Here is a 126,615-nt window from a genome sequence, read left to right as displayed (position 1 = left end):
ACACACTCACACACAACTCAGAGTTTCTGTGCAGGGCAAACTTTCTTGACATCCATTCCTCTGTCACCTCCTGTCTCCCAGTGCCTCTGGACCCCAAGCACCTCCATTCCACTGAAGTCACCTCACCTCCTTGCCATCATCCTTTTTTGTTTTCTCCTCAGGCCTTGCACATCTGAAGCTCGATCTGTGCTGTTCACAGGGGTGGCACATTGCCAGCAGGGGCTGTTGGCCGGTTGCCGAGAGGCTGACCACAGCGGCCTTTACTCTGACAAATCCCCTCCTGGGGCCCCGGGTCGAGCCACAGCCTGGCAGCTGGTGGAGAGAAGAGCTGAGTCTCAGCTGCGAGCTTGGACTACTCAATTTCTCAGGAGGCCAGCATACACACCAGATGGCACGTTTCAATGCATTTAGCAGGGGGAGAACAGTTTTGTTTAGGAAAACATCTCGATCAGCCACTTTGGTTGAAGAAGGGGAGGGCGGTGCCAGGGACATGGTTGAAAGGACATGGTGAAACACATGAAGGAATAAACAGCTTTGCTGGCATCTTCACGGGAGCTTGAGGAAAAGAGACCCCAAGAAGAGAGAAGACAGGGAGGGTCAGAGAAATGAAATGGGGTAGAGTGGGGTGCAAAACAAAATGGCAGGAACCACAGCCTGGGATGAATTCCAGTGAGAAATTTCCAGTGGCAGAGACGCCAAAGTACTGACTGGCTGATTGATTCATTGAATTTTTTTTCTTAAAGTAGGCTCCATACCCAATGTGGGGCTTGAGCTCAGAACAAAGAGTCACATGCTTTACTCACTGAGCCGGCTAGGCACCCCCAAAGGGATTTTGAATTTTATTTTATTTTAAAATTTTATGTATTTATGTATTTATTATTTATTTATTTATTTATTTATTTATTTATTTACTTGAGAGAGAGCAGGAGAGGGGCAGAGGGATAGAATATCCAAGCAGACTCCCACTGAGCACAGAGCCCAACTTGGTGCTTGATTGCATGACCCCATAACCTGAGCTGAAACCAAGAGTTGGACGTTTAACCGACTGAGCCACCCAGGTGCCCCAGGAATTTTTTTTTAATTGTGGTAAAATATACATAACAAAATTTAGCATCTTTATAATTTCTAGGTGTGCACTTCAGTGACATTAGGTATATTCTCCTTGTTGTGGAACCATTACCACAACCCATCTCTAGAACTTCCCAAACTGAAACTCTGTACACATTAAACAGTAACATCCTTTTCCCCCCTACTCCAGCCTCTGGCAACCACCATTGTACTTTCTGTGTGAATTCAACAACTCTGGGCACCTCATGTGAGTGGAATCATATGGTATTTGTCCCTTGGTATCTGGTTAGCATAATGTCCTGAAGGTTCATCTATATTGTAGCATGTGACAGAATTTTCTCACTTTTAAAGGCTGATTAACATTCTATTGTCTTTGTATATCATCTTATGTTTTTCCATTCATCCATTGGTAGACCCTTGGGTTGTTTCCACCTTTTGGGTATTGTGAATAATGCTGCTATGAACAGTGTCCAAATATCTCTTTGAAACTTCTTTGATTTTTTTAGGTATTCAACCAGATGTGGAACTGCTGGATCACATGATAATTCTACTATTTTTAATTTGGGGGGAATCACCATACTATTTTCCACATTGGCTGTACCATTTTACATTCTTACCAACAGTGCACAAGGGTTCCAGTTTCTCCACATCCTGACCAACATTTGTTATTTTCTAGGTTTTTAATTTTTTCTTCTTCTTTTTAAAAGTAGTAGCCATCCTAAGGCATGTGAAGTGCTATCTTTCTGTGGCATTTCCCTAGTGATTGACTGGTTATGTTGATCATTTATTTGATTATTGGCCACTTACATATCATCTTTAAAAGATGAAAGGGAGTGGGAGGTAGAGGCTTCCAGTTATGGGCTGAGTAAGTCACAGGGATGAAAGGCACAACACAGGGAGTATAATTGGGGGTATTTTAGTAGCACCATGTGGTGACAGGTGGTAGGTACACTTGTGGTGAGCCCAGCATAATATATAGAACTACTGAATCATTATGCTGTACACCTGAAATTAATGTAATATTGTTACATTGTACATCAACTGTACTTCAATTAAAAGAAAGGAAAAAAATAATTCTTTGGAGAAATGTCTATTCCAGTCCTTTGCCAATTTTTAAAAAAAATTTTATTTATTTATTCATGAGAGACACACAGAGAGAGGCAGAGACATGGGCAGAGGGAGAGGGAGAAGTAGGCTCCCTGCAGGAGCCCGATGCAAGACTCAATCCTAGGACCCCAGGATCATGACCTGAGCCAAAGGCAGATGCTCAATCACTGAGCCACCCAGGTGCCCCTCTTTGTTCTTTAAGATTGTTTTGGCTATTCAGGGTCCCTAGAGATTTCATATGAATTTTTGGATGGATTTTTATTTTCTTTAAAAGATTTATTTATTGGGCAGCCCGGGTGGCTCAATGGTTTAGCGCCGCCTTCAGCTCAGGGAGTGATCCTGGAGACCTGGGATCGAGTCCCACATCAGGTTCCCTGCACGGAGCCTGCTTCTCCCTCTGCCTGTGTCTCTGCCTCTCTCTCTCTCTGTGTCTCTCATGAATAAATAAATAAAATCTTTAAAAAAAGAGATTTATTTATTTATTTATTTATTTGAGAGAGAGAGACAGAGAGACAAAGAGTGTGTGGGAATGAGCAGGGGAGGGGAAGGGTAGAGAGAGAGAGAGAGAGAATCTCAGACAGATTCTCTCCTGAGCATGGAGCCTGACATGGGACTTGATCCCAAGACCCTGAGATCATGACGTGAACTGAAATCAACGGTTGGACACTTAACCTACCCGAGACACCCCTTAAATATTTTAAGTAATCTCTACACTCAACATGGGGCTTGAAGTTACAACCCTGAGATCAAGACTCTCATGCTCCACTGACTGAGCCAGCTAGGTGCCTCCAGGATGGATTCTTCTATTTCTGCCAAAGACGTTATTGGGATTTTGATACTATAGGACTTTTTTTTTTTTTTTCTAGAGAGAGAGAGCACATGCAAGTGCATGGGAGTGGGGAGAAGGGGAGCAGGGAGGGGCAGAAGTAGAGAAAGAGAGAGATAATCCTTTAAAAAAAAGATTTTATGCATCTATTTGAGCGCATAGAGGTGCGCAAGAGAGAAAGAGCTCAAGTGCTCCAGAGCACTCTCAACCAGGGGGAGGCGCAGAGGGAGAGGGAGAAGCAGACGCTCTTGCCCTAGCTGAGCAGGGAGCCCAAAGTGGGGCTTGATCCCAGGACCCCGGGACTGTGACCTGAGCTTAACAGACTGAGCCACTCAGGCTCCTCAAAATAGAGAATCCTAAGTAGGCTTCACACCCAGCATAGAGCCAGGCATTGAGCTGGATCCCGGGACTCTGAGATCATTACCTGAGCTGAAATCAAGAGTCAGACGTTGAACCGACTGAGCTATCCAGGTGCTCTGATACTATAGGACTTCTATTTTTTTTTTTTTTTTTTTTTTTACTATAGGACTTCTAAGACCAGAATCCGTAATACCTAATTTTGAAAGGCTTGTGTTCCTGCTAGATGTATTCCTCTTTGGCTGCAAGCTATATCTTGAATAAGGAGGGACCTCAGATGAGAGACTCACTCCAAGTCCAGGGCAGGTTGACGGCAGAGGGAGGAGAAGAGACCCAGAAGTGAGAGACAGGGTGTCAAGATATCAGTAACACAGGACTCTGGCCAGAGGTACTGGAAAAGAAGCCCTCCTGATCCCCGGAACAGCAAGGAGAATGCTTGGGCTCCTACTGCCTGTGGGACAGGAGTCGGAGGAGATTGGGCCCAGGCCAAGGGAGGAAGGCCTGGCAGGCTTGGATCATGGCAAGGGGCCTCAGGAGGCTGCAAACCTGGGTCACTCTGGCTGGAGTCGGCGCGGGACACATCCTCAGCCAGGGGCCCTGCTCAAGCCCCTCCCTGGGCAGACACTGCCACCTTCTGGCTCTTTGTTGACCAGCTGCCCCACCCCATCCCAAAAAGAGTTTTCTCTTGACCAAGAAATAAGAGCTGAAAGGAGGTTTCCTTTACCTGCAAACAATCCTGTTTTCCTGGGTGCCCACCCAGGTCACCTCCATTAGAATCTAGCTGGTCTCAACCTTTCATCTTTTGGCCTCCTCCCACAGACGGCTTAACACAAGCCTCACTGTTCTACCTCTCCACAGACAGCTTTGTTTGCCTTCCTCTTCAGTTGATTCGGGGGGCAGGGCCTCACTGTGGAGTGCTGCGCCCATGGGACCCCTGGAGATCCACAGATCTCCTGGGATAGAGCCATAGCACTGCTGACACCCACCCTTCTCCATCGTCTCTCTGTTTGCTGGTTATGGTTGTTTTTGCTGGAAATCCCCAGCACCTCCCAAGCATTGTTCCTTCCTTGGCAGGCCAGCTGGGAACCCTCTATTTTTTTTTTTAAAGATTTTATTTATTTATTCACGAGAGACACACAGAGAGAGAGAGAGGCAGAGACACAGGCAGAAGGAGAAGTAGGCTCCACGCAGACAGCCTGACATGGGACTCGAACCTGGGTCTCCAGGATCACACCCTGGGCCACGGCAGGCTCTAAACTGCTGAGCCACCCAGGGATCCCCTGATCTTTTTTGGGGGGAGAGGGGAACCCTCTAACCAGTTAACCAGTTTCTCTAGTTTGTCAAGGTGCTTCTCTCCCTCCCCTTCTACAGTTTGTTACTTCTCTGTCTCTCTCTCTCTCTCTCACCTGAACTGGGACCACTTTGCTCCTGCCCACCCCACCCCTCAACCTGGCCCAAAGCCCTTTGTTGTGATGTCTCAAACTCAGAGCTGAAACTCCAGCTCTCCACTAGCAGGCACTACTGGGAGACCCAGCTCTTGACTTTCCATCTTCCCATCCTCAAGTCCCAGACAGGGAAGTGAACCTTGGGTACCATGTTGATTGGTTTCTTTTCTTTTCTTTTCTTTTCTTTTCTTTTCTTTTCTTTTCTTTTCTTTTCTTTTCTTTTCTTTTCTTTTCTTTTCTTTTCTTTTCTTTTCTTTTCTTTCTTTTCTTTCTTTTCTTTCTTTTCTTTCTTTTCTTCTTTCTTTCTTTCTTTCTTCTTTCTTTCTTTCTTCTTTCTTTTTCTTTTCTTTCTTTCTTTCTTTCTTTCTTTCTTTCTTTCTTTCTTTCTTTCTTTCTTTCTTTCTTTCCTTCTTTCTAGACAGAGGGGCAGAGACACAGGCAGAGGGAGAAGCAGACTCCCTTCAGGGAGCCCAATGTAGGACTCAATCCCAGGACCCTGGAGTCACCACCTGAGCCAGAGGCAGATGATTAACCCCTGAGCCACCCAGGCATCTCTGTTGATTGGTTTCTGGCCTTAGACTGGACTCTAGGGGGCTACAAAGTTGCCATCCTGGCCTCATCCTGGGGAGGCTCTTAGTTGCCTGAGATTCAGCAGGAGATGGGGGGATGGGGAGTGGAGAGGTGGTGGAGGGGCCACATTCCTGTCCATTCTTGCAGCTCATCCCCACAGGCCGCCACCTACTCCTCTTTCCCTGGGCTTGAAGACACCTCTTAACCCTTCTATGTCTCCTTCCACCTGTCTCCTTCTCCACTGGGCAGACCTATTCCTGGGTACTTCGGCAATACAGTTCCTCCTTCCTCTCCCCAACCTCTGCCCTGGGCCACATGCTTCCTGCTATAGGTTGGGGCACCTCAGAGGTTCCCACAGAGATCAGTGTGGAGATTAGCCTGAGGAGGGAGCAGACCACAGAAAGGTGCTCACCTTCCTTTCCATCCCATGCATGCCTGTTAGATATTCTGGAAACGAGAGTGCTCATTCCTGGAGTCCCCACGGGTTGCTAAGGGTAACCTTAGGGTTGTCTCTATCCCATTTTTAAAAAAAGTTTTATTTATTTATTCATGAGAGACACAGAGAGAGAGGCAGGCAGATATGGGGAGAGGGAGAAGCAGGCTCCCCGCAGGGAGCCTGATGTGGGACTCAATCCCAGGATCCTGGGATCATAACTTGAGCCAAAGGCAGATGCTCAGCCACTGAGCCACCCAAATGCCCCATCCCATGGGTTTGACCTGGGATTTCTGAAGCTTTCCAGAGCCATGAAATCCAGCAGTGTAGATATGGATTCACTCTTGTTCCCAAACTGCTCTGTGGGGTGAACGTGAGTAATGCTGGGAGGCTTATCAGAGGGAGGCTCTGTAGGAAATGGGAGATCACCCCCTCACCCTTCTGACCATCAGACCTAAAAGAACCAGATTCTGCTGACACACCCCCACCTCCACTTGGAAATTTGTACAAGCCATTCTCCAGTTACCACCGTAATGCCCTTTCCATGTTTAGCCTCACTTAGAAGCCCCCAATGACTTCCCACAGATCCTGGAATACTGGTGCCCTTACCATGTCTTCCAGGCACACTGTGAACACTGCCCATTCCTCCGGACTCACCACCTCTCCCTGTGTTCTGGCTCACTACACTCCAGGCCCACCTATCCTCATGGGCTAGTGGCATCCCAAGCCTGTCTCTATCTCAGGGCCTTTGCACTTGCTGTTCCTTCAGCTCATTATGCTCTTCACTCTAATCTCTCCATGGCTGGCTCCTTGCCATCTGGCTTGCAGCTCAAAAGTCCACCTTCCCTGACTACTCCAATCTAGAGCATACACTCCTGTCCCTTGTGCTGTGCTTTGTCCCCTCATCCTATTTTATTTTCTGCTCCACACATATGCCTTTCTGAAGCTTAAGCTTCAGGGCCTCCTCCAAGGGTCAGTACTTAATTTTGTATTCTTTTCTTAAAAAGGAGCCCCCTGCCTGGCTAACCCAACTGTGCAAGCTTAAGGCTCACAGAATCTAAATCCACTTGTAGACAGAGCAAAGGACCAGGCTGCACTGGGGACATCCTGTGCCTGTCTCTGGCAGGGAGACAAACTTAGCCTTCCCCCTGCCAGGCTATTTTGACAGGCCCTTGGCCTCCCCATCTCCTCAGGCCTGGCTGCCAAGAGTAAGCCTTGCCCAGAAATCTTGGTAACTGCCCTGCTCACTGTGCCCTGGATTCAACAGGGGGTAGAGAGCATAAGGCTCCAAGAGCTCCTGTTTGTCCTTCTCCCCCTGGAGAACCTCTGCCTTGATGCCCCTAAGAGGGATAAACACCAGCCATACAGCTCCAGGCAGCTCAGCAGGAGGACAGAAAACACTTTTATGGAATCTTTCATGTCTTGTTTTCCCAAAGTTTTCTGCAAAGCTAAACCTTCAGCCTGTCACCTACCCCACCTCTTAGCAGCTTGGGCAAATATTTAGCAGGTAGGATTAACTCTCCCACTGCCTTGCCCTTGGCAGACATGGCTAATTGATCACATAAATCTTTCCAGATGGGTTCCTGGGTAGTCACTACTCATAGTTCAGGGAGGACACCTATTTGCCTTTTCATGAAAGTCAAGTCTAAATTATCCAAGAGACGGAAGCCTGGGTGGCTCAGTGGTTGAGTGTCTGCCTTCGGCTCAGGGCTTGATCCTGGGGTCCTGGAATCCAGTCCCGCATCGAGCTCCCTGCATGGAGCCTGCTTCTCCCTCTGCCTGTGTCTCTGCCTCTCTCTCTGTGTCTTTCATGAATAAACAAAAATCTTAAAAAATAATAAATTAAATTGAATTTTAAAAATAAAAATAAATTACTCAAGCCTTGGTGGCTCAGTCGGTGAAGTGTTTGCCTTCAGTTCTGGTCATGATCTTGGGGTCCTGGGATCAAGCTCTGCATGGGGTTCCTTGCTCAGGGGGGAGCCTGCTTCTCCTTCTCCTGCCCCTCCTCCTACTTGTGCTCCCTTGTGCACGTGTGTGTGCTCTCTCTCTCTCTCAAATAAATAAATAAATAAATAAATAAATAAATAAAATCTTTAAAAAAAATTATCGAGGAGGTAAATCCGTTTCAGCAGAAAAAGGCCAGCGCTTGCCATGAATCCCTACATCCAGCTGAGTCCAGGCAAGCCAATATCAAGGACGTATTTTCTATTTGATCAAGTAAGGGGAGACCTCAGGAGACCAAGCACCTTGTGGCACATCCCGTGATACAGTGGAAAGTCACTGGCCTGGAGCTGGAAGTCCTGCCCTGTTCTGGGCAAAACGACTCACTTCCTCATTCTGCACATGGGGCTAGAGCTTGGGCTGCTGGAGCAAATTACCATAGACCCAGTGAGTGAAAAAACAAAGATTGAATCCTCACTGCTCTGAGGGCTAGGGAGGGCCAAGACCAGGGGGCTGGCTGCAGACCGCCAACGTGGTGTAACCTCACATGGTGGCAAGAAAATCCCTCCCTTTTTCCTGGGGGACTGTGGTAAGCTGTACTTAGAACCTGTCCTCTCCTGGAGAGTAAAGCAGGAAGAAAGGTGATGAAAAATGAATGAGCTTGATGAGCTTCCTGACCAGAGACAGACTCAGTGTCCACCAAGAGGTGCAGGTATAGGGCTGCTGGTAATGACAGCTGGGGGACTGGCCCCCACGAACATTGCTTCCTACTGCAGCGGCGTCTCCAGCCTCCCAAACTGCCTGTTACAAGCCCCCGACTCCCTGTGGCGCCCCCACTATTCATCCCGCTCACTCTCTGCCTCCTACTTATCAAAAGGGTTAGAGGGCAGCGCCCAGCGCAGGTCACTCTTCCCAGGCTGCATCTCAGACCCCCTCAGCGTGGCCTCAGCCACCTCCCTCCAATCGTTCTCTCTTCTGTCAGACAGCCTGGCCTCACCTCTCCAGCTCCTTTTCTTCAGCATCTAGATTTGCTAAGGATATTCCCAGTTTAAAACAACAAGAGGACACCTGGCTGGCTCAGTTGGTGAAACACTGCCTTCAGCTTAGGTCATGATCCCCAGGTCCTGGGATGGAGCCCGGTATCGGGCTCCCTGCTCAGCGGGGAGCCTGCTTCTCCCTCTCCCTCTGCTGTTCCCCCTGCTTGTGCTTTCTCTCTCTCTCTCTCAAATAAATAAAATAGAATATTTTTTAAAGGAAGATTTTATTTGTTTATTCATGAATGACACAGAGAGAGGCAGAGACACAGGCAGAGGGAGAAGCAGGCTCCCTGTGGGGAGCCCAATGTGGGACTTGATCCCAGAACCCCGGGACCACACCCTGAGCTGAAGGCAGCCACTGAGCCACCCAGGTGTCCCTAAAATAAAATCTCAAAAAAAAAAAAAAACAATAAAGAAAAGGCTACACCCCAAAAGCCCTCCTCCCATCTCCCATCTTCCTCTTGTATTCTTGCTGGAAGAGAGGTCTACACTGGCTGACCCCACTCTGATAGCTCTTGGCCTTTCTTCAACCCACTGTGATTGGATATTTCCTTGTCCTGCTCTGGCTTCCTTATCATCTGGTAAAGAAATAAATAAAAGGCCCCTGCGAAGATCACTGATGGTTGCTGGATTGCTCAGTCTAGGGGACACCTTTGGTGCCCATTTACTCATCCACTTTGCAGCTTCCCCAATGGGGACCATCCCCAGGACATCTTGTACCATCTTCAGTGGTAGGTGTCCCTCTGGATGTTGTCAGTGGTCTCTCCCCACCTCTCACCCTATTCCACAGCACACCCTCTCCTGAGCAATCTTTCCAGATGCATGGCTTCTACTACTGTCTCTATGCCTGAGAACGCTTAGTAGTAAGCAACATGTTAAAGAATGCAAAATAATTGTGCACAAACTGAGGAGGATACCACATGAAGAAGACATTTGAGGGAGAAAGGGAAAATACTAGGTCCTTCCCATACCATTGTGGGCAAGTTAGCACACAATCCCAAGCTCTGGATTTCTCATCCACAGGACTTGGGACAAGAATAGTACCTACTTCATAGGGTTGCTATGAGGCTTAAGTGGGATGATTCTAGAGCAAACTCCCAGAGCACGTTGTTGTCAACACTGCAACGCAGGGGTAGAGATGCAAGGGAGAGAAGAGAAGTCAAATGAGAAATAGTAGTTTGGACCCAGGATTGGAAACATATGAGAGCAGCAGACTGGTCAGTTCTATTTGTCAAGGGCATGCCTAACCTATGAACATAGACGTTCTGAGGCTGAAAGCCGAGGAGCAGGCTGCTGCCCTCCTTCTGGCCATCTGGATGACCTTGTAAGCACCTGACATGGGTTCAGCAAGTGGCTGGCCATGATGTCCTATGTGCACGTCCCAGGAATTCCCGAGATAGTCTGTCCTGAAGTGTGTGCATGTGTGTGTGTGTTTGCTGGTGACTTAGGAGGATAAACAACTTGGAGCCAGGAAAGGAAAAGGTCACCTTCTGGGCTTCATCATGGGGGAGGGAACACAGTTCCCAGGGAAACTAGCACTGGTTCTTAAGAAGTACATTGAGCCCATCCTTAGCACTTGGCCATGAGCCAGGCCATGAGCCAGGTCCTGGGCAAATAACATAAATGTTATTTGCCCATGATCACAGGCTTCAAATGAGGACCTGCAGACTAATTCAGGGGTGGCTAGAGACAGTTCATACAGGTTCATGAAAGCCAATTATTAAATTTTCAGGAATTTTGCGAGCCATTTGTTAAACACAGCCACTATTAAAAATTAAGTTATGTATATAGGGGCGCCTGGCTGGTTCAAAGCAGTGTGTGACTCTTGATGTTGGGGTTGTGAGTTCGAGCCCCATTTTGGGTGCGGAGATGACTTAAATAAATACACTTATAAAATTAAGTTATGGGGCACCTGGGTGGCTCAGTGGTTGAGCATCTACCGGAGTCCTGGGATCAAGTCCCGCATTGGGCTCCCTGCAGGGAGCCTGCTTCTCCCTCTGCCTATGTCTCTGCCTCTCATGAATAAATAATAAAATTTTAAAAATTAAGTTATATAAACCTATATTTAAATTATATTTAAAAACTCAAAACTCACTACTTCTTACTTTATTTATTAATATCTCTTCCCTTCTATTGGATCTATATGATAGAAAAGCCATATAGTAGAAATACTACACAATCTGTTCAATGATGTCATACTGGTAGTTTGAAATTGGTGGTGGCTGAAGTATTTACATTAGGAAGTCACCACACATGCACATGCATACACATGCACACACCTTCCATAGAGCTGGTTGTTAATAACATTTACCAGCACCTCACTGGACAAACTCATGTCAAGAATTTTGTCTTTAGCCACATCTCATCAGTTCAGTATTCCCCATCCGCTCCAGATAAACACACACTCCATCCATCCCCTCGGATTCAGAGTCTGCTGCCTCATATGGCCAACTGTCACCCGTCCATACCACCAGAGGGGAGAATACTCACCGCGTCCTCCCTCAGCCAAGCGCTCATTTGATTTTGACATCAGGGTGAGGCGGATATTGAACTTTGATTCTGCCCATTTCACAGATGCTAGAGTGAGCCACAGGGAAGTCAAGCAACTGTCCCCTGTGGCCGTCAGCTAAAATGAGGTTAGGATCCTCTCAGAACCACTAGCTCTACAGATAAAGAGTAATCTCATGATCTGATAAGGGATTGTGATTAAGTGGCTCAATTGCCATTCCTTCAGGCCCTCAGCACTGGCTTTGGTTTCCAACCATCACAGGGCACTTGTTTTGATATAGTTTTACTGTCCTTGGTCACATCCAATAAAACTGCGGACTCACAAAATGAGGCCCAGCCCAGGTCTTTAGGAGACTTTCATGAGTAAATAATATGGTTCTAAAGTTAACGATCCAGGGGATCCCTGGGTGGCGCAGCGGTTTGGTGCCTGCCTTTGGCCCAGGGCGTGATCCTGGAGACCCGGGATTCGGGCTCCCGGTGCATGGAGCCTGCTTCTCCCTCTGCCTGTGTCTCTGCCTCTCTCTCTCTCTCTCTCTGTGTGACTATCATAAACAAATAAAAATTTAAAAAAAGAAAAAAAAAGTTAACGATCCACTGTTTCAGTTGATACAGTGCTTCTAAGTCAATCAATTATTAATTAGGAATTGAGGAACTACATAACCAATTCAGTTCAAGATCTGAACACCTCCCGTGAAAGCTAAAACCCAGAGTATTTAAAAACTTGTTGAAAGTTACAGTTTCAGGGGTGGCTGTGTGGCTCAGTTGGTTAAGCATTTGCCTTAAGCTCAGGTCATGATCTTGAGGTCCTGGGATCAAGCCCCACATCAGGCTCTATGCTCAGTGGGGAGTCTGCTTCTCTCTTCCCCCTTTGCCCCTCCCTCTCCATCTCTCCTTCCTCCTCTCATTCTCTCTCTCAAATAAATAAATAAAATCTGAAGAAAAAAAAAGTTACACAGTTTGGAAGAGTTTAGGATATTCATCAGCCTTGTCTGATTCCAGAGCTTCTGTGCCAGGGTAAGGCATTGATGAATACTTGGAAGCTATTTAAAAAAACTTTTTCTTTTTTATTTCTTTTAAAGATTTTATTTATTTATTCATGAGAGACAGAGAGAGAGAGGCAGAGACATAGTTAGAGGGAGAAGCAGGCTCCCTGCAGGGAGCCCGATGTGGGACTTGATCTCAGGACCCCAGGATCACGACCTGAGCCAAAGGCAGACACTCAACCACTGAGTCACCCAGGTGCCCTATTTAAAAAAAAAAAAAAACTTCTTATAGAAAAATTCTTAATAGGGACTCCTGGATGGCTCAGTTGGTTATGTGTCTGACTCTTAATTTCAGCTCAGGTCATGATCTTAGGGTGGTGGGATTGAGCACTGTCTGTCTGGGCTCTGCACTCAGCAAGGAGTCTGCTTGGGATTCTCTCTCCCCCACTGCCCCTCACCCAGCTCATGCATTCTCTCTTTCAAATAAATAAATAAATCTCTAAAAAATAAAATTGCCACAAGATAGCTCTATACATTCAGGAGAATGACCCAAACTGAGAAGAATGACAATTGTGTCAGCAAAGATGTGGAGAAACTGAAACTCCCATACATTGCTGGTAGGAAACAAATTAGACAATCATTTGGGAAAACCATTTGGTAGTGTCTGTGAAAGTTGAATTCTCATGCAATAACCAATGAGCCACGAACTCACTTCTAAGTGTTGTCTAACGGAATTTCCTATATACATAAAATAAAAGACAAGTGCTAGGACATTCATATAAGTGTCATTAATAATAGCCCCAAACCAGAAAAAAACAAAAAACAAAAAACAAATGTCCATCGATAGTAGAATAGATACATAAATTGTGGCAGATTCATAAAGTGGAATTTTATATAGCAACAGAATAAATTACAGCACTTTATACAAAAGCTTGGATGAATTTCACAAATGTAATGTTGAGAAGTAAGACACAACAGAGTATATGCTGTCTGATTCCATTTACACCCAAAATAAAAATAGACAAAACCAGCCCATTTTAGTAGAATTTAGGAAAGCAGTTAATTTGGGGGAAGTTGGGGAAAAGCAGTGCCTAAGAGATGGTCTGAAGAGGGCTTCTGGTGCGCTGGTGAGGTTACATTTCCTGAGCTGGGCAGTTATGAACATTCATAACCTGTACATCAATAATTTGTGTAATTTTCTGTATATGTGTATACATATATTATGCCCCAGTAAAACATTTAAAAAGAAAAGGAGGAAGGATAAAGTTGGATAATTTGAGACAGGATGTTAATTACCCACAGACCTTTGTTGAAAGACATGTTCAATTATGCCCTTCAGTATGGAAGTGGGAGTGGAATGCAAGATGCCACGCTGAGCTACAAGATCAGCAAAATGTGACAATAAATCTATTTGAAAAACATGAGAGTGCTAAAAAAACCCACTGGAACTAAAATACTATGGAATAATAACATGGAATATAGGAGAGGAGAAATTGGACAGGAATCATCTCAGTTTTTCACATTTCTTTCTTTTCTTTCCTTTTTTAGAATTTATTTTTTTATTTGAGAGCGCATGAGTGCGGGAAGAAACAGAGGGAAAAGAACAAGCCGAATCTTCACTGAGCTCAGAGCCTGATGTGGGGCTCAATCTCAGGATCCTGAGATCATGACCTGAGCTGAAACTAGGAGTCTGGAAGCTCAAGTCAGGTTCCCTGATCATCAAGGAGTAGCGTTTTCCCTTTCTCTCTGCCCCTGCTCCATCCTGCCTCACGCATGCACTTTCTCATAAATAAATAAAATCTTAAAAAAAATAAAAACAAAGGGGGTAGGAGAGAATAAAGAAATCTTGATTGACTCAATAGAAAACTAAAAACTAAAAGAAAATAAAAAGAAAACTAAAAAGGATGTGGGAAAAAAGCAAAAGAAGCATGACAAGCAGAAAATGCAAAACAAAGTGATAGAAATCAGTAAAAAATCTTCAGTAATCTCTATAAATGTTACTAGTTTAAATGTGTCTTTTATAAGATCTGGACTTTCAAGTATGCTACAAAAATAAAATTCAGCTACATGTGGATACATGTAGAACCCGGTGACAGAAAAGACAGGCATAAAAAGCATGAAAAAGTATGTATCAGACAAATACCAACCAAAGTAAAGCCAGGTGTGGTAATATTATATAACATAACATAATATAAATCTTAGAGCAAAAAGCAGTATTAGGTATAAGGATGCTTATTATTTAATGATAAAAAAAATAATTCAGGGGTACCTGGGTGGCTCAGTCGATTAAGTATTCGTCTTCACCTCAGGTCATGATCTCAGGGTCCTGGGATTGAGCCCCACTAGGGCTCCCTACTCAGTGGGGAGTCTGCTTCTCCTTCTTTCTCTCCCTCTGCCTCTCTCGCTGCTTATGCTCTCTCTCTTTCATGCTTTCTCTCAAACAAATAAATAAAATTAAAAAAAATTCACTAGAAAAAGAGAATAAATAAAATCTTTAAAATAATAATTCACTAGAAAAAGAAAAGAAAAAGCTACACTTAACATAGCTTCAACATACATATATCACCATGGATGTAATTGCATAGAGAAAAGAACATCACAACCACAATGGGAGACCTTAACACTTCTCTCAGAAACTAATAGATTGAACTTATAAAAATTTGCAAGAGTGTAAGTTTGAGGGATGCTCAGGTGGCTCAGTGGTTAAGCATCTTCCTTCAGCTCAAGGCATGATCCTGGAGTTCAAGGATCAAGTTACTTGATCCTGGGATCAAGTCTCACATCAGGCTCCCTGCATGGCACCTGCTTCTCCCTCTGCCTATGTCTCTGCCTCTCTCTCTGTGTCTCTCATAAATAAATAAATAAAATCTTAAAAAAAAAAGAATATAAGTTTGAGGAATGCAATGGAGAAGCACCTTCTCAAGGTTAGACTCTCTACCTTACAATTAGGGGACATATTTTTGTTTCAAGAACATGTGTAACATAGAAATGTAGCCACATGTTGGACCATAAAGAACAGTCAGTAAGTGCCAAAAAAGACAAAGCATTAAACCTAGTGCAATAAAATATAAAATCACAATCAAGGGGGGCCTGGCTGGCTCAGTAAGTAGAGCATGAGACTCTTTTTTTTTAAGATTTTAATTTTTAAGCAATCTCTACATCCAACCTGGTGCTTGAACCCACAACCACGGAATGAAGAGTTGTACGCTCCACCCACTGAGCCAGCTAGGAGCCCCAAGCTTGTGACTCTAGGTATTGGGGTTACACGCTGGAGCTCCAGCCCCACTCTGGGTGTAGAGACTACTTAAAAATAAAATCTTTAAAAAAATAATAATAAAATAAAATCACAATTAAGAAGAAAGTCCCCAAATATAGTTTATTTATTTATTTATTTTTATTTTTCAAATATAGTTAATGATAATTAAATAGGATACACGAGGGGGCTGGCTGGCTCAGTTAGTAGAGCATATGACTTTTGATCTTGGGGTCTTGGGTTCAAGCCCATGTTGGGTGTAGAGACCACTTAAAATAAATATATTAATTAATTAATTAATTAATTTAAAAAATAAAATACAAAAGGACACACAGACATCAGGGGCTTTCTAAGTGATACAATGGGAATGACACAATGTAAAATCCTGTTAGATATGTTAGCTTGAATCCAATGATAAAGAAACCATCAGACAAAAGAAACAAGGCAATTGTTAGGATATTCTGTGAAACACTTGACCTGGCTTTTTCAAAAATAGTAATACAAACACCTCCCACCCATCTACCCACAGAAGAACAAGGTATTGCTTTATTTTTATTTTCTTTTAAAGATTTTATTTGGTTATTCATGAGAAACACAGTGAGAGAGCCAGAGGGAGAAGCAGGCTCCATTCAGGGGGCCTGATGTGGGACTCGATCTTGGGATCAGGCCCTGAGTGAAAGGCATACGCTCAACCACTGAGCCACCCAGGGGTCCCAGGATATTGCTTTAGATTAAAGAAAGCGAATGAGACTTGCATGACAACCACATGCAATCCTTATTAGATTCTAGATTCCAGAGCCCCTCCCCAAATTTAAGAAATTATGGGGACAACTCGGGACAGTTCTTATGAACTATCTGTTATATATTGATATTGCATCAATGTTAAATTTCTTGTGTATGATAATGTGGCTCTGTTTTTGTTGAGTTGCTAGGGCTTTCCTCCAGCATAATTCTCAATCATTTTGGTTTAGGACCCCTGTACATTCTAGAAGTTGTTTAGGACTCCAAAAAGCTTTTGTTTATATGAAACCACATTTGCTGAATTAAAAGTTAAAGCAGAAAAAATTTAAAAAGTGTATTTATTGGGCAGCCCGGGTGGCTCAGCGGTTTAGCACCATCTTCAGCCCAGGGCCTGATCCTGGAGACCTGGGATCAAGTCCCGTGTCAGGCTCCCTGCATGGAGCCTGCTTCTCCCTCTGACTGTGTCTCTGCCTTTCTCTCTTTGTGTCTCTCATGAATAAATAAATGAAATCTTAAAAAAAAAAAAAGTTTATTTGTTCATTTAAAAATAACTACAGGACACCTGAGTGGCTCAGCAGTTGAGCATCTGCCTTTGGCTCAGGTCATGATCCCAGGGTCCTGGGATCAAGTCCCACATTGGGCTTCCTGCAGGGAACCTGCTTCTCCCTCTGCCTATGTCTCTCTCTGTGTGTGTCTCTCACGAATAAATAAACAAAATCTTAAATAAAAATAAAAATAAAAATAACTACATTTCTGGGGCACCTGGTTGGCTCAGTCGGTTAAGCATCTGACTCTTGATTTTGGCTCAGGTCATGATATCAGGGTCCTGGGATGGAGCCCTCCGTAGGGCTCCACACTCATCGAGGAGTGTACTCAAGGAGTATTTCTGTTTCCCTCTGCCCATCTCCCCTGTTCTCTATCTCTCAAATAAATAAAATAAATCTTTAAAAAATTCAAAAAACAAAAACTACATTTCTAGGGCACCTGGCTGGCTCAGTTGGAAGGAAGAGCATGCTACTGTTGATCTCAGTTTATAAGTTCAAGCTCCAAATTGAGTGTGGAGATTACTTTAAAAAAAGAGGTTTCAAAAAAAATTTTTTTAAAAGATATGTTTCCCAAAATTAAAAAACAAACAAACAACAATTTAGTGGGGAGAGTTGTTTATTTACATTTTTGCAGATCTCCTCCTATCGGACTTTGTGGAAATAGCTGAATTCTCTTATCTGTTTCCGCATTCAGTCTGTTTGCTGTGTGCTGTTTTGGTTGAGGCATAAGAAGGAGATCTAGCCTCACACAGATTTCTATTTGGAAAAAAAAAAAAAAGGAAGGAGTATTTTTTTTTTTTCAGATTTATTTATCTATTTGAGAGGCAGAGGGAAGGGCAGAGAGAGAGGGAAAATCCTCAAGTGGACTCCCCACTGAGCTCTGGGCCACAGCTCCATCTCATGACCCTGGGATCATCAACACACTAAGATCAATACCCTGAGATCATAACCCTGAGAGGGACACTTAGCTGACTCTGCCACCCAGGCACCCCCATCTATCATTTAATTTTTAAAGATCCATGATACCAAAAACATACAACGGTGTAGAAGAAAATAGTTTTTTACAAGTATGATTTAATTGAAGCTGTTCACAGCTATTCTGTCCCACCAGTCGTTCAGCATGAATTTGACAAGATTAAAAGATGAGATAAGCGACCACATGTGCATATAGGGTCAGAGAAGCCAGCATGTGGTCTGTGGCACCTCAGGTTTCACTGTACCAGGAAGAGGACCAGAAACAGGTGGCCTTTTTTTTTTTTTTTTAAATTAAGGCAGTTACTTGATTTTGAACAAGAAAGTGGCAAGTGGCATAAGCAACTGAGAGTGTGCCTCTATTATGAGACCTCTCTTCCTCCTTATCACTCCATACTCAAAGGTTAAGGTACGATTTGTGGAGAAGAGTGTGCTGTATCTAATTAGTTGTGTTATCTGTTAGTCCACCTTTCTAGTTTGTTTTTCCACACAGAGCAATTCTCCAATCCTGAGCAGGACTGAACGTCCTACAATTTAATTTAATTCTGGCACCATCTACCTGGAGATACCATCAGTTCCCATAGGGTAAGGGCTTACTCCCACCAGAATGATGCTAGTTGCAGATCTGGGACACTTACACCTCTGATCAATAGGCTCTAAATTGGGGATTCCCACGACTCTCTACTCTGGTCCCATAATTTGCTGGAATAGCCCACAAAATTGAGGGACACATTGATTTACATTTACCAACTTATTATAAGGGATCTTATAAAGGGTTTAGATGGATAGTCAAATGAAGAGGTACATAGACTGAGGTCCATTGGGTCCTGAGCAAAGGAGCTCCTGTCCCTCTTATGAATAACAAAGGATACTCCTGTCACCCAGGAAATTCTAAGGGGTTTAGAAGCTCTGTGCCACGGTCTGAGGACAAAGACCCAATATATTTCTCTACCACAACCTTCTTATAAGGCAGACATGGCATTAAAGTCCAGATAGAACATCTGTGGAGTTATATTTCAGGAGATAAGACTTGCATTTGAGTTAAAGTTGAAGATATGTCTAAACCATTGATCTTGACTGAGTTACAGAAACCGATGTGTGATTTATCCAAATTTGCACTGTTTTTTCCATGTAAAAAATCAGCTTTATAGCTCCTTTCATTAAAACATATTCTGATCAAATAATCTTACAAAAGAAAGATAACCTAGCTTCAAAACAATGTAAAAGTGCAATGTAAAAGCAGAGAGAAAATGATTGATTTTCCGCTCACTTATCAGGTTTAGGATCTTTACAAGAAGTGTGTTAGCTCCCAGGAGTACCTCTGTGCCATCTGTGCCAAAAATTTCACGTACTGTCCTTGAATGTGAAAAACCGTCAGCTGGCCAATTGTATGTGGTCCACACTGGTCCTCCCACAAACAGCCTGGTGACTGTCACGGGGTTGTTTTCATCCAGTGTGAAGCAGGAGGAGTTATAATGTTGCCCTTTTCCATGAAAATCTGGATCCACTGGTTCTCTTTATCTCTAACATCAAAATATCTAGCACCAGCCAACCTGCAGCAAATCTTATATCTAAGTGTAATTGGTCCTCACCAAATGCCTTTACATTTTCTTCAATTCTTCCAGTTTATCTTTGCATGTGGTTATTATGTCCACCTAAGAGTAGTTTCCCTTTTTAGAGAAATCTAATTCTGAATCATGCTCACATTTGTCAGCTTACTGGTAAAGGACTCTGAGCTGGCACAGCTGTTTCAGTTTCCCAGGCAGTCATGCTCTTGGGTAGTAGGGCCACCTTGGGTGGTCCTGGGACTCATCCCTGTGTCAGCCCTGTGCCATGGTCCTTCTGTGGGATGGGGTGGATCTGAGCATGGTGGCCACTGCAAGCACCAGGGCCACCCCAACTTACATGGGCTGATCTGGACTGAGGCCCGGGTGGCTTTTCTGCTCTAAGTGTCTGGGTGCTCCACTGCTCAACGTTGGTTTCCTGTTTTTCCTGGGGTTTCCTGGTCACTGAGATTGGGTGAGAGCCCATGGTGGGGTGGGGGTGGGGGGCGAGAGGGTATTCTTTTACTATAACAAGGTGTATGGGAACACCCACTGGCTCAGTTGGTAGAGGGAGTGACTCTTGATCTCTGGGTCATGAGTTGGAGTCCCATGTTGGGCATGGAGCTTACTTAAAAACAAAACCTATTTTTAAAAAAGATTTTATTTATTTATTCATGATAGACATACAGAGAGAGACACAGAGAGAGAGGGGCAGAGACACAGGCAGAGGGAGAAGTAGGCTCCATCCTGGGAGCCTGACGCGGGACTCAATCCTGGGACTCCAGGATCACGTCCTGGGCCAAAGGCAGGTGCTAAACTGCTGAGCCACCCAGGGATCCCCAAAATCTATTTAAAAAAATTTATTTGAGAGAGAAAGAGAACACAAGCAGGGAGGAGGGATAGAGGGAGAGGGAGAAGCAGATGCCCTTGTGAAAAGGGAGCCTGATGTGGGGCTTGATCCCAGGACCCCAGGACCCTAGGATCATGACCTGAGCCACAGGCAGATGCTTAACCATCTGAGTTACCTAGGTGCCCCTAAAAACAAAATATTTTAGAAAAATGTGCAAGTGGTTCTTTCTTTCTTTTTAAAAGATTTTATTTATTTATTCCTGAGAGACAGAGAGAGGCAGAGACAGGTAGAGGGAGAAACAGGCTCCCTGTGGGGAGCCTGATGCCGGACTCTGGGATCACATCGGAGCCAAAGGCAGCAGATGCTCCAACACTGAGCCACCCAGGCATCCCACAGGTGGTTGTATCTTAGAGGTTAATTGTAATGTGGAATCTGGCAAGACATCAATGTGCCTTTCCCACTCTGTTACATTCACATTTATTACATTCAAGTTCATTCTTGACTAGATTTTTTTATCCACGCATAATGTTTTATTATTTTATTTTATTTTTAAAAAGATTTTTAATTATTTATTCATGAGAGACACAGAGGGAAAGAGGCAGAAACACAGGCAGAGGGAGAAGCAGGCTCCATGCAGGGAGCCCGACGTGGGACTCCATCCTAGGTCTCCAGGATCACGCCCTGGGCCAAAGGCGATGCTAAACCATCGAAACACCCAGGGATCCCCAAAAGTTTTAATATCATGCACTGGTCACCTGGAAAGTTCTGGGTCACTGAGTTACGCAGATCTTCTAAAAATTGATACATTTCATCACACAGTATGAAAAAAAAAAGCCACATTTGGTAATGCCACCAGTTTCACTAGAAACATCTTTCACGGGGCAGCCTCGGTGGTTCAGTGGTTTAACGCCACCTTCAGCCCAGGGCCTGATTTTGGAGACCGGGAATCGAGTCCCACATCGGGCTCCCTGCATGGAGCCTGCTTCTCCGCCCCCCCACCCTCTCTCTCGTGTCTCATGAATAAATAAATAAAAATAAAAAAAAGAAACATCTTTAACAACTGGGAAGCTCTCAAGCTCAGGTGGTATATACAAGTTTTCTAAAATTTTAGTTTTCCTTTAAAAGCTCAAATATTATCATTGGCAACAAATACTGTCAGTTATTTCCTTAAAGTGACTGGCTCATTTCATTCATTCTTGAGAAAATATCTGCCAGATATTCAAGTCTGAAAAACTAAAGTTTCCCTATCAGTTGTTCTGCCCAGTTAAAATGATGTTCTTCTTCTTTTTTTTTTTTTTTAAATGATGTTCTATGAAAAAACCCAGCTGCTTCATCTCGAAACTCAAATAAGCCTAAATGCATTTCCAAAAGACAACCATCTTACCTGGGTCTGTGCCAGGAGGACTTTATGTGTACTTCCCACTTTTACTATATAGGCTAGTCAAAAGGGGTAAACCCAAGGGTTAAGATTTAATAAAATTATTCATTTTTACTGCCTTATTAAGGACACCTTCACACTTTTTTTTAAAAGCCAAAGAGTGCACGCAGTGGGCAATAAAATCACTCCTACTATAGCTGGGTGCCTCTGTGTCATGATTCATGGTGAAATGCCAGCAGCTTTCCCCACCTGTGCAAACAAAAACAGTCAGAAAGGCAAGTGGCTTCTTAGTATTGTTGCGAAAACAGTTTTGACCTCCTGGATACCCCTGCCCCTCCCTCTCCAGGTCCACAGAGAACCACTGCTCTAGGTGGCACTATCTTGTTCTCATCTTCACCTGACTTTACATTAAGTTTTTTTTTTTTTTTTTAGATTTTATTTATTAGACAGAAAGAGGCAGAGGGAGAAGCAGGCTCCATGAAGGGGGCCTGACATGGGACTCGATCCTGAGTCTCCAGGATCACGCCCTGGGCCGAAGTCAGCGCTAAACCATTGAGCCACCTGGGCTGCCCTTCAGCGCTAAACCATTGAGCCACCTGGGCTGCCCTTAAGTTCTCATCATTGGGGCATCTGGGTGGCTCAGTGGATGAGCGTCTGCCTTTGGCTCAGGTCACAATCACAGGGTCCTGGGATCGAGTCCCACATCAGGGTCCCTGCAGCGAGCCTGCTTCTCCCTTTGCCTATGTCTCTGCCTCTCTCTGTGTCTCTCATGACTCTCATGAATAAATTAAAAAAAAAAAAAGTTCTTATCATTGGTCCTCCTAAACCCGTAGGAACAGTGCCCCCGGCCCCAAGGCAGCGGGCGGGGTTGGCTGCTTCCAGCCCCTAGGCGTGGCCAGCCACCAGGCAAATAGGATTGCCCTCAGGGCCCCTCACTCTGCTTTCCAGACCTCATTTCCTTTTCCCTATCCCCAGTCCCGTCCCCTTAACCCTTCACTTGCAGGGTGAAAAGCCTCAATGTGAAGGAAGCCTCTGGAGTGAGTTGTTCTGGGACATGAGACACTGCACAGCACCTAGGTTATGGCGGTGATTTGTTTTAAAAAATTAAAAAAAAATCTACATCTTGTTGTGCTTTCTCTGGTTATAAAAGTAATAGATGAATTGTATACAGTAGAGATTGAGAGACTTCCCTCATCCCCCACCTCCCCATGCTCTCTCTGGCTTATATGCCTTCAATTTTTCACATATATGTATTTTTCATATATATGTATGTATATGATGATAGGATATTTCTCTGCAACTTTCTATTTTCACTTAATGTATCACATTACATTTTTCTGCATCAGCAAATATAGATCTGCCTTATTCTTTTTTTTTTTTAAGATTGTATTTATTTATTTGACAGAAAGAGAGAGCACAAGCAGGGGGAGCAGCAGACAAACGGAGAGGGAGAAGCAGGAGGGAGAAGCAGGCTCCCTGCCTCAAGGCTCCACTTAACCAACTGAGCCACCCAAGCACCCCAGATCTACCTCATTCTTTTTTTTTTTTTTTTTGTAGTAACAATACTACTAGTAAAAGCATATATTAATGAAGCTCTTAGTATCATTTAGAATAGGTTAAATCACAACTGCCCATCGGCATATTTCAGAAGAAACAAGTACAAGACGGGACGTCTGGGTGGCTCAGCGATTGAGCATCTGCCTTCAGCTCAGGATGTGATCCCAGGGTCCTGGTTTCGAGTCCTGCATCGGGCTCCTTGGGAGGAGTCTTCTCCCTCTGCCTATGTCTCTGCCTCTCTGTGTCTCTCATGAATAAATAAATAAATAAGATCTTAAAAAAATGCAGAGAACCCTTAAGCAACCTGAGAGAAAATTTCATAAAGTTATATAGTATTCTAAAATCTTCCAAATTCATTTCTGGACCTTGCCTGTTATTATCCATACTTTTTTTAAATATATAAAGTTAAAATCAGTGTAGTTTATATGATATTTATTTATTGGGACGGGGGCCTGGGGAGCTGTTTGCCTTGCATGATGATTTAGGTATAAATGAAATGTGCCCCTCAGCCCTGGTGTGGGCTTGAGAAGGTGGGCTTGGGCATGGGCAGTGGGAAGAGTCCACTTGCTGGAAGGAAGGGGCCATGCAAAGGCTCAGAGTCAGGGATTACTTAGGGGAATTGCTAAATTCAGAGTTCTTGGGGAGAGGAAATAGTAGAAAAGGCGGATGGATGGTGAGGGAGGTGAAGGCCAGGAAGTGTTACAAGCTTATAAGACTCGACTGTATCAGGTGTGGAGAGCTGGGAGTGACTGCTCAGGGCGGTGCTTCAGGATGGCTGTGATGGCAGCAGTGGTCAGGTGATTGGGAAGGGGAGGGAACAGACTGCTGGCAGAGAAATCAGTTTAGAAATGACCATAAATAGCTCTGCTATCAACAGCCCCCCTCCTGCAACACACACATTCTCTGCCTTCTTCTCTTCTTTTCTGATTTCTAATAATGGCATTGCTATTCTTCTAGCCCCAGGGATGGAAGTCTGAGTCACTCTGACTCCTCCTCCTGCCCAAGTCCAGCCAGCGGCAATTCCTGCTGAGTCCATCTCTACACGGTCTCCAGAGTCTTGAAGGTCCTGCCAGGACCTTGTGTGAGGCCTGGCCGTGGCTCGAGGACTCTTACCTTTCCCTGCCAGGTCTGATCCTGTACTCCCCAACATCGTCTCACTGCTGTTGCCAGTTGCCAGATGTTACCCCCTCCCCTGCCAACAAACACACCACTCAGCTGATGCCCTGGAGTGTCCACCTGGGTGAAGTACAATCCCTTACCTGTCCCAGAATGCCTGTCCAACCTCTTTCCAGATCATAAATATCCTTAAGAGCCAGCCTGTTGGGCTTCCTGCCCTAAATGAACCAGGGTCTCCCCCATCAGAAGTAATTTTGTCTTTGACAGGTACCTTGTTGTCACCCAAGCTCCTCTTGGGATACTTTCTTCTTGTGCCTGGTTTGTGGTGATTGCACAGATGTGTGTCTGGCTCCCAAAAGGTAGAGACTGAGTTTGGTGCCTCCACAGGGAACTTGTATATGACCTAGTCTCAGTAACTAATTGTGGTTTAATTAAAAATATGGAAGGGTGGGAGTTTCCAATTCTGCTGACTCCAACTGGAAGATCTGAGCATTTTTCCTTTAAACACCTCTTCTTTCTTTCTTTTTTTTAGATTTTATTTATTTTTTTATTTGAGAGAGAGAGAAAGAGAGTATAAGCCAAGCAGATGGAGAAGCAGGCTCCCCATCTAGCAGGGAGCCTGATGCAAGGCTTGACCCAGGATCCCAGGACCCTTCCTTGATCATGACTTGAGCTGAAGAGCAAGGAGGCCGATGCGGGGCTCAATCCTAGGACCCTGGAATCATGATCTGAGCTGAAGGCAGGTGCCTAACTGACAGCCAGCCACCCAGGTGCCCTAACCTAAGCACCATCTTTCTATGAAGTGACTTTCAGGGCCAGTAGTTACTACCACCAGGAATTCCAAACAAGTGCAATAAATAGAGACTCTGTGATCTTCTTTCTTCTTAAAAGAGCAATAGACTGTGAGCCAGGTATATGGGTATGAACTAGAGTTCTACTTTCCCAGCTGTGTGACTGAGTAAGTGTCCTAACCTCTCTGAGCAAATGATAACAGCTGTCTTCCCAGATAGGCCTGTATGGGGAAGGCTGGCATGGAACTGGAGCCCTGGGAGGCAGGGAGTGAGAGACAGTTTAATCTAAAGACTTTGGGGATCCCTGGGTGGCTCAGCGGTTTAGCGCCTGCCTTTGGCCCAGGGTGCGATCCTGGAGTCCTGGGATCGAGTCCCGTGTCGGGCTCCGGGCATGGAGCCTGCTTCTTCCTCCTCCTGTGTCTCTGCCTCTCTCTCTCTTTGTCTATAATAAATAAATAAATAAATCTTAAAAAAAAGAAATCTGAAGACTTTGCCTCAACTGCCCTGGGCTACTGCTGTGTTTGCAAAGGATACATATGCCCCCACCCTGATCCCTCTCTGCGGGTGAAGGCTGGACTCTGGAACACACTGAGGCTTCAGGGCTGCCTCTCACTAGGGGTCTGACACACTAGTCTACCATGCAGAGGAAGAGATGAGCCCCTGGAGTGGACAGCAATTTCTTCATGGTCATTTCAGAAGTGGTAGTATGGGTAGCTGACATACATAACTGAATCTCATTGTGTGGGCTATAAGGATCCTCAGGGGGCCCATTCTCCTAGTTGAGAGGTAGGGTCACTGGGCCCAGGTGCTTGATAATACCAGGATGGCATAAAGCCAAATATCAGGGGCTTCCAAGGTCTTTAACTGTGTTTTGAACAAGACTGGGAACAGAGTGAAAGGTATCATGTGGGATCATGCTGGCCTTGACTGAGACCTTAGACTTTGTGGGGGTGTGTGGGGGGTTGGGGGGTGGTCCAAAAGCAACCTCCCCTTGGATCCAGTCTACTGGATCTCCAAACCAAAGCAGTAGCTCTGCCTGGTTGGGACAGGGAAGAAGGGAGAAGGAAGCACTGAAGTCAATAATTCAAGGTCAGTTTTCTGGCCCAGCCCCATCTGGCAATGTTGACTGTGAGGCAACCAAGGGGAGAGCTGGGAACACAGGGCAAAAAGAGGTTGCTAGTATTTGGAGTGAGTTGGTGTGACCAGGAAAGTGGGGGTTAGGGTCAGATTTTTCTAAATAAAACCCAGCCCCAGCTGGTGTCTCATTTCAAGAGGCTTTGGCTGCTTATGACAGAACCAATCAGTATTGTGTTGCACATGGAAACAGGCAATGGTGAACTGTTTGCCAGGGTGGATCCCGAGCTCACTCGGTGCAAGCCGCTTGAGGACGCATCTGGATCGTGATAAGCATCAACTACAACAGTCCAGCGCGGGGTGTGCCGCAAGCCTCTTACTTACGTTATGTCACCCACCTCTCCTGGCAGCCCTGTTACCATTACAATCCCCATTGCGGACGGGAGAACACAGACTCTGGCCAGGCTGAATGACTTCGAGGAGTAGCGGCTTGAATTTCGGGCGAGAAGCAGAGGAGAAGAGATGTCAGCTCCTGACCCGGGTCAGTCTACACAACTCGTGGAGGGGACAGGAGCATCTGAGCGCGAACCTGAGGAGAGCCGACGTGCTCTCGGTCCAAGAACACGGAACCCGCGCTCGGTCAACGCGAAGGAGTTTCAATCCAGCCAACGCGGAGGGCGCGGGGGTCTGCTCCCTTTGGGGTTTGACACCTCGGTTTCAATAGGGCATCCCGGAGAGAGGGGTTCAGGCCGCCGACCGCGGCCGCCAGCGCCCAGCTCCCGCCCGCGCCAGCCGGTCCGGGGCAGTGGGGGCGTCGCGAGGCCTCCCGCCGCAGGCCGTGCGCGCCAATGGAGGCGCGCGCCACGGGCGCGGGGGCGGGTCCGCTGCTGCGGCGCCGCTCGAGGAGTCCGGGTCCCGGCCCGCCTCCTTCCGGGCGAGGCCCAATCGGGGGGCGGCCCCCGGCAGCCCCGCCCCGCCCCGCCCCGCCCCCGCCCGGGCGCCGGGCTGGCCTCTGCCGCACGCAGCCTGGCCGCCGGGAGCAGCGCCGGCGCCGTCTTGCCTGTGGCGCGCGGGGAGCTGGCCTGCGGCGGCGGGATGGCTGGCTACCTGCGGGTCGTACGGTCTCTGTGCAGAGCCTCGGGCTCCGGCTCCGGCCCGGCCTGGGCCGCCGCGGCGCCCACAGGTCCCAGCTTGCAGGAGCAGCCGCGGCGCCACTGTGAGTGCCACGAGGAGGATCCGGGCGCGCGCGCCGCGACGTGGCGGCCTCCCGGGCGGGGACCGGGGAGCGCGGCTCGGGACCGTCGCCGGGCCGGGGACGGCGGGGTTGGCGCGCAAAGAGCGGGGGGACGGGGACGCGCTCCCCGACCCCGGGGCTTCCGGCCGCGCCAGGCGCACGGGTGGGGACTTGAAGGACAGTGGCAACTGGTGGCCCTGGCGCGGCGGGCGCTGCGGCCCTGCGCGGGCGGGGTTCTGGGCTGCTCCGCGCCCCCAGATACTCCTGTAGGGGGTGCTGGGGGTGTCCGGGCCCGGAGGGCCTCCCGCCTGCCCTGGGAGGGGGGCCGGCCAGCGAAGAGGGGGCGGGAGCCCCGGGCCGGTGTTCCCGTGAGAGGGAGGGTCGCGGCGCGGTCTCGGCTCAGACAAAGGCGGGGAGGAGGCATCCACTTCCCCTTCCTTTGCAGCCCGGCGCTCTGTAATCCCTCCTCGCTGTCAGGCCCTCGTCGGCTATTTTAGGAGCCTTTTACGCGACAGCTGGAGGAGCGTCCTTCTTATTTTCCCTTTTGTTTGGACACCCCCCGCCCCCCCCCCCCCCCCCCCCAGCCCGTCACTTAAGTCTCCATCCCGGGTCCTCTCCTTGGCCTGAGCTGCCTTTTCTCGCCAGCCGGCTCCTGCGCTGCTCTTCGGCCCGCCCCACTCTCCCGCCTGGGAGACTGGGCCCTGGGCAGCCACACCACGGTGCCTCTCTCCTGAATAGTGCCTGAGTGCTTCTGTGGTACCCTCAGCACCCTGCTTAGGAAAGAAGCCAGTAGTCAGGTGAGAATAAGCAGGATTTAGCCTGAATCTCCATTACCAATGCCTGCTGCCCCCTGTGGCATGTGGGCATCGCCTTCCCCGTGACTCTCCATTGCCAGCTACAAAAGGCCAGGACAGTGTACCCCCCTTGGCCCTGCCTCTTGCCTGTTGCCACGGGAACCTCTTTCCTGACCTGGCCTGGGGCCCCTTGGAGTGAGCCAGGGCAGTGAGGAAGAGGGAGGGGGGCCCAGGCAGCCTGGCATTACTGGTAGGGTAGGTAATCTTTAACGAGTGTGGGAGCAGCTGACCAGAATTGGGGAAGAGTGGGCGGTGGGGAGCACAGAGCTTGGGCCCCCACCCCCACTCCCCTGCCAAGGAGAAAGGGACATTTCTGCTTTTGTACTTCTGGGATGTGTCTCTTAAGTGGCCAACCCTGCAACTCCAAGATTCCAAGTGCCCACAGGCCCCAGAACAGTTTCCCATATGGCACCACCTTTAGCAAAATAGTTAGAGTTACACTGTCCAGTTCACCCTTTTTCTCTCCTGCATCGATGATAAAGAAAAAGAAAGTTTTTAGTTGTAGGTCCTTCTAGAAATCCCCAAGTGGTGGGTTGGTTATTAATGGGGTGAATACATAGTATTTGATTGAGTTAGACAAGAGATTACAACTGTGGCCTCTGCTAGCTTGTTACCTGGCAACACTGCTGGAGAGAATATTTGGCATTCCCCTTGATGACCAGAAAGAATATATTTTTTTTGGCTAAAACACTCCTGTGTCTTTGCTGCTTGGTAATTCCCACGTCTCTAGTTTTGCAATTCCCTGGCCTCCAGCGACTGCTGGTGGTAGTTCTGATAAACTGGACTTTGGGAAAGTGAGGGTGGGCTCTGCTCAGGCACTCCCTGGGAGAATTATCTTGGCTGGCCCTCCTTAGCTCTGTTCCTCACCTAGGAACTTCTTGATTTTTCTTACCCTCCCTCTTCACTTTTCAGACCTTGGTGACTTGCCTGCACTCTTAGATTCTAGGGCAGATTATTTAATGATTGATCAGCGTTCTGCAGACCTACCCGTGGGGTGGTGATTATGTGTTCTCCGCTTGTTTTGGCCACATCAGATAAGACCACTGCTGCCCCATCAGAGGTGTTTTGGGTGGTCATGTTTAGGTCCAGCAGGTTTGGAGAAAGCCTGGGGCCCTCAAATCCTCCATGTGAGGTTGGAGCCTCTTGTGCTGGTTGCATTCCGGGTGTGAGGTGCTGGACACTGCCCTCTGGTTACTGGAAGCCATGCTCTGTGACCTACCCTGGAGTTTACATTAAGGTAAATGCATGTTTAAAATGTCAGTGGATTGCACATATTAACACAGTATAAGTTGTGAGTTTTTCCAGGGCAGTTTGCCCATTGCCTGGCAGACATGCCACCCATGTACATTTGTGTTGGTCTGGTGAAATCTGATGGGGAGAGCTCACTGGTCTCTGTGTGGCATTCCCAGAAGGTAGGAGGGGAGGGGGCACATTGCATCCCAATAGGAGGTGAGGACAGGGTAGCTGCTTACTCTAGACCAAACTGACTGACTTGGCATTCATTTGTGACTTCAACAACTATGGTGCTCTACTGTGTGCCAGCCTCTGTGCAAGGTGCTAGGGACAGAGCCAGAAATAAGAGGCAAAGATTTCTGCTCCTGTGCAGCCTAAATTCTAATGTGGGGACAGTCAGTAAAACAAGGTAGAAATTGACTAGTGTGGTGTGTGAGAACACGAACTAAGGGGAACAAATTGGTCAGGAAGGTGTGTGTGGAAGTTTTTATGGGGCCGCCAGAAAAGACCTTGAATGAAGGGCTAATGGAATAAGGAAACAGGTCATTTGGTTATCAGGTGCCAAGGCCTGGTGGAGAAGTGCACTTTTGCTTGTAGGGAAGCAGAGGGGGAGGGAGTGCCTGAGGCTGGCACAGAGTAGGGTGGGGAGTGGGGGTGGGGTAGGGAGGAGGGCAGTAACAGATCTGGTCGGGCTGGTTGGGAGGTGGGGGGCATGCTTTTTTGAGGACTTTGACCTTTGGAGGGTTTGAGAAGAGTGTCTTGGCCTGATTTAGATTTAACAGGTACACTTTGGCTTCAGAGTTTTGGTAGGAGGCTTGGAGTCATAATCTGGCAAAAGAGGGTGGCCTGCACCTGGCTGGTTGCGCTGGGGGTGGTGAGAAGTGGCTGGACTCTGGATGTGTTTTGAAGGAAGAGCCATTAAGATTTTTTGATGGTGTAGATGTGGCTGTAAGGAAATGGAGGAGTGGAGGTTGACACCAAGGAAAATCTAGAGCCTCTTCCAGAATTGCTGCCCTGCCTTCTTGAGCTCCCAGGAATTGGGGGCTTCCCCCTACATGCTGCTCAGCTATGGTAGCTGAGAGCAGCCTGAGTGAGAACGTGGTAAAGTACTTAGTCTTGGGGGTGGTAGCTTTCTTGGGAGGGATCTTTAGCCTTGGGTTTGGAGCAGCAGGTGGATCCTGAAACTGGGGACAGGTTTTAAAATCCTTCCTTGGGGAATATAAATAATAGTGAAAGGGAATATAAGGGAAGGGAGAAGAAATGTGTGGGAAATATCAGAAAGGGAGACAGAACGTAAAGACTGCTAACTCTGGGAAACGAACTAGGGGTGGTAGAAGGGGAGAAGGGCGGGGGGTGGGAGTGAATGGGTGACGGGCACTGGGGGTTATTCTGTATGTTAGTAAATTGAACACCAATAAAAAATAAATTAAAAAAAAAATCCTTCCTTGGTGTTGGGTGCTAGCAGACCAGATGGTGAGGAGAGTTGGCCTACTGTGACTGGTGTGATTCCATCCCACACTCTGGCCAGGACAGTGTGCAACGTGTCTTCCGAAGATTTAATATGGTGGCTGTTCCTTCAAAGCTTTCAGGGAGGTCCGTGCCCTTTTCATTGGATTTCAGATTGCTTGTCATCACTTGTCACCCAGAGAGGGGCAGACGATGGGGGCGTCCCTACCATATCGGCTGAACACACAACATTTCCTACTCTGATGCCTTGGAGCTTATGTCCTCTGGAGGGTACAGGATAGGCCTGGAATCAAGAAGCTGTCTCTAGTGCCGCCCATCCTTGCCATGAGTGAACACCATCTCAGTGTGGTAGAAGCAACTCACCCTTCAAAGAAGAGACTGTATTTTTACGTAAAATCTCCTCTGGGTTGTTGTTGTTGTGTGTGTGTGTTTCTTTTTTTCTTTTTTCTTTTTTTTTGTTTTTGTGTGTTTTTCCCCACTGGTTTAGATTTTTAAAGACTAAAAATTGGGCAGCCCCAGTGGCTCAGCGGTTTAGCGCCGCCTGCAGCCCGGGGTGTGATCCTGGAGACCCGGGATCAAGTCCCACATCAAGCTTGTTGCATGGAGCCTGCTTCTCCCTCTGCCTGTGTCTCTGCCTCTCTCTCTCTCTCTGTGTCTCTATAAATAAATAAATAAATAAATAAATAAATAAATAAATAAATCTTAAAAAAAAACTAATAAAAACTAAAAATTTTTCTTATTTTGCATCGTGGCAAAACTGCGTAACAAAAATTTCCATGTTAGCCATTTTTAAGTATGAAGTTCAGTAGCATTAATACTTTCACGTTGTCGAACGACCAATCCCCAGAGAGACCAATCCCCAGAGATTTATCGTCTTGCAAAACTGAAACTCTGTGCCCATTAAACAACAGTTCCCCACACCCTCCTCCCCCACAGCTCCTGGCAACGACCAACCAACCGTTCTACTTTCTGTTTCTATGAATTTGACTCCTCTAGGTACCTCTTGTAAGTAGAAGCAGGCAGTATTTTTCTTTTTGTGACTAGCTTATTTCAGTACTCCTAATGTCCTGCAGGTTTGTTTTTTTTTTTTAAAGATTTATTTATTTATTTATGATAGAGAAAGAGAGAGAGAGAGGCAGAGACACAGGAGGAGGGAGAAGCAGGTTCCATGCCTGGGAGCCCGACGTGGGACTCGATCCCGGGACTCCAGGATCGCGCCCTGGGCCAAAGGCAGGCGCTAAACCGCTGAGCCACCCAGGGATCCCCTGTCCTGCAGGTTTATCCCTGTTGCAGCTTATGTCAGCATTCTCTTAATTTTTAGGACTGAATATTCCATTCTTGAGATACCCATTTAAAAAAAAAAGAGTTTAAAATTTAATTGACCTTCTGGGTAAGGTACAGGGATTGTGAGAAGCTTAGGCAGTATATGGTTATTAATTCCTTGCATAGTTATTACTGCTTCTAATTTATTATAAGAGTAACCTTCTAGAGGTACCTGGGTATCTGGTTGAGCATCTGCCTTTGGCTCAGGTCGTGATCCCGGGGTCCTGGGATGGGATGAGTCTTGCATTGGGCTCCCCGCAGGGAACCTGCTTCTCCCTCTGCCTATAATTCTGCCGCTTTCTGTGTGTCTCTCGTGAATAAATGAATAAAGTCTTAAAAAGGGGGGGAAAAAAAGAGTTACCTCCCAGAAATGGTTTGAGAGTGTTTGGGAAATGTGGAAATGCTGTCTATGTAAGTATACCACATCATAACTCCACTGGCCATCCAAGGGGAAACTGGCTTTATGGGATTTGAAACAAAAGAACTTGAGCAGCAAGAGATATGGAGGTAGGTCTGGATCCATTGCTGTCACTGACGGCGGCAGCACTTCCTTTTTTAGTTTCCAAGCAAGTACATTCACATTTGAGTGCTGGGGAGCCCAGTCTTAGAGAAACTTGGAATTATGAACATCATTTAATCTTTTGTAGGGACGTTTTTCTTAACCTTCCTGCATTAGTTTCCAGTGTCCTCTCGAAGGCTCATACCACATTTCATTCATCCATTCGTTCCTTGGTGATATTTGAGTTGCTCCCACTTCTTGGCTATGTGAATAATTCCTTTTTTTTAAAAATTTCATTTATTTATTCACGAGAGACACAGAGAGAGGCAGAGACATAGGCAGAGGAAGAAACAGGCTCCCCACAGGGACCTGATGTGGGACTTGATCCTGAAACTCCAGGATCGTGACCTGAGCCGAAGGCAGACGCTCAATCGCTGAGCCACCCAGGTGTCCCAGTGTGTGAATAATTCTGCTATGGACATGAGTGTACACATATGTCTTTGAGACCCTGCTTTTAATTATTTTGGATACATATCTAGAAGTGGGATTGCTGGCAAGGTGGCAATTCTCCCTCCCCCCCACTTTTTTTTATAGGGGAAGGGCAGAGGGAAAGAGAGAGAGAGAATCCCAAGTAGGCTGTCCCCCCAGAGCAGAGCCCGAGCCCCAACCCCATCTCAACACTGAGATCATGACCTGAGCCAAAATCAAGAGTTGAATGCTTAACTGACTGAGCCATCCAGGTGCCCTGGACAATATGGCAATTCTATCTTTAATTTTTTTTTTTTAAAGATTTTATTTATTTACTCGAGAGACACACAGAGAGAGGCAGAGACACAGGCAGAAGGAAAAGCAGGCTCCATGCAGGGAGCCTGACGTGGGGTCTTCCAGGATCATGCCCTGGGCTGAAGGCAGGCGCTAAACCGCTGAGCCACCTGGACTGCCCTCTATCTTTAATTTTTTGAGGAACCATCATACTGTTTTCCATAGTGGCTGCAACATTGTACGTTCTTACCAGCTGTATACAAGGGTTCCAGTTTCACCACATCCTCACCAACACCTGTTGTTTTCTGTTTTGGGTTTTTTGTTTTGTTTTTGATAGTAGCCATCCTAATAGGTGTGAGGTGGTATTTCATTGTGGTTTTGATTTGCATTTCCCTAGTGATTAGTGCTGTGGGGTGATTTTCATATGCTTATTGGCCATTTACATGTCATTTTTGAAGAAATATCCATTTAAGTCCTTGGCCCATTTATTAACTGGCTATTTGTTGTTATTGTTGTTGAAATTACCTTTTAAAATCTTAGTCACCAATTAATAATATTTAGTTTCTTTATTTTTGTAGTTGTTTATAATTTTTATTTTATTAAGTCTGCTCCGTGCCCAGTGTGGGGCTTGAACTCATGACCTTGAGATCTGGAGTTGCATGCTATACTGACTGAGTGAGCCAGTGCCCCAAGTCTATGCTGCTTTAGCTCCCGTGGTTGCCCCCAGCTCTGGGAAGTGCTCCTTCAGGGTGGCTGTACTCCTGACTCTGATGACAGAGCAGCTGCTTGGTCTCTCTCCATCATAGATTTACCCTTACTCACACTCCTTGAGGCCAGGCACTGTTATGTTTTTCTCAGTGTTTCAGGAAGAGGTGCTTAGCACCTGGTTGTAAATAAGTGGGCCTGTGTTCTCTGAGGGTTTGACACCTGCAGGCACAGCAGGGAGGGCTGCCTGCTGTGATCTTGACATTGAGTTCCCCATACAGGTGTCTGGTGTCGGAAGTCCAAAAATTGAGCAGACCCAAGTGAGGCTGAAACCTTTAGGATTAGCCCCAGATGACTTCTCCTTAGGGATTATGATTATGGCAGATTCAGTACAATTAAAATAACACCTTGATTAGCTCTCATGACTTTAATTCAGGAGAAGCGCTCTTAAAAGCTGAGCTAGCTCTGCAACAGCCCAGTAGACTTTCTGAGGTCCCGAGGCCCTCTCAAGCTTTCAGCCAGGAAAGGTGAAGAAATTTTGTAGCTTGGGTCCAAAGGCCCCTTCGCGTCCTGGAAAGGGTGGTAGAGCAGTGCCAGCTGCATCCACCTTGTTCTCTAGGGAATGGAATGTTTGGAGTGTGTGTTTGCTTTCTGCTTCTCTACATGTGACCCATGAGGGTATCCAGAGGCTATGCTTGAGCTAGAAACCTGGGATCTATCCTGACTTCTGACATAAGCCACACTCCCTGGGTCTCATTTTTCTTCCTAAATAATCTCTAAAAATCTTTTTCGATTAAAAAAAAAATCTGTTTGCATATCTTTGGGAGATTATTTTTAGATTAAAAAATCTGTGCACATCTTTGGAAAGTGAGTCATTTTGCTGCACATAATTCACCTTTTTCTCTGTGGGTTGGGGATGCCAGCATGAGTCATGGTTGTGGTGTGTATTGTGGGACAGTTATATGTTTGGAGTTGTTGGGTTTTGGTCACTTCTGTTTTAAATGTGCGTAGGTGGCAATGCTTTTTTTAGTTTGAGGGCCTGCTTTTCATAGACTTCTGTCCCTTGCTGTCTACCCGGCAGTGGTCACTTCTTCTGACCATTTAAGTGTACATCCTGGTCCCCTCTTTGGACTTGCTCTAATCTCTGGTGAGGTGGAAGACCCGGAACTATATTCGTAAGGATTGTGTGTGACATAAAAGTTAATGGGCCCTAAGTGAGGGCTGAGGAGACTCCACTGGGGACAGAGCCCCACTCTCAGCTGTCCTCTTGCCTGGGTTTCAGCAGTGAGTGAGCCTTCTGGTGATGGAAGCCCAGTGGTAGGTTTGACACAGATCTGGTCGCCCTACTTAGTCACTGCTTCTTCCTGGCTGTGGGTAGAGGAACGTGCTGGTGCTCAGGTACCTCTGTCTACTCCAAGTAGCCTGCACTGATTTAACTGGATGAGCCATTTTCTTGTGTTTTCTTTGGACCTCACTTCCCAGACTGTTGGTTTTTCTCATGAGTCAGACTTTCCTTGGAGAGCCTCCCCTGGTTCCTCTTGTCCTCCACCATCTCCCCGGACCTTTAGTGCTTCTCTGTGCGACAGGCCACCTTGAGCCAGCTCGGATCCAGGGTTCTGAGTTCCATTCCGATGTCCTAAGCCTATGCTTCCCATTGAGAAAGGTGGAAGATGTGTTGTCTTCAGGCGGTGTAACCTTTGGCAGTAAGCTGGGAAACTCTGAGAGTCTCAGTTGTATCACATTTAAAGGGGGAGATAACCATATACCGTTTTGGGAGCAGTTTGAGACCTAAAAGGAATCACGTAAAGGGCGTGTGTATGCCATCAGGCACACAGGAGGTGCCAATACAGTTTCTGTCCTCACTTAGCTTTAGTCCGGCTCCTGTTACAAGGTTAGTAACTGGGTGACTTTGAGAGGAGGTTACAGAAAGGATGTGGGATAGCTCATAGAGCTGCAGGGATTGGGCCACAGGGGCTGCTGGCTGCCCTGGGGACGGAGTGGCAGCAGCTTGTAGGCGTCCGCTTCCTGACTTGCTGTTGGACAGGGTGGCCCCAGCTGGCTCTTTGTCTCTGAGTTGGTCTCCTCTGCCTTCAGATTCCAAGGGAGAGGATCTGATTGTCCAGGCTGGCATCTCTCTGGCTGGTCCTAGCTGCCCGTCCTCAGTGGGGTGGTCCAGGTCCCCCAGGTGGCCCAGGAGCTGCTCCTGCTGAGGGGGAGAGGGAGGGCACGTGGGTAACTGGGCCCCTTGACAATGCTCCCTCCTGGGTGAAGGGCAGGTCTGGCTGGTGGGGCGAGCCAATCCCCCGCCCCCCGCCACCGCGGCCCTCCCCAGAGGTGTGACGCACTGCGTGTGCCCGGTCCTAGATGCCGACAAGAGGATTAAGGTGGCAAAGCCGGTGGTGGAGATGGACGGCGATGAGATGACCAGGATCATCTGGCAGTTCATCAAGGAGAAGGTAGTTCCTCCCAGAGTGGGCAGCTCTCTGCACAGCTCCCTGTGCCCCAAGTCAGGTCCCAGGGTCACCAGCTGCCCTGGTGGGCGGCAGCAGCCCTGTTGCTGTCCTTCCATCCACCTTGCTGTCATGTCCAGACCATGCATGGTTTTCACAATATCGGGCAGGGGTCCGTCCTCAGCAGTGTGTCCTGTGCTGGTGCCAGAGCCCACATGTTTTACAGAGTGTGTGTGCATTCAAGGCCTACCCTGCATCGTGGCCTTTTGATACCCCATGTTCTGATGTGCTTTCTGGAAGGAGACAGGGGCTGGTGTGCCGGGCAGCATGCATAGAGTTATTAACCTATCCTTGGGGTTCGGGGCTGCTACCCAGATTATGGCTGCAGTGCTCATCGGACAGGGATGTATGTGTCTGAGCTATCATGGTGTTGGCTTCCAGCATGGCTACTTGGCTTCTCCAAAGTTGCTGTGGTGTGGATCTGCCTGGGAGAGCCCATATTGTGTGTGTATTCACAAGAAGGTTGAGAATTGCTACTTCCCATTGGGGAGGAACAGGGAACCCACTGTACAGAGAAATACAGAGATACTTGGAGTTGGGGTTCAGCTGAGTTGGGCCACTGCTGTCCATGCTGGGAGCAGAGCCCTTCCAGAGGCTGCGGCCTGGTCTCTCCCGAGAACCCTGGCATCCTGACAGCTCTCACCTGGCCCCACTGAGGAATGGCTGATCTCATCCCTCTGCCATGCTGTCCCCTTGCTCCACTGGCCTTCTGTCATCCTTGCCCCAAGTGGGTGTCCTCTGCTTTCGCCCATGCATGCCCCTCGGTCACAGACATCTGGGCTGATACCTTGTCCTGGTCATCTGTCTCTAGCTCATCCTACCCCACGTGGACGTCCAGCTCAAGTATTTCGACCTGGGACTTCCAAACCGTGACCAGACCAACGACCAGGTCACCATAGACTCCGCGTTGGCCACCCAGAAGTACAGTGTGGCTGTCAAATGTGCCACCATCACCCCCGATGAAGCCCGAGTGGAAGGTGTGAGGGGGCGGAGGTGGGTGGGCCAGGGCCGTGGGGGCTGAGCCATGAACCCAGTCTCCCTGTGATTGCCTGGGAGGCAGGGGAGCCCTTGAGGTTCTTGCAGATGAGGCTGGGTGGGGTGGTGTTCCCAGGCCCGTGGGCTTTCTGCTGTGCTATGTGGCTCTGGCCAGTGTAGGTGTCTTTGGTGACAGTGAGGAGGATGCTCATGCTGATGCCGGCACAGTAAGGAGAGCTGCTTTGGCAGCCTGCCCCTCTGGCCTCCTGGATTGTTCAGCAGGCAGGTTTACGAGAGCCTTGGTGCCACCTCTGTCCAGCAGAGTGCTGTTTATCAGGCTCGAGAGCCTCAGGGGGCTCTGGGGAGCATTGCTCATGTCTCGCCATCATCTTGGCATTGCAGCTCTGCCCCTTGCCCCTGTGGCTGTGGAAAGGTCTCAGCTGCCCTCACCAGGCTTGGACTGGCTGCTGGTCCCTGGTTCTGGGGACCACTTTTCACGGTTCCAGGAAATAATGGCACCAGCGTGTGGATAAAGGGGCCAGGTTTGGAAAATTTGAGAAAGGGTGGTTTAGGGGTTTGCAGAGCTCTTTCTCTCTTGCTACTTGCTACAGTGTGAGGAAGCTAGAAGGAGGCATTCAAGGCACATTTCCAAATGCTCCAGAGCTCCTCCCATCTTTCGGGTGGTATTGGAATCATTTTAGTGTGAGGCTCTTTTTGCAGTTCTTATTTCTCCTGAGCCCTGGGATTTATATATTCTTATTTTGTGGACAAGGAAATAGAGAGTCACAGTCTTAGCAATGTGGGCTGGACCCCAAGGTTCGTGGCAGTACCGTGGCAAGAACAGAAGAAGGTCTGCAGAGTGGCAGCGTGCTGCCAGAGTCCCGTCAGACCGAGCGTGATGTGGGAATAATGGCAGCTGATAGAGCACTTCTTTGCCAGGTGCTGTGCTAGCCACTTTACATACGAGTTCATTTAATCCTCACAGCAACCCAAAGGCTAGGTATCTTATCAATAATTTCATTTTATAGCTCAGGTTAAGCCATTTGCATAAAACTCACAGTTGGAGGTGGTGGACCTTGCAGCCAAGGAATCTAATCCCATGGCCCACTCCTTCATATTCTAGGCATTCCCCAGGATGATTTGCAGGCTCCCATCAGGCTGCATTCTTGCTTAGGGTTCACATTTTGGTTGGAAGGTGGGGGCTGCAGCGGGGCCGCTCCATCTCTGTCCTCGTAGAGTTCAAGTTGAAAAAGATGTGGAAGAGTCCCAATGGAACCATCCGGAACATCCTTGGGGGGACCGTCTTCCGGGAACCCATCATCTGCAAAAACATCCCACGCCTCGTCCCCGGCTGGACCAAGCCCATCACCATTGGCAGACACGCCCATGGTGACCAGGTGGGCCACGGCGGGAGTTGGCTCTCACTGGCCTGGGACCCTCACTGGACCCCTGGCCTGAGCTGCACTCTCATCTCTGTAGTACAAGGCCACAGACTTCGTGGTGGACCGAGCTGGCACGTTCAAGATCATTTTCTCCCCAAAGGATGGCAGCGGTGCTAAGGAGTGGGAGGTGTACAACTTCCCCGGCGGCGGCGTGGGGATGGGCATGTACAACACCGACGAGGTAAGGCTGTGGCTCCCGAGTCCCTCCTCGCTGGGCCCTGCCTCCCTTCAGGCCACCTGGAACTGCTGACTCTGACTCCTCCCGCGCCCAGGGCCTGGAAAGGTCTGAGGCCTGTGAGCCAATGCCTCCGAGATGCGTTCAGGGGGACCCATGGTGTGCCCGGTATGGAGTGGGGCTCTAAGACCCCTGCTCAGCCAGACGCCCCTGCTCTCCAACTTCCTGTGCTCATTCTCCCAACATGCCTTTGGGACTGAGTTAGTTGTCAGGATGCTTGGCTTAAACAAACCGGATAAGCATTCTTTTTTCCCTTTCTCCAGCTCTTGGTTTTCATTTCTTCTGTGGTTGGCTTCATTCTTGGGTTCTGAGGAAGTGGCCATCAGTAGCTCTGGGCTTATCCCCGGCCAGCTTGGTTTCCCTATCAGGAAAGTGCCCTTTTTGTTCATGGTTCCAGCAAAAAGTGCCAGGCCTGGGTCATGAGACCATCTCTGAGCCAATCATGGAGGTCCCAGATAGGCTCCACCGGGACACACGGTCAACTCTATAGAGATGGGTTGGTGGGCTGGGGGAATCAGGGGAGAGGAGGGGCAAAATTCAGGGGCTGCTTCCTCCCAGAAGTTGAGAGGGGGATACTAGGCCAGCAGACACAGCGGATGCTCCCTCCAGGGTGGTGGGTTCACCCAGGCTGTCAGAGCAGGTCGTACATCTGGAGGGAGAGGATGCCATTCCTGGGGCCCCGGTCCTGACCCTGGGGACCAGGAAGGGTGGGCAGTGCCCAGACTGGGTACCATGCCAGGGGCCTCTCTCTCTCCCTACAGTCCATCTCGGGTTTTGCGCACAGCTGTTTCCAGTATGCCATCCAAAAGAAGTGGCCCCTGTACATGAGCACGAAGAACACCATTCTGAAAGCCTATGACGGGCGCTTCAAGGACATCTTCCAAGAGATCTTTGAGAAGTAACAGCCTCTCCCTTTATTGCTCTCTAAGGATCCCACACCCTTTCTATGGAATACACTAAGCAACCCCCTCAATCCCCATCCTACAGGGTGGCTGCTGTCCCAGTGAATTCAGCTCAGCTCTGAGCTCAGGGAGAGATCCCCAACTTGTTAGCTTCCTGCCCTCTCCCCACATCAGGCCCTTTTGCTTCCAGGCACTACAAGACCGACTTTGACAAGAATAAGATCTGGTATGAGCACCGGCTCATTGACGACATGGTGGCTCAGGTCCTCAAGTCTTCAGGTGGCTTTGTGTGGGCCTGCAAGAACTACGATGGGGATGTGCAGTCGGACATCCTGGCCCAGGGTATGCTGGGAGTGCTGTTCCCCAGGGGGTCGATTGTTGATTTTCTCTGGCTGGGCGATTTTCAGACCCTTTTCAGAGAAAACCTCTTTAGTGAGGCAGTAGGACTGGGGCTCACTAGCTCATTGAGAGGTTCCGGTTCCCCGTGGACAGCAGGGGGCAGGAGCTCCCTGGAATAGAAGGGAGGAAGGATCGCAAATTTGGTTTGGACTGGTGTATTACTAAGGCTACTTTTCCAGAGAAAGGAGAACATAGGAATTCAGGTCCTAAAGGGTGAGGTGTGTCAGCTTTGAGGTTGCTGCTGTCCACGAAGGAGCCAAGTCACCCTGGCTCCAGGTTTGGGCTAGATTTGGCTCTAGCAGAAAAATGGGATTGAGCACAACCGAGTGCTTTTTGAATTACAGAGAATTCATTTTGCCCAGTAGATCTGTTGGTTGTAGGATAATAGTGGGGAAGGTGGCAAAGCCCCAAGCCCTAGAGCATCCTATGAGACAAATTGGATTACAGCAGAAAGCATGGATGAGGCCATTAGAGAAGTAGCTATAAGAACTAGCTCCTGAGAAGGAAAGTGAACTCTACTTTTTCCAAGTGAAAGTTGTGAGGAAAAGATACAGTGTCCTAATGTTTTATAAAAACCTTTGGTTCGGGACTCCTGGGTGGCTCAGCGGTTGAATGTCTGCCTTCGGCTCAGGGCCTGATCCTGGAGTCCTGGGATCGAGTCCCATGTCAGGCTCCGTGCAGGGAGCCTGCTTCTCCCTCTGCCTGTGTCTCTGCTTCTCTCTCTCTCATAAATAAATAAATAAATAAATAAATAAATAAATAAATAAGTAAAATCTTTAAAAAAGCAAAAATAAAAACAAAAATCTTTGGCTTTATTTCAGTAAGTAGATCCTCTTACTAGAACAATTCCTGTCTAGGATGGAAGGATGAAAAGCCATAGCAGACAAGAGAAAGACATGATAATTACCTTAAAGTATATAAGGAATTGGTGGGTATGAGAGTCTAGTAAACATAGAGAAGGGACCCCTTTCCCATGCCCCAGCTGCAGGCATTTTAGAAAACTAATTTTCTTTTCTTCTTAAGATTTTATTTATTTATTTGAGAGAGAGAATATAAGTGGGGTAGGGAGAGGGGGGATGAGTAGATGGAGAGGGAGATGCAGACTCCCTGCTGGTCTGGGAACCTGACTCAGGACACAATCCCAGGACCCTGAGATCATGACCTATGCCAGAGGCAGATGCTTCACTGAGCCACCCAGATGCCCCTTGGACAACTAATTTTTTTTATAAGTTTTTCACTTTTTCTAATCTGGGGACTTAACAGTTCTTATTTTTGGTGCTGTGGGGTGCTTTTGAAGCCCAAGAGACCTTGACAATAGAAAAAGTTGACATCTGGATTTGGGAAAATTTGGGAATAAATCATAAATCGCCAAAAAGTCGCCTAAAAGAGCAGCAGATAAAGTGATCGTTGTGCAGTAGCTGGTGGTGGGCTTTCTGCTTGAATGAGCTGTTTGGTTATGAGCCAGACTGGGTGGGTGGAATGCTTGGGGTCTGGGGCCCTGGCGGTGGGGACACAGATGTATGTTCACAGGCTGATGTGTAGCCATCTGTGAATAGCCCCGTGCCCTGTACCAGGCTCTGCAGACCCACGACAAGGGTAGTCAAGCCCAAAACAGTGACTGTCCTCCCAGGCACAGTCGGGGGTCATGAGCAGAGAGGCAGCTCAGAGCTGAGAGGCTCCTCCTCACAAGCAGGAGGGCAGGTGGGCTCAACCCATGGTTGGAGGAGTGGTACTCACACTCCACTGAAAGGAAGGTCTTCCCCCTCTTCAGGCTTTGGCTCCCTTGGCCTGATGACATCTGTGCTGGTCTGCCCCGATGGGAAGACCATCGAGGCTGAGGCTGCTCATGGAACGGTAACCCGCCATTATCGGGAGCACCAGAAGGTGAGTGTAGGGACTGTGGTCGCACGCCCATCTACCCCAGGGGCCCAGAACCCAGTGATGCTGAAGGCTGGGAGGATGGAGTCTGGTTTGTCAGCCTAGGGGTGGCCAGCTGCATCCAGGTGCCCCCTTGTCGGCTGGTTTGGTTCCTGATGCCCCTGTGGCCCCCACCCCCAGGGCCGGCCTACCAGCACGAACCCCATTGCCAGCATCTTTGCCTGGACACGCGGCCTGGAGCACCGGGGGAAGCTGGATGGGAACCAGGACCTCATCAGGTGAGTGGAGAGGGAGGGGGCCTGAGCTGATCCAGGGCAGATCCTGGGTCCTGGTGCTGTAAGCTGGGGCCTCACTCTGTGTCCCCCCCCCCCCCCCGCCGCAGGTTTGCGCAGACCCTGGAAAAAGTGTGTGTCCAGACTGTGGAGAGTGGAGCCATGACCAAGGACCTGGCAGGCTGTATCCATGGCCTCAGCAAGTGCGTGGCCTGTGGCAGAGGGTGGGACTGACCTTTAGGGACCTCAGGGTTGGATGGGAAGAAGCCAGAGGATCCTCTTAGAGGCCCCCTCTAGGGTGAGCTTAGCCACCAAGGGCCCGAGCTTGGACAGGTCCCTATCCCCGAGGCTAGCACCCCGAGCCTGGCCATCCCCTGCTGAACTCACTGTGGCCCTTTGGTGGTGGGCTCTCAGCAGCCTCTGACCTGGGAGGGCGGCCACTCAGGTGCCCAGGCTCAGGCTCTGCCCTGGGAGGGCCCGGCTGGAGCCGCTCCTCATGCGAACGGTGTTCTCTCGGCAGCGTGAAGCTGAATGAGCACTTCCTGAACACCTCCGACTTCCTGGACACCATCAAGAACAACCTGGACAAGGCTCTGGGCCAGTAGTGGGGGCGGGCCGCGGGTGGCGGGTGGGGCTGAGCTAGCAGTGGGCCTCGAGTGAGCCCCCTCTCAGGCCTTTGTAGGGAACTTTTTTTTATAAGCAAGATGTTTTTAAAAGTATCTGTGTGTTTCCCCTCATGGTGATGTGAGGCGGGAACAGTGTGTTTTACCTCAGCCACTCAGTGTGTTTTGCATACTGTAATTTATATTGCCCTTGGAACACATGGTGCCATATTTAGCTACTAAAAAGCTCTTCACAAAACTGTCTGTTGTGTTTGTTGCTGAGGGAGGGAGGCACCCAGCCAAGGCCCTGAGAAAGAGGTCCTCGGAGGGCTGGCGGGTTCGGGTTCCACCTGGGACAGCCCGTGATGCCGCAGGGCTGTGTCGCGCACGGTTCTCCATTCAGTCAGGGGCCACGATGGGTGTGAGCATCCTGAATGCTGTGGTGCTGTCTGACTGAGCCCCGGGGAGTCTCAGGGTGCAGGCCTGTGGGCTCCCTGAAATTTTCTAGCATGATCCGGTTCCTACATCCTCCTCTCCATTTTCTGATTGTTACCGCTTCCTCATAGATTGTTTTTTTGCTTTGTTGGTTCTAATGTTCTTTTTAAAAAAAGATTTTATTTATTCATTCATGAGAGACACAGAGAGGCAGACACCGGCAGAGGGAGAAGCAGGCTCCCTGCAGGGAGCCTGATGTGGGACTCAATCCTGGACCCCGAGATCATGACCGGAGCCAAAGGCAGACTCAACCACTGAGCCACCCAGGTGTCCCTCGGTTCTAACCTTCTAAACCTCGCCAGATCTTTATTTGCCCTTTTCTCGGTTTTCAAAATGAGTCCCACCCAGCAGCTGCCTCTCCGTCCTCTCCATGGCTGCCTGGGGCTTGGCGCTGGGACTGGGGGCCCCATGGGGTCTAGATCACTGCATCCCAGACTTGGGTTCATTTTCACCATTCTTGGGCAAAACCAAAAGAGTAAGATTATAAAGTTGCTGTAAAGCGAAATAAATCCAGATTAAAGGGCTATTTTTTATGCAGGGATCATATCCTACTTTTGGTGTTTATATGTCCAGGGGAAGACTTGTACCAGCTTCACTTGATAAAATAAATACTTGGCAACCCAAAGCCAATTCCCCAGTTTCGGGGGACTCTCGTGGCTTCTGACACTGGACCTTGATAGCTTTGCGATGGGCTCCAGTCGCCACTCACACTGGTGGCCTCCACCTGTTCCAGGGACTACTCGCTTGCTTGTCTTCAGTAATCACACCGAGCCCCCAGGGCTGTGGGAAAAAAGCTGGTGAGCTGGCCCAGCTTAGGCCCAGTTTCTGGGCCTAAGCTCGAGGTTTCCGGCCCCCTCTTGCCCACTGGTAGAAAGGGCTGGCAGCCTCTGAAGTGCAGTCTGGCATCGTGAGCTGGCTTCTTTCCTGGTGCTCTGTTGGTGGGTCAGGAGGGGACACGGCTTTTCTCTGCAAGTGGTGGGAATTCTGGGGCCTTGGCCAGAGCCCTTCCCTCTTGGGCTTGGAGCTGCTTCGTGTAGGCGCCTGGCCCTGCAGGTGGCCATTCTGATGCCAAGGATGATCTGGGTCTCTTCCCCGCCTTGGGGAGCTATGGCCCGCGGCATGGGGTTGGGAAGCCCTGTTAGGGGTTCCTCGTGGGAGGAGGGCAAAGACCAAGGCCTCAGGAATGATGGGAAGAAGCACTCACAGTCACCTCACTAAAGAATATTCATTTATTTATAATTATTGCTAAGTAAACTTCTCTTTTAAACGGGAACATAAAAACACAGTAGGGCTTTGCACAAGTGGAATTTCTAAACAGTTGGTTTGTATACACGTCAAAATAAGTTAGAATGGAATTCGTCCAGGAGTTTCTAAGTCACCCAAGAGGCTGCACGCCTCTCTTGAAAGGTCGGGGAGGGGTGAGGACAGGAGCCTTGCCGAGACCACCCCCCAGCTCAAACTGTGAGTTGTGCTGCTTCCTTCTCTTAGCTTTGCCCGGGTCCAAGGCACAGGGCAGGGGGGCGTTCAAGTATCGAATCTCGCAGAAGGCCGGTGCTGATGGCAGGGCTGGGGGAGGAAGGGGGAGCCCCACCCTGGGGGCCAGACCTTCTCCCTTAGGTTTCCAAGACCAAGGCCACTGCACTGGCAGGAAAGAGGAGGAGGATGGGGAGGAGGTACAGGGTTCTTTTTGGTACCAGGGGAGAAAGACATTGTGGGAAGAGGTAGTTTACAGGGGGTGATGCTTCTGCTCAGCAGGAGAAAATGTCTTCTACAGTGACGGGGGTCACTGCCACCTGAGGGTCATCATGGCGGGCACCTGGGGGGCTGTGGTCAGGGGGCCTCGGGGTTCTGGAGGGGAAAGGCTCCTGTGAGACCCCAGCCATCTTGTCTGCTGCCTCTTAGCATGAGCTTTAGCAGAGACGGAAGGGGGCACCTGGCTGCCCGATCCCGAGGCCACCTTGTCCTCCCCTCTGTCCTGATCACAGCCACCCTGAAGCCTGGCTTGGTCCTTCACTAAGGATACAGCTTTGGGGGTAGCTGCATTTCAGACTGGTCCCTGCACCCCGCCCGGGCTGCGACCCCTCCTTTCCTGGTATCCAGGCTGAAGTTGGCGGCTTCACCTCCTTCGTGCCTTTGGGGACAGCCCTGCCTGCCCCTCCCCACTGAGGCCTCAGGAGGTAAGTGGGTAGGAGTCTGGGTGCCCTAGTGTTCCTGAATGTGCTATGATTTCACACCCTGGGCCTGTCTTTCGGTTCCCCGGGGCAGGAGCTGTCATGGGGACAGAGGCGATGCAATCGGGCAAGCAAGGGAGCGAGCTGCCGGCCCCAGCGGAATCGGCCGCTGCGGTGGGTGGTGCCAGGTGAGTCACTGGCCAGAGGGGCTGGGCAGAGGCCGAGGGCCTGCCCAGCTCTGTCTCCCGCCTCTTGCCCGGCCCGAGGCTCCCTGCGGGCACCTGCGAGGCCAGAGCAGCCCCCGCTCTGCCCGAGTCCTGCCTGGCTGGCTGCTTGCTCGAGGTTGGGGAGGCACGGAGCACGCACAGCATGCGAGGGAGCTTCCATTTGGAAAAAGAAAATGATCTCCATCAGAAAAGAAAAGGCGACACAATTGGAAAGGAAAAAAAAATAAATTACCTTCAAAATACCCCTTTTGCTCAAAAAAATTTTTTTTCTCTATGGTCTTCATTTTCTTTTTAACTATGTTGCTCTTCTTGGGAAACTGTTGACTCTTGGCTGTCCACTTCCTCAAGATGGATACTTGTTAATGATACGATACTCCAGCCGCCGCCACCCCGGTGGTCCTTGGCCTCCTCTGAGGACAGCCCTTCCAGGTCCCGTGATCCCATCTCTGTGCCCTGCCCCTCGTCCAAGGGCCTCCGCCTGTCTTAGCGTGTGCCCAGTGAAAGGCATGTCCCAGCTCTGTTCACACTGGGGGACCCTCATACAGTGACCAGTATAACCAAGAACTGGGTGACATCTGTTGAAACCCACTTTAGGGACACCCACTTTCAAGCTGCTGTTAGATGGGAGCCTTGGGGGGTGGGCTGGAGAGGGCATTAGCTGGGGGCTGGGCCGCATCCCGCTTTCCTGAGGCCAGGGCCGGGGCTGCATGCATGCCTGGCTTGAGGAGAGCGTGGGGACACCAGGAGGTAGAAGGCAGAGGGCCCTGCCTGGCTGTTCATGGACAGGGTGGGGAAGGGGCCTCTGGGTTTCCCTAACCCAGGGGCTGGTGGGGGGTGGAGGTGGGGGGCAGTGCTGACCAGCAAAGGAGCTCAAACATCCCTAGAGGCAGGAGTTGGTCTACAGGGGAAACAACGCAAGGCTCAAGTTCTTCCTCCAGTGTCAGGACCCCTGAGGAGCTATCGGGAGGCCCTACCCACACCGGCTGCTCCAGCTCGGCTGGGCCTGGAGAGACCTGAGGACCTGTGCCCTTTGTGAGCTGTCCCCAGCTGGCCCCATCAGCATTTCTCCCATCCTCCCACAGCAGAAGGCCGAGGAGACCCAGAGCTGGGCCTCCTGCATCCTCCTTCCTCCCCCCATGCCTGGGGCCTGTGCCTGGCTCGCAGCTGAGGCCAGTAGTACAGTCTCCATTTGGTCAAAAGGTCCCTAGTGGTGCAAATGACTCAGTGTGTGTGTGTGGGGGGGAGGCCTCAGGACTGTAGGCAGTAGCTTCTCAGCTGCAGGAGGTGCAGCCCGCAGCACGTGGGTACCCCCCCACGTCCCCTGCCCCCCACCCCCCGCCCCTTCTGGGCGGCCCTGCTTGTGCTATAGCACGTTGTAGTAGGCCATCTCTTTCATGGCCTGTTCGGTGAGGACGCTGGCCTCAGCGCTGCTGTCCACACCGGCGTAGGCGTAGGCGTTCTCGAAGTCCTCTATCTCCTGCTGGCTGTCAAGCTCAGAGGGGTCCGTGCCCGTCAGCTCCATCATGGGGTCTGCAAGACAGGGGCACGGTTAGGCCCGGATGCTGCCTCCTGGCAAGAGCCAGTCGCTTCTACATGGAAGCAGATGACCTTTCTCAAGGAAGGACTCTTAGTCATTGCTTCCAGAGGATTCTCAGCTGCCTCTCCTTCCTGCACTCGGAAACCCCAGGCTCCTGTGGCTTCTCAGAAGGGTCACCAGACCTGAGCGGTAAAGCTGGTGGGGAAGGCGGGGGGGATGGTGCAGGCCTGGCCTTGAGCTCTTCTTTGGGTCAAGCCTCTGCTGCCCTCCTGAGTCAGCCCTACTATGCATCCTCTGCAGTGTTTCTCATTGGTCCCATTGGCCACATGAAACCCTGCTGCTCTACGCCATGTTTCTGCAGCACCACTTATTTAAGCACCTACTGTATGCCCAGTACTTCCCATACACTGTCTCATGAATGCTCGCAGCAATCCCATGGAGTAAGTCAAAAGGAAGTTCAGAGAGGTCAATCAACTTGCCCAAGGGCACCCAGCTGGTGCTGTTGTTTTGATCCACTGCACTGCTCTGGCATTTCAAATGGTGGGAGGGAGCCCTTTCTAACCTCTGACTTGCTACCAGCATTGGTGCTTGCTTGCTTGCTTTCAAGATTTTATTTACTTATGAGAGACACAGAGACAGAGAGAGGCAGAGACACAGGCAGAGGGAGAAGCAGGCTCCATGCAGGGAGCCCGATGTGGGATTCGATCCTGGGACAGGGATCACGCCCTGAGCCGAAGGCAGGTGCTCAACCGCTGAGCCACCTGGCGTCCCAGCATTGGTGCTTTATTTTTTTATTTTATTTTATTTTTTTTAAAGACTTTATTTATTCATAGAGACATACACAGAGAGAGAGAGAGAGGCAGAGAGAGAAGTAGGCCCCATAAAGGAAGCCTGACATGGGACTTGATCCTGGGTCTCCAGGATCACACCCCAGGCTGCAGGCAGCGCTAAACCACTGCGCCACCGGGGCTGCCCAGCATTGGTGCTTTAAACCCATTCTGCCCAGTGGTCTCCTTGGGCTTTGCTCTTCAAGGACAAACATCCAAGGTAGCTTTTTTTTTTTTTTTTTTTAAGTAGGTAAGTTTTTCTTTCTTCTTTCTTTCTTTCTTTCTTTCTTTCTTTCTTTCTTTCTTTCTTTCTTTCTTTCTCTTTCTTTCTCTTCCTTCTTTTCTTTTTTAAGATTTTATTCATTTATTCATGAGACAGAGGGAGAGGCAGGCTCCCTGCAGGAGCCCGATGTGGGACTCCATCCAGGGACAGGGATCACGCCCTGAGCCAAAGGCAGATGCTCAAACGCTGAACCACCCAGGTGTCCTCAAGGTAGGTTAACATAGATGCACAAGGCAAAACCTCTAGGAAGCCTCTTGTAATTTTATTAATTTGAAATATTACTATAAAGTGCTTAAGTATCTGAACAAAAGCCAGTTGGAAAGCTCCACAGAGGAGGCCTGAGGCCACCTTCTGTTACATGGAGGGAAGCCCAGGGTATGATCTGGGGACCCTGGGAAGCTGGCTGGCAAGGATTGAGCCCCACCTAGGACAAGTGAGTGATGTGTTTTGAGGAGAAGCAGACCCCAGTGGGGGGGGGGGGTAGCCCTAATAAACTTAAGGCAGGGTTTTGGGACTATTAACATTTGGGCCATAATTCTTTGTTGTGGGGGGTACTGTAGGATGCGCATGATGGGATGACTAGCAGTATCCCGGGGCTTTACCAGCAAGATGCCAGTAGCATCACCCCAGGTGCAACAATCAAAAATGTCTCTAGACTTGGCTAGACATCCCCAGGGGGCAAACTCACCCCCAGTTGAGAGCCAACGGTCTAGGGGTAATTCCAGGCCCTTGCCAACCAGAGGTTCAGGAATGAATTCAGGCCTCTGAATCCTGAGGAGGGGCCTGCTTCTGAATTCTTTGAATTTACACAATTCTCATTGGTTTTACAGAGCAAAGGGAATAGGCTTACTCTCCCACTGGTTGTGCACAAGCAAGCACACTGCCCTGAAGAGGCTGGCAGCCATCTTGTGACCATGAGGAAAATCAGAGCTAATGCTGTGAACAAATGGAGGGAGCCTCACCCCGCTGACATTGTTGGGGGGCTGAATCAGGCAACTCTGAAGATGGCCTGGATTTCAAGCCCTTTCTTAATCTATTTCATTATCGTTTCAGCCAGCCCAAGTGTTGGGGGTGGGGTGAGGGGGTGGGGAGGTGGTCTACTACTTGTGCCCAGAGCATCTGACACACTATGAGTCTTCCTGACTTTATAAAACAAGGCCAGCTGTTCCAAATCTTAAAGACACTAGGCTGTTTCTTCCTGAAATCCTTGTGCCATACCTTCACATGACACAGTTAACTAAAGGATGAAAGACAAGCTAATAGTGTACCATTTTTGACAAGGACATTGATCCACCTCCCAAATCATAGTTCCAGTTTACTAGATGGTTCCATCTAGAACGTACACTGCCTTCCTCCTACACAAGTGTGAAGCCTAGGCTTTCAGACCAAGGTTATACGTGAGGCAGGTTGGCTTGGGTCCCAGCCATCCAGTGCCCATCACTACTTTACTGTCCGTCATCTGGCACAGTCAGGAAGAAAGCAGTCATGTGTATGCCTGGTTCCTGACCTCAGACAGAAAGAGCTGGTGCCTTAACCACCCCTTGGAAGCAAGGTGTGCAGGACAGCTGTTTCCAAAAGGACAAGTTCTGTTCTGGTCCCTCCTGGTGGGCTAGGTACAGGCAGGTCTGCTGGAGCAGTGGCTCTCAAACTCTACTGCACATAGAATTATCTAAAGTGCTTTAAAGTGCTGATCCTAGACCACATGCCAGATCAATTACATTTCAATCTCTGGGGTTGAGACTCGGGCATCAGCATTTTAAAAATTCCCCAGGTGCTTCCGATGTGCAGCCAAGTTGGAGAACCAGACCTTTAGAGTCCAGATCAAAGGTTCTCAAAGTGAGGTCCCTCATCAGCAGCTTTGTCATCCCTGAGAACTTGCTGTAAATGCAAATTCTGCAACTCTACCCCAGACCTACAGATTCAGCTGCTCCAGGGGTGGAGCCTCACCATTGCTTTTAACAAACTTCCAGGTGATTCTAATGCATACCAAAGTTTGAAACCACCACTCTAGTGCCATTGCCTCTAAAACTCTACTGTGCAAACTGATCGCCCTGGGATCTTTCTTGAAATGCAGACTCTGACTCAGGAGGTCTAGGGTAGGACTGAGTATGCTGTTCTAACAAGATCCCAGGTGATGCTGATACTGTTGGTTCCATAGCACATTTTGAGTTTGGAAGGGCTACAGAGAGCGCCTATATGCAGCCAATGGGGTTGCATCCTTGCTCACAAGACTAGAAAACTGATTGACAGTCCTTTCTGCCAGAAAACCCAGGCCATTCACTGGTTAGCTGCTGCAAAACCAAATCAGGGTTCCTGCAGTCATCCCCCAACATCTGATTGATGGCTAGTGAGTAATGTCATCCAGGCAAGTCAACTTACCCATATTGTCAAGGCATGTTCCTTGCTGCTTTGTCTATAGGGTTTTTTGTCTATTTGCATTTCCAGCAAGTTCTTTGACACTAGTCAAATAGCTCCAGACCATACAGGGAGACTTCCTGACGTGCCATCAGCTTTTTCTTCCAGTAGAATCTCTAAAGTCCCTCCTCCCCTCAATATGCCACAGAGACTAATAGTCTTCCATGTCTGATGAGCGTGGAGGGGACAGGCTGTCACTCACACTTCAGGACGTTACAACACCAGCCTATGGAACTGCTATGGACCGTGAAGAGTGTGACGGATCACATTAAGCTTTTTGCCTTGGCTGCTGGGAAGCTCAGAGCTCCTCCCAGATGCCCACAGACCTTCCCATGGTATAGCTGGAATTAGGATCTCACCCGGTTTCCTTCATCTCTCCAGCTGCTCCTTTTCCCTTTTGATCCTTTCAGTCCCAGCCAACCATAAATCTTCAATGTCATTGTCATAGTCATAAAAATGTCTGTGTCCCCTGCCCCTGTGCCGCCCCCGCCGTGTTGTGACCTTCCAAGCATTACCTAACTTCTCTGTCCTTCAGTTTCCACATCTGTAAGATGAGGATAATTAGTAGAGCCAACTTCACTGTGAGGATCAGGTAAGTTACTAAAGGCCTGACACACAGCATGGGATCAATATCACTTAGTGTATTTCTTTATGATCATGAGCATGCTGAAGTCCTTTATAGAATATGTCAATACCCCATTCTTATCACCAGGACAACCCTCACAGGGACCTGCTCTCTCAGCTGGGGCCCCTCCCAGTGAGATCCCAGGCCTGGCCGGCCTCCCCAATGTCCCTGATGGGACAGGGGGCTCCCAGGTGTGCTGCCCACTGTGTGGGGCTCACCCACCTTGGCTGTCCAGGCCGATGTCCATGACACCATGTTTGACCTTCATGTGTCGGCTCAGGTTGCCTTTGAGGTTGAACTTGCTGGAGCAGTAGGGGCACTTGAAGGGCTTGCTGCCCGCGTGCAGATGCATGTGACCCAGCAGGTTGTACATGCGGTTGAAGGACTTCCCACACACCTGAAACACACCAACTTGGCGTCAGGAGACCCTGGAGCCTGCCCGCCCTCCCAGAGCCCCTGGTGGGGCTGGAATCCCATTCATTCTGGACAGCACTCACTCTGTCCCCTCCTATGGGACCCTAAAGGCCTGAGAGCTGGAGAACCAAGCTGCTCATTTTGGTCTCCCTGATCAGGAGTTTCTAGAACCCCAGGGCTGGGCTCTTCCACCACAGAGTCCTACCCCTGGGCTTTCTCCCTCCGGAGACCCTCACCCCTTCCCCAACTCCCAAAGCAATACCACCTCTGAACACCACTGCCCACAGCGACCCCCTCAAGCCCAGGCATTTTCACCCAAACCTGGGTCCCTTGCTGGCACTGGCCAGGCAGGATCTGAGGTAGTGCTGACTCTGGGCCACCCATGGGGACGTCCTGCTTTGGGGCCCCAACAGCCTGGTACCTTGCATTTGAATGGCTTCACAGGTGAGTGTACAATCATGTGGGTCTTGAGGGTTTGCTTCTGGACGAAGGTCTTGAAGCAGATGTGGCACTGGTAGGGCCGGACGCTGGTATGGATCAGCATGTGCCGCTTCATGTTTGCCTGCAGGGTGAACTCCCGACCGCACACCTCGCACTTGAACTCCTTCACGCCCTGGCAGGGGGTGGTGGTGGGGAGAAGGTGTGATAGTCAGGCTACGGGATGGGCACAACCTCTGGAAGTGTGAGTGTGAGTGTGTGTGTGTGTATAGGGCACGGTGTCTGGGTATATGCACAGCTTCTGGAAAGCGACTTCTTGGGGGTGTTCTGGATGGGAACAACTTGTTGAAAGCCACCGGGAGAATGTCAGGCCAGGGCCACTTACTCCAGGAAGCCTTCCAGTAACAGGCAGAGACTGGCTGAGCCTTATTGTTCCTACACACCTGTCTCTTGCCCACCTGTACTTCTAGGTTTGTACCAGCACACCAAGGCCAATTCATGTTCATTCATTCATTCGTCCAGCAACGATTTACTGGGCATCTGTGACAACTAGCATCACACAGGCACCAGGGATCTGTGGCCAAGAAGACAGTTGTAGCCTGGCTGCTGTGCTCAGGTCAAGGGCATGTGTATGCATTTTCCCCTCAGTGTTGTGGTCCTTCTGGTTCACTGACCCTTTTGAGAGTATGACAAAAAGTATAGATACTCCAGGAAAAGTGACATTTGGATCTTGAACACAAGAGTTCTCAAACCTCTGGAGCCTATCCACTTGACCCCTTGAGGCTATTCCAAGCTTCCCTGGTAATAAGAACCACCGTGTTGCACACCCAGCATCTCAGGAGAGTCTTCCCTGGCGATTCTGGGCCAGTGAGCCCAGGAATGTTTATTCTCAACAGGACCCTCCAGTGATTCTTCTCACTGAAAAAGTCTGGGACACTTGGCCCTAGGAGACAATGATTCCAGTGGAAAACCCTCCGGTTTGACTGTCAACATGTTCTTCCACTGTCTAGAGGTGACCCCAGAGCAGGAAAGGGTGTGGTAAGCACAGGGGGGCTGGTGTATTGTCTGGGGAGGAAAGTTAAGACAATAGTTGGGAGCTGACCTCGTTGCTGAGGCAGTAATCTAGGAGACCCCCAGAGGGACAGATGGGTCAGACTCTATGTGTGGTCGCAGCAGCTGTCCCAACTGCTTATTCGGCACAAAGTTTCTTAGTATAAGCAACCGGTGCCTGGGTCTGTTTCTTTGAGCAAAAAGGGGCTCAAATGCTGGCCTGTCACACTGAGGAGGTGTCTGACCACCAGGGGGCCTTGCCTTGGGGCACTTGGTCTCTAAGTGTATGATGTACGCATTGTGCAAATGGAGGCTGATGACAGGGATATTTTCAATTTTATCAGCCTTTTTGTTTTCAGTTTTTCTTCGAGATATTATTTCTCTCTTAACACTTTGCAGATCGTGGGGATTTTTAGTAGGGGAGAAAAATGGCACATAATGGGCACATGTGCTTATCACTCCCACTCTCTCCCCTGCAGATGCACGGTCAAGCAGTCATCTGGTTTCACTTGATGCACAGTCTGCTTTTATGGCTGAGCTCATCCGCTTCAGAATCCTTCTTAACATCACGTTCTGGGCAGCTATACCAACTGACTGCAATAAAGCCTACTAATCATCTCTGCTCTAGCAGAAAACGTTCCCAGGGTGGGGAAGGCTGGATTCTTGGCCTGGCTACTGCTCTCCCCATGTACTGCTGTTTCCACTGTGAGAGGTGAGGACAAAGGTTGGATGCAATGTGTCCCTATGGCTGCCATTAGGGAAAGAGGGAACTCTGTGCACATTGAGCTTCAGAGCGTGAAGTTGGTTGGATTTGGAGTGGAAATGATGGGGCAGGCTCAGTACCAGACTTAGGCTGTGGGACCCCAGAGGCCTCATCTTATCTGCCTGGACAGCAGGGCCTCTGGGAGGGGGTGACAGTGGCTGGAAGGCAGGGTGGTCAGTGGCCTGAAGGGAGGGAGAGGACGGTCGGTGACAGTGGGCCAGAGTGGTAGCCAAGGGACATTGTGGACAAGGACATCACGTTCCATCTTCCATCCCTACAAACCGCTCTGCCTAGGTTAGTCATATTGCACTTTTCCATAACAGATATTTTTCCTTATATCTGTTCCCCTTTAAAATGAAATATATTTAGCTTTTTCCTAAAGGGAAGTCACAGGTTCTGATACAGTTCTGTAATAACAAGGAGCAGAGGAAATCCGCTCTACTTCTGACTATCTTGTCCACTGCCCTGTGGCCTCTTGGCCTCCACTCTCCCTGGAAGGCAGAGTGCTTCAGTGATTACCCAACTGGGTTCCCTGGGTCCTGCAGGGGTTCCTCCAACATTTCAGTCACAAACTTTTAAAAAAATAAGTTTTACTTAAAAAAAAAAAAAAAAAAACCAAAACCCCTAATTTCAGGGCACCTGGGTGGCTTAGTCAGCCAAGTATCTGCCTTCAGATCAAGTCATGATCCCAAGGTTCTAGGATAGAGCCCCACGTTGGGCTCCCTGCTCAGCGGGGAGTCTGCTTCTCCCTCCCCCTCTGCTTGTGTGCACATGCGCATGCTCTGTCTCTCTCATTCTCAAAAGAATAAATAAAACCTTTTAAAAAAATCATAAAAAGGGCAGCCTGGGTGGCTCAGCGGTTTAGCACCGCCTTCAGCCCAGGGTATGATCCTGGAGGCTCAAGATTGAGTCCCATGTCAGGCTCCCTGCATGGAGCCTGCTTCTCCCTCTGCCTGTGTCTCTGCCCTACCCCCCCGTATCTCTCATGAATAAATAAATAAAATCTTTAAAAAAAATCATAAAGTCCCCTAAATTTGATTGTATTTTTTTCTATTACTCCTCCGAATGAATATGGAACTATAAACATAAGAAATGTTCATCTGTGTCCCATGTTCATCTACACTGCCCTCCTAATGATCTCCAGCGGTACTTGGGGAAGCACTGGATGAAGGACCTGCAGGAGGAGAGGCCCCTGGGGGTGGTGCCCCCCAGGGAAGGAGGCAGGGAGAGCGGCAGGCAGCCCTACCTTGTGGGTGAGGGAGTGCTGCTTGAGGTGGTGGATCTGACTGAACTCCATGCCACACTCCGTGCACACGAACGGGCGCACGTTCTGGTGCTTGAGCATGTGGTTCTGCAGCTGGCTGCGGTAGTGGAAGGACTTGTCGCACTCGAGGCACTGGTAGAGGGTGGGGCCCTGGTGAGAGGCCAGGTGGCGCTTGAGCTGGGTCAGGGTGGAGAAGTCCAGGCCGCACTCGACACAGACATGGCAGCGGCCGCTCTCGTGCTTCACTTCGTGGGCCTTGAGCTCGCTGGGGTAGGCGAAGCCGCGGCCGCAGAAGTGGCAGCTGTAGGGCTTGACCTCAGAGTGCAGCAGCATGTGGCGCTTGAGGTGGCTGGTCTGCGTGAAGGCCTTCTGGCACACCTGGCACTTGTGGGGCCGGGTGCCCTGGTGCGTCAGCAGGTGTGTCTGCAGGTGGCTGGGCTGCTTGAAGAGCTTGCTGCAGTGCGGGCACGAGTGCGGCTTGATGCCGTTGTGACCGAGGATGTGCGTCACCAGGTTGTACTTGGACGTGTAAGACTTCTCACACATGCGGCACTGCCAGCGCTTCTGGCGGTCGCCCGCCTCCACCAGGTACGAGTCGTCGATCTGCACGTTGATGTCCAGCCGGTCCAGCTGGGCCTTCTTGTGGCGCTCCACCGTTGAGCCCGCCGAGTCGGCCTCGAACTCTCCTGCCTCCTGCCACACGAAGCCCTGCTCTGGCTTCACCGGCTCTGGGGACTCCATGGTGGGGGCCTCGGGATCACTCAGGGGGGCCAGGTGGGGCGGCTCAAAGCCACACTCGGGGGGCAAGGCCTCCGGCCCGGGCAGCGCCACACCGGGCTCGGGGAAGCCATCCCGGGCCGGGTCAGGGAAGTGGGGGTCATAGGGTGCCGTGTCCAGCTCCGGCCTCGGGGCTCGGGGCAGGTGCCGCAGCGTCCGGGGCTTGCGGCTGAAGGCGCTGAGGTCGATCATCTTGACGGCGCTGCTCTGCACCAGGGCCTCGCAGCCGCCACTGGCCACCTCGGCGGGGGCCTCTGCGGGGCCCGCATCCTTGTCGTCCCCGGGCACGGACACCTCGTAGACCTCCTGTTCTTCCTCCTCTTCCACCTTCTCAAACTTGACCTTGGGCACCAGCCGCACAGGTGGCCGTGTCTTCCGCCGGGTGTGCTTCTCGAAGGCTGCCTCTACCTCAAGCACCTCCTCTTCTGCTGGCTCCTCCAGGGCCCTCCCGTTGCAGGCCAGCTGGTAGACGTCAGGTCCCGGAGGCCCGGGCTCCCCGATGGCCGTCGCCGACAGCTCGGGCCCCAGGTCCGGGTAGAAGGCTTCGGCGCTTATGGTGGCTCCAAAGAGCTCATTTTCCGAGACCAGGCCCAGCACGGCGGCCTGAGCCAAGGACAGCACCACCACGGCATCCGTCTGTGTCCCTGAGTCCATGAAGCCCTCCATCCCGTGGCGGCCGGCTAGGAGGGCATCGCTGCGGGAGGGAAAGGGAACATCAGTACTGCCGGCTCCGCGCTGCACACATGACAGACAGACACACACATTCAGCAGGGGCTTGGCTGGTTCTGGGGGCATGTGTCCCTGGGTGTCTTTCTCCTCCTGCCTGGGCAACAGGACGCACTTGTCATTACGGGGATCGACGACGCCCTCTGCGTAGCTGCCCATCTTCTCCATCTCCCTGGGGGATATCAGATGAGCCCTGCCCCCTTGCTGGCCTGAGTCTTCCCACCTGCAACAGGAAGGTTGAATTTCCACAGCGGTTCTCACACTATGCCCCTCATCATGTCCTGCAAGGGGTCTTCAAAAAGCTGATTTAAGGGACGCCTGAGGGGCTCAGTCGGTGAGCATTGCCTTTGGCTCAGGGCGTGATCCTGGGTTCCAGGATCAAGTTCCCATCGGGCTCCCTGTGGGGAACCTGCTTCTCCCTCTGCCTATGTCTTTGCCTCTCTCTCTCTCTCTGTGTGCCTCTCATGAATAAATAAATAAATCTTTAAGAAAAAAAAGCTGATTTAAAATTGCAAAAACTAGGGGCACCTGCGTGACTCAGCGGTTGAACGGCTGCCTTTGGCTCAGGTTGTGATCCCAGGGTCCTGGAATCGAGTCCTACATTGGGCAGGGAGCCTGCTTCTCCCTCTGCTTATGTCTCTGTCTCTGTCTCTCATGAATAAATAAAAAAAATCTTTAAAAAAATTACAAAAAAATAAAAGATTCTTCTCTTTTAAAAATTGATTTTAGGGAACCCATCTACTCAAATGCAATATACACCTCGCTCCAGCACATTCTGTAGCCCTACTGGCTTTGTTCCTAAGGTAATTAACTTTGCATAGGCCTGGAGGCCATACAGTGAGGTGTTAAACAACCGCCACCATTTGTGATGGCTTGACCATATGAGGGAGGGGTTTGGTTTAAAAAAAATATATATATATGTATATATTGGGGTGTTTGGGTGACTCAGTTAAACCTTTGGCTGAGGTCATGATCCCAGAGTCCTGGGATCAAGCCCCCCAACTCCCATTTGTCTGGCTCCCTGCTCAGAGGGAGTCTACTCTTGCTTCTGCCCTTCCCACTGCTTGTGCACACACATGCACATGCACTCTCAAATAAAATCTTAAAAAAAAAAAATATATATATATATATACATACACACACACATATTGCCAGGAGGGGGAGCTGAGGTGGGGATAAAATAAAAAATATATTTTATATTATATAAATGGCAATAAATTGGCAAAACCAAAACAACACACAAAGATAAATTAGGTGCCAAGGTCGATCTCAGTGGCTACCACCTATCTATTAAGGCTTATGCTACACGACTGTGTCTATCACAACAGGTGATTGTTCTGGATTCGCTAAGTATCATACATTTAGATATCTAAATTTATGCCAATTAAAAATACAGCTTTCATCTGATTTGTACACTGGAATTCCAGGTAAGAAGATGTGGTGTGATAGAAGGGCCTGTGCTGGCCAACACGTTTGAGAGAACTGTCTGAAATGAATGCCAGGTTCACAGGCACGCTCCTCTGGCCTAAAGGGTTCTGAAAAAGCCAAAGCACCCACTGTCTGGGTCCAAACCTCAGGTCTGAGCCCCAGCACACTGGCCCCCTCCCTGCCTTCCCAGGGGCGCAGCCTGAGCAGCCAGCCTTTGCCGGTGGGTACCCTCCCTCCCCCGCCCCGCTGAGTCCCAGCTCCTCTCACCACCCTGCCAGGCTTCCCTCAAATTCCACCTGTTCCTGGGACTCCTTGGGCCTCCCCCTCCCCCAGGCCCTGGCGCCCTCTCTGGGCCTCCGGGCCTCCCCAGGACTGGTATGTGCCCCAGATGTGAGTGGCCCTTCTGCCTGGCCTGGGATACTTGTCAGGGTTTTAAGGCCCACCCCTGCTCAGTGCAGGCACAGCAGAAGAGCTCCAGGGGTGGGGGAAAGACATTACTGGGGTGTCTGGGGCCACCTTGCCTGCTCTGCTCTGTCCCAGGATCAGGGTCAGGGTCAAGCGTGCATGGTGAGCTGCGGCCCTTCCTCAGGAAACCGGCTCCCGGCCCTCAGGCCTCGTGTCTTCCTCCTCCCACAGGCCAGGGGAGCTTCCCCTTCCTGAAGCCGGCTAAAAATAAAACACCCCAGAAGGAATTTAGCTTCCTTGAGACGGACACTAAAGACTAAACTATTAATCTGGAGGTAAGGCTCTTGTGGGAGGGTCAGGTGGAATGGAAGCGACCTGGGTCCAGGGTCCATCTGGAACAGGGTGGAGGGGCTCAACCTCCTTCAGCACTCCCTCATGCCCCTGTTGGTAAGAGCCCCCCAGTGGGGGGTCAGGCAGCCTGGGCCCAAGTCCAAGCTCTGTCACTGACAACGCACTAAGAAAGGTCCCGTCTGCACCTCAGTTTCTCCATCTACCTACCTACGGGATGGAGGCACCTACCTACACAGGGAAGGATGGCCAGAGCTACGAGGTCATACTAGGTGACGGCGATTCGTTAATTATAAAGCCCTCACCAAATGGAAACAATCAACTTCTTTGCGCAGATCTCTGGGCAAATAAAGATCAGATTTTCCTGGTCAGATTTTTCTGACGAGGGCCACAGAGCCTAGAGAGGTCTCCATCCCGGGGCCCCCAATTCAGCAAAGGTTGGGGTGCTTCTGGGATGAGAACTCATTCATTTCTCTGCACAACAAATGCTTGCTACTACGTCCCTGCTCCAGGTCAGGCCCTGCGCCTGGAGCTGTGAGTACAGGAGGCAGGGTCCCTGTCCTCACAGAGTCTTCAGAGGAGACTGCTGTGCCTGCCACGGCCACGCCATGGGGCAGCATCATTCCCCCGCTCTCGGCCGCCAGTCTGACACAGCACCCGGACGCAGCCCTCACTCCGGCTGTGGGTTTGAGCAAACAACAAGCTCAGCGCTTTTTCTGGACTTCGCTGAAGTCAGGGCCAGAGAGGGAGCAACTTATCCCCAGCGGCGGCAGAGCCTATGCTGGGACGTGGCCCTGGGTATGTTCAAAACCAGATTTTGGCCATTTCTTGCTCAGGTACATCCCATAGTGTCCCAGGCCTGTTTCTTCATCTGTGTGGAAGGGGAGCAGGGCCTACTCGTGGGGTGGTGAGAAAAGATGAGGACGTCAGTGTAAATATTTCCTCTCTGTACCTTGTCTCCTCCGCCCCAAAGTTGGCACCCTCTCCTCCTGGCTCTGTCAAGGGAATGGGAGCAAAGAAATTATCACTCTGGCAGCAGAGGAGCCGTGGGAACCCAGGGGCAGGTCTGGTGTAGTCCCCTGTGTGGCGGGTCATCATACACTTTACCATCCCTGCTAATGATGGCGCCAGCCCTTGGCCAGGCAGGCATCCCCTTCCTGTGGGAGCAGGCAGGCAGTTTTGACTTTGGCATCAATGTTTCTGTAATAGGAATGTAAAAGGGGACCTGCCCGGGGTTCTTGTTCATGAGAGGTTTGTGCCCAAGTGCGGTAGGACACAGAGGTGCCAACAACTAACCACAAATCTGGACAGAAGGGCTAGCTTCCTATTACCGGTGCTCACAAGGTCCCAGGTGAGCCATGTAATTGTAAAAACAACCCATGGGAGGGTGCGGGTAGGATGCACCCCACTTCACAGCCCAGGAATCCAGGGTCTGAGTCACATGCTTGAGGAGGACCCTGTCAGGGCAGAGCTGGGTCTATACCCAGGCCTGTGGGCCCACAGCCAGGCCCCATCTGGGCCCATGCCTCTGGCTCTGCTCCATTGCACAGCTCCGGTAGTCATGTCAAGACTCTGAGCCTGGTATCAGCTCCCAGGTGCTGCCCTGTGGTCCCCAGGTCCCGAGGAGCCCAGTAGGTGCTCATGAGTTCCAGGCAACCTGCAACGGGGAAGCCTGAGCCATCCCTGTCCGGCTGGTCCGGGGTCCCCTCCATGGGTCTCTACTCAGCAGCAGCTGGAAGCCTGGCCAGTCAGACCGCTGCTCTTCCTGAGAACTGGAGAACACTTACTTGCCTGAGCAGAACACATATCTGCCTCTATAAGTGCATGTTCATTCAGTGTGGTGGCCAGGCTGGCTGTGCGTGCATGTGTGCGTGTGTTTCAGAGGGTCTCTGTTTGTTGAGACAGAGGCCTAGAGAAAGAAGACAGAGGGAATCTAATTTACTTGCATTTTGCATGCGTCTTCCGTCTACCATACACAGAAACAAGTGGAGGGAAGGCAGGGACTCTGCAACCCAGTGTCACTATTTTTCCTCCTCCTAGGTCATCTTTTTGGAGCCCCTCACCCCTGCAACACACACACACACACACACACACACACACACACACACACACACACTGGCTACAGCCCTTGTTTTACACCCTAGCTTGAGGCTGCCCAGGGCAGGAGAGCCGGCCAGGTGTGCACCAGCTGTGTACCCGGCACTCCCTCCTCAAGGCTCCTGCTGCCATTGGCCTGGGGCTCCCCTGAGGTGCCTCCCCTCTTAGGCAAGGCCTTCCCCCCCACCACTTGTGCTGGGCCTCAGGGTCCCATAGAAAGGAAGCTCAGACCTTCCTGGGCTCTCTGCAGCCTCGCTAGGAGGTGAGGGGCATCCATCTGGGCAGGATGGCTCTCTTCTCCTTGGTTCCCAGGGTGGAGAGAAAGGACATGGCAAAGGCAGGAAAACAGAAGATAGAACAGCTGTCTGATTGTAGCTTAAAGTCTGGGACTGGGAGTTGGGGGAAAAGAAGCCATGGGAGGGGCGGGTGGGGCCTGGGAGGAGGGAGGAAGGGAGGGAGAGAGAAGCTGTGGAGGCCGAGAAATAAAAGCAGAGGAAGGAGAGGGAAGGAGGAGCAGTCCTATTCCCCAGGGCCCAGCATCACCCAGGCCAGCCCCCTGGGGAGAGCCCCAAGCCTCAGTGTCTGAGGCCCAGCGGAGGCCTTCCCCACCCAGACAGGGACCCTGCCCTCCAGAGCGCTGTCACTCTATCTCCTGCTACACTCTAAGGGTTCCTGTAAACAGACACTCTTACCACATGCATTAATAGGTGACTTGCTGTGTGACCCTGGACTAGTCACCTGACCACACACGGTCTTCATTTCCTATCTGTAAAAAGGGTACAAGTGGCTTCTTGGAACCTTGAGGGCAGGTTAATCCTTGGCCTACCTGCCTGTCACCTGGGGTCCCCTCTGCAAGATGCAGCAGCATCTCTGCTCACCCCACACTGCTCTATAGGTCCCTTTCCCATCAGTGGGAGCCCCTCCACGGCTCTGAGAGCAGGAGAGGGCTGAGGAGCTCGGGGTGGCCGGTGTCCTTGGAAAGCAGATGAATGGGCAGAGCTCAGATGGAAGGCCCTGGAGGCCTGGTGTGGCTTGGGGCCACTGGGAAGGGAGTGGCCATCATGTTATTTTTTGACCAGGACACCTTCTTAAAAAATCAACTGGCAACATAGGAATGCCCTGGGGCTCCTGCCAGCCCAGCCTTGGAATGTCACCAGGCACCCCGTGATCCATTTATTGTGATGACTACCCTCAAGGGTCTAGTAGGTGTCAGGGCCAGGACACAGGCTTCCCCGTGCTCCAGGCTTCTGCTGGGAAGGCAGTTTTAGCTCTTGGTCCCTTCACCTTGGCTTTGAACCACCAGGTGGCTCAGAGGCTAAGTCTCCAGTCCTGCAACCGAATCACTGACTCGGCCACAGTACCGGGGGCCCAGCAGGTGCTGGGTATTGGTCTTGGTCGTTGGGATAGACAGCAAAATAAAGTTGCTGTCCTCAAGGAGCTGCCCTGAGTGAGCTCAGTTAACAGTGGAAGCACCAGGATGGGGTGGGGGGTGGGGTGCAGCACTGGGGTCGACTGGGGGCAGGGCTGAGGCCTGGTTCAGGGCCCTACAGAGAACAGAGGCTGGTCTCATGCCTGGGTCTGGCATTCGCGCCCTCTGGAATGTGGCTCCCGCTTCCTTTTCTGCCTCTGTCCCAGCTGCACTGCTGCGGGGGTGGTGCACACGAGTGTGTGCACGCGTCTGGGCCCTCTGCCCTTGGGTCCGGAGAAACTGGGTCTGGAGTGGGGCGGGACAGGTAGCTGGGCCGGGGGAGGAGAAAAGGCCGTCACAGCTAGGTCCGGGGCTGTAAACCCTCCAGAAAGGAAGAGGAAGCAAAAGCCAGAGCTGGAGTCTTGTGCAAAGGCCGGGGCTCCTTGCCATAGTCTCACTTGTGTCAGCCCTGGGCCTCACTGGATGGGGGGGCAGGTGGGGGTGGGGCGCGGTGGCCAAGGGGGAAGTGTGTGAGTCTCTCTCTCCCTCAGCTTCCCCTTTTCTCTACGGACAGATTTGCTGAGCCCGCCCCCAGGAGTCAGAATGGCTGGGCCACCAACCCACAAACCACATGAGGGCCTGATGTACGTGTACACCGTGTCCAGTCACTTCTTTTTACACATAAGGAGGCCCGGGGTGGGGACTGGTCCAAGGTCACACAGTGTGAGGGTGAAGCAAGGACTAGAGTATGGGCGGTGGCTCCGAAGCCCAGCCTCAGCCACATGGCTAGAGGATGAAGTCCTCATGCCTTAGCGGGCTGTTCAGCACCGTCCCCGGCCAGGCTCCACCGGACCCCCATCAAACCTTCCTGCCTCTCCGCAGTGTGGGCATGCACACATACACACACACACCTGTTCTCTAACCTCAGGGCCTCTGCACAGGCTGACTCCTGTGCCAGGGCTGCCCTCCGCTGCACTGATTCGGTGCAGGCACGGCCTCCAGGGAAGCATTCCTTAGACTGCAAAGGCCTCTTTGGCAGCCTGAGTCTCTCAGGTTAGCTTTCCTGTAGACTTGGCTAGACCAGGGTCCCATTGTTTGCTCAAAGGCTAATCTAGATGTTGCCGTTAACTATCCTGTGGACGTGATTCACATCTACCACCAGCTGACTTGAAGTAAAGCAGATTGCCCTTCTTAATGCCAGCAGGTCTCATCTAATCAGCTGAAGCCTTAAGAGAACAACTGAGGTTTCTCAGAGAAGAGATTCTGCTTGAAGACCGAATCGCAGAAATCCTGCCCAAGTTGCCAGCTTGCCAGCTTGCCCTGCAGATTTCGGACTTGCCAGCCCCCACAATTGGGTGAGCCAATTCCTTAAAATAAATCTCTCTCTCTCTGTATATATATATATCCTACTGGTTCTGTTTCTCTGGAGAACTCTGTACAATCACGCTGATTCATAACTGTATGTTTACGATCCTCTCACCACCACACGGCCCACCCGGAGGATGGTGACTGTAGGGGAACAGAGAGGGCCCCCAGGGGAGTGTCCGGGAGAAAGACACCAGGCGAGGGAAGGGGGATGAAAGAGTCACTGAGGCACGTAGAATGAATGAATGAATGAGGCCCAGGGGAAATGCTTGCCCGAGAGTTCCACGGGCACTTTTGCTCTTCTCTGCCTCACCCCTGGACAGTCCTGCCTCCTCCACAGGGGTGGACTCCAGGCTGCACGGGGAGGGGGGTTGTCTTGCTCTGGCAGAGTCCCCAGGGGCTCAGATCCAGGCTCTCTGAGCTATTCCCACCCGTGACACTCTCCCAGGCAGGCCAGTGACAGCAAAGCCTGTCCTGAAAGCCCTTCCCTTTTAGATCTCTCAGGACTCAGGCACCCAGACCCCTCCTGGGAACCACACCTCTGCTTTACAAGCTGAGGGCTGAGGTGGGCCTGGCTGCCATAGAGCAGCCACTGTGTGAGGTCCCTTCCTCCAGGGAGGTCATGGTGTACCCCTACACCCCTGGAAACAAAAGATGGAGTCCCCATAGGGAGAGGCTGACCTCTCAGACTCAGAGGGCAGACATTTTGGCTTCATAGAGTCCAAAGGCATCATCTGATTAAGAGTACCAGGGCCCGGGCCTGGAATCTCTGGGGATGGGGGCCTCAACATCTTGTTTTCTTTCTTCTTAAGTTTATTTATTTATTTTGAGTAATCTGTACACCCATCGTGGGGGTCAAACTCATGACCCCAAGAGCAAGTGTTGCACGCTCTTCTGACTGAGGCGGCTGGGCTCCCCTGGACATCCTATTTTCCAAAAGCTCCCCCACTGATCCTGATTCTCCAAATTGATTAGTGAGATCTGATGAGCACCCTTGTGGTGACTTGGCAGGTGAATTAAGAGTACTCTACCTTACTAAATATGTGGAATTTAAGAAGCAAAGGGAGACACACACACACACACACACACACACCAAGAAACAGACTCTTCAGTGTAGAGAATGCCCTACTGGCACCAGAGGGAAGATGGGTGGGGGATGGGTAAGCAGGTGATGGGGATGAAGAAGGGCATCATGATGCCCTGTGATGAGCACCGGGCGATGCACGGGAGTGTGAATCCCTATACCGCACAGCTGAAACCAGTATTGCATGGTATGTTAAGTAACTGGATTTTCTTTTTTAATAATAAATTTATTTTTTATTGGTGTTCAATTTGCCAACATACAGAAGAACACCCAGTGCTCATCCCATCAAGTGCCCCCCCCTCAGTGCCCGTCACCCAGTCACCCCCACCCCCCGCCCACCTCCCCTTCCCTCACCCCTAGTTCGTTTCCCAGAGTTAGGAGTCTCTCATGTTCTGTCTCCCTTTCTGATATTTCCCACACAGTTTCTTCTCCCTTCCCCTCTATTCCCTTTCACTATTATTTATATTCCCCAAATGAATGAGACCATATAATGTTTGTCCTGGATTTATAAAGGAGTACCCTGCCTTCCTGAAGCTGTGACAACTCACCCCACGTGGGCTCCTTCTTCTCCTCCTGATGGGCAGCTGCCCCACACAGCTCAGCCCCACACAGGTGGTACACACAGGAGCCATGGCCATGGCTCCCACCTGATGCCCCACCGGCTCCCTGAGCAGACGCATCTGTTTCTTTACCACAAAGGAAGAAAGCTCGGTTTTCCCACCAGGGGGACAGTGGCCCTGCTGGAGACCCTTCACCCCGGCCACTTTGGCTGGCTTTGGAGTCTTCATCAGCAGGGCTAGGATGAACTCTATGGACTCTCCTGTCTAATGTTGTCATTTAGAGATGTGGGAAGCGAGGCCCCAAGCCCCCACCCCACAACAGGGATGGACCTGAGAGCTCTTGATTCCCAGCACGTTTCTGTCCAACCATGTCACACGTGGTGGCCGCTCCACACTTGGGCCTCCCTACAAGGGTGTCTGCCTTCCAGAGTCTGGAGGCCTCCAGGGTGGGCACCAGGGGATGGGGTAGCAAGGGATTCAACCAACCTGCACAAAGCATCTTGAGTTCTCAAGAGTTCGTCCTCACGGCCCTCTGACCTCAAATGCTAAAACAGTCCCGGCTCCCCGCCCCCCCCTCCTTCAGGGACCTTCAGGGCCCCAGCCGCTTCCCCTGCAGCCAAGTACAATCACCCCATCAAGGGCTTAGAAGACCTTGTGTGGTTGGTCTCTGCTCGTGTGGCAGCTTCACGGCATGCTGCTTCTTCTCTTACTTACCACCCCCCAGACACATGGGCTTTTCTCATCTTTAACAGACCTGCCTGCACACAGCCCTTTCATGTGCTGTTCCCCCTGCCTGGAATGCCCTTCCTCAGGAAACCTCCCCTGACTCTCCCCGTGGCCCCCATCAGGTCAGACCCCGCAAGTTCTAGGAAGTTAATACATTTGATACTGTCCCTTCCTGGACCTTATTAAAATTGTAACGATAGATTTATTTAACTATTGGCTTGTTGCCTGGCACTCCAGTTCCAGCACAGAGGAAGAGGGCCTGAGAGCTTGTCAGCGCGCTCCCCAGGGCATTCCCGGTGGAATGCACCTACACAACACTCCAGTGGAACCAGCCTCCTCCCCTGGGCCTGGACTTCCTCTGCTTGAGCATCAGGACCACTACCTGTTCCCAGGAGAAGGGGCAGGAGGCCTCATGTTTCCAGAAAACTCCATGTCCTCCTTCCAATTCCAGAAGCAAGAAGCGCATCTGCTCCAAACAATCACCCTGTGCTGGACCCAAAGATCACCAGCTTAACGTAACAGGGAAAAACAAACAGGTCTCGGGCTTCCAAGTTCATGGGACAAAGATAATCACAGAGGAAGGAGCAATGACAGGGCCATTTATCGGGCTTGAACTTTGTCAGGCCTCGTGAGGAGCGCACACGACTTCGAGGCTCCTGGGGTTGGGGGGACCATCTCCATGTTCCAGTTCTGGAAACGGAGGCTTGGAGAGAGGCCCTGCAGGGTGGGGGCAGCAGACTCCTGCTGTCTCCCCAAGATCCTGGACCCCTCTGGGTGGGGACGAGGGTCCTGATGGCCTCTTTCTCCCCTGCCGACCTCAGTTTACCCACCAGGGCCTGTTCTAGCCGCAGGAGCCCCTCATGGCTTCCCTTCCTCCTCGCCAGGCCCCGCCCTTGCTGAGACCTCAGCTTCTCCATCCTGTCTTCCTCTCCCTCCATCCCTCCCCTCCTTCCGTTTCCGTGGCAACCCCATCCTCTGCTCTGCCACTGGGTCCCGTGCTCCCATCTCCTCTTTCCTCTTTCATCTCTCTCCTCCGTGCAGGGTATGGTCCAAATACCCCTCTGTCCTTTGCTTCTGGTCTCTCACTCCCTTTTACTGTGCTTTTATCTCCTTCAATGTTCTCTTGTCATCTCAGGGCGACATTTATTTATCTCCTGCTTAAGAAAAAAGAAAAAGGAAGGAAGGAGGGAAAAGAAACCCCCATTTCGCTAGTCCTGGCTTCTCTGGTTCGGTCCCAGCCACCTTGCTCCTAGGGAACCTAGAGACACAGATGCAGACAAACCCAGGATGGGCCCCCTGCCCGCCACCAGGCAGGCTCCCTACTGACCTCACCTGCAAAAGGGAGGAGGTAAAATGCATAGCAAGGAGGTGTCCCGGTGAGGGCACGCCAGGGGCAGGCACGCCAGGGGGCTGCACCCTGCTTTCCTGAGGCTGGGCTGGGGGAGATGCTAGAGACCCCTCTCAGGATGAAGCAAGGGCAAGACCTAGAGTGTGGGATAAGCCAGGTCCAGGATTCCTCTTCGGTGCAGCCCAGGGAAAGCCCACCTGCACACTGCCCCACACTGCAGCACACAGGGGGATACCCCATGTACCAGGCAAGGTACACTCCCACCCCAAACAGGATGGTGGATGCATCCATTCTTCAAGATTCACTCTTTACCATAATCCTAAATTGTCTCTGAGAAAAGGAAGTGTATGCTCTCCTAACCAGATCTGTGTCTCCACAGTTTAAGGTAGAAATAAGGTGGTCAGCCAATTTCCTTTTCAGCCATCATTTACCAAGCTTATGGGATAAACAGGGCATATAATACAGGCCATCCCATGAAGATGGGATTCATTTTCCAGATGGACAAACTGAGGCTTGGAAAAGCTGTTACTTGTCCAAATCACACAGTCAGAGGTAAGGGTGGGCTTTGAATGGATTATAATCATGTTCTTCCTCTTTTATGTCCCTTCTTCCTATGTTCCCAGGAGGGGAGAGTCAGGTCAATCCCTGGCTTGGCTCCTCCTCCAACCCTGCCTTCTACATTTCTGTGTTTAATCTGCAGTGATCAGAAATGACAGAAGAAACAAAGAGATTTACCACAGAAACTACAAGCAAGCCGATTATCACTGTGGCCCTGGCATCTCAAAGTGACAGAGGGAATAGATGGCCTGGTGAAAAGTGGTGTTACTCTCATCTGAGACAAAAGTCACCTGGAGAAGAAAGAGGCCCTGGATCTTTGGGAGCCCCAGAGGCTTGTGAGCATCTGTGGGAGCTGCTGGGCTAGGGTCTCGGTCCTGGTATCGATCCCGAGTTCCGGGACTCAAAGCTCTGCTGGAGTTGCTTCTGGCCCACCTTACCGGGTGCACCTGCCAGGGCCTGGCCACAGAATGCAGCGGGGCACAGAGCCCAGCCTGCTAAGCCTGCAGAGGTGCCGATGACACAACAGCTGTGCTTCTCCCCCAAGAGGCTATTGGAGCACCTCAGGATCCCTGGCATGCAAGGCCTGGCATAGGAAGCAGCAGACAGAGATGGGAGGATAGGGAAGAACAGCCCCTGGCTCTGCAGATGAACAGAGTGGGGAGGGTCTGGCCTGCACCCCCCTCTCTGCCACTTATGAGCTGTGTGACCTGAAACAATTTCCTCCACCTCCCTGGGACTCCCTTTCCCCAACTGTAGGATAGAGTAGGGATATGGAAAGGCCTTGACATGACCTGAAACTCTTCCTTCAGGTTAGGTTTGTACCTGATGAGATCATGTATGTAAAGTATGGAATCCTGATACAGATCCCATATCACAGAGGAGGAAGCAAAGGCTCAGAGGCATAGGGTGACCCACCTGAAGTCACCAGAGAAACATGGAGTTTGGGTTTCCTTCTCGGGTCTAACTTAAATGCTTGTGCTTAAAAGGAGATTGGGGAGATAAGATTTGCTAACATGGCTGGAGCATAGTAAGGACTCGATGTCTAGGAGCTATTTGTTCATTTTCTCCCCATCGCCATCCACTCTGTTGGGTCAGGCCCCTGCTGGCTCCTGGTGGGACCCAAAGACCCTCCCCTTCCCCCATGCTCAGGGACCTCACAATTTGATTAGATAGACAAGACCAAGAACCATGAAACAGAAAGGCAAAATAGCAGACAGGAAATAAGCCCTAAATGTGTGGGCTACCACAAAAGGACAAAGTAACGTTGGTTGCTTTTTCCCCTCCTCTGTTTCAGCTTACGGGGTCAGGAACATTCTTCGTTATCAATTGGAGCTTCAGGAGGCCATAGAGGCTCAGAGCGTGGGCTATAGGGCCGGCTGCATCCCTTACATGTTGGTTTGTGTGAGCCTGTCTCTTCTGCGACAGGTGACAATGGTTCCCACTTTCCAGGGCCATCAGGATATCTGACCGAGCCCACCAGCCGGGTGAGCATGACCTCGTGCTGAGTACACAGAGGTCGGGTGGAATGGTGGGGAAGCCTAGAAACAGGGGAGGCTGGCTAGGAAGCCTCCAACCCCAGAGGTGCAGAAGAGGTGGAGGCAGACGATGAAGGAGGGAATGTAAAGAGAACAGAAGAGCAGTGGGCAGAGAAGGTGCTGAGGGACGAGCATGGGGGAGGAGGGTGTCCTGGGCACAGAGCCCTCCCCTTCTCTCCCACAGCCACCAGTGTGTGAGTCACCCCACGGCCTCCATCCCTGCAGAACCTCCGAAATGGCTGCCTCCTGATGCCCATGCCATAATCAACATTTATTTTGCAGTCACCCACACGCCCAACTCGAGAACGGATTTATGCCAGGAGAGGAGTAAAAAATGCCTCTCATTCACGTAAAGCCTTCATGCATCTCCTGGGCGGGGAGGGACAGCTGGCCCAACATTTAGGCTGACAGTCTACACATGCAGACATCACACATGCACACCGTCCACACAGGCTATAATCAGAGGCAAGCAGGAGTGATGTGCAAATCCATTCTTAGTCACCTTCATGCAGCAAGATGGACGGGACCCACTCGAGGGGTGGGAGCCCAGTGTGCATATACACGCTTGTGGACTCTGCACAGTGGCCGGGGAGGAATGTACATGGGGGTGGAGGGAACCTACAGTGCAGCTGTGAGATAAGAGTTTAGGCAAGAGGTTGGCAGGAAAGGTGGGATGGGCATCCCAGCTGGGGGAAGTGCTGGGTCTGTCTGGCCCCGGGAGCCAATGTAGTGGGCCAAGGTGGGCCTTATCCACAAGCTGGAGGAGAGGTAGGGGGAATCCTGAAAGGCAGAGCCAGGAGAGGCCCTTGGCTGCAGGTCCCTAGCGGCAGGGATGGATCCACCGACTCAGAAGAAGTTGCCCCAAGAGGCTAGCTCTGCCCAGTGCACTATCTGGTTTCCTCTTAAATCTAGATCACAGGGCAGCCTGGGTGGCTCAGCGGTTTACCGCTGCCTTCAGCCCAGGGCATGATCCTGGAGACCCTGGATCAAGTCCCACGTCAGGCTCCCTGCATGGAGCCTGCTTCTCCCTCTGCCTGTGTCTCTGCCTCTCTGTCTCTGTCTCTCATGAATAAATAAATCTTGGAAAAAAAAAAATCTAGATCACAAAGGATGATAATCGGGCTCCTGAAGCCTCATCTGCAGAGCGGTGAGCTCCAGAGCATGGATCCCCAGGTGCAAAAATTCAAATGCATGTGGTGCTGTGACCCAAGGGCCAAAATGACTTTAGTAGAGGTGACAGTTATAAAACAAGCAAATATCTGGCCTTCACCAGAGGCGTCTGTGGTCCAACTTGAGGGCTTCCTCCCCACTATCCTGTGGGATGTGGAGTCAGTCTCACTGCTGCCTGGCTGAATGGCCTTGGGTGACTTGCTTCATTGCTCGGAGCCTCAGTATTTGCTCAACTGTAAAATGGGGATGCCAGCTGCCTACCCCACAGAATGGTAGAGAAGATTAAATAAGTTCTTAAAGATCTTAAATAAGAAAGTACCTGGCATGCAGGCTGGCATTTGGTAAATGGTGCTTTTTGGGTCTCACCGCTACAATATAAGTGCACACACAATGTGAATCACCTAGGACCCTAAAGTATCTGGCATGTACTCATTAGTACTAAAAATACGCTCTTACCACTCCCATGAATTAGCATGACCACTTGGAAAAAGCATCTGCTATTGTGAAGGAGAAAAAGTAGCCAAATTGTCGGAGGAGAGAGGCTGAAACAAACTTGGCTTTATGGAAGGTTCTAGCTTAGTTCTCAGCCCACAGAGGAGCCCCTGGCTTGTCTGGGGATGGGTGTTCCCGACCACTGTGCTTGTAGGCCATGAGGGTCCCTAGGGTCCCAGGACCCAGAGTAGAGCCCTTGGAGAGGCAGGTAAGGCTTGGCCTGGTAGGACACGGAAGCCCTCCTTGTAGGTGCCAGACATCGCCTTTTTTCTGAAACTTTACAATCCGTCAAGGCAGCTCCAAAGATCAAATTCCCACACAAATCACAAAACCCAACTCTTCCCATGCATGTAGTTGATTTCTGGGATCCCTGGGCACCTGCTCAGTCTCTCATTGCTGGGATGACCCAACCATCAGCAAACACAGCCCTGATGGGTCACAAGGTGAAGGGGAGATGCTCCCTGGGCTGGCCCCGATTCCCTGAAACAAAAGTGTCCACAAAGCTTCTGGTATGAAGAAGCACTCACAGACACATGCATGGGTCCGGGAGCAAGGGTCACCCTCCTCCCTGAATTGCAGCAAGGCCTGCCTGGGCAGCATCCTGGCTCAGAGCAAGCCCCTCCCCCCAACGCCCCCAGGTCTGGGTGCCAAGTGCAGGACAGAACACAAGCTCTTCCGGGACTCAGAAAGATAGGCCGGGCTGGGGAGTGAACACGCCGGCTCACGCAGGCACAGCCCTCCGCCGTTTACAAAGCCCTCCCAGGCACAACGCCACGGGATCCTGGCTGCTGGGAGCTGACCTGGCATCTGTACGGGCAGCTCCTGTGTGGGCAGCGCTTATTCCCACTCCGCAGATCGCGGATGAGGATCCTGACATTAGCAGACTGCCTGGCTGGCCTGGGAGCTACGGTGCCAGCCCGTGCCAGCTCTAAGGGCATTGTCTAACTCAGTGCTGACCACCGTATGTGTGGTTGGTACTCGTACCGTTGCTCCTATCCTACAAATAAGGAAACTGAGGCACGGAACAATTAAGAACAGCTTTAGAGCAGTCCTTCCATATTGATGCAAGCAGGTAGCATTTAGGGTGTTTTTTTTTTTTGTTTTGTTTGTTTTTTTTTTAATTTTAGAGAAAGCAGGGGAGGGACAGAGGGAGAGGGAAAGCATCTCAAGCAGGCTCCCAGCTGACCATGAAGCCCGACGCTGGGCTCCATCTCACAACCCCGAGATCGTGACCAGACCCGAAATTAAGAGTCAGACGCTTAACATGCTGAGCCACCCAGGCGCCCCAAACAGGTAGCATTTAGAAACTTTTACAGAAACTCGAAATTGCTAGGACATCCAGGCAGGCCTGATAAGGTGCTGGTCTGTAAGGATCACAAATAAGAGTAATTTTAAGAAGAAAAGCACTGGTTTAGAGCCCAGACTGGTTTCTGAAGGTCCAAGTTTAGTCCCTGTTAATTCCCAGAGGTGTGACTATTTCTCTTTACTAAAGTGTGGTCGAGGGATCCCTGGGTGGCTCAGCGGTTGAGCGCCTGTCTTTGGCTCAGGGCATGATCCTGGAGTCCCGGGATCAAGTCCTATGTTGGGCTCCCTTCATGGAGCCTGCTTCTCCCTCTGCCTGTGTGTCTGCCTCTCTCTCTGTCTCTCATGAATAAATAAAATCTTAAAAAAAAATAAAAAATAAAGTGTGGTTGTGCTTAGAGCACCTGCCATACAAACCAAAAGATGCAAAGTGCTCCCAAAGAACCTGGCACCTGTTTGCTACTATTATTAGTGCTTGGCAATGTGCTGGGGACCATACTGCTAGTTCCTGGAGAAGCTGTGCTCCTTGTTGGCAGTTCTCGAAGGGGGCTTGACCACCTGCTCTTCTGCTATCCTGGTACCCGGGGCCCAGGAAACACGCCTGCCTCCGGAAGCCTTCCCACCGCTGCAGACCCTCAACCCCCCTGCCAGGAGCTAGCTGCTCCCCTATCACCTCCAAGCCAGGTGGGTGTGAGCACCTTCATGGGGTATAAGGAGATGTTCTTGCCCAAACCAGAAAAACCTGCCGGGCAGCCAGCACCCCTAACTCTTGCAACCTCCAGTTTTGCCAGCAGGTGTCTTGAGAAGCAAGTGGGGCCAGGAAGAGGGGTGGTGGTGGTGGCCTTCTCACCTGGCCCCAGTCTCAGATCTCTCCAGCTGGGACAACCTTGCTCCCCAGGCTTCTCCATGCTCCTCTGGAGCACAAATTCTAAACTTCCCCAGATAAGCACATTCCTCACTACCTTTACCCATAGTCCACTTTGTCCAGTCACTCAGACCCAGAGTGAGAACACAGTCTGCTTGTGGCATGTTTCCTGAGCAAACTACCCTTCGCTGGTGAGTGGGGCACAGGGTGGGTTCAGATCCACCTCCCCAAAGCTCTTCCTCCACCTGGACCCCAGTCGTCACAGTTGAGTCTGCTCTGTCCCCACCCGTGCCTGCTTGTGCCACCCTCCAAGTCTGGTGCTGACTTGTCCCTCTCCCTTCCTTCACAGACGTGGCTGGAACCTTGCCCAGTCTTCCTTGGGGAGGAGACCACCCCCTTCCCTTGATCCCCTGTGCCCTCAGGGGGCAGGGGATGGGGCCCCACTTGATATGAGGCTATCCTCCCTACTAGCACTTGGGTATGTGCTGTAACCATTCCACATCTGCTAAGGATAAATTCAGTTCACACTTCAACAAACATTTATGAAGCACCTACCCTGGGACCAGCTGTGTTGGGTGTGGCAGAGGAAGGAGACACAGAGCTTGCCCTTGGGAGCCTCCCACTAGCCCAGGCTTCCACTTCAGCCTCATGGCTTATGCCAGCATCCTTGCTCCACATCACCCGGGCCACATGCACCCCCACGGCTCCCTGTATCCCCTGAGGTTATCTGGCTCTTCCTGGGCCCCCCGGGCACTTCTGGGCTAGACAGAGGCCCTCGTGGCTGCAGAGACCTGAAGACTTGACCCTTTCTCCTGGCTCTGAGGAGGTGCAAAAGGTCCCCCAGACCTGTAGCCTGAAGCCAGCTCTCCCCAGACCTGGCCTCCTCTCCCCTGCAGGTCTGCCTCTCCTACTCTCCTCAGGTAACCCTGATCCACTGACACGCCTTCCCTCTCAGGCCTCCAGCTTGGGGCCTCCACCACACCCTGGCTGCAGCATCCGGCGGCGCCCAATGTCTTGCCTTCTCTCTCTACCCCTGAACAGGGGGTCAGATCCCATTTCCTCCACCACCTCTTTGACCCCACCTCTCTGTCCCCTCCACTGGACATCCTTGGTGAAAGCTTCCGCACACTCAGGCTTTGAATCAGGCCTCCCTCCTGACCTGGCAGCAGCCCTGCCATCCCCCCTGGGCCCCAAGCCACTCACAGCTTCCCTCTGTCTCTGCTCTGTCATCCCGATGGCCTCTGCTTTCCCATCTTGCCAGGGCTTCCTTGGACTGTCCCCTCTGTGCCGATGTCACCAGCAGAGCCATGCCTCTACTCCACACCCCAGGGCATTTCCTAGGTGTCGAACCTTCTGTCAACCATCCGTTTCAACTCCAAGGATTGCCAGCTTCCTGGGAGCCACCAGCCCCCTCAGCGTCCTTCTTTCTGCGGTTCTAGTTTTTTCAGTCTCCTCTTTGGGACTCCAGGTCTGGCCGAGGCCTGGCCTGCCAGCCCTAGGGGCTGGGACCACGCCAGACAACGGTGGCAGTGCATGCGACCCCAGCCACATTCCTCATGCTCAGCCCGCAAGCCACATTCCCATGGTCTCCACTGCAGCCTCCAACTTGCAGGACAGCCAGGCTCTCCCACAGGAGGGAGTTTGGGGAGGCAGAGGGCCCCTGAGTCCGCCTCTGACCTTGACCCTCACATGGAGGCCCATGCTACGGCCTGGCCGAGAGGGAGTGGGTGCCTGGGGCTACATGTGAATCCCGCAGGCTCCAGGACCAGCCCTGCAGCCAACCAGCCCTGGTGGCTGGTGCGGGGCTTCCTAGGGAGAACCTTCTGCCAGCCAGTGGCTCGCTCTGGCCTGGTGGAGCCCCATTTCCAAACATCCTTCCCTCTCAGAGTGGGAGCCTGGAGGAAACCATGTCCCACATGGTGGTTTTTTTTTTTTTTTTTTTTGTCCCTTTCCTTTTACACATTTAGAGCAATGGAGGAAAATGAACACATTCACATTCTCTCTGCTCAAATAAACCGACTTCTCTGTTCATTCCATCCCTTGAAAACAGAAGCACTATTCAAAAAGAAAAAGAAAAAAGAAGAAAGAAAGAGGCAAAAAGAACTGAATAGAAGAGGAAGAAGGGGGGAAGGAGAGCAGAGCAGAGTGGTCCCCAAGGGAGCCGGGCAGGACTTGGAATGAAAGGCAGAGCGTGGAGGGAAGGAGAGCCGAGAGACAAAGCGGGAGAGAAAGACGGGAGCTTTGAAAGAAGAGTGGTCGGCGTGAATACAGCGTGCAGGGGAGAGGGGAGCACTTGAAAAGGAGCAGCCGAGGCGGTGACCCCTCATTCACACCCGTGCCAATCATAGCGACAATGTAGACAGACCCTTGCTTCATTTTTCCTTCTCCAGTTTCTGGGGAGCTGTTTCTGAGGAGCGAGGGAGGGTCGGAGGGAGAGGCTGAGAACTGCAAGTTAGTTCCTAAAAATACAAAAAATAAATCCAGTTCTGCTGGAGAAGCATCGAAGAGCTGCTTGAAAGGCTCCCCCTTGCCCCTGAAACTCACTCCACCTGCAAGAGCAGTGCTCCCTCTCGGGGAGTCAGGGGGTAGGGGGTGGGCGGTGGCCATCAGCTTTATTTCAGGGTCCTGGAGGAGCCAAGGCAGAGAGGGCCCCAGGTTGCAATGCTGTGGAGGGAGGCATGGTCTCCATGGGCAGGCGGCTTGGCCCTTGGGGTTGTCCTGCTTCCCGCAAAGAGCTAAGGGCCTAGGCAGGAGGGTCTGAGTGGGGGATGGGGTGGGAGTGGCAGCTGTTCCTGCCTGGGCCGTGCCTGGGAGCAGGAGACACTTGTGGATGGGGGCGGGGAATGATTCTTTCCAGGGACTGCCGCAAGGAGGTACTGCTCAGGCTTGCTGAGGCCAGCCTCCCAAGGCCGGGTGGTAGGTGTGAGAGGTGGGGGAGTCCTCTTCATTAGCTTCCAATTGTGGGATCACTGTGCTTACAAGGGAGGGGCCTCTGCGGACACGTCACAGATCAGCACTTTCCTGATTTCATCAAGATATACAGGTGCCCCAAGGATTCCAGGTCCCTTGTTCAGGAACAGGCCTGGATGTGGGCTTCCGTCCTTCCCTCCTCTCTGCAGCCAGACATAGGTTATGACCTGGTATCTACCGTGTGCTCAGCCCGGTGCTAAGCTCCGGGTGACACAGAGCACAGGACCTCACCTACCCACACATAGCCCTGTCTAGGGACCAAATGGCTCCCAAGATATTCCTCTGAGATCACCGGTCAATGTCCCTGATCCCCCTCTCTTTGTTTTTCCTGGTCTCACTCTTCTCATCTTTCAACACTCAGCGAGTCATGACGAAACCTGAAATGGGGTCACCTTTATGCAGAGGTTCCTTTTTCCTTCTGATCATTCAGACGCTGGATAATGAGTAATGCCTGGGAACAGCGAGGCGGCCGGGTGCAGGAAGACTGATTGGTTTATTGATTGATTGATTGAGCGAGTCTCACCCTCACTCCTCTATAGAGCAATCAGTCTGTGCTTAGTGGCGTGGGCTGGGATTCGAAAGTGACAAGGACCAATCGGAGGCCCTGAGACGCTTGAGGCCAAGCTAGTGGGGGGTGGGGGTGGGGTGAACCAGGGAGCCGAGAAAGGAAACCCAGCCTTTGCTAGCTTCATCTGGGAAGGGCTGTTAAGTTGGAACGGGCCCAGAAAGGCCTCCAAACCCAACAAGGAAGCCGAGAGAACAGGCACATGGAAAATGCAAAAGAGCGCAGGGTTGGAAATTTCACTGCACCACCAAGAGCATATAATTACTCTTGCCTTTCAATCCAACAAATGCAAATTCCAACAAATATTTATTGAGTGCCTGCTATGTGCCAGCCAGCTCTCAGGCATTCCTAGAGAATGCAGTGAACAAGAAGACCAAGGCCTGCCCTCGATAACTCATACTCGAGGTGCAGGCGGGGGTGGGGGTGGGGAGTATCAGGCAAGGAAACAGGTGATTACAATTTAGTGTGAGCCCTGAGGAGGGTCAGCCTCGGGCAGCTGAGGGGAGGGGTCAGGGAAACCTTTTCAGAGGGGGCATGGAGTCATTGTAATCCGTTAAAATGAACTACATTTTCATTTGTTTTGAGAAAGCTTTAAAGAATTTCGCTGGCGAGATATCCCAGTGTCTAAGGGAAAAAAAAAAAGAAACTAATCAATGAACTACAGATAAAACATCTGATAGATGTTTTCTCGATCCTTTGGTGTATTGGGAAGAATCAGAAATGGACCCAGAAAACTAAGCTGTTGAGAACAACAATTAGTTCTTTTTATTTTTAATTTTATTAATTTTATTTTTTTTTCAATTACTTCTTTTTATTTTTATTTTATTTTAATTAATTTATTTTTTGTTTTTTTTCAATTACTTCTTTTTAAAGAAGAAATGTAGCTCTGCGCTAGGCTCGGCGATGAATCCTATTAACACTGTGAGTTTAACCCCAAGTCATGATAGAATATTAGCAGGAAGGGCAAGAGCATGGAGGCAGCAGATAATGTCCAAAATTGCTAAGTGGAGAAGTGGTAGGATAAACATATTCTTTCAAAATACGGAGGTGAATAACAGAGGAGAAATAAAAGGAATTGAGAAATCATTTATGGGTCTGGAGGGCTGGAGTGGGCAGGAAGGCAGGCGGGGCCTGCTGCTTCATCCTGACCAGGCCTCTAGTATTGTCTGACATGAAAAAAAGATGCATATGGATTAGTTTGATAAAAAAACAAAACGAAAAGCAAGCAAACAAGCAAAAAAGACTTGGCAGAGGACTCACTGTGAAGTCAAATTGGGATCTTTCTGGAGTACTCAGCCGAGAAACAGAAAGGGCACCATGCTTATACATTTATGAGAACAGAAATTTCCTTGAGAAAGAGCACGATTCAGTGGGCTCCTGCCCAAGGTAACACAATTAGACAGAAGAGAATGGAAGGAAAGTACCTTGGGAAAAAAAACCTGCAAGATATTGGCATGTGGCTCCAACAACGAGATCTGAAGCACTAGGGACCCTTCTCTCGGTGACTAGGAGATCCAGACACTGGGATGCTGCTCTTGTGCAGGAGCTGAGATGCTGGAAAACTGGGGTGTGTGCTATACAGCCCACTTGGGAGAAGGAAGCGTGATCTATGTGCAAGGAGGGTGGTGGTCTGCACATGCTGGCCTGAGGCCGGGGACCCCTCGCCATGCCCCAACCCGAGCCCCCCGGCTCAGTGTTGAGGCCACAATGTCCAAGTGACCTCGTGCTCCAGCACTCACACACGCATCAGTCACTCTGCTGACCATTATGGTCCTTTCTAGACCTTTTAAACTTGAAATGTGTGCGGGGCGCCTGGGTGGCTCAGTCAGTGAAGCATCTGCCTTTGGCTCAGGTCATGATCTCGGGGTCTTGGGATCAAACCTCAAGTTGGGCTCTCTGCTCAGCTGGGAGTCTGCTTCTCCTTTTCCCTCTGTCCCTGCTTTTGCGTGAGCTCTCTCTTTCTCAGCTAAATAAATAAAATCTTTTAAAAAATAAACTTGAAATGTGTGACAGCAACATCTCACTTGTCCAGAAGTCCCTTCTCTGGCAACCTCACTTCCCCCAAGAATAGAGACGAGTGGAGCATACCAAACAGCTCAGAAAGCCCAGAAGTTACTTGGACAAGGGTGCCTCCAAGAGTTGTCTTTGGATTTACAGTAAACTCTTTCTCCATGACAATGCCCGTTGCTGGCAGCCTCTGGACTCAATTCTAACAAGCTTGTGCATCTGGTTTCCTAAACTGGTGGATGCAAGCCGCAAATGAGAAGGACGAGCAGGGAGGTGGATGGGGTGCTGGTGCTGGAGGCTGTGATAGTGAGAGTACAGGATACAAAGCTCCCAGACAGCAGCGTGGGACCAGTTGAGGTGGGGCTGGAAGCTCCAGCACCTTTATACCTCAATTCGGTCACTAAGCTCATAACCAATCAAGACAGGTTAGATCCTATTAGAGTATATCCAGTATTCTGCTTAGCACTCAGGAACACATGTGTTGGGTCCAGGGCTCACCTCGTAACCTACCCAATCTGGGGCAGGCACAGCTGAGGCATGGACACTGCCCCATCTCCTAGCTGCTACATCAGTGCAGAGGGCACAGGAAGCCCCAGTGTGGGTCAGAAAGGCTGGGCTCTGGGCCAGTTCTGCCCACCGTGTGGACCTGGGCATGAACATGAACCCAATCTCTCAGAAGCTCATCTACTCAGTGGCTAGAGAACACCTGCTGGATTGGGCAGGGCTTGGTGCAGATCAAGTGAAAATAATCTTCACAGTCAGCTGAAACATTTTATAAATATAACGTTATGTTACTAAAGCCACCTCTTTTTCTGGTGGCTGGACAGGACATCCCATGACTCCCACAAGGGTAGAGGACAAAGGAGATACTCTAGACTGTACCCTCTGCCTTAGGACTTTTCTCGATACAATGAAGCAATTATCAGGCGAGTTTCAAAACCATGCAAACTTAACTTGTGCAGACTCCATCAAAGACAAAGCCAGATCCATTCTACAAGATGGTTGGCCTGCCTGGACTCTTCAAAGCCACCGGCACACACACACAAAGCAGGGAGACTATTCTAGATTAAAAGGGGCTAAAGAAACATTACCAAATGCAATGCATGAGTCTTTTTGGGTCAGGAGAAGAACCTAAGAAACACTTCTGGAGGACGATTGGGGAATATCATATTATTACATATATATTATAGTACTGAATAATGGTCATTTCTTTAGGCACGATGATGGCATTGTCCCTCTACAAGGGGCAAGTTCTTGCTCCTAACAGACACCTGCTGAGGTGTTGAGGGGTGAAGTAGCATGCTGTCCATAACTCACTTTCAAATGATTCAACACAACCATGTGAAAGAGAGTGAGAGAAAGCAAACGGAGCAAAATGTTAACAACTGGTGAACCTAGATGAAGGCTCTTGGCTTTTCTGTTAGGCTTGGCATTCTTTTTTTAAAGATTTTATTTATTTATTCATAAGAGAGAGAGAGAGAGAGAGAGAGGCAGAGAGAGAAGCAGGCTCTATGCAGGGAGCCCGACGCGGGACTTGATCCTGGGACTCCAGGATCCCGCCCCGGGCCGAAGGCAGGCGCTAAGCTGCTGAGCCACCCAGGGATCCCCGGGCTTGGCATTTTCAAAATAAAAACTTATGAGCAAACAGACCCTGCGTGAACTGTGACTCGTTCTTTGCATTTGTTGGGCCAATCTTTGGTTTGTTATCCAACCTGCCCAATGCAGAATTGACCTGCTCGTGATGAGATTGAGGGCCATGCTGTGCTCCCCCATCCGCACATGCAGGAAGTACCTGGATGGTGTGCTGTGCAGGCCAGGGTGCTCACGGCCAAGGTTGGCCACAGCTGGCCCAGCCCTGCCCAGCCCCGCTGCTTGAGGTCTGAGGGCAAGTCTGCACCTGGACACGGCTTCCTCTTGGCTTCCTCTTGGTTTGGCCCCTGGAGGAGATAATCTCTGGCCTCCAGCACATCTCCTGGGCATCCAGATTTCAATATTTATGACTGGGCCCACTGGGCCCCCTGGATCCTGAGTTCTTTATGTACAGAAGCCCAGATCCTTGTACCTTATGTGTGAAGGTCAAAGAAAAGGATCCAGAGTGTGGGGCTCATGGTGCTGAAGATGCTCTAATGGTCAGAACCATAAAGGACCTGTTGGAAATCATTCAGACTGTAACGTACTAGCTCAGCCCTCATTCTGTCCTAGGCAGGTGGTGGTGAAGCCTGGAAACCCCGGACTCTGCTACCCAGTAGTGATGTTCCCAGGTGATGAGGGCTCAGTTTCCCTTTCTGAACATGGGTCCTGCTGGCTGACTCTCTAGGGATCCCATCTCTGTTTAGTGCTCTCTTAATTTTTAAAATATTTTATTTATTTATTCATGAGAGACGCAGAGAGAGAGGCAGAGACATAGGCAGAGGGAGAAGCAGGCTCCTTGTGGGGAGCCCAATGCAGAACTCAATCCTAGGACCCCAGGATCACGACCTGAGCCAAAGGCAGATGCTCAACCACTGAGCCACTCAGGTGCCTCCCCTCCTTCCTTAGTTCATTCTGGCCAAGAAGCACAGGGTTGATTGAGCAAAGCAGCTTCCCATCACCAGGGAAAAGTCCCGGTGCATTCTTGCTGAGGCCATCTTCCTAAAGTGCTCATTGGGGATTCCCGGATGTGCTGCCCTGGGGGAGCAAATGAGAGCACCCAGGACAGGCCCATCCCCGGAGGCTCTGGTAACTTTCAAAGCCCCATTGGGATGTGCACCAGGCCAGAGCCAAGACAGACCGTTCTCTCCCTGTTCTCTCCCTGTCTTGCTGCCCCTCCTCCCCAGCCATCTTGGACTCCCACCTTCCCCTTGTTCTATAGAGGAGCCATTCCTTCCTTGTATATCCCCTCCCCTTTCTACCTCCCTGAACCTCTAGCGTTCTTCAAGGTGTGGATCAAGGGTCACTTCAGCCACCCTGGGCTGCCTGCCTCTCCGGGGGAGGGACATGACCTTCAAGGGGCCGCACCAGGGTCTGGATGCCATTCTCAGGCATCAGGAGGCCAGGGGACAGTTTTAGGCCAAGGGAGTATTGTTATCCCGTGGGTGCTCTGAAAGTCCTTCTGGTTACAGTGTGGTGAAGGTGAAGGCAGGCGGGGACAGCATCCCATGGGGCTTATCTCTTTAACTCCTTCATAGTCCCCACCCCCAGCTCTCTACCCACCCCGAGGAAGCCTAGAAACCTCCGTCTTTGGGAACCATGGCCAGGTTTGTCACCAGGGCAGGAACGGTGTCATAAGGAAGAATGGAGCAGACTTTCTTTCCACTGTGGCCAGTAGGGCTGACAGCTGAATGTGAGGAGGACATGGTGAGTGACAAATGCTAACAATGAGAATTCAGTCCAGGCTCCCAATGGGCAGAGACCATCTGGACAGAGCCAGAGGCCACTGAAGGGATGTCCCTCGATGGGGGAAGGTGCTTGCTTGAGCCACTTCAGAGAGAGACTCTGGAAATCCAAGGCGTGTTCTTGTTCATTCAAAGGGACATTTAAAATCAAACAACACCTAATGAATGGTTGGGAAATGTCACACAGCAAACATGGGAAGGGTTTTCCCCCAGATGAAAGCAACAGGAAAGGAAGAGGGAAACAGAGCTGGAGTGAGGGGGAGGGCGGCACAGGAGGAGGAATGGGAGGGAGTGTCCAACGTTTCTGAGTTTACAATGAAAGGGGGAAGCAGGGTAGAGGAGAAAAAGAAGAAGTGGAAGTGGAAGTCACTCCAACCCTTGAGAAAAGTGGCCTATGGGACAGAGGGGGGAGAGCATGTCTCAGGACTCACAGCTGGCGTGGAGTTGTAAAGTCCCTCTTTTTCCAAAGAGAATTTGGCCACCAATTTGGCCACCCCAGAAGCATCAGAAATCTAAAGGCTGGGAAATACTGACCTCAGGGTGCAGAACCTCCCACCCCCGCGCCAGGGTGCCAGACTTAGGAGGGCCTGTGCTTGGTTCCCTTGTGCTCTGCTATAGCCATCTTGAAATTCTTACTAATTTCCAAACCAGGGCCCTCTTTTTCATTTTGCAACAGCTAATTATGTAGCTGGTCCTGGCTGACCTTTCCAGAGGACATTTTTGCTAGAAAGGCAAGCAGGAAGGCAGTGGGCTGGCTCTGGCTGCTGTTCCCTGTTTGCTAACCAAATATGCATCCTGGCCTTGTAGACTCAGCCAGCAGGTATTAGCAAGTACAGGACTTCCCATCCCTGCCTGACTCAGATGAGGTGTGAGGAGCTGTGTGTGCACCGTGGAGTACAATCGTTTTAGGAGCTCTGAGGGTCCGGCCCACACTGGCCACAAGATGGTCCTAACCCCATCCCTCGGTGTAAGAGGCACGGCTGGTCCTCAGGCCCCAAAGCCAGGCTAGACACCCAGCCCAAGTTGGGGACCTGCCTCCTGCAGTTCAGTAGTGCCTGAGGGGCCACATCTAGGAACAGCTGCGCTCCTCTGTGGAGTGGAGACACCACATCTGTGGTTGCTGAGGGCTCTGAAAAGGGAGGCTCAGCTTGTCACCAGCATGCTGCAACCAGAGAGCTACAGTGTTTGGGGGCAAGACCTCAGATTCATATGGTGGTCACCATGTCTCTAAATGAAGTGGCGAGGTGGTTCTAGTTCAACACGGCAACCACGTCCCTGACTCGAGCCCAGCCCAGCCCCCTCCCAGGCTGTGCTCCCCTTCTCTGCTGCTTCTTCTCTCAAGGGTCAGGACCTAGGCTGGGGACCCCAAATCCCAACACACTGGCTTCTCCCCACTACCAAAACTTTCCTTCTGAAGACCAAAGGCATACTCTCCAGACACCCTTTCTACCAGCAGGGAAATCCTGGGGTTTGCGGCTCCCACCCTGGTGCCTTTCTGTAATCCCTGGCCTCAGCCTCCCACTCTGAAGGAGCAGAGGACCCCAACAGCATCATTTCCAGGGCTCACAGTTCGGATGACCAAACCTCTTGGCCCCAACCTGGGGGCAACTTGGAAGAAGCCCAAGTCCCCACAGGTGCCAGGTGGGCAAAGGAAACACACCTGCAGGCAAAACCCAAGGCAGCTGGAACCCGGGAGCCCCCCCCCCCATAGCCAGAACAAAGTCAGGCTCAACAGGCCTGTAAAGGGCATCCTAGGCCTGAGGTTGGAGAGAGAGCGGGTGGGCTTCTTAGAAGGGGCCAAGAGAGTGAGGCAGTGAGGCAGGCGGCCAGGCCCCCTCACTGCCAGGGAAGGGCCCCTCCAGGAACTGGATTAATCAGCAGGAAACCGATGACTGTTCCCCCAACCCCCCACGGGCACAAAACACACACACACGCACACACACACACAGGAATTCAGAAACAGAGGGCAGCTGGCAACTTCCTGGAGACCCACAATGCAATCCATTTTTTCAAACAATACAGACAAAATAGCACAAAGAACATTCCCTTTCCCAAGCGCAGAGTCCCCAGCGTCATCTCATTTTCATCTCACATGTAAGTCCTTCCAGGAGCAACTATCATTGCCCCTTTACTCAACTCTGAGACCTGGAGAGGGAAAGCCAGTGGGGCCGAAGTCACAACTGGTAGTGCCTATTTCCGAAGCCAGGAGTGCAAGGCCTGCCAGGGCTATCTCTTAAAATCACTTCACTCCATCCCAGACCAACAACTCTCTCCTGGGCTCCCTGACCGGGCTTTACGTGCATCTTCTAGGACAAGCAGAAGGTCTCACAAGGGAGTGGCCAGCTGGTGTGGCAGTCAACCCCCTTCTGCACGAACTGGCCCGTTGAGACCCCATATAGAAAGAGAACTAGCGGGCAGCTCCCGGCCCCATGACTGTCGTGGAAGATCAGCGATGGCCACGCTGGTCCATGCCTGGCTCGAGATGCAGCCGTAGGGCCCACCCTCGGATGCTGTCCTGGCAGTGGCACACAATATGAGTCGCCACAGCTCATTCTCAATTCCTCTTGGCTGGGTGATGCTATGCAGAGCAGCACCATCAGCCCACGGCCCATCCTTTTGTGTGGCACTGGCCTAAGAAGGTCTGACAGTGCTTATAAATTTAAGAAATTAAATGTAGATGTGTATCTTTCCTCTTAGGTGAACCCTCCACTGTTAGGAGAGCCTCAAATTTGCCCTTCTGAAGGTCATCTTGCCTGCCTCTCCTCTCTCTTTAAAACAGAAAAAAAAAAAAGAACCCCAAAACATTTAAGTTTCTTAAGTGTTCTTTAAATTTACATTCAACCGCACATGGCCTGCTGAGTTCCGTGGAGCTGAGGTTTGAAGAGAATCTTCTGTCAATGGGAAATTCACAAGTGTTCAGAGTACAAAATTTGCAATCCTTAGCCACATTCATCGCTCTACTGGGTTCCTCCGGATGGAAATGGGTTCTGGTTTATACTCGCCCAAGCGTCTGCAGGTTTATTTTATTTTTTTAAAGGTTTTACTTATTTATTCATGAGAGACACACAGAGAGAGGCAGAGACACAGGCAGAGGGAGAAGCAGGCTCCCTGTGGTGAGCCCGATGGGGAACTCGATCTCAGGACCCCGGGATCACAATCTGAGCCAAAGGCAGATGCTAAACCACTGAGCCACCCAGGTACCCCACATCTGCAGGTTTAATCTCAAGAAGGAAAAGGCCACTCTAACAGTTGATGGTTGGCCCATGTTGGCCACAAAAAAGACCGGCAGCTAGGAACCAACCTGATGTTATTTTAAGATATGGTCTCTTGAGCCCTGCCTGGATTCAGTGGATTTGGGGCTGGACACAGGGAACAAGCACCGAGCAGGGAATAAGGAATGACCTGACCACTCAAGATGGCCCTGCTATGTAAGAACCAGGAGTTACAGGGCATCACCAGGGGCTCAGAAGCTTCAGCCTTGGGAAAGTCAAACAAGCCCAAACCAACAAGACCAACTGGGTTATGGCACCGGGGCAAGTGCCGTGCTAATCCCTGGCATAGAGATGCCAGTGGCTGAAATCCAGTCTGTTTGCTGAAGGCGGCCTCACATTCTCTGCTCAGCTGAGCCTCACACATAGTAAACACTCAACTAATGTCAGCTGCTGTTGTTCATAAACAAGGAAATTAAAGCCGAGAGGCTTGCGGTTTGCTGGAAGTTAAGTTCTTGGCAAAACTGAGACTTGCCCTAGAACTCATGCCTCAGTTTCTTGATCTAAAAAATGGAGATAAAATAGCTGCTAATCCTTACATAGTTGTCAAAACTAAAAGAGAGGATGGCTTTGTAAATGCACTTAGCCTGGCCTCCGGGGAGTGCTCAATAAAAAAGAACTGTTCATATAACCATTACTATCAATTTTGAAAAGTCTGAGAATGATATAAAATCTGCTTCTGTCCGACTAGAGTTTGTTTATTCCACATGAATATTAGCACTAAATGCCCTGGTGATGCTGAAAGGACAAAATGGCTCCTCTGCCTGGGTGGGGGCCCTGTCTGGTTGGACTGGGAGAGCTCACCACCTTGCAAATCCACCACCCCAGGACACACACCTGGCCTGTGCCTGCTCTCGGGGAGACCAGCTGGCAGAAACTCTCTGCAAACACATTCCGGGCCCTGAGAGGTTTCCCAGTGGGCATTTGTCCAGCACACTTATTATGTCCATAATGTGCCAGACATGGTGCTAGGCACTGGAAAATAAAAGAATAGCAATAAACAGAGCAGAGCCTTCCCCTGCCGTGAGCTTACAAAACTGTAAAGTGGGTACAAATTTCTTTTTCTGATTAAAAATTTCTATTATAAAATTAGTAAAACGACCCATTGCAAAGAGTTTGATGAAAAGGATGGAAGAGAAAAAAAATACTCCTCCCCTTCACCGAGCCCCTTTTTGTGTTTTTCTTCCTGGGCCTCTCCCAAGCGGGTGGTTTTCACAAGATGTTAATCGTGGCATATACACCCGGTGTCCTGCTCATTTCCCCTTACCTGGACCACTGAGCAATTTTCCATGTTGTACCTTCATAATCAGTAGTCTGTGTTCATAAACACAGCATATCCACACGAACACACAGACCACCATCTGCCTGCCTGCCCACACTTACACCAAAAGACACTCAGATTGCTTCCCATTTGTCCATACAACCCACAAAATGCATTCGTGCAGACAGAAGATAAAGGGAAGAGGCAGATGTACAATGTGATGGGGTCAGATGAGGTTCGGTTGAATAATGCCACTGTGTGATCTTGGTCAAGTCACTTAACCTCTCTGAACTTGTTTCCCTCCAAATGGGCATAACACCACCTTCATACAGTTGTGAAGAGGATTAAACTGGAGACCATCAGTAAAACACCCAGCACGGGGCCTGACAATAAATACATACTTTTTTTTCTCGTAAATACCAGAAGGTCATGGCTATGACTCCTGAATGCCTCCTAAAGGGCTAGGACAATCTGCAGAGACACCCCTTGGAGGATGGTGCAGGAGCTTCCCAAATCCTCTGCACAGCTAGCTAAATTCTCGGAAATTTAGGATTCACAACTGAAGTAATTCAGAGAAGTGTTATGTATTCTGCAACTTCAAGATGATTCAGGAAAAAAAAAAAAAAACTACACATACAGATAAAAAACTACACGTACAGATGAAGCAAAAATTGCAGCAAATGTCATTGTTATATCTAGTCAAGGGTGTATGAGTATTTACCGTATTATTTCATTTCTATATACTTGCAATTTTTCATTATAAAACCTTGATGAAAACTTCTGCTTTAAATTTAAAAGGTAAAAAATGATGTAATACTTTAAAAGCTTGCACTGCATTAATTTATTTGTTCAACAAATAATACTTAGTACAATATCTGGGATGCAGTGAACTGAACGGGTCCCTGACCTCATAGAGCTTACCACCCAGCATTTCTTTGAATGGGGTATATATTTGCTAATTGTATTGTCTGTTCACTTTCTCTTCAAGTTTAAATCTTGATTAAAAAAAAAAAAAGATTTACTTATTTATTTGAAGGAGGAGGGTCAGAGGGAAGGGGGAAAGAGTCCAAAGCAGACACTGCACTGAGCGTGGACCCTGACTCCGGGCTTGATTTCATGACCCCAGAGATCAGGACCTGAGCCAAAACTATGAGTCTGACCACCCAGGGGCCCCTAACTCTTGATTTTTGAAAACAAATATAGATATGATCTTAGTAGAATCAAAATATTAACTCTTTAGGGTATCTTATGAGAAAATCTTTTTCCCCAGGCTCTCAATTGTTTTGTAGAATTCACAGAGCAGTTACACTTTTTTAAATGTAGTCAAATCTGTTGGATTTTTTGATGACTTTCATACTTCTAAACTTTGGAAATCAACTTCTAGCCCAAGATATGGTATGTATATATGGAATGTTTACTTCTTCTTTCGTATATATTTGTTTCAGTATTATTGAGGATCTTAAAAGCAAGGTTAGACAGTGAATCTGATGGCAGGCCTCCTCACTTTACTACTGGTTTCAACAGGAATGCTTCTAGTATTTCATGGTTAATTATAACATTGGCTATTGGTTTGAAATAGATATTCTTCATCATGCTACAAATGTGCCCTTCTATTCCTTTTTTGGTGTATTGATTAGGTAGAAATGGTTGCTCGATTTTAATCAATTTTCCCCTGCATATATTGGAATCAATCGTTTTTACTTCTTTAACCCATTAGCATGACGTAGTTACTATATTAAGCTTTCCTGATATTGACAATTGCCCCCACTGGGTTATGGTAGATGACTTGTTTAATACATTATTGAATTCTATTTCCGACATAACATTTCCATCCTTTAATACGCTCTGTGCCATGGTTAATATCAGGCTTATTTTGCTTTGTAGAATGAATTGGATCATTCCATCAATCTTGTGCTAAGCCATGGAATAGCTTAATGTTATCAGTATTATCAAATTTGAAATAATTACCTAACAAAAACACTTGGGATCGGTGACTTCTTAGGGTAAAGGAGGCAGTGCTTTGATAACAATCACAAATTTTTTTCTCCATTAACAACATATATATTTTTTTCAGAACAGTCTTCATTTAATTGAGATTTTTCAAACTTAAGCCAATCACACCTACATTTTTATTTCTTGAAATGTCTCTATTGCGACATTCCCTTTCTTGTTCCTATTTTTTTTTTCTCTTCTCTTTTTTATTTCTCAAGTAGACTTGCCAGAGGTTAGTCTATTTTATTGTTTGTTTAAAAACAGAATCAGTTCTTGGATGTATCTGCTAATTTCACTGTTTCTGCTTTCTAATTCATTTATTTAGGGCTTTACTCTTTTTTTCTCTCCTTTTTCCTTAGGGGCTGTTTTTTATTCTTTTTTTCCTAAGATCTCAGGCTAATGCTTGGTTTATTTTCTTTTTCTGTCTCCCTTCTTAATAATAAAAGCATTTTAGTCTACAAGAATAGCGACAGCTGCCTCCCAGAGGTTTGGTTATGTGACATTCTGGTTTTCAAGGCTTTCTAAATATTTGTCACTATAGTCTTTATTTCTTCCTTGACCAAACAGATTCGGAGAGGGTTTTAAATTTTTCAAGTGGCTGGGTTTTAGTTTTAGTCTGTTTAAATTTACAATTATTTTGGCTACGTTTACTGCATGATGATCAAAGGACTCCCCGACTGGCACAATTTCTGTTGTGGGTGGAACATGAGTTCTTATAGTTGGTTACTGGCGGCTGACAGAAATGTCTGCAAAGCATATGCTCAGTTGTAAAGCCCAAGCGCTTTGCAAAAGTTCTTGCTTGCCATAATATGACGTCAAATGAAAGACAAAGAGGATACAAAGTTCAATGTGCTCTTAAACATTCTTAAAATACAGTATATTTGAATATGTACACTAAGAAGGCTGTGACAATATATAAAGGCACTGAACAGTGTTGGTAATTTCTACTTGAGGAGACTATGGGCAATTTTTACTTTCCTGTATTTTTCTTCTTTTCTTATTTATTTTTTTTAAGTAGGCTCCACACCCAGCATGGAGCCCAACTTAGGGCTTGAACTCATGACCCTGAAATTAAGACCTGAGCTGAAATCAAGAGTCTGACACGCAATCCACTGAGCCACCTGGGCACCCTGACACTTTCCTTTATTTTTAAATTTCCTATATAAGTGTAAGATTTACTATTTTAATAATAAGATTTCTTTGAATGCTTATTTGCCTAAGCTTTGGTTAGAGAAATGCTCTGTAGCTCAAAGTGTTTTTGCAAAACTCCCCCTGGCCAGAGTCAAGGAAGTCACCAGTAAGAACCTGAGGAATGCCTAGATTTGGACCCCAAATGGTAATGACTCCCAAAGATGGTGGCCCTTGTGAGGGACTCACAGTCACTCTGGTGCCGGAGGTCCCCTCTGGAGGATACTCATTTGCAGGGGGGTACCCAGGAGAGCCACCCTCATCCTCCATAGTCCCTACTCACAAATGAGCTTGCCCTCATTACTGTGATGGTGGAGTTCTTCCTCAAAGGAAAAAAACGGCAAAATCCAACTGCCACAACTGACCCATGTAGGCTTTTATTTTCTCCCTTCCTATATGAGCTCTAAGGCCTACCCAAAAAAACACATTTTCAACCCCAGGTCAACTGCCAGAGCTGAATGTGGAGCAACTCTGGCCAACCGCCCCCCTCCCCCACCAGGGCTCTTGCAAATGGAAAAGGTGGCTGATGGTCCCCTTGGCTGTTCCACCAGCTCCTAGGGCTCCCTCCAATACCAGCAACTTTGGAGACGAAAAGATCCAGAGATCCTGCTCCGTGGCTGCCCACCCTGAGAAGGAAGCAAGGAGGGAAGCTGAGGGAGAGGGGGCAGTGGGGGAAAAAGATGAGACAGGGAGTGGAGAGGTAGTCCCGGTGTTCCCGGGAGACCTTTCTTTCAGAACCACGGGCCAGTGAGCATGCCGCACAGGTGCATTGGCCCAGCCAGCCACCTGGGCTGACTCCCCCTCTCACGTTCATTACCATTACCAGGAGTCCCTCACCCTGGAGTCTTTCTTCTGTTTCCCTGCCCTCCATCCCCACTGATCTGACTCCTCTGCACTGGAAGAGTGGCAGGGAGGAGGGAGAAAAGCATGCTGGGGCAGGAGGACCCTCAGATGTCTCGACTGGCTTCCAATGAGCCCCCTGCCTAGTCTGGTGGGTAGTCTGGGGCCATCTGCATCATAGGGAGGAGATACTTAGAAAGCCGGGGAAGAGAATCCTGACGGAGGTACCTTCCCCACACGGAATGTATTAAGGGGGCCAGGTGAAGAAGACAGCAAGGGTCAAAAGCAGGGCAGGGGTAGGCAGAGAGCCCTGGGTGTGTGCCCAACTCCCAGCGGTGTCTTATCTCTGGAGGGCATTCACTACCTGGGTAGGTGCAGGTAAGAGGTGTGGAGGAGGGTCTCGTGATGCCGCCAGAGAAAAGAGCCACAGACATCCTTTCTCTAAAAACCCTGCCTGCCCCCCTTTGCTGTTCCTGTGGCTTCCTACCTCCAGGCAGAGTAATGCCCACCACTCTGGATGTTCTGAGCAGTGACCTTTAAGCATATCTATGTTTAAGCTTGATGCCACCTGTAGGCACCAACTTCCTGCCCTCTGCTCCATGCAGCGTCTACACAGCGGGTTGAAATACCCAAATCAGAATGCAGCCAAGGACTTGGAGCTATCACCCTTTGGAAGAATGCTCTCCAGGAAAGCAGTGTTCTCAGCACGTCAGCCAGCAGAAGAACTTACAGAGGGAGGATGGGAGTGAACTCGTGTTTTCGGTTTAATTTTTATCTAGAAGTTAGCAGGCTCTCCAGTGGCTCATCTGGCCCACCTCCGTATGTTCTGCTTTACTGTTCTATTGTGTTCCAGGGGTTGGGTGGCAGAGTGGTTCAATGGATGGAGTGTGAACTCTGGACTTATTCACACCTGGGTTCAAATCCCCCTATCAGGTTCAAATCCACCTTACAGCTACAAGGCCTTGGGAAAGTGGCCACCTTCGTGAACCTGTTTCCCTGCCTCTAAAACGAGTCTGGAACATTGTTCCTTGCAGGGTTACTGAATTAAGAGTCTAGCCCTGTGCCTGGCCCAAAGCAGGTGCTGAAGAAGCACTGGTTTTCTTTCTCTTGCCAGGATTTAGGGAAACCCAGCCTGAAGATCTCGTGCACTCATGCAACATTTCAAAAGATCTTCCTACATTCTCAAGTCAATTTGGTAACTATAAATATGTATTAGGAACACACCCTGGTGAAAAATTTTACTTGGGGTTATTTCTTGGTGAGTTTTAAGAAATACAATCAAGCATAGAAAATGTACTTTTGTAAATTATCTGTAAACAACTGGTGCAAAGCTGAAATTTTAGGTGAACTGAGAAGGAATTCAAGCAAAAGTGCTATACTTATTCCTCTAAGGGGTTTCTCAACTCTCTGATCAACATTTTTTTTTAAAGATCTTATTTATTCATGAGAGACACACAGATTGAGAGAGAGAGAGAGAGAGGCAGAGACACAGGCAGAGAAAGAAGCAGTCTCTATGCAGGGAGCCCAATGTGGGACTCGATCCAGAGTCTCCAGGATCATGCCCTGGGTCACAGGCAGGCACTAAACTGCTGAGCCACCCAGGGATCTCCACTCTGATCAACATTTCCAAGAGGATTTCCCCACATGGATTTAACAACAACAAAAGTCCCAAGTCCCCTGGTTCATGCCAGTGATCTATCATGTTGCTTCTTTGCTCAGAACCCATGCGGGCCTCTGCCTAGCCTCTGGATCAAGTCTAAGCCTTTGGACAAATTCCCAGATCAGCCCCTACCTACACCTCCGGCCCCATCTCCTACCATCCCACCTACATATCCTATCTTCCATCCACACCAAATCACCAGAGTCTTCACATGTGCCTGTTCTTTCTGCCTCGTCTGTGCCATTACCCAATGGAAGGCTCCTGCTCCCCTTGCCTGCTGAGCCTCGGCTAAATACCACCTCCACCAGGCAGTCTTCTCTGCACACACTCCTGTTCCCAGCATGTTCCTAACTTCCCATGCTCTTGTTTGCATAACCAATATTCCTTCTGGCTGAGGGCTCACTGTGGATAAAAGCCCTGTCATTTCCCTTCACATCACAGAGTTTAGCCCATGGTAGGTACTTGGTAAATGTTTGCTGATCTGATGAAGGAAGAAAGAGATGAGTAAGGAGATTTATAAGAGACAAGACAATTCAGGATGGCTCTTCCCTGACTTCACTGCCCTGCGGTACTCAGGTCACAGTGATAACCATGTGTTACACAGCACAGAGCACAGCTATACAAAGTAGGCTCATAAACCCATTTCACAGGCCATGAAACTAAGGCTTGGCAGGAAGGTTGTGCCTCATCAGGGCTAGGGGATGATGAGCCAAGACGGAAAGCCATGGATCCCGTGCACCTGAGTCTTGTGGCTTGAAAGTAATATCCCCCCCTTTGCCACGATGCCCACTTTCATGGAGAGCTTGTGGGGAAAAGAGCAGCTCCATGTTTCTGCATTGAAAACATTTCTGTCCTACAGAGTCCCCTGGGCCAAGAAGGCGCCAGGGCACAAGGTGGAACACATACGAGAGCAAATCTATGACTCTGTCTCAGGCCACCCTGAGCCGAGCCCCCCCCCCCCCCCTGGGACCCACTGCTCAGGGTGGGGTTCTACCCCCCCTCTAGTGGGACACCAGACTTGCCCACTGCTTGTGCCTTTGGTGGGTCCAACACCATTAAAAGCGGACCCAGGTTTTCCCCAGGTCTTAATCGGCTCAGAAGCAAAGTGACAAGTTCCATTTTACATAAGGTGGCAGAATGGGCTCTAACAATGTGTCATAAATGGGGGGTGGCAGTGGTGAGGTGGGGTCGAGAGTGTGGGATGGCGATGGGCCATTCAGGGAAGAGAGCCAGGACAGGGCAGATAAGAGATCTCATCCAGCAGACAGATAACGGAGGCTACAATGACAAAAGAGCCAGGAGCCGTCGCTGGTGCATCGAGAGAAAGGAAGAACATATTAAATTTTAAAACAAAGCCCACCCCAGGGGAAACCTCCAGCCTCCGTCTCCCAACCCGCGCCTCTCATTTCCAGCACAGGTTCATAGAAACTGAAACGTCTGTCCCTCATCTCCGGGGGCTGGGTTTTGTGTGTTTTGGTTTTTGTAACCCTATGCGCAGCAGCTAGCATACTGTGTCTCTGGGTTGGAGGGGAGCAGCCTGGGCCTCCAGGAACCCCTGTAGCCTTCCCACCAGGCCTGGGAAAGATGGGCAGGCCGGGACTGGGCCACCCTCTTGACAGGATGGTGAAGGGGGGTTGGGAACCAGAGCAGGGCAGGGACTTGCCTGAATGTGCTAGATCTGGAGGGTGGGCACCAGTCTGGGTGTCAGCAGCAGAGAAGAGGAAAGAGGGAAGCTAAGAAGTAGGGAAGGTCCTCAGAGGCCACGCCAACGAAAACTACCATAAAGAACACGCTGACATGCAGGAGGAAGAGAGCCGAAAAGGAGGAAGAGCGAGCGTGGAGCTGGAACAGGAAGGCTCGATTTAGCCTAAGCAAATGTTACTTCCTCAGTAATTCCATCAAACCTCCCTCCTGGCCCCCTCCCTCCCCGCCAGGGCAATGGTGGAGGAGTCAGGCTGGCGGGGCTGGAGGCCTGGGCAGATGCACTCCCCCTGGGGCCAGTACAGGAAGCCGCCCCCCACCCGGACGCCGACCCAAGACCCCAAACCCCGACCCAGATTGGGAGGGGTAGCCTTGATCTCTGGTTAAGGTCAGATGTTTGCTTTATGAGCATCCTCTTGGAAGGGAGACTGTCAGAGCTCCCCGAGAGACTCTGAGCCCTCAAAGCCAGCACTGTCCAGGGCATTCTGAGGTTTCCCTGGGGAGCTGCGGGCCTGCCCAGCTGCTGCCTGCAGTCCGGGGAGACACAGCCCTGGAGTCTCACTGCTAACCAAGGGGCAGGGATGGGACTTTCTCCATCACAGCTCAGCTCAGACCTTCCCTGACCCCTGGCTCTCCACCAACAGGTGCTCAACATTTGGCAAGTGATGTCTGAGAACCACACAGCCGGGGTTTAAAAGAAAATGACTTTGGATTTGCCCAAAAGGAGTAAAAAATATGAGACAACCTTTCTGGAGGGCAGTTTAACTATTTTAATCAAGAGCCTTTAGGGGTGCCTGGGTGGCTCAGCAGTTGAGTGTCTACCTTTGGCTTAGGTCGTGATTCTGGGGTCCTAGGATCGAGTTCCGAATCAGGCTCCCTGCAGTGAGCTTGCTTCTGCTTCTCCCTCTGCCTATGTCTCTGTCTTTCTCTCTGTGTCTCTCATGTATAAATAAATAAAAATCTTAAAAAAAAAAAAAAGAGAGAGAGAGAGACTTTAGACTGTGTCCTTGGGCCAGGGGTTCCGTTCTAGAAACAGATGCCAAGGAATAATCAAGGCTGTGGGCAAAAACACCCAAGGATGTTCACCACAGCATTCCTTATAAGACAGAGAAAGAGGAAATAATGTAAATGTAGGAGGGCTGATTAAGTATATTATGATTCTTCTGTTCGAAAGCATATTATGCAGCCGTTTAAAGTGAGCTGGGCACAATGAGCTCTGGGAAGTCCTGGAAGTGTTGAATCGCTACACCACACCTGAAACTAATACAACACTCTATGCTAACTCTACTGGAATTAAAATTTAAAAAATAATAATAATAAAGTGACTTGGAGGAAGAGGTTTAACTCCATGAAAATTTTAATCACAAGTTGTTAAGGAAAAGCAAAAAAAAAAAAAAAAAAAAGACAAAGTAACATGAAGGTACACACAGTATGATCTCATTTTAATTAAAAAATATAGGGTGGGAGGGCATATAATATACCAAAATATTAATAATTATAGAGGGTTCTTCTTTTTGCTTGTTTATAGTTCCTAAATTTTCTGCAAAAATCACAAATCTCTTTGTAACAAGAAAAAAATCAATAAAATCTATTTTCTAAAAAACAAAAGGAAGAGATCCAAGAGCCAAGAGACTATTCATTCCTTGGACATTCAAACCTGAACTGGATTTGAAACAAACAAACAAACTGAACAGAGATATCTTAAAACCGCCTAAGAATATTTTCAAGAACTAAGGAGTAGTTTCCAGTGAGGAGGAATTAAAATCTCTGGGAGGGCTTTCTGCTTGCAGGCAGGGTGTGAATTATGAGCAGAGAGCCAAACCCCCCAGAAAACTCAGAACCCAACTTCTCAGTCCAGATCCTTCAAATAATTGCCACCGGGGGAGGAAGAGGAGAGCAAGCAGAGGGGCCAAGGTGCAAAAAAGGTAAAACAAACATTTCTTTTGTCCTTCGTGGAGGACACAGGACAACAGCCATCTCTTTAGACAGTAAATCCAAAAAGAAAGAGAGGTTTTGGAAAAAACAGGCCCGTTCCTGAGCTGAGACTGGTTAATTTACCTGGGTATAGGGAATGAATTTTTACAACCAAGGTATAAAAGTTCTAAAAGGTGAGTTTGGGGGCACCTGGGTGGCTCAGTTGGTTAACCGAGGGATTCCTGATTTCGACTCAGGTCATGATCTCAGGGTCATGAGATTGAGCCCTGCATGGGGAGTTGGGGAGTCTGCTTAGGATTCTCTTCTCTCCCTCTCCCTCTGCCCCTTCCCTCTGCTCACATGCGTACTTTTTCTTTCTAAAAAAATTAAAATAGGGGTACCTGGGTGGCTCAGTCAGCTAAGTGCCTGCCTTCTGCTCAGGTCATGATCCCAGTGTTGTAGGATTGAGCCCTGTGTTGGGCTCCCTGCTTAGTAGGGAGTCTGCTTCTCCCTCTCCTTTTGTTCCTCCCCCAACTCATGCTCTCTCTCTCAAATAAATAAAATCTTTAAAAAATTAAAATAAAAAAAGATAAAATAAAATAAGGGCCTGGAAGACAAATTCTCACAAGCTCTGTAACCAAAGCAAAAGAACTTAGCTGATGTTACATAGAAGTTTTCCCGGAGAATGAGCTGGAACACAGGCAGATAATGGACTGGAACACTTGAGGGCATTGAGAATACTCAGCACACCATTTACAGAAGTTGGCCTCAGCCTAAAAAAGATGACCTAAAGACCAAGGAAGGAAAAATTCTACAGAGGATGGTCTTAATTATTCAAGCATCAGGAAAATCCAAGGAGGAATAATGGTAGACATCTATATTTCTCCAGTCCTCTTTATGATCAAAAGTTTTAAAGTCTACCTCAAATATCAAAGTTTATTCATTTGAGGGACATATACTGGGTGCCTCCTGTCCGTTCATGTGTTCAGTAAATAGCTGGGTACAAACTTCACATGGGGACAGTTCTGTGATGTTCAAGGCACTTCCACTGGCCAAACAAAAAGGGACAGGGTGGGTCATTAGGATGCATCCCTTGTAAAGATGCCAAGTAGCACTGTGACAGGGAGTTGGACATGTTGGCTCAGGCCCACAGACCCTGAAGACTTCTTACCCCCAAAAGCATTCCTCAGCCCCAAAGGACCCTGCCTATTTCTTAAGAAATGATGACTCCAACTTAGAAAATAAATATGACACCACACACGAGTACAGGTGGTGCTGGATGATTTTATATCTCTTAAAGACATCAAATTCTTCCCCCGGGTGAAGCTGTACCTATAAATTACAGCCTCATATTATATATGGCCAACACCTTTAGCTTTGTTCTCCTACAGCATTTCTCCTTGACAAAAAAAGAAGCCATCAATACTCTACTTTGAAAACAGCATAGGAGGTATTTCTGTGAGACCAAAAAAAAAAAAAAAAAAAAAAAGGAAGAAAGCAAGCACTTTTCCTTCCCTTTAATTAAAGGGATGCCATCCAGTTGCACCTCTGGATAGAAAAATAGAAACAGAAAAGTATTCTTCCAGAATCTTCTGAGTACCAAGTACCTTTAGCCCTACAAACTTCACCATCTAACAAAGTGAAAGCCCCAGCTTAAGGCACCAGGAAGTGTTCCCTTGGCACCTGGCAGCAGCTGGTACCTACCTGAGGCCAGTTCATAGACAGTAATAAAAGCTCCCTTGAAATAATGTTAAGGTTCAGACACTCTGATAAAAGCTGGGAACTTCAAAGGTAGGACTGCAAAGCCCATCCCTAATCCTCCTCATTGTGTCTGATGTGGCTGGTTGGGCTCTGGGTTGGCCCTACCACCTAGTGTCTGAGCTTTGCCCCATAGGCATTTGTGAGCAGGACAGCCAGCTGGGGTGGGTGGGACAGAACTTCACACTCACTCCCTAGGGAGGGGCGGACCTTAGGCCACAGTGCATAGCCACTGGTCTCTGACCAATGGGGTATCAGTTAAAAATAAGGGAAGAAAACAAGAAAAAAAAATACTGATCTACAGGCAGGAGCCCAGTGGTTCTGGAGTGACAACGGGATTCAACGCCAGGTTCCGAGGCTCTCTATGAACTTGTGCAAGTCACTTCAGACTTGAACCTTAGTTTCTTTGTCTATAAAAATGGTAACGTTACTGGGAGTTGTTGATGGGAGTAAAATAACCTGTGTGAAAATGCAGAGCAAAGGTGAGATTCTTCTTCCCACCCACCCTTCCTTTTTTCTACTCTAACTTCCTTCTTTAAAAACACCCCCTTTTTTTTTTGGCTAGATATGCCCAAGGCACAAAATTCGAAATGTAGAAAAAGTAACCTTGCAGAGCTATTGCATTGCTGGGCCTTCTATGTTGTACTCTCTCATTTAAGAAACTATCTCAGTGACCAGGACCACATCAACTGACCACATGGATACATAGGGAGCTTTCACATTCTTTTTTTTTACAGCTGCATGTATTGCGTTGTATGATCAAAGGACAGTTTATTTGCCAGTTCCCTCCTGGTGAACATTACGGGGTTTTTTTTTGTTTGGTTGTTTTTTTGCTTTTACAAGCAAGATGTAATGAACTATCTTGAAAAATGCTCATTTTGCATGTTATACAACAAACCTGTGATAAAAATTCCCAGAACTAGAATTGCTTGTGCATTTTGGATTTTAATAAATATAGTCAAAATCCTCTCTATATAATATGCACTCTATCGACAGTTGTGAGAGTATCTGTTCCCACTGCCACTTCTTCATGGTGGAGTTAACTTGCATCTCTCTAGTTAGTAGTGGGCTGAACATGTTCTTACATGGTTGAGAACCATTTGTATTTCCTTTTCTGTGAACCGTCCATGTTCTTAGCCTATTTTAAAAACTGAGTTGAGGGTATGCCTGGCTGGCTCAGTTGGTGGAACATGCGAATCTTGATCTTGGGGCCATGAGTTTGAACTCTATGTTGGGTCTAGTGCTACTTAAAAACAAAAAAGAAAAAGAAAAAGAAAAAGATGAAATAAAATAAAACAAAAAAAGTTGGGTCGAGGGGTGCTTGGGTGGCTCAGCTCAGGTCATGATCCCAGGGTCCTGGGATGGCTCCCTGCTCAGCGGGGAGTCTGCTTGTCCCTCTCCCTTTCCCATTTCCCGTTTGTGCTTTCTCATGCTCCCTCTCTGTGTCAAATAAATAAATAAAATCTTTTTTTTAATTGTGTAGGTGGTCTTTTTCTTAATGATTTGTAGGAGTTCTTTAGGTATTAAGGAAACCAGCTCTATGACCTGCATAGCAAAAATGTTCTCCAGTTTTGATTCCCTTTATGATGACTTTAGCCACACAGAAATTTGTTACTTTGTGAATAAATATATCAATATTTTCTTTTATGGCTTCTGGGTTTTAAGCCATAGTATTTTCCCAGGTTCATTTTTTTGTATTTACCATCTTTAAGCCATCTGAAATCTATTGTGTTATAATTTGTTTGTTTTTTAAAAAGCCATCAAGATGTTGTCTCAAGTCACAAATTTTAAAATGCCATCTTTCTTTCTTTTTTTTTTTTTTTAAGATTTTATTTATTTATTCACGAGACACACACACAGAGAGAGAGAGAGAGAGAGAGAGAGGCAGAGACACAGGCAGAGGCAGAAGCAGGCTCCCTATAGGGAGCCCGACGTGGGACTCGATCCTGGGGCTCCAGGATCATGTCCTGGGCCGAAGGCAGGTGCCAAACCGCTGAGTCACCCGGGATCCTGCCATCTTTATTTCATATCAAATTACCTTTAATTGACCTCTGATTCCCTTCTCTTTTTTGTCTTCCAAATCCCGCCTAGTTGCCTCAAATCATGCTCTTTCTCTCCATGGCCCTCATATCCCTTCATTCCATTCCTGAGCCAAAGGTTGATCCACGTTATCGTGACTGACAATCATGCAGATCATGCTGAATCTCAGCATCTTAGAGCAAGTAGAAATCTCAGAAGTGTCCCTTCATTTTATAGATAAGGACGTTGAGCTCCAAAAAGGTGAACTGGACTTGTCCAAGATTACAGAGCAGATTAGTGCTTAGATTTTTTTTTTTTTAATTACTATCCAAGAAGAAAAGAAGAATTGATTTTCCCATAAATTCTGCTCAATCAATAGGTATCTATTAAGCAACTACTATGCCCAACAGTGAACCAGGCTTTGGGGCTCCAGAAATAAATGACACAGCTCAAGGTTTCAGGAAGCTGAGTCCAGTGTGGGGTCTAAACATACACACCTATAGGCTAAGAGGTAAGGCAACAGTGGCCACTGGATGTGGAAGAACAAGTCATTTTTGCAAGGGATGGCATGGGGAAAGCTCAGAAGATACACAGTTTTTATTTTTATTTTATTATTTTTTTAGAAGGTACATGATTTTTTTTTTTTTTGAAGATACATGATTTTTAATTGGGCCTGGCATGACCAGGACTTTGTCCAAATATGAAAAGAAAGTATTTGGCAATAGGGGAACAATGAGACAAAGTGGGGTGTCTCGTGGTATATAGTCAGGAAGGAAGTAATCTGGCCTAGTGTTAGCTGTGGGTGGATTTTCAAGAAAAGGTTCCTCTGAGGATCTGTGGTCATTGCCAGGCCCTCAAAACTGCACAGTAAGACATAAATAAATGGACCCATCTGAAGGGCCTTTAGGTGCCTGGCAGAAAGCAACATATCCACTGTGGAAGAATGTACTTTCATCCCATACCTTAAAGAATTCTCACAGATAGAATTCTAACAAACATAAACTCACAATCAAAAATCATGATACACATACAGGGGTACCTTGTGGCTCACCTTGTTAAGGGTGTGACTCTTGATTTTAGCTTGGGTCATGATCTCAGGGTCTTGGGATTGAGGACTGTGTTGGGTTCAGCATTCAGTGAGGAGTCTGCTTGAGGACTCTCTTTCGCTCCCCTTTTCCTTATTCTCCTCTCTCCATCACATGTATGTGCGTGTGTGTGTGCGCGCGCGCATGGCATGCTCTCTCTCTCTCTCAAATAAATCTTAAAAATAAACACAAAAATCATGAAACACGTGGGAAGCAAGTTCTCAAGAGTGGGAATCAGCAGAATTATCATACAACAGAACTATACCTGCATACACTTCAGAGACTGGAATTAGTGGATACAGAATACAAAGTAAGTATGTTTAATGTGATTAATAAAATGAGGAATTAAAAATACAAGTAAGGAGTAAGATATTACTACAAAACACAAACTACCGGGATCCCTGGGTGGCGCAGCGGTTTGGCGCCTGCCTTTGGCCCAGGGCGCGATCCTGGAGACCCAGGATCGAATCCCACATCGGGCTCCCGGTGCATGGAGCCTGCTTCTCCCTCTGCCTATGTCTCTGCCTCTCTCTCTCTCTCTCTCTCTCTGTGTGTGTGTGTGACTATCATAAATAAATATTAAAAAAAAAACTATTAAAAAAAAAAAAAACAAAACACAAACTACCATGCATACTCAGAAAAGGATAAAATAGGAACACAGAAATAAAAAAAAATAAGCATCCAGATTAAAAACTCAAAGGATGAACATCAAAAATAATAACTCCAGGGATCCCTGGGTGGCGCAGCGGTTTGGCGCCTGCCTTTGGCCCAGGGCGCGATCCTGGAGACCCGGGATCGAATCCCACGTCGGGCTCCCGGTGCATGGAGCCCGCTTCTCCCTCTGCCTGTGTCTCTGCCTCTCTCTCTCTCTCTGTGACTATCATGAATAAATAAATAAGATCTTTAAAAAAAAAAAAAATAACTCCAGGGGCAGCCCGGGTGGCTCAGTGGTTTAGTGCTGCCTTCAGCCCAGGGCCTGATCCTGGGGACCCAGGATCGAGTCCCACATCAGGCTCCCTGCATGGAGCCTGCTTCTCCCTCTGCCTGTGTCTCTGCCTTTCTCTCTCTCTCTCTCTCTGTCTCATGAATAAATAATAATAAAAAATATTTAAAAAAGTAATAACTCCAATGGAAACATATCAAATATATTAAAATTTGTGAGTTAATACTGATATTAAAAATACTTCCATGGAAGGGCTAACCAGAAGATTAGAGATAACTGAAGAGAGAATTAGTGAGCTGGAAGATAAGTAAGGTATTATCTAGAAAACATTACAAAAAAAACCAAAAAATTGAAAATGAAAGTTAAGAGATATAAAGGATAGAATAAGATCTAACTGAGACAGAGATAAGGATGGAGAGACAATATTCGAAAGAGACAACTGCTGAAAATCCTCTAGAATTGACAAAAGTCACCAATCTTTGGTTTCAGGAAGCCCAATGAATCCTTAGCCAAAGAGATTCAAATCCACTCCTAAGTAATTAACAGTGTACTGCAAAACATACCAATGAGTGCACACACACACACACCCCACCACCAACAACCAGGCAGAAGATATTATCTAAGAAAAACAGTAATTGTGCTACCAAACTTCTCAACATCAACAATGGCCAAAAGACAATGGAATACTATCTTTATTTATATATTTATTTTTAAAAATATTTTATTTATTTATTTGAGAGAGAGAGAGCAAGCATGCATGTGTGCATGCTCACATGCAAAGCAGGGGGAGAGTGGGGCAGGGAGGGAGAGGAGAGGCACAAGCAGGCTCTGCGCTGGGTTAACTGTATAGAACATTAAAAATAAAAGCCTGGGGGCGCCTGGGTGGCTCAGTCGGTTGAGTGTCCCTCTTAATGTCAGTTCAGGTCATGACCTTGGGTTCGTGAAAATAAGTAAATGAATGAATGCCTGATTTGTGTGACTGAAGAGAGAAATAAGATGCATCTAAACCATTGTGTGACAACTGAATGTGACTTTATATAAAGCATTCACCAAGGTCCTTGTATTATTTAAGAAAAGGAAGACACCGACTAACTTTAAACCTGCAATCTGCATGCATCAAAAGAATAGAAACAGTGTATAAACTGCAAAGCAGTAGATAAAAAACAGAGTGAAGGAAAGAAAGAAAAAAAAGAAACCCTTTTAATCGATTTAAAAGAATGAACAGGGGCTCCTAGCTGGCTCAGTCAGCTGGTGGAGCATACGACTCTTGATCTTGGGGTGTGGATTTGAGCCCTGGGATGCATGATGTAGAGATGACTTAAAAATAAAGTCTTTTAAAAAATTAAGGAATAAATGAAGAATCAGAAAAAGAAGAAACAGAAAGCACAAAATAAGATGGTAGAAATCCATATCTAAAACTATAACCAATGTAAACCTAGCTCTGAAACCGTTTATAGGAGACAGGAAGACAGGGACATAGGACAAGAGTCCTGTCCTTGCAGGCTGAAACCAGACATGGAAAGGAAAGAGTAGCAGGGAACCGTGGCTGAGGCACCCAGTGTAGCCAGGAGAGAAGGGAATGGCAGAAAACAGGGTCAGAGAGGGAGGAAGCGGGCCCAGAGTGACAAGCCAACACTCTCTGTAACAGCATCTGCTATGGAGAAGTCAGGTAAGTAGAGGTCTCCAAATGGACTACCAGGTGGGATTAGGGAATGGGTCAGGGTCCCTGTGAGAGCAGGTAGGAGTGGGGGGTGAAATACTCTGCTGTTTCAGAGCTGGAGAGAAGAGGGGGACAGAGGAGGCAGGGACAGAACGGGTGAACTCTTCTCTGTGAAGTCCTAGGTGGGGAGAGAGTGATACAGGAGTTGAGAGGTAGAGCCAAAGGAGAGGGAGACAGGTGTGTCTGTACCTGTAGGTATGGGACTGGGGCACAGGAGGATGTGCTCAGGCCTATGGAGGCAGCTGGGGCAGGATACCTGGGGATCTAGGGATGGAATTGATGGTAGGCATGTTCCCCCAGTGGGTAGGCACTGGTTCCCCAACTTGGGCCAAGGGTGCTTCAAAGGGCTGTGCAGTGGTGAGAGATGGGAAGAATTCTGAATTTCAAACGTGACCTGCTTTCAGATTAATGGCAAGTCCACAGTGAACTCATGGTCTGTGGCTAGTGAATGTGGCCCTGAAGGGCAGTGAGGCATGTAAACTCAGAGACCCCAGGATCAAACACCACAGTGTGGGATTAACCTACCAGCACTGCCAGCCTCCAAAGGGTACTTGATGCTCTTCAAGAGGCTGGCTTGGATGTGAGGAGGTTATGATAGGTTTGGCTCTTGTGTTTTACCGAACACATGCAGGATTGCCTTCCCTATCTGGAAGCCTATCCCATGGCTGCCCTCTGGGGAATCGGATGGGGTCACTGATGGCATTCAGATGTGACCCAGAGGACAAACCACACATAACCAAGAGTCATCACAGACGTTACAGTTTCCCATGTAAATCTGGAGGGTGGACATTCCTGCTTTCTGTGGGGATCATTCTTACCTGATTTTGATCCCCTACTTACTCCACACTGGGGGTGCAGAAGGAAGAAAGGGAATGTGGTCGGGCTACCACAACGGGATCCCCTATTCTCAGCTTCCAACTGTGCTGAAAATCCTCCCGTTTCCAACATCTCTCTCAGTACTCCCAAAATATACACACAATAGAGCATATATATTTAATATCAGAGATACCTTTACGATGATGGTTGCAGAAGACAGAATTAAACCCCCCCTAGAGGTCAACCCACTTCTAATAGTCCTTTTACTCCGTTTATAAATATATAGATGATAAAGATAAGACACACTGATAAAAATGCACAGAGCACAGAAATGAATTAAAGAGAAAACAAAAGGCCTCTGTAGTTGGGGGTAAGGCACTGGGGATGGGGGAAGGGTCAGGTCTTCGAGCTACACACATTAATTAGTAAGTAATAAGAACCAGTCATTTTACCTTTTGAAGCTGCTGATTCGACATAGGTTTTTGGCTCTGCTCTGGCTTCTCACATCTTTTGATCCCCCTTTTGGAGTCTGCCCTAATCTCTAGCCACCACCTCACCCCTTATTTGACAGTGCATTGCTTCAAGTATCTTTCTGCCTAATGCTAAAAATTTTAATTTAGCCTGTAGCACTGTGGCCAACTTGTTTTCTATTTATTTATTTATTTATTTATTTATTTATTTATTTATTTATTTATTTAGCAAACAAAAATGAGTTGGGCCCAACAGTGACACAGGCTCTCATGGGCTAGCCTGGCAACCTGGTATAGCTTGTAACAGGTCTCCTTTCTGTTTTATGCATGGGCAATTGGGGGACACTGGTAATCGTAGGGGCCTCCGTAATCCCAATTTCTGTTCTACCAAAAGAGTTCTCCCCTAATCCCTGTACAAGGCCTTTTACGAAGTTAGGCTTTGTGAGCAGGGGCTCTGTGGCCCAACTACTCAGGGCCAGCCTGGTTCTGACACCTGACCTCGGGAAAGTTATTCCACCTAAATGAAGAGATATGTGGAAAGTGCTTATACTAATGCCTGGTCCATATTAAGTGCTGTGTCATTAGAGAGCTGGGTGAGATTAGTTAAGAGAGGCATTTGCCCCTAGTTCCGGGAGGCCAGAGATCCCTTTGAGGCTGGCAAGAGCTATGGGTCCTCTCCCCAGCAAAGTACACATACATGCACATAACCCTCTGCACAGCTGCTGGTGCCCCCCATGCTGCAAGGCTCAAGGACCACTGGTCTTGGCCCTCTGGTCCTCTCTATGCTGATGTGAGGATCTCAGGCGCGAAACTCTGTGGCAATGGTTCAAGTCTTAAGTTCACAAGCAATGGCCTATTGAGCAACTCCCTCGTTTCAGGTTCCGCTTTTGGCAGAAATGTTACACCTTTCTTCCCCAAAGCCCTTCTGACCCTTGCCAGTTTTGCTCTTGATTCAGGCCAAATCCTCCTTGGGTCACCTTAAGACTATCACTCTGTGTGCAACAAAGCTCCACATGCTCTTTGCGAATCATTCTGGTCCTTCTGCAAAGCTCTGATGGTCAGGCCACTGTCCAGCATTGGCTGAAGTCAGACCACTGCACGGACTGGTGCCTGCTGGGCTCCCACCGAAGGCCCTGCAGAGGTGGATACTGCAGACGCCCAGGCCCTCACTCTTAATAAGCTTAGAAATGGCACAAAGCAGGAAAAGCCAAAGATGACAGAAGCCAGAAGGAACTCATGAGATGATCTAATTCCCTCATTAACCCAGAGAAGTGACTTCCCCGTGGCCACCCAACTCATTCACAGCAAAGCTGAGAACTTAGCCGGTTCAGTGCTTGGACTCCTTCGGCATTTTTCAGGCTTTACCAGGCAGGTGAGTTGTGTTAAAATGCAGATTCTGCATTTCTAACAAGCTCCTAGGCTGCAATGCTGCTGCTGCTGGGGGTAGATGGGCCACTGAGAGTAAGCAGGAGTTTATGTCACAGTCAACAGACTATTCCACCCTAGTTAAAGCCTCCTCATCCACCCTTCCTGTGGCTGTTTAAATGTTCTTTCTTCAGGAAAGCCTCCTCCTTCCCCTCCATCCTCCCTGATTATCAGCTCCCATGGCCTCTGTACTTTTCCCTTTGAAGCGTTTATAACAACTGTAATTAAAGAGTATTTGTATAATTATTAGCTCAGTGTCTGTCTCCCAGGGAGACTACAAGCTCCATGAGGTCGGGCCCAGCACAGAGAGTGGTAAGTCATACTATCAGCCAAAGGGGGACTGTTGTGGTCTGGAATGGCCTGGGCCAGCATTCTGGAATAGGAAGGGATGGATCATACACCTTCTGGATGGAAAACACCTTCTGGAGGCCTCAAGACCAACAACGACACTGCTAGCTTTAGAATTCCCCAAGTTTCAAACACATACCAACTGAAATTTAAGTTGAAAAGCATCTTTCAAAAGAAGAACATCTCCTGAATGTCTATCAAGTGCAAAAGAGCCCCAATCTGGTACTAGCCACTCTGCCTAGGGAACAGTTAGGCCTCCCAAAGAAGCATTCTCTTGGAATCTTCGTTGGGCAAATGGTCTCTGAGCACTGTATGGGACCCGGCAACCACAGCAGAGGCCACGCTCCCTGTCTAGCCTCACTCCTCTGCAGACCAACAGTTTCTTTTTCAGTTTTTCTACTGCTATCCTTCTGAGGAACCCCAAAGCTCTGAGTGTTCAGCTCTTTGGTGTGGGCAGAAAGATGCCTGACCTCGTGGAGGAGGCAAAGTCTGAGGTCAGTTGGCCTGGGTTCAGGTATCAGCTCTGTGCCCTTGGGCAAGTGACTCCAACTACTCTGCGGTCTAGTTTCCCCATCTGCCAAATGGGAATAATGATGTAGCGAGCAGCAGCTGCAAGGACTCAAGGACAGAACAAATACACAGCACAAGCCTGGTCCCAGATCCATGATTATTATTATTCTCCCTCTATCCAGTACAATTCAAGGTCTCTCTATTGTTTGGCACAATCTCTTCTACCCAGTGGCTCCACCTATTCAGGATCGACTCTTCCCTGCTGCTCCTGCCTTACCTGTCTGGAGCTTGTCTGAAGCCATGACTCACTGCAAAACTCTGCAGGTCCCATCAATCACCTCCCTGTCCCCGCCTCTGTGTGTCACTCGTAGGTTCCTTCTGAGAGATAGGTCTTTTTCCCAATGCCCAATACACTTAATCACCAGGTATTATTGAGGGCCAGCCCTGTGCCAGGCTCTGTTCTGGGCACAGGGGGCTAAGCAACGAACAAAGGCTTTCTACCATCACGAGCTGATATTCCAGTAAGAGATCTGATATCAGCTCAGGTCTCTGGCTCTTCCTTCACCCCCATTCCTCTCCACAGGCCAATCTTAAGTAAATCGCACACAAGTAAAAAGCACGCCAGATCAAAAAGCGCGGAGTGTGACTTAGGAACATCCCAGTGATTAAAATCCTGCCCCACTGAACTGGTGGACTTTGCTCCTGGTTCCCTAGCAGTCGTGCTGGCCTGTCAAATCCTCCAGAACAGAGTGTGTGTTTAAACACCTGGACAATGGGGTGCTCCGTTTACGTGTCTCATGCAGGTAGCATACACCCATGGTTTCATTATTCTCAGAGCCACACTCTTTGGACAGAGCCTGATTCAGGATTCCCAGCAGGAATAGAGGCCATGGCCTTGGGTTCAGGAGCACTGGAAATGGACTCTGAAAGCCCATGTTCAAGTGCTGGCTCTGCCAACAGAGTGTGGCCCCAGGCATGGAGATTTTCTGCGCCTCAGTTTCTTTTAGACAATCTCTGAGGTCTTTGAAGTCTAAGGGTTGCGATCAACCATCATTACCAAGAGACTCAGCAGATTCAGCTGAGATTCAGCTAATTCTCCTTAATTCAGCAACATGAGTCCCTGCCCTTGGACGTGGTAGCGAGCTAGCCAGATGAAGAGCCTGTGAGGAGCATCCTCTGAGATATACCTGACTTCTCCTTGGTTTATTTACTCCCTTCTAACTTCAAACTTGAACTTTTAAAGAAAACTCTGATAGAAATATCTCCAGGCCACAAGGCAAACCTAAAATAGAAGTCATGCAAAATCTCTGGTGGTCCCATTAGTCTCCCTTCCTTCAACTCGAGAACCATTCCAGACCTTGTCTGTCTCCTTATCTCTAGACAGAGAGCGTAAAATAAGTCTCTCAGTAGGCAATGCCAGGTTGGGATGGAAGTGACCCAAGTGCAGAACAAATGGCCTACCGGCCACACACCACAGGACAAGGACTCACCTAGGACTCTGCCTGGAGAACAGTAAGCACCTGCCCTCCCCTCAACTTACCGCATCTCCCTCCACAGACAGGTGGGCAACCAGGCGAGCCTGGAGGAAAAAAAAAAGTGACCCAAATGTCCAACTCCCCCTGCTCAAAAGAAAGCAGCTCTACTCCCACTACCCTCCTGTGAGAAAGCTAGGTCCTGAAGGTTTCTGGAACAAGAATGCATCTGGAACTATAGGTAACTACTTATGGGTCAGGCAGGTGCTTGGCCCAGGTGACAAAACCACCAAGAAAGCTCTAGAAAACAATATATTCACTTTAAAACAAGTAAGAAAGGTATAATCATACTTGGTCTCAAAAATCAAAACTGGACAGGCCCATGGATTGATCACAACCGCTCAAAATACATATTCTAATGTCTAATGACAATTAGGGGTGGTTTTCTTCCCTTCTCCCATAAGACCCGGTCCTTTGAAGGCCCCTGATAAGAGCACAACAGGGATGCAGGCCCCGGGGCCCTCTACTTGGGAGAAATTGAACTTTGACTGTTTGCGCTTACACGTGTCAAAGAGTAGCTTCAAAGTTGGCTGGGTGACCCCCGAGGGTGCAAAGTCCCGCTTTGCGCACCTGTGGGGGAATTTGGGTGAATTTCCCAGGCGCCCACGGGAACCGTTTACGTCCCCTCCAGGACAACCACCAGCTAGGAGTTTCCATTTTGCACAGAAATAAAGGCGCTCAGCCTGCGGCTCAAAGGTGGGCCACCAGGATGGTCATTCGCTGGGCCGCTCAGACAAGGAAGGACGAGCCCCTCGCAGTGTCCCTGCGAAAACCCACCCCGGCTGCGGCTCTGCCTTTGCCCCAACCGACGAAGAGCTCAGAGATACACTGAGGACCGTTTTGGGTTAGTTAAAACCCACGCCAGCACCTCCCTGGCTTCTTCTACCTTCCCAAACTACAGCCTAGACTGGAGGGAAGCAGTTGCAGCGACCATACAAGTCATCTTAAAAGGCAAGTTGGAAAAAAAAAAAATCCGACACGCACTAGTTAGCAAGTCCGCAGTTAGGGGGGCGGTGGCACAGGGGCCGGGTCTGTGGGATCCGCGCGCCCGCAGGGGCTGCCCCGTCGGTCCCCGGGTCCCCGCGCCCACCCGGCAACCTCTCGGCCCCTCGTCTGACGCCGGCGATCACACCCCACAGCTCCGTCCAATTAGGAAAATGACCGCGAGGAGACCGAGCGAGGGGCGACGGGGAAGGGGAAGTGAGACGAGGGAGCCCAGGGACAGGCCGCGGGGACCCCGCCGGCCGGCGAGCGCCTTCAACAGGTTCCCCCGCCCGGGGCGGCCCGGGTCCCGCAGCGCACGGTGCGCGGCCGCCAGCTGCCTCCGGGGGCGCCCCCAGCCCCCGCCCCCCACGCGGCGGCGGCGCGCTCGGCCCTCCCCCGCCCCCCGCCCCTCACCCCCCACCCGGGACGGCGGGGACGCGCGCAGCCCCCCCCACCCGGAGAATAAAGTTTGTGGGCAGCCGCAGGGGCGGGGCGGCGCGGCGAGGGGGTGAAACTTTGAGTCCCGGGCCGGGTGTGGGGGGAGCGCGCGGGGCGCCGGGACACCCACGTGCGGGCCCGGAGCCGCCGCCGCCGCCGCCGCCGCCTCCCGGGCCTCCCGCTCCGCCGCCGCCGCCGCCGCCGCCGCCGCCACCGCGGCGCTTTCCTTTCATTTCTGCTTCTCTCGCTCCCTCTCTCTCTCCATTCGCGCGCTCTCCTCGCTCTCGCCCTCTTTCGCTCGCTCCTCGCTCCCTCCTTCCCCTCCCCCTCCCCCCCCAGACGCCATCTCTCCCTCTTTCCCCGGCTCTCCCTCTCTCCCTCCAGCTCCCCGGCATGAGGGAATGTGGAAGTGAAAGGAAAAGACGACATGTTTGCAGCGCGGCGCGGGCCTGCGCGCGGCCGTCCCCGGGGAGAGGCGGGGGGCGGGTCGGCCGCGGCCGCCGCGACCCACCCCCGCGCCCCCCGCGCCCCCGCCGGCGCGCCGCCCGGGGCTGCGGGGCCGGAGCCCGGGGGCCGCGCGGGACACTCACCCTGGTCCGGGCGCGGCTCCTGCGCTGGGGCCCTCGGCGGGCCGGGGCCGGGGCCGGGGCCGGGGCCGGGGCCGGGGCCGGGGCCGGGGCCGGGGCGGGCCGGGGGCTCCTGGCTGCCCACCGCCCGGGCTGCTGCTGCGCGCCCGCCGCCCGCCTCCACGCGCGCCCGCCGCCTGCTCCTGCCGCCCTCCCTCCGGCTCCTCTCTTTCTCTCCCTCGCTCTCTCTCTCTCTCCCTCTCCCCCCTCTCCCTCTCCTCTCTCGCTCTCTCTCCCTCCTGCTCGCTCTCTCGCTCGCTCTCTCTCTCCCTCCCTGGAAGAAGGGAATGAGGCAGGGCTGACGTGAAGGGATGCAAAACAGCTCCTCCTAACCCAGCTCGCAGAGGAAGAGAGACAGAAAAGCAGCCCTTTTATCTCTCTTTTGTTTTCTCACTTCCTTCCACCGCCCCCCCCAGCACCCCCCTCTTGTCAGCCCAAGTTTTCTTTTCTCTTTCTACCGCAGAGAGGATTTTTCTTCCTTTCTTTCTCTTTTCTTTCGGTTCAACTCTCCCACTCAAATTGAAAGCCTGGAGGGTTTTCTTTCTCCTTTTTTTTTCTTCCCTCTTTTCTTCCTTCTTCCTCCTTTCTTATTTCTCTAAAAGGGTTTTGTTTGCTGTGGGAGTTTCGTTTGAAAATCAAGTCACGCCTTTTTTCCTCCTTTTCTTTCTTTCTCTCTTTTTTTTTTTTTTTTCTCCTCTCAGCAGAAAAGGGGAACAAAGATTAACTGAAGCGGGGGAGAGGGGGAGCGTCAGAAGCTCGCATGGAAATGGGGGCCCCCGGGCCGGCCCCGCACAAAGGGGGCCCGAGGGCTGCGCGCCCCCTCCCCCCTGGGAAGCCCGGGGCGTCCTCCCGAGAGGAGGGTCGGCGGGGGCGGGGGCCGCGGCGGCCGCTGGGTGCCGGTTCCTTCCGAAGTGCGGGCGGGGGCCGCCCAGGCCGCCCCTCCCCAGCCAGGGGTGGAAAGCTGGGTGTGTGCTTGACTTATATATTTTTAAAGTAGGCAGATGGGCTTGGAACAAACATCCCCGCAGAGCACTGAAGTGTAAAAGAGCCTTTAAACAGCTGTTTGCAGAGCCCTGGACGGCCAGGCTCGAGGGAGCGGCGCGGGCTGCGAGCGCGGGGCCGGGGTGGGAAGGGGCTCGGAGGCGGCGCTGGGATCTCCCCCCCCCCCCGCCCCCGTGGGCTCTGGGATCCCAGGGCCTGGGCCCCGGCTCCTCCTCCCCACCCAGCCCCCACCCCGGGCGCACGGCTGGGGGGCGCCGAGGCGTGGCCGTTGCCGGCGCTGGGGTCAGGCCCCAGGCGCCTCCTCCTGGGCCCGCGGGCTTTGGCACCGCCTGGCCTCCCCCAGACCCCGCTCCCGGGCGGGCCGGACCCTCGGCCTCCGACCTCGGGAACGGCCGCCACTCCGAGCGGCTTCTCGACTCCGAGGCTGGGCCGGTCGTGCGTCCCCCGGCTGAGCCGGGCAGAGCCGCCAGGAAGGGTCAATTATTCATGGGGCGCCTGGGCGTGCTCCCAAGACCTGCTCTGCCCTCAGCTTCTCCGGAGAAGTGGGGAGAAAACAAGGCAAAAGTTCCCAAAGTTGGCCACGTTTCTCATTTTCCCAAGTAAGTATTGAGCACCTGCTGGATGCCTGACCCTTGGACTGGGGCTGCTGCCAGCGGCTGGGGGAGAAACGTGAGGTCTCCGGGGGCCCCGAGAGTTTCCGCAGGAAACAATGCCAGAGCCGGCTGCAGCCCAGGACCAGGTCATCGAGAGGAAGGAAAGCCTGAATCCTCACCCCTCCCTCTTCTCTTCCTTCCCCTTCTCTTCCTTCCTCCCGGCGGCTTCTCCTTGGCTCCACCCCTTCTCCTCATCAATTCCTCCCACACTTCCCTGCTCTCCCTGGCTTTTCACTGGAGGGTCCCTTCTCCCAGCGAGGAGCAGATGCTGAGCCCCATTGTCTCTTCCCCAGTGACTGCTGCCTCCCGGGGACAGGACCTGCCACTCTTCACCCCTCCCCCTTGCCCATAGGCCTGGGCCTTTGGAGACTGGAGCCCCAAGGCCACTGCCCCTCGCCCCACCCTAAACCAGCTCCTGGTGTTGTGAGCAGTGACTCCAGTCCCTCAGAACATGGTTTGTTTTCTGCCTGGGAGTGAGCAAACAGTAGCCTGAGACTTTGCTTTTAGCAAGGAGAACACCATGGTTTTCACATCAGAGCACTGAGCCTGGGATGACCCCAGAGCATTCGCCTACTATGCCCTCTTCATAGGATAGACAGGAAGCCACATTGCTGTCATTTTATATCCTCCCACTTTAGTGCACCTAAGCTGTATTCTCCAAACAAAGCAGAACACAGCTCTGCTAATCAAGCATTCATTCGTTTAGCAAATGCTTACTGACTACCTGCTCTGTGCCCGCTACCGTGCTGGCTGCTGAGGACCTGACCATGGTCACACTTGGTCCTCGCTTGGGCTTTGTAGCCTTGCAGGGGAGGGGAAGGGGCCCAACCACAAGTGCTGTGGGACACATACCAGGATGAACTGAGGAAGCACCGAAGAGGGTACTTGGACTGGAGCGCTCAGGGATGGCTTTCCGGAGGAGGTGACATCTAAATGAGTAGGCCCGTGCCAGGCAAATGCATGGGAAGGTACAGCCTGTCCAAAGGCCCCAGGGCAAGAGAGAACATTCTTACAGATTCTTGGAATTGCCACAAGTATTTGCTGCAGTGTGGAGTGCATTGGGGGAGTGGGGAATGAGGACTGTTAGGTGCACAAGTCAGAGGAGAGGCCAGTGCGGAGTGTGTCAGGGCACAAGTCAGGGAAGGGGTCCAATATCAGTGAGATGTGCACATTTTAGCTTCTCCCACTTGGCTAGCTTCATGAAATTGGGTGATAGCAGCCTCAGTGAATAACTTAGACTCAGTTTCCTCACTCCTGAATTGGGGTTAAGAAGACCTGTGGGCTGCAGAGACAGGGTCTTCTGTTGAAGGGCCCAGGCTTATTGCTGCATATCCCTGGGCAAGTTGACCTAAGTTTTCTCATCTGTAAAATGAGGATGAAAGCTCCTGACTCACAGGGTTGTGGTGAGCCTTACCTGAGCCCATGCCCAGCACAGGATCTGGGACGTAAGTACCAACATATGGTCACTTTTATTCATTATTATTATAAATCAGGGAGTGACTGACAGGGAGGTTCCCTTACAACCTGGAAATGACATTACCCTCTGGGTTGAAACCAAAGTGACTCACCATGTCAGAAATGTGATGTGCTCTCTGGGGAAGAATCATTCCTTCAAAGATGGCCTGGAAGGTGACTGGGATTGGGTGGTGACTGGGATTGGGGGAACACCTACATCTGATCAGGATGTCCAGGGTGTCATCTCCCGAACATGACTGGAATGTGCAGACAGGAGTTACAGAGGCCTGGCCTGATTAGTGGAGTTGTAGTCTACCTGAAGAACAAATAGGAATCAGAAGTGATGGGGGCCTCATAAAATCCAGGAGGGCCCCTAGGAGCAGACACCTGGCTGCATTTGCTTAGTGGAGAGAAGTAGACACACAAGTTCACGCCGAGAGGGAGAGAGGGAGGAAAAGAGATTATTGACTCCTCCAGAGCCCTAATTAAATCGATTAGAACCTCTCAGGCCTTTGCTTGGGTTTCTCATTCCCCAAGCAACGCAGGTAAACTTGGCACCAGCAAAATGCCCCCTGGATAGAGGTAGACCCCGGCATTCCAGTTCATGCATTGTAAACACTTTATGCTTCTATTATTTCTTTATGACACGAGTTCATTGTGAAAGAATTTGAAAACCAGCTAAGCCCAGCTGAAAAAGAACCCCCTGTAGAGACATTATATTTTGGTGTATATCCTTGGACATTTGATACCCACATATCCTCACATAAATGCACACATCATGATGAAACTGTGCAGAGTGAATCTTGTTAAGCAGATGAATAGTGATACATGTAAATATGTTATTTTTACAAAATTAACAAAAATGACATAGCACTACACCTACTGAATTACAGCCACTTCTCCCCGGTAACAGGCCACAAATATCCTTCCCTGTGCGTAAACGTCCACATTATCACTCTGAACAAATGATACTATTCCATGGTGTGCGTATGTCTCAATTTGTTTAAACAAATTTTTGCACTGTGGGTTGTTTTCCAGTTTTCCACTTTTCTACTTTTATGGATCTGCTCTGGTAAACATACTTCTATAGGCACCGGAGTGCCAGGTGGATGTGGATGTCATATTCTGCTCATCGTTTTGTTTATTTTTATTTTCATTTTTATTTTAAAGATTTTATTTATTTATTCATGAGAGACACAGAGAGAGAGACACAGAGACATAGGCAGAGGGAGAAACAGGCTTCACGCAGGAAGCCCGATGTGGGAATTGATCCCAGGACTCCGGATCACACCCCAGCCAAAGGCAGATGCTCAATCGCTGAGCCACCCAGAGTCCCCTGCTCGTTGTTTTAGATAGGAGGAGACGGATGCACAGAAATGTTAAAACAAAACAAAACAAAAACCCACAAACTTCCCAAGGCCACAGCTGTGGAGTGGCTGGACCAGACCTTGAAGCCAGCGTTTCAGGTTGGGAGTTCCTTTCCGGCATGTCTGTTTTCTCTTTTTCTTTAGAGCAACTGTTCCCTTCATGGACCTCCCTGTTACCTTTTTTTTTTTTTTTTTTTTTTTTTTCACAGATTGCTTCCCCATGACAACTGGTCAGGGCAGGTGACCCACTTCCTTCTCTGATCCCTTTTTAAACTTGAGGAATGTCCACTTCTGGGGGCAGTTGGGAGGAATAAAAGCAAGTAATGTATGACACGGGCCACGTGACACTGTATTTCATAAATTGTAAAGACCATGTGAATGTCAGGAGCTCCCATCAAGGGGCTAGACAAACAGATACCACTGCTATTGAGCCAAGTCCCCTGACCTACCTCAACCCAGGAAAGAAGCTTCTAGATTCACACTAGAGAGGGAGAAATCAGCTCTCGTGATGCAGAAGAAGCAAATGGAGGCCTCTCCTGGGAATGCCATGGTTGCCCGCCTAGAGCAGAAATGGGAAGGAAGGTTTGTCATTATAAGGTGTGCTCATCCTCATGGTCTCCCTGAAGGAGGATGCATTCATGCCACAGGCCTTCCAGAATGTTCACATCCATCTCTGAAAATCTGAGGATCTTGTAAGCTGAGAAAAGAGATGAAACACAGCTCTTCAGTGTTTCAGTTGATGTGTTCGCCAGAGTAACTGCTTGGAGGTGAATATTAAAATCTGTTTCTTTCAATTGACAAAACCAAACAGACATTTAAAAAAGTATCAACAGTTGCTTTACAATATTTAAAATTCAAATTTTAGGGGATCCCTGGGTGGCGCAGCGGTTTGGCACCTGCCTTTGGCCCAGGGTGCGATCCTGGAGACCCGGGATCGAATCCCACATCAGGCTCCTGGCATGGAGCCTGCTTCTCCCTCTGCCTGTCTCTCTTTCTCTCCCTCTCTCTGTGACTATCATAAATAAATAAAAAATTTTTTAAAAAATATTAAAAAAAATAAATAAAAAATAAAATTCAAGTTTTAGTATAAAGCCTCCCAACTGGAATCCAACCAGTGAAAGATGTAGGACCCCAGGGTCTTGCTAAAAGGGGCTATGGAAAAGCAGAGGTGGATCTAGGGCACCTGAAAGACCAGCTTAGTAGCCGGGGACTCAGAACTGGCGGAGAGTCACTAAGTACTGGGTTGGTGACTGGGCTTCCACGGAAGATGGGCCTTGACTCAAAATCCTCAGAACTATAGTTACAATTTAGGAATACCCAGGATTTCCAGGGCAAACCCAAAGGAAAGCGAAAGTCTGGATAAATGGGGCTAACCTCTGACATCTGCAGAATATTTTTCCAGGAGTAATGACAGGTTGCTTCAGATAGTCCACCTCTAGTCCACCTCCTCTGACCCCTTACTTGTGACCAAAGGTGCCTATTTGCATAAGTTTATTCCCATCCTCCCTTGGATCCATAACTTAACTGGCCTTCTTTGCATAAATATAAGAATAAAAATACGCCCAAACAAACACAGGTCATTGACCATAAACAGGAAACTGCTGGTGTCACCAAACAGTTAAAAACAAATAAATGCAAGAAAGCCACAATGACAACAGGTATTGCTATGGATGGGCTAATTGATACAAAGCCTGGAGAATTGTTTGGTATTAGAAATCAAGAGCAGTTTAAAAGTTGCTTAGATTCAGTAACTTTTGTTCTAGAAATCTGAGAGAAAGAATCAACAAAGTGGACAAAAATGCATGTTAAGGATGTTTATCAGAGTATTATTTATGTTGGCAGAAACTACAAACAAAACAAAAAAAGGAGAAGGAAATAACCTAAGTATTCAACAATGAAGAAATTTTTAAAGAAGTTAGGGTGTGCACATTTGATGTAATAGTGTATAATTATTAAAAACCATGTTTTGGGGGGTGCCTGGGTGGCTCAGTTGGTTAAGCATCTACCTTCAGCTTCAGAATCATGGGATTAAGCCCTGTAGTGGGCTCCCCACTCCTCAGGGAGCCTGCTTCTCCCTCACCCTCTGCCCTACTCCCCTGCTTGTGTTCTCTGTCTCTCTCAAATAAATAAAATCTTTAAAAAACAACAGCAACCATGTTTTTTTTTAAGATTTAATTAATTAGCTAATTAATTTAAAGAGCACGGGTCAGGGGAGGGGCAGAGGAGAAGAGAGAATCTCAGACTCTCTGCTGAGCATGGAGCCCAATGTGGAGCTCGATCCCATGACCCTGAGATGGTGACCTGAATGGAAACCAAGAGTCTGATGCTTAACTGACTGAGCCACCCAGGCACTCCTAAAAGCCATGTTTTTGAAGAATATTTAATGACCTGGGAAATGTTTGTGACATCCTGAGCAAGATACAAAATTGCATATGCATCAGAATTCTATTTTTGTACAATTTTGTGTATACACATACATTTATCCCAAAAACACATATAAAATACTGAGAAGGAAGTACAAACAAGTTTAAAAAGTTATTTCTATTTGCAGGAATTATAGGCAACTTTTATTCCCTTCTTTGACTTTTAGTGTATTTGGTAAGTTTCTATTTTTTTTTCTTTTTTTTTTAAGATTTTATTTATTTATTCGTAGAGATGCAGAGAGAGAGAGAGAGAGAGGCAGAGACACAGGCAGAGGGAGAAGCAGGCTCCATGCAGAGAGCCTGACGTGGGACTCGATCCAGGGTCTCCAGATCACGCCCTGGGCTGCAGGCGGCACTAAACCGCTGCGCCACTGGGGCTGCCCTATTTGGTAAGTTTCTATATTGATATTATTTTAAAACAATAACTTAAGTGTGGAGACCAAGATCTAGTCTCCTTATCCTCTCCACAGGCAACAGTGAAAAGACCCAGGCCAGGCCTTCAGGGAGCTTCCACTCTGTAGGAGAAACAGCCAAGCAAACAGCAAGTGAACTCTGCAGAATGCAATTATTTCTCCTCCCTTGGAAATGTTTGAAGACCTAGGAGGAAGGAGGAACCAGCGTTTTGGTTGCTGATGATTTGGGCTCTGGGTTGAATAGACTATCTATTGTGAAAGTGTATTGTGCAAAAGGAGAATGGGGCTTTTTATGAAGGGAGATAAAGAGGGTGCGGGGTGGGAACTGCTAGGCTGGGGGAGGAGGAGGCAGGCCTGGAAGTGGCGGGTGGACAATGGGCAGGGCTACCCTGAAGGTCCTTCTAAGTTGCCCTCTCCAGCCTACACCTGGGTCACAGTGTCCAGGGCCTGCCGAGTACTTGGCACTCTGTGCGGAACAGGGGCTCAGCAAATGTTTACTGTCCATAAGGATAGATGAATGAATAAGCATGTAATATCAGGGATCACTCTCATGAATTTCCTTTAAGGCATTAATTAAACATGTTGTCTGGAAAAGAAAGACCCCATTGTGAAGCCATGATGATGGGCAAGACAGGAGGAGAATTTATAGTCTTCACCAAGGCAGCAAGGTGTGTGTGTGTGTGTGTGTGTGTGTGCACGTGTGCGCGTGCGTGCACATGTCTGCTTTAATGTCAGGAGGGTCCTGAGTTCAAGTTTGAAGGTGGCAACAGCTGGAGTCTGAGGAGCTCTTGGCTGTGGCAACCTATCAGGTCTGTGACCTTGGCTAGAATCAGTCTCTGAATGTTTCACTGCCTAGAAAATGGACTTAGGGCAACCTCACATTCATGGATTCATGGAGATCAGCCTCGATAATGCCTACAAGAGAATGCCGGTAGACTGCAAAGCACTCTGCAAATGGAATGAGTTTTTCATGTCAGTACCATTACCTATAAACCCCCAGGCATCACCTGCCCTGCCTGGCAGGGACAGGGGAGGGGGACCAAAGGGTGATGGCTTTGTTCTGTTGAATCTTCAGAGGTGAATTCTCCTTTTGCCTTTAATCTTCGCTTCATCAACAAACAAACAAACAGAGAACCCCCACAACGTGCTGGCCACCGTCAAGGGTCTCCCAGGCAACCAAGGGTGACACATGTAACACCAGTGATGACTTATACAAAGAACAGAAGAGGAGGACTCAGCTCTTATCTTTGGGAAGCCTTCTTAGAAGTGGTGACTTTTAAAATGAATCTTGAAAGAAAAGCGGGAATCTGCTTAGCAAAACTAGAAGGACAGGCTTTGAGCAGGGGAACAGACTTGAGGAAAGTTACTTACCCTGCATTTTTCTGCTCTGAAGCATCCTACCTCTGCTGAATGAGACAATACACGCAAAGGGCCCCGCATAGAGCCTGGCCTTCAGTGGCTACTGAAAAAAGCCAGTTCTTTGTCCTCTTGGTATCAAAATCACTTCCCCTTTGAAGCTTACTTCCTGTTCACATTTTGTGCTTCCCCCCACATCCCCCCAGAGTTCCTGGAGATATTGTGACTGTTGGCTTGGGTCATAAGTTACACTCAGCCTATTTTCCAGGATCCATAAAATAATTTTAAAAATGGAATTTTCGACCGTAAAGAAAATCCCAATACATTTGAAATACAGACCTCATATAGACCAACCAAAATTATGAAAACCAACAGTGTATGTGCAAAGTTCTACTCAAAAGTTTATTGAACTTATTTATTTATTTATTTATTTATTATTATTTATTTATTTATTTATTTGAAGGGGGCAAGGGAGGGGAGGAGCAGAGGGAGAGGGACAAGCAGACTCCCTGCTGAGCACAGAGCCTGATGTGGGGCTCTATCTCAGGACCCTGAGATCATGACCTGAGCTAATTAATCAAGAGTCACACGCTCAGCCAACTGAGCCACTCAGGCGCCCCCCACTCCAGTTTTTTTTTTTTTTCTTAAGATCTTATTTATTTATTCATGAGAGACAGAGACAGAGCAGGAAGCCTGCTTCTCCCTCTGTCCATGTCTCTGCCTCTGTGTCTCTCATGAATAAATAAATGAAATTTTAAAAAAGAAAAAAAGAAATGTCAGAAAAAAAAACCCACATAAAGATAAGGAAGGAGGAGATCAGGCAAAAAGCGGAAAAAAATAAATCCGGAAAATGGGAAACAGTCGAATTGATGCATGTGCCTTTGCGTTGGTTTTTTTGGTAAAAACGAGGTCTGAATAATACAATGGACAAATGGAAGAAGAAAAAAAGCAGAGACAAACACAAGGTGAAATGGTGGGAAGAGCAGAAACAGACATTAAACATAAAAATACAAAAGGATATTATGTGACGTTGATGAATTTGAAAACTCCCATGAAAAAGGCAATTTTCTGGGAAGAAGAAAATAAAGAAGTTTCTCTATTTGACAGAATCAAAAGTAGAACATCTAAAGTACGTCCTTCGGTTTCTGCTCAAAAGCACCCTGGACAGAGAGGCTTCCCCAACCAACTTTCCCAAGCCCCGCGCCCCCACCGCTCTGTTTCCATTTCCCCGGCAGCGCTTCACACCATCTGATATGACATATGCCTAATTGCTTACTTGTTTCCCTTCTTCTCTCCCCCCTGGAATAGGAGCTTCCTGAGAAGAGAGGATTTGGTTTTGTTTTTTTTTAATTAAACTTTTTATTTTGACATAATTGTGTTTTTTTAATTAAACGTTTTATTTTGAGATAATTGTAAGAAAACCGCTTGGCTTGCTGCTCTATACCTACTGCACAGAACTGGGCCTGGCACACACAGTGGGCTCTTGAAAGAAATACTACTTTAATGAGTAAATGAATCGAGGAAGAATTTAAGGAAGATAATCAAGCACACTTCCCCCCCAAAGTTGTCAGTCTGGAGGGTTTTCCTGGGGAGCGGGTGGATGTCTTTTAAAGTTTTGAGACACCAGTAGTCCCATGCTCTAGAAATTAAACCAGAATATAGCATTTTCTATATAAAGAAAACTGCCTTTTTTTTTTTTTTCCTAAGAGAAGACTTAAGTAGGGAGAGAGCTCCCCTATGCCTGAGGTAAAGGTTAAATAATGTGCGAGTAGAAAGGTCAAATGAATTTACAGGCTTAGTGCAAATACAAATGTGGCTCTTTTTCAAACTTTTACAGAAAAGATTATAAAATTCATTTAGCAATATTAACAGATTTTTGAAGAAAATTTTAGAAAACAGGAGTAAGGAAGGAGGGAACAGATCTATATATAAAAGATACTAGAAAATTATAATATTTCAAATTGTGTGGTATTAGGGCAAAAATGTGCAGTTATTTGTTTATCTTATTTATTTATTCATTTTAGAGAGGGAGGCAGGGAGAGAGAGAGTGTGCAGGAACTGGGGGAGATGGAGGAGAGGGAGGGACAGAGGGGATTTAAAAAAAAGATTTATTTATTTATGTATTTATTTATGAAAGACACAGAGAAAGAGGCAGAGACATAGGCAGAGGGAGAAGCAGCCTCCCTGCGGGGAGCCTGATGTGGGACTCGATCCCAGGACTCCGAGATCATGATCTGAGCTGAAGACAGATCAAAAACCACTGAGCCACCCAGGTGTCCCGAGAAATGACTTTTTAAGCTTAGACTCAAGGGAGGAAGTCAACAGAAAAATGAACATTTCTTGTGATGTAAATAAGTCAAACCTCACCATGCTAAGAAAACCAAAAGTATTTCCAAGATCTATTATTAAGTGAAGAAGTCAAGGTGCAGTCGGTAAATGTTCACATAAGGAAGAAAAATGTACACAAAACAAAGTTCTCTATTTTTGTGTGACTATACATGTGTGTAAATATCTAGAAAGTGGTGAGAAGGGAGGTAGGTACACACACTATAGCATTTGGGGTGTGGAGGGGACTGGAAAAGAGAATGGGCCAAGGGGACATTGGCTTCATTTGAAGCATATGCTTTTAAGTTTTTGGCATCAAGAATATGCTCATGATCACCTGTATAATTTTATTTTTTTTATTTATTTTATTTTTTTTTGAGACCAGATATCTGGTTTTATTTTATTTATTTATTTTTTATTTATGATAGGCACACAGTGAGAGAGAGAGAGGCAGAGACACAGGCAGAGGGAGAAGCAGGCTCCATGCACCGGGAGCCTGACGTGGGATTCGATCCCGGATATCCAGGACCGCGCCCTGGGCCAAAGGCAGGCGCCAAACCACTGCGCCACCCAGGGATCCCCACCTGTGTAATTTTAAAAGATAAAGTAGCAACAAAAACAAAAAGGCTGGCTGTGGTTAAACATTTTAAAATATTTTAAAAGCCATTTTTAGAAATCATATAAACAGCACGTATAAATGATTTTTTTTAACTGTAAAATCCTGACAGATAAATTGATCATAAGTCAGGTCACTCAGGAGAAAATACCAGAAAACAAAACTATAAGAAAATGTTCACACTCACAGTCATTTAAATAAATCCAAAGCGGAAGCTAGCACTAAGAGTTCAGAGTCCAGCTTCCTTCTGGGCCCCACGACTAGCCCCATCTTGGGAAGTGGGCACCTCGGGGGAGCTCATAGTGGAAGGGGGCCCCTGCCCAAATCCTCCTAGTTGGAGATTTTGCCAACACTGGCCACCCCTTGCCCTTCCGTGGAGTGGGTGGCCCTGTCCTGCCTGTCCTGCCCCAATACCACCTCCCTGCCCTTCTCCCAGTGTGAGGAGATCTGGTGGGATCGCCTGGCTTGAACAAAGTCGAGTTCTTTGCTGGGGGCTGACCACCAGAGCATGGGGAGAGGTGGCATTAGGGCTTTCCAGAACTCGGGGGGTGGGGGGGGCCGGGAACCAGAGGATAAGGTGGGCAGAAATAATGAAGACAAAAGGATTTTTTAAAGCTCATGGAGCAGGCATGGCTCAGTTGGTTAAGCATCCAACTCTTATTTTCAGCTCAGGTCTTGATTTCAGGGTCTTGAGTTCAAGCCTTGTGTTAGGGTCCCTACTTAAAGCTCTTGGAACAGAGTGGAAACCCCTGGACACACAGGGGCTTCATGCCTACTGTCCAGATCCCCAGTGTCGCTTACACTGTGTGACCATGGACAACTCACCCCTCTGGATCTGGACAACTCCGTTTTAAATTCCAGCTCTAGGGATCCCTGGGTGGCGCAGCGGTTTAGCGCCTGCCTTTGGCCCAGGGTGCGATCCTGGAGACCCGGGATCGAACCCCACGTCGGGCTCCCGGTGCATGGAGCCTGCTTCACCCTCTGTCTGTGTCTCTGCCTCTCTCTCTCTCACTGTGTGTCTATCATAAATAAATAAAAAAAAATAAAAAAAATAAAAAAAAATAAATTCCAGCTCTACCTACCACCTACTTGACACGAGGAAAGTAAGCCAACCTTCCTGAACTCCTTTTAGTAAGTGAACCTTTCTGAACTCATCTTTTACTTTCCTGCATTGAGGATAAGAACAGAGCTCCAAGGGCGTGGAGAGGTTCAGGGGGAGAGCCAGTAAGGTGCCCAGCATGAGGTCAGGCCCAGTAAAGGGCTTGCTAGCAAACGGTGGCTGGTTTATCATTCTCCAAAGGCCTGACCTCTCATCGGCATGAAATGGTTCATGGATATGAACTTGTACATCTTGTAGCTATGGGCTATCTCCACTTACATGGTCTCTTTCCATGTCACTTGTGCAAGATAGAGCGCCTCATCTCCTTCCAGGGTTCATGCCAAACCTGTCCTCATACTGGGCTCATGTCAATGGCACCACATTCCATCCAGGGTTGACCAGAAACCTGCCACTCCCTCTCTTTCATCCTTGATGCCCATTAATCTTGGAGGTGATCGATTTCACCATGGAAATGCTTCTCAGGCACTCATCAGCCTCTCCACTCCCACAGGCCTGGTCCAGCTGCCAGTATGCCCCTCCCCGTGATAGCCTCTGATGGCTCTCTCAGCGTCCACTCTGGACCCCTCTGAACCATTCTTTAAATGGGTCAGATGTCTTCTCAATGACTTAAACCCTTTTGATGGATTTCTATTGCTTTTACAATAAATCAAAACGAAAAGCAAAATTTACTAAGCAACTACTGTGTGCCAGGCACTGTGCTTTGTCTCAGCTTAAGAAAACCTTTTGGGTAGATACCATCACTTCCAGCTGGCTGAGTCACCTTCAGCAAGTTCATTTAGTGACTCAGTTTCATCATCTGTTAAGTGGGGGAGAATACCTTACCTTGTTGCGTTCTTGTGAGGATCAAGTTTGTTCTATCATGTACAGTGCTCAGAATATGCCTTGCAAGTAGTAAGTGCTTATTAAACTTAGCTAAGTGTTAGAAAAAATGTGCCATTTTGCAGATAGGGAAAGAGAAACACAAAGGTTAAGAAACTCGCCCAAGGGCCTCTGGTGACTAAATGGCTCAGTCAGGAATAGCACCCAAGCCTGCTGACTCTGTTACTGTGCTGTCTTCAAGACTACTCCAGGAACCCTGCCTGTTGCTCACCAGCCTCCTCCAAAGCCACCCTGGCCTGCTATACCTGCTGCACCCCTTAAATGCACCTCAACCTGCCCATCTCTGTCCATCTCCTGTGGGCCTTTGTCTCCTCCAGGAAACCCTCCCCAGGCTCCCCAGACCAGATGAAGTCCCTGGTAAGTCACTCCCATAGGTCCCACCCACCACCTAACTTCTTGGCAACACTTTGTGTACTAGCAATTGTTGAATTATTCATAACACTGTGTTTTCTGCCTATCTCCCTCTGGCCTGTGGCTCTTTGAGTGTGAGGACCGTGTCTTTCTTAAAGCCCCTCGTGCTCAGTCAGTCTTTGTAGAATGAATGAACCAATGAATAAACTTGGGGTTCCAGTCATCCTTGTCAACTAGATGCTGCAAAGCTCTTCTCAGAGGGAAGGAGGTGGTGATGGGGAACCTGATTGGAAACCCAAGCCAGGCAAAGGAGGTGTAGGGTAACCATAAGGACAAAGAGGTTCATTGGTACGAGGGGCTGTGGGGGCTGGATGGAAGGGAATATCAAAACATAGAAGTCAACATACTCATTGACAGCATTTTCCTTGAGTTCGGAAGCTTGGGGGCCTGAGTGCACACAGCTGAATAGAGAGAGCCTGGCACATGGTAAATGCTCAATAAATGTTGGTTAATTCATATTAACAGAATAATAATCTGAATGGAGTTCTGGCCAAGGTTGTTTTACTTGGGAAAAGGGAAGGAAGCAGAAATAATATGAACAAAAATACAGAGAAAAGAAAGCACAAATCATGTGCTTGTGGTCAACATGGGGGAGCCAGGGTACATCTGTAGAACAACTCTGGGCAATGAGGCCAGGAAAAGGGGTTGTAGCTGGAATGGAAAGGTCTTGGATGCCTTGTTGGGGTCTGGGCTTTATCTTTTAAACCAGTGATTCCCAAACTTGTTTGTTAAATGACAATGCATAAGAAGGGCTTCTGTGTCTAGTAAGGCAAAGGATTGATAGAGTAAAAAATCAAAACAGGTCCTTTACTGAAAGGCTGCTCAGAGCCTTTAATTTGTCATTTTGTGTTGGGATTCTTCAAGAGCATATATGCTATAGAGGGTTTCTTAAACTTATTTGACCAAGAATGAGGGTTCTAAGGAACATAAGGAAGATTATAAGAAATGCTGCTGTAGGCCCTGGGCAAACTTGAAAGGTTCTGGGGGGTTGCAAATGATGGGATCAGATTTGTGTTTTAGGCAAAGAAATTCTGTGGTCTGGTTGCCACTGTGGAGAGAGCACGGGGGAAAGGCGAGGGAGGTGTGTGT

At 49.3% G+C, this 126,615-nt stretch overlaps 2 protein-coding genes and 1 long non-coding RNA gene across 6 annotated transcripts; 2 read left to right on the top strand and 1 right to left on the bottom strand.

The window, feature by feature from the left end:
• The first annotated feature begins 26,296 nt into the window (after window positions 1-26,296).
• On the top strand, window positions 26,297-43,647 carry IDH2 (isocitrate dehydrogenase (NADP(+)) 2). 2 transcript variants are annotated; one of them, XM_035714684.2, is made up of 11 exons: window positions 26,297-26,637; window positions 36,538-36,629; window positions 37,495-37,660; window positions 38,895-39,055; window positions 39,138-39,281; window positions 40,097-40,233; window positions 40,428-40,579; window positions 42,408-42,520; window positions 42,695-42,792; window positions 42,897-42,989; window positions 43,307-43,647. In XM_035714684.2, exons 1-11 carry the CDS (start codon window positions 26,619-26,621, stop codon window positions 43,389-43,391), a joined length of 1,260 nt encoding a protein of 419 aa, XP_035570577.2. In that variant the 5' UTR covers window positions 26,297-26,618; the 3' UTR covers window positions 43,392-43,647. The 2 variants fall into 2 exon arrangements, with proteins under 2 accessions (XP_035570577.2, XP_025294069.1); XM_025438284.3 differs by lacking the exon at window positions 26,297-26,637 and adding an exon at window positions 27,087-27,312.
• Window positions 43,648-45,094: 1,447 nt separating this feature from the next.
• On the bottom strand, window positions 45,095-112,414 carry ZNF710 (zinc finger protein 710). Of its 3 annotated transcripts, none has more exons than XM_025438281.3 (5): window positions 111,471-112,414; window positions 55,880-57,368; window positions 52,804-52,995; window positions 52,191-52,365; window positions 45,095-47,811 (listed from the first exon to the last, which is right to left on the bottom strand). In XM_025438281.3, exons 2-5 carry the CDS (start codon window positions 57,338-57,340, stop codon window positions 47,645-47,647), a joined length of 1,995 nt encoding a protein of 664 aa, XP_025294066.1. In that variant the 5' UTR covers window positions 57,341-57,368; window positions 111,471-112,414; the 3' UTR covers window positions 45,095-47,644. The 3 variants fall into 3 exon arrangements, with proteins under 3 accessions (XP_025294066.1, XP_025294067.1, XP_035570574.1); XM_025438282.3 differs by lacking the exon at window positions 111,471-112,414 and adding an exon at window positions 75,295-75,713; XM_035714681.2 differs by lacking the exon at window positions 111,471-112,414 and adding an exon at window positions 57,516-57,782.
• Window positions 112,415-112,830: 416 nt separating this feature from the next.
• Window positions 112,831-119,417, top strand: LOC112653969 (uncharacterized). The gene is made up of 3 exons (XR_004814688.2): window positions 112,831-113,107; window positions 118,637-118,795; window positions 118,877-119,417. It is a non-coding gene; the product is annotated as an uncharacterized LOC112653969 (long non-coding RNA).
• The last annotated feature ends 7,198 nt before the right edge of the window (window positions 119,418-126,615 follow it).

Source organism: Canis lupus, chromosome 3 (genome assembly GCF_003254725.2).
Source record: "Canis lupus dingo isolate Sandy chromosome 3, ASM325472v2, whole genome shotgun sequence".
Lineage (NCBI taxonomy): Eukaryota > Metazoa > Chordata > Mammalia > Carnivora > Canidae > Canis > Canis lupus.
The sequence above is the reverse complement of the archived record's forward strand: the minus strand, read 5'-3'. Positions and strand labels throughout refer to the sequence as shown.

What these genes read in the sequence shown, in the direction of transcription:
- IDH2 (XM_025438284.3), top strand. Translation starts at nt 27,192, where the DNA reads ATGGCTGGCTACCTGCGGGTCGTACGGTCTCTGTGCAGAGCCTCGGGC. An exon ending in CGATGAAGCCCGAGTGGAAG is followed by an intron (nt 37,661 to 38,894) that starts GTGTGAGGGGGC and finishes CTGTCCTCGTAG; the next exon opens with AGTTCAAGTTGAAAAAGATG. An exon ending in GACACGCCCATGGTGACCAG is followed by an intron (nt 39,056 to 39,137) that starts GTGGGCCACGGC and finishes TCATCTCTGTAG; the next exon opens with TACAAGGCCACAGACTTCGT.
- ZNF710 (XM_035714681.2), bottom strand. Translation starts at nt 57,568, where the DNA reads ATGGAGAAGATGGGCAGCTACGCAGAGGGCGTCGTCGATCCCCGTAAT. An exon ending in GTCGATCCCCGTAATGACAA is followed by an intron (nt 57,369 to 57,515) that starts GTGCGTCCTGTT and finishes TCCCTCCCGCAG; the next exon opens with CGATGCCCTCCTAGCCGGCC. An exon ending in CATCGGCCTGGACAGCCAAG is followed by an intron (nt 47,812 to 52,190) that starts GTGGGTGAGCCC and finishes CCTGTCTTGCAG; the next exon opens with ACCCCATGATGGAGCTGACG.